Raw genomic sequence first — 144,179 nt, forward strand, 5'->3', positions numbered from 1 at the left:
GCAGCTTCATTCAGTGTTTTAACATGATTACTTTAGAATTAGGTATTATTGTGCTTTCCATTTTTGAGTTTTTGTATCTAGTCCTATTGCACAGTCTGTATCCCATCAGCTCCAATTACCCATTATCTTACCCTGTTTCTAACTCCTGCTGAACTCTGTTACTAATGACATATTCCAAGTTTATTCTCGAGTGTCGATTCACATCATTGGGACCATACAGTATTTGTCTTTTTGTTTTTGGCTAGACTCACTCAGCATAATGTTCTCTAGGTCCATCCATGTTATTACATGCTTCATAAGTTTATCCTGCCTTAAGGCTGCATAATATTCCATCGTATGTATATACCACAGTTTGTTTAGCCACTCGTGTGTTGATGGACATTTTGGCTGTTTCCATCTCTTTGCAATTGTAAATAACGCTGCTATAAACATTGGTGTGCAAATGTCCGTTTGAGTTTTTGCCCTTAATTCCTTTGAGTAGATTCCCAGCAATGGTATTGCTGGGTCATATGGCAATTCTATATTCAGCTTTTTGAGGAACCGTCAAACTGCCTTCCACAGTGGTTGCACCATTTGACATTCCCACCAACAGTGGATAAGTGTGCCTCTTTTTCCACATCCTCTCCAGCACTTGTCATTTTCTGTTTTGTTGATAATGGCCATTCTGGTGGGTGTGAGATGATATCTCATTGTGGTTTTGATTTGCATTTCTCTAATGGCCAGGGACATTGAGCATCTCTTCATGTGCCTTTTGGCCATTTGTATTTCCTCCTCTGAGAGGTGTCTATTCAAGTCTTTTTCCCAATTTGTAATTGGGTTGGCTGTCTTTTTGTTGTTGAGTTGAACAATCTCATTATAAATTCTGGATACTAGACCTTTATCTGATATGCCTTTTCCAAATATTGATTCCCATTGTGTAGGCTGTCTTTCTACTTTCTTGATGAAGTTCTTTGATGCACAAAAGTGTTTAATTTTGAGGAGTTCCCATTTATTTATTTCCTTCTTCACTGCTCTTGCTTTAGGTGTAAGGTCCATAAAACCACCTCCAATTGTAAGATTCGTAAGATATCTCCCTACATTTTCCTCTAACTGTTTTATGGTCTTAGACCTAATGTTTAGATCTTTGATCCATTTTGAGTTAACTTTTGTGTAGGGTGTGAGATATGGGTCTTCTTTCATTCTTTTGCATATGGATATCCAGTTCTCTAGGCAACATTTATTGAAGAGACTGTTCTGTCCCAGGTGAGTTGGCTTGACTGCCTTATCAAAGATCAAATGTCCACAGATGAGAGGGTCTATATCTGAGCACTCTATTCAATTCCATTGGTCGATATATCTATCTTTATGCCAATACCATGCTGTTTTGGCCACTGTGGTTTCATAATATGCCTTAAAGTCAGGCAGTGCAAGACCTCCAGCTTCGTTTTTTTTCCTCAAGATGTTTTTAGCAATTCGGGGCACCCTGCCCTTCCAGATAAATTTGCTTATTGGTTTTTCTATTTCTGAAAAATAAGTTCTTGGGATTTTGATTGGTATTGCATTGAACCTGTTAATCAATTTAGGTAGGATTGACATCTTAACTATATTTAGTCTTCCAACCCATGAACACGGTATACCCTTCCATCTATTTAGGTCTTCTGTGATTTCTTTTAGCAGTTTTTTGTAGTTTTCTTTATATAGGTTTTTTGTCTCTTTAGTTAAATTTATTCCTAGGTATTTTATTCTTTTAGTTGCAATTGTAAATGGGATTCGTTTCTTGATTTCCCCCTCCACTTGTTCATCGCTAGTGTACAGAAATGCTACAGATTTTTGAATGTTGATCTTGTAACCTGCTACACTGCTGTACTCATTTATTAGCTCTAGTAGTTTTGTTGTGGATTTTTCCGGGTTTTCGACGTATAGTATCATATCGTCTGCAAACAGTGATAGTTTTACTTCTTCCTTTCCAATTTTGATGCCTTGTATTTCTTTTTCTTGTCTAATTGCTCTGGCTAGAACCTCCAACACAATGTGAATAATAGTGGTGATAGTGGACATCCTTGTCTTGTTCCTGATCTTAGGGGGAAAGTTTTCAATTTTTCCCCATTGAGGATGATATTAGCTGTGGGTTTTTCATATATTCCCTCTATCATTTTAAGGAAGTTCCCTTGTATTCCTATCCTTTGAATTGTTTTCAACAGGAAAGGATGTTGAATCTTGTCAAATGCCTTCTCTGCATCAATTGAGATGATCATGTGATTTTTCTGCTTTGATTTGTTAATGTGGTGTATTACATTAATTGATTTTCTTATGTTGAACCATCCTTGCATACCTGGGATGAATCCTACTTGGTCATGATGAATAATTCTTTTAATGTGTTGTTGGATACAATTTGCTAGAATTTTATTGAGGATTTTTGCATCTTATTCATTAGAGAGATTGGCCTGTAGTTTTCTTTTTTTGTAATATCTTTGCCTGGTTTTGGTATGAGGGTAATGTTGGCTTCATAGAATGAATTAGGTAGTTTTCCCTCTGCTTCGATTTTTTTGAAGAGTTTGAGGAGAGTTGGTACTAATTCTTTCTGGAATGTTTGATAGAATTCACATGTGAAGCCGTCTGGTCCTGGACTTTTCTTTTTAGGAAGCTTTAATTTCTTTACTTGTGATTGGTTTGTTGAGGTCATCTATGTCTTCTTGAGTCAAAGTTGGTTGTTCATGTATTTCCAGGAACCCGTACATTTCCTCTAGATTGTTGTATTTATTAGCGTAAAGTTGTTCATAGTATGCTGTTATTACCTCCTTTATTTCTGTGAGGTCAGTAGTTATGTCTCCTCTTCCATTTCTGATCTTATTTATTTGCATCCTCTCTCTTCTTCTTTTTGTCAATCTTGCTAAGGGCCATCAATCTTATTGATTTTCTTAGAACCAACTTCTGGCCTTATTGATTTTCTCTATTGTTTTCAATTTCATTTATTTCTGCTCTAATCTTTGTTATTTCTTTCCTTTTGCTTGCTTTGGGATTAGCTTGCGGTTCTTTCTCCAGTTCTTCCAAATGGATAGTTAATTCCTGAATTTTTGCCTTTTCTTCTTTTCTGATATAGGCATTTAGAGCAATAAATTTCCCTCTTAGCACTGCCTTTGCTGCGTCCCATAAGTTTTGATATGTTGTGTTTTCATTTTCATTCACCTCGAGGTATTTGCTAATTTCTCTAGCAATTTCTTCTTTGACCCACTCATTGTTTAGGAGTGTGTTGTTGAGCCTCCACGTATTTGTGAATTTTCTGGCACTCCACCTATTATTGATTTCCAACTTCATTCCTTTATGATCCGAGAAAGTGTTGTGTATGATTTCAATCTTTTTAAATTTGTTAAGACTTGCTTTGTGACCCAGCATATGGTCTATCTTTGAGAATGATCCATGAGCACTTGAGAAAAAGGTGTATCCTGCTGTTGTGGGATGTAATGTCTATAAATGTCTGTTAAGTCTAGCTCATTTATAGTAATATTCAGATTCTCTATTTCTTTATTGATCCTCTGTCTAGATGTTCTGTCCATTGATGAGAATGGTGAATTGAAGTCTCCAACTTATGGTATATGAGTCTATTTCCTTTTTCAGTGTTTGCCGTGTATTCCTCACGTATTTTGGGGCATTCTGGTTCGGTGCATAAATATTTATGATTGTTATGTCTTCTTGTTGAATTGTTCCTTTTATTAGTAGATAGTGTCCTTCTTTGTCTCTTTTAACTGTTTTACATTTGAAGTCTAATTTGTTGGATATTAGTATAGCCACTCCTGCTCTTTTCTGGTTGTTATTTGCATGAAATATTTTTTCCCAACCTTTCACTTTCAACCTATGTTTATCTTTGGGTCTAAGATGTGTTTCCTGTAGACAGCATGTAGAAGGATCCTGTTTTTTAATCCATTCTGCCACTCTACGTCTTTTGATTGGGGAATTCAGTCCATTAACTTTTAGTGTTATTACTGTTTGGATAATATTTTCCTCTAACATTTTGCCTTTTGTATTATATATATCATATCTGATTTTCCTTCTTTCTACATTCTTCTCCATACCTCTCTCTTCTGTCATTTTGTATCTAACTCTAGTGCTCCCTTTAGTATTTCTTGCAGAGCTGGTCTCTTGGTCACAAATTCTCTCAGTGACTTTTTGTCTGAGAATGTTTTAATTTCTCCCTCATTTTTGAAGGATAATTTTGCTGGATATAGGAGTCTTGGTTGGCAGTTTTTCTCTTTTAGTAATTTAAATATATCATCCCACTGTCTTCTAGCTTCCATGGTTTGTGCTGAGAAATCTACACAGTCTTATTGGGTTTCCCTTGTATGTGATGGATTGTTTTTCTCTTGCTGCTTTCAAGATCCTCTCTTTCTCTTTGACCTCTGACATTCTAACTAGTAAGTGTCTTGGAGAATGCTTATTTGGGTTTAATCTCTTTAGGGTGCGCTGCACTTCTTGGATCTGTAATTTTAGGTCTTTCATAAGAGTTGGGAAGTTTTCATTGATAATTTCTTCCATTAGTTTTTCTCCTCCTTTTCCCTTCTCTTCTCCTTCTGGGACACCCATAACATGTATATTTGTGCGGTTCATATTGTCCTTGAGTTCCCTGATAACCTGTTCAAATTTTTCCATTCTTTTCCCGATAGTTTCTGTTTCTTTTTGGAATTCAGATGTTCCATCCTCCAAATCTCTAATTCTATCTTCTGTCTCTTTAAATCTATCGTTGTAGGTATCCATTATTTTTTCCAACTTTTCTTCTTTATCCTTCACTTCCCTAAGTTCTGTGATTTGTTTTTTCAGTTTTTCTATTTCTTCTTTCTGTTCAGCCCATGTCCTCATCATGTCCTCCCTCAATTTGTCAATTTCATTTTTGAAGAGGTTTTCCATTTCTGTTCGTATATTCAGCATTAGTTGTCTCAGCTCTTGTATCTCATTTGAGCTATTGGTTTGTTCCTTTGACTGGGCTATATTCTCAATCTTCTGAGCGTGGACAGTTATCTTCTGTTGCTGGCGTCTGGGCATTTAGTCAGATTTCTCTGGGTGTCGGACCCAACAAGGTTGTAAGGTTTTTCTGTGAAATCTCTGGGTTCTGTTTTTCTTATCTTGCCCAGTAGGTGGCGCACGTGGCACACGTTTGTCTGAAGTGTTTGGAATGGATCCCCCCCGGTCACCGATCTCCACGGCCTGGGGATTTCCGATCCAATTCTCTCCGTTGGTTCAGGGGCCACGCGTGGTGGGGGCGTCAGCCGCCGTGGCTTGAGGGGACCTTGTGGCTGGTCGCTGGCCTCAGCGGGCCTGGGGAATTCACCACCAGACCAGGAATTCGCCTGTGGGGGAGGGGCGTCTGTCACCGGCTGGGGCCTGGGGAATTCCCCACCGGACCAGGAAGCCGCCCGCCGGAGGGGGGGCCACCACGGTTTGGATAGCCCTCTGATCCGAGACTCGTAGCCACGGACTCGAAGCCGAGACTCGAAGCCGCCCGCAAAAGAGGGGCGCCGGCCACCTCAGCTTGGGAAACTTGCCTCTCCGAGACTCTCAGCCGGCCCGGAAAAGAGGGAGGGCGTAGCTCCGACCGCTGCAGCTGCCGCTGCTCGGGAAATCGTGCGCCGCTCAGGGATCTCACCGCAGCCGAGTCTCGCAGTCAGACTAGCCAGTCCAGACTTTGGATAGCCCTCTGATCCAAGACTCGTAGCTGCGGACTCGAAGCCAAGACTCGAAGCCGCCTGCAAAAGAGGGGCGCCGGTCATCTCGGCTTGGGAAACTTGCCTCTCTGAAACTCTTAGCTGGCCCGGGAAGGAGGGAGGGAGTAGCTCCGAGCGCCGCAGCTGTTGCTGCCTGGGAAATCACGCGCCGCTCGAGGATCTCACCGCAGCCGAGTCTCGCAGTCAGACTAGCCAGTCCAGACTTTGGATAGCCTTCTGATCCGAGACTCGTAGCCGCGGACTCGAAGCCGAGACTCGAAGCCACCCGCAAAAGAGGGGCCCCGGCCACCTTGGCTTGGGAAACTTGCCTCTCCGAAACTCTCAGCCGGCCCAGGAATGAGGGAGGGAGTAGCTCCGACCGCCGCAGCTGCCGCTGCTCGGGAGATCACGCGCCGCTTGGGGATCTCACCACAGCCGAGTATCGCAGTCAGACTAGGCAGTCCAGACTGGGGTACGCTGTGTGTCCATTCCCTGCCGTAGCCCCGGGAGTTGTCCTGCACTGTTTCAGTTCACTTATTAGTTGCTTTGGAGTAGGAGAAACAAAGACGCACGTACCTTACTAAGCCGCCATCTTGGAACTTTCTCTCCCTCATTTTTGAAGGACAATTTTGCTGTATATAGAATTCTTGGTTGGCAGTTTTTCTCTTTTAATAATTTAAATATATCATCCCACTGTCTTCTTGCCTCCATGGTTTCTGCTGAGACATCTGAGCATTGTCTTATTGGGCTTCCCTTGTATGTGATGGATTGCTTTTCTCTTGCTGCTTTCAAGATTCTTTCTCTTTGACCGCTTACATTCTGATTAGTAAATGTCTTGGAGTACATCTATTTGGATCTATTTTCTTTGGGGTATGCTGCACTTCTTGGATCTGTAATTTTAAGCCTTTCATAAGAGTTGGGAAATTTCCAGTGATAATTTCCTCCATTAGTTTTTTTCTCCTCCTTTTCCCTTCTCCTTCTGGGACACCTACAACATGTATATACATGCGCTTCATATTGTCCTTCAATTCCCTGAGTCCCTGCTCATATTTTTCCATTTTTCCCTATATTTTCTTTTTCTTTCCAGATTTCAGATGTTCCATCCTCCAGTTCACTAATCCTATGTTCTATCTCTCAAAATCTACCATTGTAGGTTTCCATTGTTTTTTTCATCTCTTCTACCTTGCCTTTCATTTCCATAAGTTCTGTGATCTGTTTTTTCAGACTTTCCATTTCTTCTTTTTGTTTATTCCTTGCCTTCTTTATATCCTCCCTCAATTCATTGATGAGGTTTTTGATGAGGTTTTCCATGTCTGTTCATATATTCTGAATTAATTGTTTCAGCTCCTGTATATCATTTGAATTGTTGGTTTGTTCCTTTGACTGGGCCATATCTTCAATTTTCCTAGTGTGATTTGTTATTTTTTGCTGGTGTCTAGGCATTTAATTACTTAATTAGTTTATTCTGGAGATTACTTTCACTTCTTTTACCTAGGGTTTTCTTGCTGGATGAATTTGTTGTCTATGTGTTCTTTGACATTCAGTTCAACTTTATCTGGACCTCTAGCTTAAGTTTTGTTTAACAGAGGAGAATTTTTCAGTTCTTGTTTTCTTGTTTCTTGCCCTGCTTGTATGGTACCTTTCCCCCCACCCTTAGGAGGTTCTACTTAGATATTATAGACCCCAGTTGGATTTTCCTAGACCAAAATGGCCTCCTATCAGGAGGAAAGAGTCACCTGCATCAGTTTTCCCTGAGAGTGAGACCCAGCAGTTTGAAAGACTTTCCTGTGAAGTCTCTGGGCTCTGTTTTTCTTATCCTGTCCAGTATGTGGTGCTTGTCTGTCTGCAGGTCCCAGCAGTGTAAGATGATGTGGTACTTTTAACTTTGGTGGACTCTCCCTGCTGGGGGCATGGTAGAGACAGAGGAGAGGTTGCAGGCTGGTTTTAACGGCTTCAAATTACCAAGCCCTGGTGTCTGAATTCCTTGAGAGAGGGATTCCACCTGAGTTGGGCTTCACCCCCCCACCCTGGGGAAGGCACAGGCTCCAGACAAGCCCCCAAAAGAGCTCACTTCTGCCTATACCTGGGGCAGTTGCAGCCTGAGAAGTCCTGTTGCTATATCCAAAGGCAGTCAAGCCTTTGTAGAAACACAACCACAAAAACCTCTGTTTCCTTCTTTTTTCCCCCTTTTCTGTCAGCCCTGCCCCCTCGGCACTGGGGCAAAAATGAACAACCTCTACTTTGACCAGGTTCACCTAAGCTGGGGGCCTATTTTTAGTAGTCAGAATTTGTTAATTAATTCCACAGTTGGTGTTAATTGTGCTCAGTCCCCACTGCTGGCAAATTTCCTTTCCTTTCCCCTCTGGGAGGCAGCCTGTGGGGAAGGGGTGCTGGCCATCACAGCTTTGGGAACTCATGGTTCTGGGGGGGGGGGCTCGCAGCCGGTCCAGCTGGTCCAGACTGGAGTATGCTGTGTGTCTGGTCACTGACGTGGCTCCAGGAGCTGTTCTGTACTGCTTCTGGTTATATAGTAGTTGTTCTGGAAGATAAACTAAAATGCACACATTGTTAAGCTGCCATCTTGACCTAGAAGTTGGGTGCAATATCATTTTTATAGATTCAATTCAATTCCATTTAAAATCAGTAGAGATTTTGGAGAAGTTTGCAAGCTCACTGTAAAATCTATTCAGAAATTAAAATGACCTTAGAATAGCACATCACTTTCTAAAAGGCAACATAGTTGGAAGATTTGCTATATCTAATTTCAAGACTTTCTACAAAGCTCCAATTCCAAAAACTATGCAACACTGGGATAAGGATTTGTGGTGCAGAATAAAAATTCCACAAGTAGACTCAAATATTTTAATTGTTTACAGAAATAATTCAATGGAGCCAGAAAAGACTTTGCAATAACTTCTGCAAATCAACTAGGTATACATATGGATAAAATAAAACTTAAACATTATTTCAGACCATACATAAAAATTCTAAGTGGGTCAATGAGAGACCACTGTGTTAAAGGTAAATCTATAAAAATTTGGAAGATATTTTTATGTCTTTGGAATAGACCAATGTTTCTTAGATATGACAAAATGAGAATGAACCTTAAGAAAAAGGTGAAATTTGAACTTTGACAAAATTTTCAAACCTGCTCAAAGGAAGACCTTATTTTAAAAATGAATGTCAAGTTTTGAGAACATTCAAAACTCAATAAAAAGGTTAACAGAAACTCAGTAAAAAGGTTAAAATGTGCAAAAGCTTTCAATGGAAACTTCACAAATAAAGACATTTAAATGGTCAAAAAGATGGAAAAAATCAGCCTCATTAATCCAGAGAGACATTCAAAATAAAACCACTATAATCTGTCACTAGTATCTCCTAGAAGAAACAAAAGAAAACAAACCAAAATACTAAGTGGCAAGGAGGTAGAACCACAAGATATTCTTGTGGTTTGTGTGTATTTATATTTCATAATCTGCCTGTGGAATCAGAGCAAACTTTAATGCGTAGCCCTCTGGGTTTTTTACCTATTACTGAAACCCATTTGTAAAATGTGGAAAACAATGTAAGTGATCTTACAATTTACATTAATTACCATTATTTTTGCGACTCACTGCTCCACCTCTCAAATACTCTATACAAAAGAATGAAGATAACCAAAAATGGTAGCTACATGAAAAAAATACATGATTTTTCTCACATTATTTAAATGTTTTAAAAATATTACAAGCCATTAACTCAAAAATAAGCACCACCTGAATATCTTGAGTGGATGTGATCATTTTTGTATAACTTATTGATTGATTGAAAGGACTTAAGAGACTGGATTTACAGGAGTTCTCATGCTCAGCTGTGTGATTTAAAAGGCATGCACATAAAACTTGTATTTGCAAAAGTGCCTGTAAGTCAGTACATCATAATAGATTTGAAGGTTTAGAGCCTTTTCTTCTACCCTACAGATAGGAACCATCATATGGTGTTTATATTTATATACAGAAGCCAGTGAGAAAATCATATTCAGTTAGATCCCCTTGCTAAAGAACACCTAGAGGAGGAAGATAAAATCTGTAGGGAGGAGGGCTCCACTTTGGTTTCCTCCATGTCAGCTTCTGATGTGGACTTCGTTTAGGTTTACTTTGAAATGTTACTTCAGTAGTCTAAAGCTTTGTTTTTATGGGAGGATGCAGAGCAGGATGCAAGGCATGGTGATGGGAACAACAGTATGGTGGTGTGTTGCATCTCAGATATAGGCACAGGTTGAGGACACTATGCTGGTGCCTCTGAGCATGGTATGCTTGTCTCAGAGTTGCAGAGGTGTGATGTGGGGCCTGAAGGTATGGGGTGCAGCTCAGGCAGAACCTGGAGAACAGGATCAGGGTGCTTTGGGGGGGACACAAGGGGTAGAACATGGTGGGAAGCAGATGAGGAAGCTGTGTGGGTGCACAGGTGCTTCTGTGCAGGTAGAATGTGGGTGGGCATGGGAAGTATGGGGGTCATGAGTATTAAGGTGTAGGGTAGGTATTATAGAGGTCAGGGCATGGGAGGACAGGGTGCAGGAGTTTCCTTGTGCAAGGGGAGAGGTCCAGAGTGCCGTGGATGCAGATGTGTGAGTGTGTAGAGTCAGGCACAAGTCATCATGATTGGGGACCATGGGTCAGAGGGAGGTTGGCATTAGGTGGGTGGTGCACTGACATGGGTGTGCAGGTGTGGTAGAGGTGGGAACATGGTGTGCACATGTATGCAGGATGGAGGCTGTGTAGCATAAATTCACCCATGAGCACCTGCCAGGTGTAGCGGTCACAGGCAGCCAGCAGGAGTTGTGTCTGTGTGGGCTGGAGGCAGGTATGGCCTGGATGTGCATGTCAGCACTTGCCCAGAGATTGGGGCCATGACTGGGAGGTCATGCACATGTGCAGATTTGGGTATCTACAAACTGATATATGCATGTACAGAGCTCAGAAGTGTGGTTGTGTGACTATACGGCCTGGAGGTGGGTGTAGCTTGGGTGTGAAGGTAAGTGCTGCAGCCTATAGGTGGTGATGCAGCAGTCAGGAAGGGGGAGGTGGGTCTCTGGAGCGTTGGGTGAGACTGTGGTTGTTCAGGAGAAGTGGGTTGGGCTGGGGCAGGCATGCGTGTGCTTAGGGTAGGTGGTTGGGGTGGGTACACAAGTGATGGGGCAATGGGGTGGATGTGCTTTGAATGCAGGGTGGCAGGTGATTGCATTCAGATATGGGGGGGTGAGTCACATGTCACGTGGCTCTGTTGGCGAGGGTAGCACATTCAAGCAACACAGCTTGATTTACTTCCTACTCCCCATCTGTGCACTCCTGAGGATGCCAGGCTACCATTTGGAAAGGGGCACCCTATGCTGTTTACACCGCCAGAGGGTCTCTGTTTCTCTGCTTCTCAATTCTTCAGCTTTTGCAACCAGGGCCTCTTATGTGGTGGAGAAGATCATCCTGGGTCACTTACACCTTGGAATTGCCTTCTCAATTGCCTTCCCATCCCTTCTCTAGCTGCTCCTTAGAACAGGGGCAAACTCTGACCTATCCTACTCCATGATCTTCCTGGAATTCTATCTGGACTGGCTTGTAACAATGGCACTTACTTAATTTAAAAATTACAGTTCTAAGGCCATGAAAACTTCCCAATTAAGACATCCACAGGATGAGACCTTCTCTGAAGACTGGTTACTAGTGAATCTTCTCTGGGGCTTTTTCTGTGAGCTTCTCTTAATATCATCTCTCAGCTTCTGTGTGTTTTTCTGTGTGTCCTTTTCCCTATTATAAAGACTCCACCTTGAATGAGATGAATCACATCTCAATTTAAATAAGCTGATCAAAACTCATACTACAATAAGCACACAGGTATGGATTAAAAGAGCATGATCTTTTCTGGTATACATAAAGCTTTGAAACTAACAGAATGATATACTAAGATATTCTCCCTTTCATGATTATTTATATGATTGCTATTTTCCCATCCTGTAATTTTTTTGACATTTTTGTTCTGTACATATTTTTCCATAGTTGAATTTTTAAAACATTTCCCTAGCCAAATTACTCTCTACTTTTATAGCTTGCTTAGAAATATTTTCTTGGCTTTACACTTACCTAAATATTGTTCCACACATTTTGCATTTAATTTTTAAAACAATTTTTGGTTCTATATTTCATATTTAAAATTTTTGATCCAGCTGGAAATTTATTTTGAGATAGAAAATTAAACAGAGAATGAATCTTAATTATTTATCTAGATGGTTGGTTATTACTTTATCTTTCACCATTTCTTAAATCACAACTTCATTGTATTCTAAATTCTCACATGTGTTTGGGTCAATTTCAGTGTTCTATTCTGCTTCAAAGGTCTCTTTATTCACGTGCCATTTAAAACATTATATAATTGCACTTACTCTATAATACTGTTTAATAACTAAGTCTAATATTCTTTCATTATGATCCTTTCCTACAGATATTCCAACTCTTGCATACTTATTATTCACATTAAATTCAAAATTAGCTTTTCTAAGAACAAAACAAAGTATAGTTAGTGTTTTCCATAAAACAGATTTAGGAAGAGTTTATATATTTACAGAATTGAGAATTTCTTTTCCTTATTTCAATTAGTGAAGTACTCTTTTATACTTTTAGAAGTACTTTACATTTTCTTCATATAATGTGTCAGTTTGAAGCTGTTATTGTACCCCAGAAAAACTATGTTTTAATTCTGATGCAATCTTGTGGGAGCAGCCATTTCTTTAATCCTCTTTCAATATTGCTGGGTGGGATCATTTTATTGTTTCCATGGAGATGTGATCCATCCAATTGTGGGTGGGACCTTTTGACTAGTTTGTTATCATGGAAATGTACCTTCGTCCATTCAAAGTGAGGTTGCTTACTGGAGTCCTTTAAGTGAGGGCCATTATTGGAAAACACTTTAGGGCTTTGATAGCCCATGTAGCCAGGGATCTTTGGAGATACAGAAGGAAGTCATCCCCATGGAAGCCTTATGAGATGACAGGAGAAATCTAGCAGAGGTCATCATGTGCCTTCCCAGCTGAGAGGCGTTCAAAACCAACAACCCCAGCAGAAACCAGCCACATGACTTCCCAGCTGACAGAGATGTTCCAGACAGCATCACCCTTTCTTGAGTGAAGGCAACATCTTGTGGTGCCTTATTTGGACATTTTCATGGCTTTAGAACTGTAAACTTGCAACTTAATATATCCCCTCTTAAATCTGTTCTATTTTGGTATATTGCATTCTTGAAGCTAGCAAACTAAAACATATAGATTTAGCACTTTTCCTTATACATTTAGTGTTTTGTATATTCTTGTTGCTCTTGCTATTTTACACTGGAACTGGCCTTCTATTATATTTTCCAAAGGTATTTTTTTCCAAAGATATTTTGTCTGAAGACAGTGAATCTACATATTTTTAAAAATTTAAATATACTTATCCTGCGAAAAAAAATCATCTTTTTAATTGTACAGTTCAATGAACTTTTCAAATATACAACTTGTAAATCCCCGTGATTAGAATTACCACGTTCTAATACAGATTGATTCTTCATCTGAAAACTGCTTGTGCCCCTTTGTAGTCAACCCCTCCACCTACTTCCAGGCCCTTGCTAATCTTGATTGGTTCCTATATTTTTACCTTTTTCAAAATGTCATGTAAATTTAATGTATTAGTCTTTTAAGCTTGGATCCTTTCCCTTTATGTAATGCATTTGAAATGTGTTCTTGTTGTGTATATCAGTAGTTCATTAGTTTTTACTGTTAAGTAGTACTCCAATTTGTGATCACATGATAGTTTGCTTGCCCATTTTCTGATGGAGAAATATTTAGGTTGCTTTTGCCAGAAATTTTGCAGGATGATTATTGTTAAAAAATACATGGAGTAAAAATGATTTCAGGGAAATAAAAGTTAAGAGGATCTATCAGCAGAAGGCTTGAATTACAAGGTATAATAAAGGAAGTCTTTCAAGTAGAGGGAAAATAATACTAGATGGAAATATGGATGTACACAAAGGAATAGAGACTACCCAAAATACTAACTACAAACATAAATACATAGGACTTTTCTCATGTCACTTAATATATATTTTTACAGTTAAAAGTAAAATAAACTCCTCCTATATAACCTGGCAGACTGTGTCAAATTTATGATTAAATGGGAGGATTTAGGAGACAGGAATTTCAGTATTTCTCATCCTCTGAATATGCGATATAAAATGGAGGATACAATTTTTTTTTGTGGGTGTCTGGGAGTCAGTATATCATAATGTATTTGGCAAAATAGTGCAGGCTCATCCTACATCCTAACGAAGGAGAATCTTGCAGACAGAAATAAGTACCATGCCTACATGTGGAAGCCCTCGAGAAAATCCCACTCAACCTCAACTCTTTGTAACAGAAAGCTAGAGAAGGAGAAAAAGAAACTGTATAGAGGAGGGTGCCACTTCCATTTCCTCTCTCTAAGCCTCTGCTGTGTAGTTAGTTGCAACTACTACCGGGATCACCTGGAATGGTGCAATTCATTTGGAACTTTGAGTTCTGGTCTTTTCCATACTTAAGGAGATGATGAGTGGAGGGATGGCATCCTCTCTACCCACAGAAAGATTCACCGTTGAGGGCTTTCTTTCTGGCAAAAGTGAGAGTCCTTGGGGATGCAGTGAAACACCTATCCACTTATGTAGGCCATGGCTTCCATCAATCTGTCTGCTTGATATGAATTCTACCCCAGTAAGAGGATGCCATCAAAGACAGGAGAAGACTGATACCTACAGGGAATGTCCTGGAATTCTCAACTAGCTTGGTCACTGATTCCATACAGACAAGAGTGGAACTGATTTTATTATTCCCTCCCATATGATTTTTGTCTTCCATGGCCAAAAGCTTCAGTAGGTCAGCCAGGATGTATAAACAGTTTGGGGATGCTTTACCTTGGGAACTAGAACTAATATTTCTGAGGAGACAAGAAGCAGTTATATGCAGAACATAAGTAGACATATTAAAATTAAATGGGAGCAGGCCACAGTGGCTCAGTAGGCAGAGTTCTCATCTGCCATGGTGAAGACCTGGGTTCAATTCCCAGTGCCTGCCCATGCAAAAACATAAATAAATAAATGGGAGTCTCCACATATTTTCATTGTTTGTACAGGAAAGCATAAAGGCAAATGTTTTATAGAAACAATTACTGATGATTATGCCTGATGTCAAAATTATTCCTATTTTTCTGACAAGTACAAGGTAAGGTTTTATTCTGAGTTGAAAGGAAAATTTCTGGGACAAGGATTATAAAAAATTGGTACAAGTCAGAAGATGTGCTGAGAAGAATGTGTAGAAGAGTGATTAGCTGGAATAGACAGAAAATTTGCTCAAGGAACACTGGAAACTAGGTCACATTTGAGGTTATAATTGTTGTAGGTACACTCTAGGGTATGATTGTGTAATTTTCTTCAGCATTGCCAAACAATTAGGTAAAGGGACAAAGATAGTGCTAAAATGTATGATTTCAGTAACTCAGTAAGTATAGAATGTTATACAGACACAGAAAAAGGTTTATTTTGACTTCATTTGTAAATATTGTTATTTATTCATTCCACACTACTTGGAATATAGATAATAAAATTATCTTAATTTATTTTCTTTTTAATAGACAAATCTTTATAAAGATAATCAATGCATTAGTCATGATAAGGTGCATTTCCTGTTGAAATGAATCCTGAAGTCTCTGTAACTTAACACGTACAAATTTATTTTTGTTCAGGCAAAGTTCATGGTGGGTTGGGTGTACATATAGGATCTGTGTATTAAATCCATGTAGTTGCTCAATTATACAGGTTGCATCCTCTTAGCATTGACATCTTAATGTATTTCCCCAGGCTTGCTGCAATAAAGCAAAAGAAATCTGGATAGTAGCACACTGACTACTAAATGTTTCAGCCTAAGTGTGAAACACACTTCTGCAAACCAATAATATGCTCTTTCTTAAACACAAGGAGGCAGAATATGTTTGCACAACTTGGGTATTTGGGGATGAGCAAATGGATTGGATTCATAGAGAAAAAGTGACTTCTCAACTGGAATGAATTATTTGCTAACTCTTGCATATTAATTTGGGTTAATATAGTTCTTTCAAAGATAAAAGGGACATTGTATTGATTAGTAGGGAATTTGTCCTGATCCTAATCTTGTTTCTCTTTTGTCTACATTCTTTTTCTTAGAATTGTACTGTAAGTGGCTACATCTCAAGTGGAATGTAATTGGTCTATAATTTTCTATTCACTTTGAATGTGCAGCTTTCTACCTTTCTACTCAGACATCATAAGCTCTCTTTTTGTGCTAGTTATTTTTGTTCTGATTATTGAAAGCTCAAACCCACTCACTAAAAGATATTTTGGAGATGGAGCATTGTGTGGATGTTTTTGATAGAGGAACTGTTCCACATATATGTTCTGAGAATATCATGCAAGACTTTGCTCTATGGTTGTCCCTGTATAATATAATATTCATCCTTGGCTTAATGCAGGAAAAGTGATTTATGCTTGGCAGAGCCCAAGTTATAAAGCAAAGGTGCTCCATGAGTTGTGCAAGACAGCAGCAGGATTTTGGGGTAACAACTGCCTTAACTTTCTCTCATTCATCCAAATACATTTCTGGTTGATGTCGTCCTTCCACAATAATACAGCTACACTGCAATTAAGTTAATTCATTGTCAACAAAATTCCTAGCCAGAAATGCTTTTAATAATATATTTTAAGTATTTGAGCTATTTATTGCATGAGTTATATTTAAAGATTTGCAGAAATATTTTCTGTGGAATATATAATGAAATAGATTTTCCAAACTGCAAATTTTTATATCAATTAACAATGTCTTATTGATTAATAATTTGTACATGCACAGAAGTTTCTCATTGGAAGGGACTTTATTCACTTTTCAATTAAAGTTGATATTTTACAAAAGGGGAATCACATAAGATTCCATGCAACAGGGGGATAAGTATAATATTGCATATTTTGACAGTAAGCCCATTATCTTCTGAATTACCACGTTTTTAAGCAAAAAACATGAACCATTTATCTTCTTTAGTTTCATGATTTGTTACCCACAATAATCCTTTGGCTCCAGAGCCTCATCATTGCCTTTTTCACTTCTGCATTTCTGAGTGTGTAGGTTAAAGGGTTTAAAAAGGGTGTTATCATAGTACAAAATACAGCCACTGCTTTATCAATAGGGAAGGTGGTCATGGGATGAAGGTATACAAACATGCAGGGCACAAAGAATAAGAAAACCACAGCAACATGTGCAGCACACGTGTATAGTGCCTTCTGTCATCCTTCAGAACTGTGAGACCTCAGGGAGTAAAGGGTGAGGACACAGGAGGTGATAAGAATGGAAAACTGAGTATGCACCGAAACCCACTATTGGCAGTAACAAAGAGTCCAAAGATGTGTGTATCAGTGCAGGAGACTTTCAGCAAAGGGTAGAGATCATAGAAGTGGTTAATGACATTGGGACCACAGAAGGGCAATCACAGCATAAAAAGGATTTGAACCAGACCACGAAGAAATCCCCCAGCCCAGGATACGGCCACCAGGACACCACATATCGGCCAGCTCATTGTGATTGCATAGTGCAGAGGCCTGCAGATGGCCACATAGCAGTCATAGGCCATCACCATGAGCAGGATGACCTCAACTCCCCCAAGGAAATGCATTGTAAAGACCTGAATCATGCACCCAGTAAAAGAGATGATTTTCTTCTCTATGAGTAAGTCAAATATCATTTTGGGGGCAGTAGTAGGAGAGAAGGCAGCATCTTGAAAGGATAAGAAAGACAGAAAAAAAATGCATAGGGGAGCCTAAGACTGGGCTATTGGCCACTGTTACTATGATGAATAGGTTGCCTGCCATGATGAGAGTAGATGATTGTGAACATGAAAAAGAAGAGTTTCTGGATATCTGTGTCAGGCCAAGCAGGATGAATTATGTCACATTGTTCACTTGTTTCATGATCCAGTTTTCAATGGATAATGGATTTATCTGCAAATAGCACAGAGATTGCAGGAATGGTAGATCAATTCTCATCAATAAAATAAAGTATCTATTAGATGATTTGTTTCTTCTAAGACTGATGGGATCCCAAACAGATAAACCCTAAACTTAAAGTACTGCTGCATTGTTAATCGTATGCTATGTTGACTACACTCTTCTACATACACATGCAAACACAGCACCATTTATGATTGTTTTCATGCCACACCCATAAGTGTGTCTGGATCTCTCCCAATTACTGCCAAAGTGTTTTCTCACATAGTAAACATGGGAAGACCTTTAGGGATGAGCAGAAACTTGAATTCCTGAGAGTTAGACCCCTGTGTCTCTTTCCAGTTCATTCAGACTGATGAACGTAAACTTCTGAGCATCTAATCCTTTTTATGCCAACTAGTTTCAGGATGACTCTGAAACATCGGTGAGTTCTATTTACAACTGGGGATCATGTAATCACATTTCATGCTTAATTGAACTGGGTGAATACCTGAGGCTGAAGATACACTATGGCCGTTAGATTTGTGAGCTCATGCTTAATTGAAGCAAAATCGCTTAAGAATATCATGGATCCCTTATCAAACACCTCTGTAAGAATGATATCCTTAGGAACATAAAACATATAGCTTGGTGCAGCAAATAGTCCCCACATTTATTTCTTTGTAACTTTAAAATCTATTGTTTGGAGAACTTCTGTCATAATCAATTTCACGTGTCTCTTGCAATTCAACACTCCTTTTAAGAACATTTGTGAAACATTCTCCAGACCTGTTCACTAAATAGATATTTTAATATGAGGACACAAAAGCACCATAATTGGGCAGGCCATGGTGGCTCAGCAGGTAAGAATGCTTGCCTGCCAAGCCCGAGGACCCGGGTTCGATTCCCGGTGCCTGCCCATGTTAAAAAAAAAAAAAAAAGGAAAAAAAAAGCACCATATTCATTGCTCAGAGCATGTTCTTTAGAATAGACAGAATATATTTATGGTTTGTTTTCATTGGTAAGTGGATGAATGATGTTGTATATGGGCCATAGTCTTACTGAGCTGAAAAGATGTTTTTATATATGATGTAGGAATAATAACAAAGGCCATAAAAGAATTAAAGAATATCATTATCTTTTATGTCAAAGTTTGTATCCTGAACATAAAAATATAGTGTTCTGCACATCTCCAAATGATTATTATTAAAAGATCCAAAATGAGAAAAGCACATAGCCTAAATCTTACGCTTGAAGTAATTCCTTGACATAATATTAAGAGAAAAATAAATGAACTATGAATGAATATAAATAAGTATTCACTGAAAGATATTTGAAAAAATCAAAAACATTTTGAAAAATTTGCATGCAAAAGACAATATATTGGGCAATAAAAAATGGTTACCCTTGATAAATAAATTTAAAAGCCTATTGATATTTAAAGATACTCTTACAAGTGATGAATAAGGTCAATAAGAAGCCGGTAAGGTAAAATCCCTAAAGGACATTAAGATAAACAATATTTTAAATATATTATGAATATTTTATAAGATGTAATAAAAGTTTGTCAGCCACTGGTAGGTATTTATCAAAACAAAACAGTTTACCCTGTGCATATATTAGTAGAAAAAAATTAATAAGAATGTATATTTGTGTGTCACAAAAACAGTGAATCCTAATATAAACTATGGAATATAGTTAATAGTGCAATTACAATAATAATATTTAATCAATTCAAGAAACAGACCACAAAATGCAAAATGTTAATAATATGAAGGGGTCATACTGAACTTTGTTTTTCTGTATGATTTTTCTATAAACCTACAACTTCTCTAATTTAAAAAAAAACAAAGAGAAACCCTCCAAACCAAAGTCCACTCTCAATATCACCACCAAACAAAGAGAAAATAAATATGCATGTATTAAAAACTTAAAGCATCAACCTGTTCAAAAACAGAAAACATAGAAATAAATATGTAACTGATCTCTGGAGGGGAGGGAGAGGCATGTAATGCAAATATGCAGTGATATACAAGAGACAAAACTGATGGAGTCAACTACAGAAATAAAGGGAACAAACTCAAAACATATTTGCAACATTTGACATACAGCTGTTACTACAGAAATAGCATTTGCAAGTAAATAAAGTGTCTGTACCCACTATTAGAAAGAAAAGGCAAAAATAATGAAAAGATAATTCTCAGGAAAATATACATATAAAATACCCTCTATTTATTAAGGTTTCTAAGAAATGCAATTAAAAATATGAAATATTTTTAAATTGTAAATTACCAAAGATTCCCAAAAGCTCTATTATGCAGTGATGTTGAGCATGTGTTGGGATTAATTATTCTGGAAATAAACATGAATATTTGTAAAATTAACTTCAAAATTAGTTATTTCCCTTGGCCCAGTACTCCTTATTCTCAGGAATCTAGTTTAAATAAGGAGTGTTGGGAAAACTAAAGCATATAATTTTGTATTTCTCAATATTTTTTTCATAATGTTAAAAATGTAAAGAAAACCATAAGTCTACAAAAAGGAAAACAGTAAAATGAATTACAGTGTGTAGTTTTGAAATATCAGCTGGACAATAAAGTTATTTGTAAGAAAATTTATTGATGTGGAAAGGTGGTTTCAGTATAATAGCATGAGTTTAAAAATGCAAATGAGATTAAGGTCTAAAATGACATATAAAATAGACATCTCCAGAGACGACAATAAAACTAATAGTGCCTACTTGAACAAAGGATTATAAACAATTTATGCTGTCTTTTAAAGTCAATTTTGTGATTCCAGTTTTTCACAAAGAAAATATATTGCCTTATTATCAGTAAAATAATTGAATAAAAGCTTTACTTATTATTGATGGACTGACCTCATAATATTATAATATTCTTTTCTAGTATATTATGTATGCTTGTCATTATTCATAAAGAGCTGTGATAATAGAAACATATTTAAATCCAACTTACCTGTAAACTGAAGGTCCTACTGCCACCTGGGGAGAAAAATACCAATAAAGAAGTCATTGACCATACTTAAGTCTCTGTATATGTTTAGACAAGTAACAAGAACAGTCTATAACAAGTCATCTTATCTTCAGAGAATAGTCTGCATGAGTTTGCAATCACTGACCTCATCATTAACTGCTGCTTTGCAAATTCATCCATTTTTATCAAGTATAATACTTCTTTCCCTCAATTACTGACTCAAATGATTGTTACAGAAACTTGCTAGGTAAAGCAGAGTTCATGGGCAGAATCTGTTTTCCTCTATAAGGTGAAACCATCCTGTGAATGTGGACCACAAGTATACCTACTCATGTAATTATTTTTTTAATCAGATAATCTCCAAAGCTTTAGGCTTCAATGGAAATTGATGGGGAAAATCTCAACATTTTAGAAGACATCTCTCCACATGCTTCTTTCTTATGCATTTGATCTTTTGCTCTTTAGTGTTTATATGAGTTGTTATAGAGCCACTTGAGATTAGTTGAGCAAGATATACAATGCTGAAAATAGAAAACTAAGTTGAAGCAGAAAAATGATGGCTTGCCAGCATCATGAACTGGCTGCAAATGCAGTTATCATGGAGCAGCATGTTCCTAATTTGATCTCTTTTAAGAGTGCTCTAAGAACTCCCATGCACAGCCTAGAGCTAGCACCTTTGGTTATTGGAATCTTGGATTCACATGTGTTGGAAACACAGATCAACAGCATTTCTTATTTGCTGCTGTGTATGTTTATATGCTGTTCCAAGCTCAGTTATCCCTAGAGTCTGTCCTCATGTACATGTCAAGTGTGAATTCAGGCATATATTCAAGTTGACATTACTTAAGCTCATCTAATTAAGGGTGTTCTGAATTCTCAGTTCCAAGATGATTAGAACTAGCACTTCACAATGATGGCAGCCAAACCAGTTCATCCTGTTCTCTCTTGTGGCTGTAGCATCTGTGACAATGGGGTGTGGGAGGGGAGATACAGTTAGGCTGGGTTAGTGCACTCTTTATGGTTTGGACTTGATCTTAAAGTCTGGGACTTAGACACAGAATCTTCAGTCATGGCAGGGTGGGTGCATGAACTAATCAAAGCCTATAAAACAGCGCTGATAATACCTGTCTCACAGAGCTATGGGAAGGATTAAGCAAGATAAACTGTGAAGAGATATAGGTCAGTGGAAACTGCTATCCTACTGCTGAAGCCCTGAAGGCAGACACACTCAGGCTAAACAAACTGATGTCCAATATTAAAAATCCTGAGAGTAAGACTTTTAGAGCACAAATACAGCCTCTCATGGCTGTGTCTTCTCTTTACTATGTGAATTTCAACAAGTTTCCCAGTTTCCTTAAGTCTGATCTTCATGCCTGTACAAAGAGGGTGATAAGGAACCAATCTCCTAGGACTGCAATGGGGTTCTATGAGATAATGCATGCACTGTGCATAGGATGCTGCCTCATGTGGAGTAAAGACTCATTGTTGGCTGTCATCATCTGCTGTACAAGACAAGAGAGCTCATGGGGGGACTGATTATGCTTATGGCAATAGTCATATAATTCATACGTGTAGCTTGCTTCATTATTCTACATATTTGATAAAATTCTGAAAGAATGTTTAATTTAAGAGAGAAGAAAGGCCAAGTTTTGTTATATTCATTATTGATTCAAGATTCATAGCAATTCAAAAGTCTTCTGTGAGTATTCGATCTCTCCACTGACATAACTGACAGAGATGCTGAGATTCCGTGAAGAGGCTACAGGAGTTAACAAAACTATAAATACTATGTGAATTAACAAACAACAAGCACTGGCCATGTGACAGTAACTCTGCTTAGTATAGTATCTGATATCATCTCCCTGATATTAATACTTTCATTTTGTATGTAAGGAAATTAACACTAACTTTTGTCATCATTTGGACAAGATTTAAGGGCTAATTATAAGTCAAGCTTGGTTTTAAATCCAGACTGATCTGATTTCTAAGCCTGAGTTCAAAGCAATATATTATTTTACCTCTTCAGATACTGGTCCTATGGTGTGTCTTATCCACTGGATGTGATAGGAGAGTAATACTTACTTGGACCAGCTCTTCTTCTGCATCAAATGATGCAGATGAAAAGACTGCAGGCAGTCTTGTTCTTCAGACAGATCCCTTGTGCAATGCTGCTTAGGAAAGAGAGATGGAGAAAGTAGAATATCTTGTAACTTCCTTTCCTATCTTTTATCCCATCCTGAGGAATTGCCTAAGCACCATCTAGACAGCTTTGAATCTGAGAATTTCTTAGAGCCTACAGGGTGGAAGGAAAGTGTAAGTACCAGTTCAGATTTAGGACCAGGGACATGAATGCCACATGATAAGATTCTTGAGAAGTTATGTATGTATCTAAATTTTCCAGTGCTGTAATGGCAATATCACGCAATGGATATCTTAAACAAAAAGTGTTTATTGGATATATTGAGATATATTGAAAAATCATTTATTGGAAGTCCATAATCAAGTTATCAGCAAGGTCTTGCTTTCTCTCAGAACTATAAATTTGTAAATTAATAAATCCCCATTGTGAAAATAACCACTTCTGGTATATTGCATTTCATCAAATTTACAAAACTAAAACATAAAGCTAGTATTTCTGTACTACAATATTCAGATACTTTGAATTCATTGCCTTTTTAATCCTCTAAGACATTTATGAAATACATATTATTATTCCCAGTTGGGCACTTATATGTATTATAATTCTTGCTTTCCACTAACTGAAGTTTGCCTAACTTGTATAACATATTCGAGGTGACAGAGTTACTGAATGCTCCAGGCTAGATTTTATTTTTTAATTTTTATTTTTACTATGGTAACATACATATACACACACAATTTTCCCACTTTAACCACTTTCATGTATACAATTTAGTGGTTCTAATTACAATCACAGTATTGTGCTACCATCACCATCACCCATTACTAAATACCTTTTAATATTCCAAATAGAAGCCCTGTACTGAATAACCAATAAATCTCCTATTGCTACTTTTCCTTCCTCCAGGGTAGAAGTTGAAAGCATGTAGATTGACACCAGAGCCTATAATTTTAAACCCTTTGTAGTGCAGAGACATTGGCAATAAGAAAACATATTTCAAGATAAATTCAGAGAGTGAAATGTGCTAAAAAATGGTGTGGGGGGGAATTGAGTGATAGAGACTAACTACCATTACTTAGACTGGGTGTCAAGGAAAATCCAAGAGCAAGAATTTACAGTGTTCATCTAATGACATACAGAGTAAGAGGTAATGAGATAAAAGGACATGGAGAAAATGATTAGAAGGTTTTTTTTTTTTTGGTTGTGGGATGAAGAATTTATGACCAGGTTGGTGATACTGTCTCACAATCACCAACCTTAAATATATTTTCCTTAATTCAATTCTAAATTAAACTCAGGATGAAGAGAAATAAAATATGTGTACTCAAGCACCATCTTAGCCAAGAAGGTTTTTTTTTAACTTTTTTTATTAATTAAAAAAATTAACAAACAAAACATTTAGATATCATTTCATTCTACATGTACAATCAGTAATTCTTAATATCATCACATAGTTGCATATTCATCATTTCTTAGTACATTTGCATCAATTTAGAAAGAGAAATAAAAAGACAACAGAAAAAGAAATAAAATGATAATAGAGGAAAAAAAAACTATATGTACCATACCCCTTACCCCTCGCTTTCATTTACCACTATTTCAAACTGAATTTATTTTAACATTTGTTCCCCCTATTATTTATTTTTATTCCATATGTTCTACTCTTCTGTTGATATAGTAGCTAAAAGGAGCATCAGACATAACGTTTTCACATTCACAGAGTCTCAATGTGAAAGCTATATCATTGTTCAATCATCATCAAGAAACATGGCTACTGGAACACAGCACTACATTTTCAGGCAATTCCCTCCAGCCTCTCCACTACATCTTGAACAACAAGGTGATATCTACTTAATGCGTAAGAATAACCTCCAGGATAACCTCTGGACTCTGGAATCTCTCAGCCATTGACACTTTGTCTCATTTTACTCTTTCCCCTTTTGGTCAAGAAGGTTCTCTCAATCCCTTGATGTTAATTCTCAGCTCATTCTAGGGTTTTTCTCAGTCCTTTGATGCTGAGTCTCAGCTCATTCCAGGATCTCTGTCCCACATTGCCAGGAAGGTCCACACCCCTGGAAGTCATGTCCCATGCAGAGAGGGGGAGGGTGGTGAGACTGCTTGTCATATTGTTAGCCAAGAAGGTTTTGTGTGTCCTTTCTGGCAATTGTTCTTTGGTGGAATCTTCATGCAGTTAAAGAAATGAGTTCCACTTGGTCTGTTCATGACCTTCTAGTATTTTAATCAACCATTTTTCCCCTACAAACTTGTCTTTACATTCATTTTGAGCAGCTGAGCTAAGCTGATCAGAAGAAGGAGCACACTCCGCTTCATCACATGTACACAAATTGTAATTGGTCTTTATGTGGCCTGTGAGGCTCTGCATAATTGCCCCCACTGAAACACTCATCTATGCAACCTCATCTGATCCTGTTGACCCCTGTGTACTCTTTTTCCCTCACAGTGGCCGATTTCAAGACTTGGGGCTTTGTGCTCATTCTTTTTGCTTCCCTGGGAATGTTTCTTTTGTTCCTCTTCTAGAAATTCACATGGCTGACTCATTCCCATCAGTCAGGTTGCAGTTCAAATGCCCCTCTTTGGAGATGATTTCCTAAACCAACTATTGCAAAGATTTCCACTATCTTCTTAATTTACTCTCTATCCCATCTGCCTGTAACATTTTTGCTACAGCATTTATAATGTGGGGTGTGGTGGTTAGGTTCTGGTGTTAACTTGACCAACTGTTGATGCCCACTTGTCTGGTCAGGCAAACACTGATCTGACCACTGCTGCAAGGATATTTCATGACTGGCTAATGAATCAGAAGGCTGGTGTATTAAATCAGCAGTCTGCTGGTTGCATCAATGGCTGATTACATCTGCAATCAATGAACGTGTACCTCCCACCAATAAGATGATCCAGTCAGTTGAAAACTGACTTTTAAGAAAGGAGGAAGAATTTGTTCACTGCTTCTTCAGTCAATGATCCTCTCCTGTGGAGTTCACACAGTCCCTTCATCAGAGCCACCAGCTTCACAGCCTGCTCTTTGGATTTTGGATCCTTTCATTCCCATGGATACAGGAGACACCTTTATAAATATCATATTTACAGATGTCTTCTGTTGTTTCTGTTACTCTAGAGAACACTGACTAATACAGCTTGATACCAGGAGTGGTTCTTGAGAAACAGAATCTTAAAAATGAAATGTTACAATGGGTTGCCTACTTTGATTAGACTCAGAGGCACTAATGTCTCTGCTTCCAATAGTCAAGATCACACTGCCAGTCCATAGGGTGAGTTGGCAAAAGAGATACTCAAAATATCACCATTAGATTCTGCTAATTGAATGCATATACAAGGGAATGCTCTAGGTGAGAGTGATTTTAATGCCTTTACAGAGTTTGTAGAATTAAGACATATAATAATGGTGGCTGGTAGTTGTTAGGTATCTTAGATACAGTGATGAGGGAAATGGATGAGCTAAAGGCTTCAAATTAGCAAATTAAGCATGGTATGAAAGATGTTTAAAGTTTCAATACTTTCCCAGAAAGACAATATTATTCCCTGTGATTGCAGACTTGAGATTTCTGAAAAACTGACATAGTGCCTCATTGTGCAAGTACATACTTTACAATATAAACTAAAATCTCAACCTACATGGTGTTTGCTGTTAAATTTAGAGCTTTGATCGGAAAAGAATGGGATTCTGAAACATGGGATGGTGACATATGCCTTGATAATGATGGTTATTGTGAGATTCTTCCCTGGAATCTACTGAGCCTTTTGCTAGGGAGAGTGTAAAGGATGGTCCTGAGGAAAGAAATTACTCACCTTCTGCCTTCCTTGAGGAAATAGTTACTTGGCCTTCAGTCTGACCAGATTAGTCTGCCATCCAACCTCCACCTAACAAGATTAACTCTTCAGTGTCAGCTAACCCTGTAACCAGTGACCCAAGAGGAGGTACATATATTTCAAAAGGACTACATGAGTTTTCCAATCTATACAGATAGGAATCAGGGGAATATGTGTGGGAATGGAAATTAAGGGTGTGGGATAATGGTAGAAGGGATATGAAATTGGATCAACCTGAATATATTGATATGGACCCACTAAGCAGATATTCTGCATTCAATTTTGTAGCTCAAGGAGTTAGAAATGGCATTAAAAGTTTGTTCAAATGGCTAGCTAAAATATGGATCAAAAGGTGGCCTACATTACCTGAGGTTGAAATGCCAGAACTTCCCTGGTATAATATAGATGAGGGGATCTAGAGGCTTAGAGAGAATGGATTATTAGGAGTGGATTTATCATGGGAGACCTGCTCACACACCCCAGGATGTCCAGAGGACACATCTTTTACCAGAACATTGACAAATAAATGTGAGACTAGCTCCATCATCTTTGAAGATTTATGTTGGCATCTTCTCTGCAGGTGAGCTATTACTGTGGAGACTGCTGTTACTAAGCTGGAATCCTTAAACACAATGGGGATGATCAGATCCTGAGTTGGCAGAAGCCATGTGGTGACAGTTAATCACCATAGATAAGGTGACCATGGCCACCATAATGGACAGCAGACTAAAAGCAGCCATGAAAATAATCTGACCCATACAGACTTGTGGCATTAGCTAGTAGAACATGGGATACCTAGAAGTGAAATAGAGAGGCAGCTTACTAAATTCCTATTTGAGCTGTAAAAGCAGAAGTATTCTAGATCAGGTGAGCAGAAACCTATCTTGAACAATGAAACCAGAGAGTCATGGCTCCTTAATCAATTCCCGGACTTGAGACAGTTTACAGACCCAGAGCCCCTTGAATGAGGGAAGGACCAGTTACCCTTTGGGGAGGACCCTTTAACACTGCCCAAAATTTACACTAACATTCCTCCTAGCCTTCCCCAAGGAGACCTATGGCCTTCTACCAGGGAAACTGTGTAATGAGCAAAGGGAAACAATCAGATACTTCAGGGATTATTAAACAGAGGCTCAGAAGTGACACTGATTCTAGCAGACCTAAAATATCACTCTGAACCACCAGTCAAAGTAATGGCTTATAGAAGTCAGCTAATCAATGAAGTTTTATCTTAGGTCTATCTCACAGTGTTTCTAATGGGTCCCCAGACCCATTCTGTGGTCATTTCCAGAAGGCAAAATTGGAATCTACATACTCAGCAACTGGCAGAATCCCCACATTGGTTCTCTGACTCATGGAGTGAGAGCTATTATGGTAAGAAAGGCCCAGTGGAAACAACTAGAACTGCCCCTACCTAGCAAAATTGTAGAGCAGAAGCAATACTGGATTCCTGGAGGGATTGCAGAGATCAGTGTTACTCTTAAGGACTTGACAGATGCAGCCATGGTGGTTCCCACCAAATCCCCATTCAACTCTTCTATTTGCACTGTGCAGTAAACAGATGAGAACTGGAGAATGACAGTGGACAATAAACTTAACTAGGTGGTGGCTCCAATTGCATGTGCTGTTCCAAATGTGATATCATTGTTTGAGTAAATCAAAACATTACCTGGTATGCAGCTATTGATTTGGCAAATTTTTTTTTATCAATAATTGCCATTAAAGGCCACTAAAAACATTTTGCATGCAGGTAGGAAGACTGGCAGCACATCTACACAGTCTTACCTCAGGGGAATATCAACACTTCAGCCCTATGTCACAATCTTGTCTTCATGGATCTCTATCACTTCCCCTTTATCCTTTTTCCTCTTATCATATGGCACAAGTTCTATTGTTCATGTTATAATGTTTATATAATATTTAAGCTATAGGATATTAAGTTCACAGATAAATATTACCTATTGTGCTGGTTTGAAAGGATGCATGTCCCCTAGAAAAGCCATGTTTTAATCTTAATCCCATTTTGTAAAGGCAGAATAATTCCTATTCAACACTGTATATTTGAATCTGTAATTAGATCATCTCCCTGGAGATGTAACCCAATCAAGAGTGGCTGTTAAGCTGGATTGGGGAAAATGTGTCTCCATCTATTTGGGTGGGTCTTGATTAGTTTCTGAAGTCCTATAAAAGAGAAAACATTTTGAAGAATGAAAGATCTGAGAGACAGCAGGGAAGAATGACAGCCACATGAAGCAGAGTCCACCAACCAGCAACCTTTGGAGATGAAGAAGGAAAACACCTCCCAGGGAGCTTCATGAAATAGGAAGCCAGGAGAGACAGCTAGCCAATGATGCCATGCTCGCCAAGTACCCTTCCAGCTGAGAGAAGAGCCCTGACCATGTTCACTAATTGCCTTTCCAGATGAGAGAGAAACTCTAAACTTCATCGATCTTCTTGAATCAAGGTATCTTTCCCTGGATGCCTTAGATTGGACATCTCTATAGACTTGTTTTAAGTGGGACATTTTCTCAGCCTTAGGACTGTAAACTAGCAACTTATTAAATTCCCCTTTTTAAAAGCCATTCTGTTTCTGGTATATTGCATTCTGACAGCTAGCAAAGTAGAACACCTGGCACTTATGCACACTATTCTGGAGAGATGTAGTGCATTTCTGGGTGTACTCAGGACAGTTGAGTATTGTTAGGTGAAATATGTGTCTGTTATTTTTTTCAGTTTGGAAATTAAGCATGTTTCAAGATGAGGTGTGTAGCTACCAAGTTGATAAGGAGTGGGCTCTGGTGCTAAGCTTCTGATGTCAACTTGGCCAACTTGGTGATGTTCCCAGTTGTCTGGCCAGGCAAGCACTAGTCTGTACATTGCTGCAAGGATATTTCATGGCTGGTTGATAAATTAGAAGGCTGTTGTATTAATTCATCAGTCAGTTGACTGCAGCTGTGGCTGATAACATCTGTGATCAACTAAGGGTGTGTCTCCCATCAATGATATAATCCAGTAAGACATTTAAAAAAGAAGAGAGGTGTTTCTCACTGCTTTTTCAACCAGCAAGCCTCTCCTGTGGAGTTCATGGAGACCCTACATCAATGCTTTCAGCTTCACAGCCTCCCTTTGGATTTTGGACAATTCCATCAGCACTGTTTTAGTTTGCTAGCTGCCAGAATGCACTATACCAGAAATGGAATGGCTTTTACAAATGGGGAATTTAATAGGTTGCTAGTTTACAGTTCTAAGGTTGAGAAAAGGTACCAGTGAATGTCCCAGAAAATGTCTTCACATCAAGATCACATCAAGATGTGATTCCCTAAATCAGATCTCCAGGGAGATGATCTAATTACAGTTTCAAACATACAGTACTGAATAGGGATTACTGGAAACAGTTGCCTTTACAAAATGGGATTAGGATTAAGACATGGCTTTTCTAGGATACATACATCCTTTAAAACCAGCACACTGTTCTTCTACTGTCTTCTTGATCTCCTTTATGTCATTTGCTATCCCACTTATTTTAGTAAGTAGAATGCTATGAACATCTTTGATTAGTTGTTCCAACATCTCTGTCTCCTCTGGCATTTTAATTTGGTCATTAGGCAGGGCTATATTTGTCTGCACTGTGATATGCTTAGTGATCTGCTGCTTTCATGGCATGTAAATATCATGATTGATTTACTTTGGGATTTTCTTTCTTTCAGTAGTCTAAGGCCTTATGTTTATGGGATGGTTGTACAGCAAGGAGCAGGATACAGGGTGGGGCACTCAGGGTGGTGATTTGTTTCAGGGCAGGTATAGGAACAGGTTGGGGATTTTACTTTGATTTTTGTGACTTGGGTGCCCAGTGGCCAGGGAGGATGTGGCTGTGTGGGTGCATCGGTCTGGGGGGCATAATCCTGGCATGCACTGCTCTAAGGTATGGGATCCTTTGTGTGGATACACTGAGCTGTGGAAGCAGGTCACCATTATGTCTTCATGGATTGGGGGCAGATGTGACCCGGCTGCACAGATCAGCACTTCCTCAGAGCTGGGAAGTATGGCTTAGGGCCATGCACATGCACGGTTCTAGGACTGCTGTAAAGTGTGGTTCTCAGAGCTGAATGATGTGATTTGGGGGCCTGTGCCCATGTGTGGGCCTAGGAGTGCCATAAACTGATGCACAGGATTCAGGGGTACAGAGTGAGGTTATGTGACAGATACTATGGGCAGGGTAGCAGAGGTAGCCTGGGCATGGAGGTTAATGCCTGCAGGCTTTATGTACTGGCAACAGCTTGCAGGTAACAGGGAGGAGGAGGTAGTGCTCAGGAGGAGGTGGGTTGGGCTGCACGTGGGGTGGGGGCTGGGGGCAAGTACATGCACTGGGGGCTGGTGGGGTGAGGACACCTGGAGCATAGAGAGTGGGAGTGGGTGACAGGTTCGGGTGCATGGAGTGTGGGGTGAGTCACTGGTCACAGGGCTGTGCTGGTGAGGGTAGCGTGCCCAAGGAACATGACCTGGCTTATTTCCTAGTCCCCGGCTCCCATCCATGCACTCCTGTGGGCTCCATGCCTCCGCACCAGGCTCCAGCCTTCTGACTCTCAGTTCCTTGGCCTCTGCAACCAGGTATGCCCCATGTGGTGCAGGATCTCCCATGTCAGCTGCACTCACGAACTGTCACCTCAGTCACCCTCTTGTTCCTTTTCTAACTTTCCTAGCAGGGCTAATCTCATGCTACTCTATTCGGTCATCTTCCCAGAAGTCCCTCTACTAGATTTAAGAAAATGAAAAATGTAAATTTTAATTTAACCAAATTAAATTATTATTCTGACAAATTTTCAATAACTGAATTTTGTAGGATGTCCTCTTGAACATATTTTCCAAGGTCTTTTTGGTAATTTAAATATGTACTGTCTGCAAAGTGTATATATAATTTATATCCTTGGTTCCTTTTCTTTCAAAGACCCTTTTTTGTTGAAGAGGAAATTCTGACCTGTAGCTGAGCACATGTACTTTCAAAGAAGCATCAGAGTACAAAAATAAAAGTAACAAGGAAATCTCGTGTTTCTGTGACAAGTAAGTTTTTTTGTAAGTAACTAAAACCACGACTAACAACACTGTTTTTTGTCTAATACCATGCAGAGTAGTGTCAAGGCATAGCATGGACAGTGAGAAAATTATCAAGTCTCTATGAATTATATATAATTTCAAAATATGCATGTTAATATTTCATCCATACAAACCTGACAGAAGTGTAGAAAATCTTTTAATTTTTATGATATTTCCTATGCAACTCATAACATATGAAATGAACATGACTATTTCTAGTACCTCTCTTTTTATAAGGTAAAAGTATAAATCTTTTGCAAAAGTTTGAAATAAAAGTATATCCTTGACAGCAGGGCCCTGCCCCCAGACCCATGAGCCTGCACAGCCACATTCACCCTGCCACTGAGCACCCATGCTCATGGGCACCAGGACAGCATCCCCAACCTGCACCTATACCTGTGCTGTAATGCATCACTGCACTGTTGTGTCCCACATCCTGCTCCACATCAATCTTGCAAATATAAAGCTTTAGACTACTGAAGGGTAATCAACTTCCAAAGTAAACCAATCAAGATATTTACATGCTGCAAAGACAAGAGAAGATTACTAAGTATAACGTGATGCAGACAGATATAGCCCAGCCTCACAACCAAATTAAACCACTAGAGGGGACATAGACATTGGAACAACTAGTCAAAGATGTTCATATAACTCTATTAAATAAAATAAATGGGATGGCTAATGACATAAAGGTGATCAAGAAGACACTAGAAGAGCATAAAAAAGAATTTGAAAGAATAAATAGAAAAATAGCAGATATCAAGGAAGAAACTGCTAGAGAAATCAGTAAATATCTGGAGATGAATGATAATGAGAACACAACATATCAAAACTTATGGGATGCAGCAAAGAAAGTGCTCAGAGGGAAATTTATTACCCTAAATGCCTATATTAAAAATAAGAATGAGCAAGACTTAAGGGTTAAACTGCTCACCTTGAGAATTTAGAGAAAGAACTGCAAACTAACCCCAAGCCAAATAAACAAAGAGAAATAATAAAGACTAAAGCAGAAATAAACACACTGGAGAACAATTAAATAATAGAAATATGAATGAAACTAAAAGTTGGTTCTTTGAGAAAATTAATAAAATTGATGATCCCCTAGCTAGACTAACAAAGAAAAAAAGAGAGATGACACAGATAAATTCAGAAATGAGAGGGGGGTTGTTACCAAAAATCATGAAGAAATTTAAAATATCATAAGAGAATATTATGAACAACTATATAACTACAAACTAGACAGCTTAGATGAAATGGACAAATTCCTAGAATGCACAAATTACCTGTACTCAAGAAGAAGAAATAGACTCAAGAAGAAATAGAATATCTCAACAAACCAATTACAAGTAAAGAACTAATCATCATAAGAAATCTTCCCAAAAGGAAAAGCCCAGGACCTGATGGCTTCACAGGAGAATTTTATTATACATTTCAAAAAGAACTAATGCCAGTCCTGCTGAAGCTCTTCCAAAAAATTAAAGGGAAAGGATCACTACCTAACTCATTTTATGAAGCTAACATGAGTCTAATATCAAACTCAGACAATGATGATACAAGAAAAATATAGACCAATCTCCCTAATGAACACAGATGTGAAAATTCTTAACAAAAAGACTAGCAAATCATATCCAATGTCACATTAAAAGAATTATACATCATGATCAAGTGCGATTTATACCAGGAATGCAAGGGTGATTCAACATAAGAAAATCAATCAACATAATACAGCACATTAACAAATCAAAAGGGAAAAATCACATGATCATATCAATTGATGCTGAAAAAGCATTTGACAAAATCCAGCATCCTTTTCTGATAAAAATGCTTCAAAATTAGGCATCAAAGAAAATTTTCTCAATATTATAAAGAGCATATAGGGAAAACCCATAGCCAGCATCATACTTAATGGTGAGATGTTGGAAGTATTCCCCTTGAGATCAGGGATGAGACAAGGATACCCATTATCATGACTATTATTCAACATTGTATTGGAAGTATTAGCTGGGGCAATTAGACAGGAGAAAAAAATAAAAGGTATCCAAATAGAAAAGGAAGAAGTAAAACTTTCATTATTTGCAGATGACATGATCCTATACGTAGAAAACCCTGAGAAATCTACATTAAAACTACTTGAGCTAAGAAAGAAATTCAGCAAAGTGGCAGGATACAAGGTAATGTACAAAAATCAGTAACGTTTCCATATACAAGCAGTGACATATCTGAGGAGACAACTAAGGAAAAAAATCCATTCAGAACAGCAACCAGAAGAATTAGGTATCTAGGAATAAGCCTAACCAGGGATGTCAAGGACTTATACACAGAAAATTACAAAAAATTGTTAAAAGAAAAAAATTTAAAAAATGATGTAAATAGATGGAAAGATATTCTATGCCCATGGCCAGGAGGGTTGAATTATCTTCAAGATGTCAATTCTACCAAACTGATCTACAAATTCAATGCAATATCAATAAAAATCCAAACAACCTATTCGAACACTTTGAAAAACTAGTTATCAAATTTATATGGAAGGGAAAAAGATCTCAAATAGCTAAAGTTACCATAAAAAAGAAGAGCAAACAGGGAGATCTATCACTTTCTGACTTTAAAGCTTACTATAAAGCCATAGTGGTCAAAAGAGCATGGTACTGGCACAAAGACAGGACTGGCCAGTGGAACAGAATCAAGAGTGCATAAATCAACTACCAAATTTATGCACATCTGATCTCTGATAAGGCCCCCAAATCCACTGACTTGGGACAGAATAGTCTTTTCAATAAATGGGCATGGGAGAAATGGATTTCAATAGTCAAAAGAATGAAAGAGGACCCCTATCTTACACCTTATACAAAAATTAATTCAAAATAGATCAAAGATCTAAATGTAGGAGCCAAAACCATAAAACTTCTTGAAAAAAATGTAGAGAAACATCTTCAAAATCTAGTAATAGAAGGTAGCCTCTTAAACCTTACACCTAACACACAAGCTGTGAAAGAAAAAATAGACAAATGATCAAGAGCTTCTGCACTTCAAAGGACTTTGTTAAAAAGGTGAAGAAGCAACTGTCTCAATGGGAGAAAATATTTGGAAACCACATATTGGATAAAGGCTTGATGTCCTGTATACATAAAGAAATTATACAGCTCACCAACAAGAGAACAAACAACCCAATTATAAAATGGGCAGAGGAAATGAATAGGCACTTTTCTGGAGAGCAAATACAGATGACTAAAAACACATGAAGAACTGTTCAGTTTTGGCTATAAGGGAAATGCAAACTAAGATGACAATGAGATATCATTTGTAAGAATGGCTGCTATTAAACAAACAGGAAACTATAAATGCTGGAGAGGATGTGCAGAAATTGGAACACCTTTTCACTGTTGGTGGAATGTAAAATGGTTCAGCCACTGTGGAAGTCAGTTTACTGATTCCTCAGAAAATGAAATATTGAGTTGCCCTATGACCTGGCAATACCAATACTCAGTATACAGCCAGAATAGTTGAGGGCAGTGACACAGACATTTGTACACTGATGTTCATAGCAGCACTTCACAATTGCCAAGAGATGGAAAAAATCCAGGTGCCCATCAACAGATGAGTGGATAAACAAAATGTTGTACATACATGTGATGGAATATTATGCAGCATTTAGACAAAATGATGTTCCAAATCACATGACAATGTGGATGAACCTGAAGTACATAATTTTGAGTGAAATAAGGCAGACACAAAAGGACAGGTACTGTAGGATTCCATTATTATGACTATTGTAAAGCTGCCAGTGTTTTAGAGCATCTAGAAGGAAAAATCTGAGATAAGGGCATGCTAGCCCATGACAAACTCTGGGAACTGTTATGTAGCTGCTTGATGAAGTGTGCTTTGAAAATTGTTACTTTTTTTCTTTCTTTTCTTTGTTTATATGTTATATTTTACAACAAAAATGGTTATAAAAACTATAGGCAGCTACAGTAATATTAGATAAAATAAATTCCTGAAATCAAAAATTAGAAAATATTTAGTAACATAGCACACTACTATAGCAAAGTTGATAACTGTAATAACTTTTTACTTGATATTTTGAAAAGCATAGTTTTCATAGTTAATCAAATGGTATTTAAGATAGCATTTAATATACAAATTTAAAAATGCTTTTGTATGAGCAAGAACAAAGGAATGTTGATACTGCAAGGTGTGGAAAATAGATGGTAATTAATATTTAAAAATTTTAAATTATGTGTGAGACTAAAGCAAAAGATATTTATTTGGTACAAAATTCCTATTTTGACTAGTGCAGTTCCTAATATAACTTATGTGGACAGCTTAACTGAATGCCATAAGTATATTGAACTCTGGGCAGGGCATGAGATTTTGTAGGTTTGTCCAGAGTGATGCCCTGATAAATCCCAGAGTGATTTGAACAGTGAATAAAAAAGTATTTGCAAAATCCCCTTGGGAAAATGGTAAGAAAGGGGGAAAGTTCAACTTCACCAAGTAGAAAATTCTTAATATTCTCACAAGCAGTGGGGACAACCAAAGCAATAGGCTGAGCCCCCTATCTTGGGGTTTGTTCATATGAAACTTAACTTCACAAAGGATAGGCTAAATCTACTTAAAATTAGACCTAAGAGTCACCCCCAAGAGAACCTCTTTTGTGGCTCAGATGTGGCCTCTCTTTCAGCCAACACAACAAGCAAACACACTGCTCTCCCCCTCTCTACATGGGACATGACTCCCAGGGGTGTGTACCTTCCTGGCAGTGTGGGACAGAAATCCTAGAATGAGCTGGTACTCAGCATCAAGGGACTGAGAAAACTTGTCAACCAAAAGGGGAAAGAGCGAAATGAGACAAAATAAAGTGTCAATGGCTGAGAGATTCCAGAGTTGAGAGGTTATCCTGGAGGTTATTCTTATACATTAAATAGGTATCACCTAGTTAGTTAAGAAGTAATGGAGAGGCTGAAGGAAACTGCCTGAAAAGGTAGAGCTGTGTTCCAGTAACTGTGCTTCTTGAAGATGATTGTATAATGATATAGGTTTTGCAATGTGACTGTGTGATTGTGAAAACCTTGTGTCTGCTGCTCCTTTTATCTGCCTTTTCAACAGATGAGTAAAATTTATGGATTAAAAATGAATAAGGGGGGAACAAATGTTAAAATAAATTTAGTAGATTGAAATGCTAATGATCAATGAAATGGAGGGGTAAGGAGTATGGTTGTCTTTTTTTTCTTTTTCTGAATTGATGCAAATGTTCTAAGAAATGACCATGATGATGAATATGCAACTATGTGATGATATTGTGAATTACTGATTACATATGTAGATGGAATGATTATATGGCAAGAATGTTTGTGTTTATGGTTAAAAAAATAATTAATAAAAAAATACAAAAAAGATAGCATTTAATATTTACAATTCAAGAAACTCTGATATCTGCATCTATAGATTTATTCCTTCCTTGTTTTACGTTTATATTGGTTTATGAAATATTGTACAAACAGGCTTTATGATGATTACTTAGATTTTTTTAAATATGCATATGGATAAAACTAACTAAGATATCTATTTTAGGTGGTTATTCCTTTTAGGTTTCCATACATTAATTGCAAAAATATCTGTATCTTCATATTTTCCTGAAGTCAGGAACATATTTAGTAACATAGGCCATTACTATAGCAATGCAGATATTTGTAGGAATTTTCCACTTAATATTTTGAGAACATTCACAGTTTTGACAGCTGCTCAAATGGTATCTAAGTTAGTGTTGAATACTTAGAATTCAAGAACTTTGCTATCTGAATTTGAAGGTTTTTTCCTTGTTTCCTTAATTTTCAATTGGTTTATGAAACTTACTGTACAAACAAGACAGGATTTACAATGATTATATGGATAGTTTATTTAAATATGCATATGGTTAAGCTAACTAAGATATCCATTGTTGGTGGTTCTAAGTGTATTGTTTGTTTTCTTAAAAAAATGATAAAAAAAAAAGAAATAAGAAAGGAAGTTCTGTTGGCTGAAAAAAAAGAAAAAGGATGGAGATCTGCAGATGGGCACAGAATTGAAAAGTACCAGTAAGGGTGACTAAAAGGATAAAAAGAGAATGGGAGAAGAATATAGCTCTGACAAATAAAAGCCAAAGGAAAATACAATAGATTCAAGAAATATATTTACAGTTATAACTTAGAATGTTAATAGACTAACATCACCAATTGAAAGACAGATTTGCAGAATGGATTAGGAAATATGATCCATCTATATGCTGCTTCTAAGGTATTCATCTTAGACCCAAGGATACAAATAGATTGATATAGAAAAGATGGAAGAAGTTGTTCCATGAATACTTAACCAAAAGAAAGCAGGAGTAGCTATGCTAAGAGCAGACAAAATAGGCTTTAAATGCAAATATATCATAAGGGCCAAGGAAGGCCACTACATATTAATAAAAGGGACAATTCACCAAGAAGAAATAACAGTCATAAATGTGTATGTTCCCAATCAAGGAGTTCCAAAGAACATGAGGCAAATATTAGCAAAACTGAAGGGAGCAATAAGTGTTTCAACAATAATGCTGGAAGACTTAAATTCACCACTCTCTTCTATAGATAGACAGACAGATGATCAACTAGGAAATAGAGAACCTAAACCATTTGACAAATGAATTAAATGTAACTGACATATATGGATTGCTATGCCCAAAAAATCCAGGACACACATTCTTTTCTAGTGCTTATGAATGTTCTCTAAGATAAATTGTATGCAGGGGACACAACACAGGTCTTTGTAAATTTTAAAAGATTGAAATTACTCAAAACATTTCCTCTGATAAAACAGAATTAAGCTGGAAAACAATAACCACCAAAGAACCAGAATATACACAGATATATGCAGAATAAATAACACACTCCTAAACAATCAGTGGGTAAGAAGAAATTGTTAGAGAAGTTGGGAAATATCTGGAGATGAATGACAATGAGAATATAACAGATCAGAACTTATGGAACATGGCAAAGGCAGTGCTGAGAGGGAAATTTATTGCCCTAAATGTCTTCTAAAAAGAGAAAGAGCAAAAATTGAGGATGTAAGCTGCTCACCTAGAGGAAGTAATGGAAGAACAGCAAACTAATCCCAAATAAAATAGAAGAAGAAAAATAAGAAAGATTAAAGCAGAAATAACTGAATTGGTGAACAAAAATACAATAGAATCAATAAAACCAAAAGTTGGTTCATTAAGAAAATCAGTAATATCAATGGACCCCCCAGCTAGGCTGACAAAGAAAAAAAGACAGAGGATGTAAATAAACAAAATCAGAAATGAGAGGGGTGTGGCTACCATGGACCCAGAAGAAATAAAAAAATATCATAGGAGAATATTGTGAACATCAGTGCCAACATCTAGACAATTTTGATGAAAGGGCCAAAGTTCTAGAAATACAAGAACATCCTGCACTGACTGGAGAAGAAATAGAAGACCTCAATAAACCTATCACAAGAAAAAATTCAATCAGTCATCAAAAATTTTCCTGCAAAGTAAAGCCCAGGGCTAGATGGTTTTACAGGAGAATTTTAACAAACATTTTAAAAAGAACACCAATCTGTTCAAACATTTTCCAAAATTTGTAGGAAAGAGACTACTACTTAACTCATTTTATGAAGATAACATTACTCTAATACCAAAACTGGGTAAAGATGCTGCAAGAAAGGAAAACTACAGGCCAATCTCCTTAATGAATATAGATGCCAAAGTTCTCAATAATTATTAGCAAATCAAATCCAATAATCCATTAAAAGAATTATACACCACATCCAAATGAGGTTTATACCAGTAATGAAAGAGTGGTTCAACACAAGAAAATCAGGAGAATACAGAACATTAATAAATCAAAAGGGAAAAATCACAGTCATTTTGATTGATGAGGAAAAAGTACTCGACAAAGTTCACTGACCTCTTCTGATAAAACACTTCAAAAGGTAGGAACTGAGGGGGTTCAATGGTAGTTCAGTGACAGAATTTTTGCCTGTCATGTGGGAGACCTGGGTTCAATTACAGTCCCATGCTCTTCTTCCAAAAAACAAAGAAGGAAAACAAATAAACAAAAACCCAACTGTACTGATTTGAAAGGATTTGTGTACCCAGAAAAGCCATGGCTTAGTCCTAATGCAATTTTGTGGTAGCAACAGTTTCTTTTAAACTCTTTCAGTACTGTATGTTGGAAACATTATTTAGATTATCTACAAGGACATGTGACACACCCAATTGGGGGTACTAATTTTGATTAAATGGAGATATAATTCCACCCATTCCAGGTGGGTCTTGATTAGTTTACCAGAATCCTTTAAAAGAGGAAGCATTTTGGAAAAGCCTTCATAATGAGAGAGCAGAGCCACACAGATCCATGAGAGAGAGTCCACAAGCCAGAGACCTTTGGAGATGAAGAAGGAAAATACCACCATGAGAGCTTCATGAAACAAGAAGCATGGAGAGAAAGCTAGCAGACATTACCATGTTCACCATGTACCTTCAAGTTGAGAGTGAAACCCTGAATGTCACCGGCCTTTCTTGAGTGAAGTTAACTTCTTGTTGATTCCTTAATTTGGACATTTTTAAAGACTTGCTTTAATTGGGACATTTTCTCAGCCTTTGAACTGTAAATCTGCAAAATAGGTCTTTGATCCACTCTGACTTGATTTTTCCCCTTTTTAAAAGACATTCCATTTCTGGTATATTGCATTCCAGCAGCTAGGAAACTAGAAGATCAATCAACAAAAATTCAACAAACAGCACTGCAATAACAAGCTACTCACATGGAGAGAGAATGAAATGTAACCCCCACCATGCGGCATACAAAAAAAAAAGGTAGGAATCTTCCTCAGAATGATAAATGGCATATATGAAAAACCCATAGCCAGCACTGTAACTGATGAGAGATTGAAAGCATTCCCTCTAAGATCAAGATGAGACAATGATGCCCTCTGTCACCACCATTATTCAACATTATACTAGAAGTTCTAGGTAGAGTAATCAGGCAGACAAAAGAAGTAAAAGACATCCAGATAGGGAAGGAAGTAGTAAAACTCATTATTTGCAGATGACATGATACTATACTTGGAATATCCTGAGAAATCTATGACAAAGCTTCTTGAGCTAATAAACATATTCTGCAAAGTGGCCAAATACAATATTAATGTCCAAAAATCAGTAATGTATCTATAAATAAGCAATGACCTATCTGAGGAGAGAATAAAGGGGAAAAATCCATTCAAAATAACAACTAAAACAATCAAGTTTTGAGTCATAGACTTAACCCGGTATGTAGAGGGCCTGTACACAGAAGACAACAAAACACTGCTAAAACAAATCAAAGAAGATTTTAATAGGAGGAAAGACATTCTCTGATCATGAATAGGAAGGGTAACTGTAGTTAAGATATCAATTCTACCCAAATTGATCTACAGATTCAACAGAACACCAAATTCATTTCGAAGGAAGGAAACCTCAAATAGCATTTTTAAAACATCCTACAAAAGAACAAAAGTGGAAGGACTAACACTTACTGATTTTAAAACTTATTATAAAACTACAGTGGCCAAAACAGTATTATACTTGTAAAAAGATAGAAGTATTGACCAATAGAATCAAATCAAGAGTGCAGAGATAGACCACCAAATCTATGATCAATTGTTCTTCAACAAGGTCCCCAAATCCACTGAGCAGGGGCAGAATAGGCTTTTCAATAAATGGGCATGGGGGAACAGGATGTCAATAGCAAAAAAATGAAAGAGGACCCTTACCTTACACCCTATACAAAAATCCAGTCAAAATGGATCAAAGACCTAAATATAAGAGCCAGTACCATCAAACTCTTAGAAGAAAAAAAGGGAAACATCTTCAAGACCTAGTAATAGAAAGTAGCTGCTTAAACTTTACACCCAAAGCACAAGCAAGGAAAGAAGAAATAGATAAATAGGAATTCCTCAAAATAAAAAGCTTCTGTACCTCAAAGGACTTTTTCATAAGGGTGAAGATGCAGCCAACTAAATGTGAGAAAATATTTACAAATCACATATCAGATGTTTTAGTTTGCTAGCTCCTGGAATGCAATATACCGGAAATGGAATAGCTTTTTTTTAATTTAATAAATTGCTAGTTTACAATTCTAAGGCTGTGAAATTGTCCAAATTAAAACAAGTCTACAGAAATATCCAATCTAAGACATCCATGGAAATATACCTTGGTTCAAGAAGGCCAGTGATGCTCAGTGTTTCTTTCTTAGCTGGAAGGACACATGGTGAACACAGCAGCATCTTCTAGCTTTCTTTCCAGGCCTCTTGCTTCATGAACCTCCCTGGGAAGCATTTTTCTCCTTCATCTCCAAAGGTTACTGACTGTTGGATTCTGTGGTTCTCTCTTCCTTCTGTCATGGTTCTGTGGCTCTCCTGTTCTTAAAAAGGAACTCTTTCAGAAATGTCTCCTCTTTTATAGGATTCCAGTAAACTAACCAAGACCCACGTAGGATGGCTGCAGACATGTCTCCATCTATTCAAGTTTAATACCCACAACTGATTCATATCTCCATGGAGATAATCTAATTAAAGGTTCCAACATACAGCAGTGAATAGTGATCAGAAGAAACAGCTGCCTTTACAAAATGGGATTGGGACTAAAACATGACTTTTCTAGGATACATAAATCCTTTCAAACCAGCACATTGGATAAAGGTTTTATATTCTGTATAAATAAGAAATCATACAACTCAGCAGTAAAAGAACAAACAACCCAATTATAAAATGGGATAAAGATACAAATACACATTTTTCCAAAGAGCAAACACAGATGGCTAAAAAGCCCATAAAGAGATGCTCATTTTCATTACCTATAAGGAAAATGCAGATCAAGACTACAATGAGATATCACCTCACACCTATAAGAATGGCTGCTATTAAACAAATGGAAACTACAAAGATTGGAAAGGATGTGGAAAAATTGGAACACATTCACTGTTGGTGGAAATGTAAATGGTACAGCCACTATTGAAGACAGCTTGGCAGTTCCTTAGAAAACTAAGTATTGAGTTGCCTATGACCCAGCAATACCACTACTCGGTATATATCCAGAAGGGCTGAAAGCAATGACACAAACTATTTGCATACTGATATACATAGATGCATTATTCACAACTGCCAAAAAGATATAAACACTCCAAGTGTCCATCAACAGATGAGGGGATAAACAAAATGTGGTACATACATACTATCAATGGAATATTACGTTGCAGTTAAGACTAAATGACATCTTGAAGCATATGATAACATGGATGAACCTTGAGGACATGATGCTGAGTGAAATAAGTCAGACACAAAAGGACATATACCATATGATTGTGCTGTTATGCTCTTGGTAAAGGTAAACTCAAAGGCTTATAATGTAGTATACAGGGGACCTAGAGGTACACAGAAGCTAGAGATGGATGATCTGTTAGCTCATCAGGCTAAATGTAAATGAAGAAATGAACAGTAGGGCAGGCAGTTCATTAATGGATTTATAAATAATATTGGTCTATTAAAGGTGACCATGATTAAAAGGGGTTGTACAGAGCCATGTATCCCACCAATTAACCGTATAAATATAAATAAATTCTTCTATGAACTACTTCAAAGGTATGACTCTTGTACAAAGAATCAGTAATAGAGGAGTATGGGGGAAAATTGTTATTGCATAATATGTGCTGTATTTAACAGGAAAACATCAACAGTACCATAGCAATACGAGTGTCAAATAATTGGGGATAAGGACAAGAGCTAAGGGGAGGTTTGGATTTTCTATGTAGTGAGGTTGTGTTTATTGGTTATTTTTCTCTTTCAGGATCTAAAATGGAGAGTTTTAATGAGTGTACAAATAAGTATAATGTGAGACATGGACTGTTTACTCTGGAGATTATCCATAATGCCCAATTGATAGAGGTGACTGAAAGAGACACACTGACTGAGAAGTAGAATGGCAAACTGTGGAATATACATATGATGGAATATTGTGTGGCAACAGAATGGAACAAAGTTGTGAGGCATACAATGAGGTGAATGAACTTCAGGGACATTGTGGTGCAAAATAAGCTAGAAACAAAAAAACAAATATTGTATGGTCTTTTTAAGGAAATACTTGTAAGAAAACTGGGGCCTAGATTATAAGCTTGTATAATGCAGTGACATTTAGTTTGGAACTGTAAATGGTAGTCTTAGATTTTGAGATGCTGTACTATATATGTATTAGATATATAAACATAAAGTATCTCCCTGGAACTCTACTATATGACACCTAAGACTCAGAGTTGGAGTTTCACAGCTCTGAAAGTCAGTTTCGCTACATATAACTGTTAAACCAAAAAAGATATCAGGCTTCAATTAGAGGTAAGAACAAACCCAATCTGGTTGGAACTAAGATAAATCAGAATACAGGGGTAAGGGTGGCATCTGTATTTTAGAACTTCACCTACTATATGAGACTGAAGGAAGAGAAGTTTATTTTGTCCAAAACCTAAATTTTCTCTAGCACATAATCTAACTCACCCTGTCTGGATAGCTCATTTAAACAACCCAAACACATGAATGGGTATAAGGGCTTGTGATTCAGTTTAGCTTAATGTAATACCTGGGTACATCCCAGAGTATGTTGGGTAGACAATTAAAAAGTATTGGCAAAGTCCCTTGAGGAACTGGAGAAAAGAATATGAAACTACTAAACTTTCTCACCAGGAAAACCACTTATACTGTCTCAAACATTACAGACTTGTGAGTCAATAGAAGAAGCCCTCAATCTTTGGGCTTACTCTTATGAAGCTCACTTCTGTAGCAAAGAAGCTAAGCCTACCTATATTTATGCCTAAGAGTTATTTCCGGGGAACCTCTTCTGTTGCTCAGATGTGGCCTGTGCTGGTTTGAAAGGATGTATGGATCCTAGAAAAGCCAAATTTTAATTAAAATTCCATTTCATAATGGCAGAATAATCCCTATTCAATACTGTATGTTTGATTCTGTAATTAGATAATCTCCCTGGAGATGTATCCCAATCAAGAGTGGTTGTTAAACTGGATTAGGAGAGATGTGTCTCCACCCATTTGGATGGGTCTTGATAAATTTCTGGAGTCCTATAAAAGAGGAAACATTTTGGAGAATGAAGGAGATTCGGAGAGAGCAGAGAATGCTGCAGCACCATGAAGCAGAGAGTCCATGAGCCAGTGACCTTTGGAGATGAAGATGAATAATGCCTCCCAGGGAGCTTCATGAAACCAGAAGCCAGGAGAGAAAGCTAGCAGATGACACCATGTTCACTGTGTGCCCTTTCAGTGGAGATAGAAGCCCTGAATGGTCATGTGTCTTCTCACTTGAGAGAGAAACCCTGAACTTCATCGGCCTTCTTGAACCAAGGTATCTTTCCCTGGATGGATGCCTTTGACTGGACATTTCTATAGACTTGTTTTAATTGGGTCATTTTCTCAGCCTTAGAACTGTAAACTAGCAACTTAGTAATTGCTAGTTTTAAAAGGGAATTCCCTTTTAAAAGCCATTCCATTTCTGGTATGTTGCATTCCAGCAGCTAGCAAACTAGAACGTGGCCTCTCTCTCTCTAAGCCCAACTCTGCAAGGAAAACCTTTACCCTCCCCTCTATGTGGGATGTGACATACAAGGGAATGTGAAAGTCTCCTTTGCAACATGGGACATGACTCCCAGGGATGAACCTGGTCCTGGCTAACCAAAAGGGGGAAAAAGAAGCATAACAAAATGAGGTATCAGTGGCTAAGAGAGTTTAAATAGAGTCAAGAAGCTATTCTGGAGGGTACTCTTACACAAGCTTCATTGAGATATTAACAATTACCACGGTGTGTCAAACTCCAATTAAAACCATTCCTATTAACCCTAAAGAACACCTAGGGATACATCTGAGATTCTACAAAAGTTTCACACACTAAGTTTACTTTCAAGAAACCTACAACCTCCAGATGGTTCCTAGGCCAGATAAGTTCTGAAACACAGAGGAGCAAGCCCTCCATAATATCAATTTATTCTATCATCCTATCCCATATTATTGACACCCAATTTCAACATGAAAAACTTAGAATGGGAATAGGCCAAATGCCTCTAAAAACTGGGAGAATGAATAAAGGAGAAGGAGGAGTTATAAGAAAGAACATAGGATTTAACAAACAAATATGACTGCTGAATCATTACGCTGATATTTCTTTTAGTCTCCAGGGTCTTTAGCACCTAGAAGGAAAAACCTGAAATTGCAGAACTATAACCTATACCAAACTCTGAAATCTGTACTATAACTACTTGTCATAATGTATTTCAAAATGTATTGCTTTTTTGTATATATGTTATAGTTCACAATAAAAAAGTTTAAAAAACAAAGTTAAAATGTTGAAGTATCACCTTTACTGTAATAATAGCAAATGTGAATGGATTAAACTCCCTAATCAGACACAGATTGGCACAATGGATAAAAAAAAGTATGATTCAACAATATGATATCTATAAGAAACTCACCTTAGACCTAAAGACACAAATAGGTTGAAAATGAAAGACTGAAAAGAGATATTCCATGCAAAAAGTAACCAAAAAAGAGCTGGGGTACTAATACTAATATCAGACAAAACAGACTTTAAATACAAAACTGTTATACAAGACAATGAAGGACATTATATATTAATAAAAGAGGCAATCCATCATGAAGAAATAACAACCATAAATATATGTGCACCTAACCATAATGCCCCCAAATATGTGGGGCAAACACTGGCAAAGCTGAAGGGAGAAATAGGTGCCTCTATAATAATAGTGGGAAATTTCAATACATCACTGTCAAATACATCTAGACAGAAGATCAATATGGAAACAGAGAATTTGAATAATATAATAAGTGACTAGACCTAACAGACATATATAGATCATTGTACCCCAAAACAGAATATACATTGTTTTCAAGTGCTCATAAATCATTCTCCAGGATAAACAAAATGTTGGGTCACAAAACACATCTTAAAATTTAATGAGATTGAAATTATGCAAAGTACCTTCTCTAACCCTAATATAATGTAGCTAGAAATAAAAAAACAGGTGGAGTGGGGGGTGTGAGGGTAGTTCAGTGGTAGAATTCTTGCCTACCATGCAGGAGACACAGGTTCAATTCCTGGCCCATGCACTTTCAAAAAAACAAACAAGCTAACAAACAAAGAAAAATCAAACAAACAAAAATTCAACAAATGGTGCTGCAAGAATAGGATACTCACATGGAAAAAGAATGAAATGTGATCCCCGCCATACAGCACACAAAACAAAAACAAAAACAAAAAAACAGGTTGAGAACAGGAAGATTCACAGATACACAAAATTTAAACAACACACTTTTAAACAATCAGTGGGTCAAAGAACAAGTTGCAAGAGAAATCAGTGTCTTAAGATGAATGAAAAGGATAATACAACATTCCAAAACTTATAGGATGCAGTGAAGGCAGTGCTGAGAAAGAAACTTATAGCCCTAAATGCCGACATTCAAAAAGAAAGAGCTAAACCAAAGACCCAACTGCATTCTTTTAGGAACCAGAATAAGAGGTGCAAACTAATCTGAATACAAGAAGAAGGAATGATATAACAAAGATTAGAGCAGAAATAAATGAACATATTGACCACCATTATCAAATTGGGAGTTCAGAAATATACCCTCACATCTATGACTGACTGATATCTGATAAGGCTATCATTCCACTGATATTGGATAGAACAGTCTCTTCAACAAATGGTGCTGGAACAACTGGACATCCATAAGCAAAAGAATGAAACAGGACTCCTATTGCACACCTTATACACTAATTATCTCAAAATGGATCAAAGACCATAAAACTCCTAGAGAAAATCTGGAAAGCATCTTCACAATCTTGTGGTATGTAATGGTTTCTTACACTTTAGACCTGAAACACAAGCAACAATAGATAAATGGGACCTCCACAAAATTTAAAACTTTTGTACTTCAAAGGACTTTGTCAAGAAAATGAAAAGGCAACCTACCCAATAAGAGAAAATATTTGGAAACCCCATATACTATAAAGGCTTAATATCCAGAATATACAAAACAATCTTATAACTCAACAATAAAAAAATAAGCAACCCAGTTTTTAAAAAGCAGCAAAAGACTTGAATAGACATTCTTCCAAAGAGGAAATATAAATAGCTAAAAAGCACATGCAAAGATGCTCAACACCACTTCCAATCTTGGGGTTTGTCATATGAAACTTAACCCAACAAAAGATAGGCTAAGCCTACTTAAAATTAGGCCTAAGAGTCACCCCCAAGAGAACCTCTTCTGTTGCTCAGATGTGGCCTCTCTCTCTCAGCCAACAAGATGAGCAAACTCACTGCCCTCCCCCTCTCTATGTGGGGCATGACTCCCAGGGGTGGACCTTCCTGGAACATGGGACAGAAACCCTAGAATGAGCTGGAACTCAACATCAAGGGATTGAGAAAACCTTCTCAACCAAACGGAGGAAGAGCAAAATGAGACAAGTAAAGTGTCAATGGCTGAGAGATTCCAAACAGAATCAAGAGGTTATCCTAGAGGTTATTCTTGCACATTAAATAAATATCACCTATTTAGTTAAGGTGTAATGGAGAGGCTGAAGGGAACTGCCTGAAAATGTAGAGCTGTTCTCCAGCAGCCATGCTTCTTGAAGATGACTGTATAATGACATACCTTTTGCAACGTGACTGTGATTGTGAAAATCTTGTGTCTGATGCTCCTTTTATCTACCTTATCAACAGATGAGTAAAACATACGGATTAAAAACAAATAAATAATTGGGGGAACACAAATGTTAAAATAAATTTAGTAGATTGAAATGCTACCGATGAATGAAAGGGAGGGATAAGGGGTACGGTATGTAGGAAATTTTTTCTGTTTTTTTTCTGAAATGATACAAATGTTCTAAGAAATGATCATGATGATGAATATACAACTATGTGATAAAAAAGAATCTTCATATTGTATGTTGATTGGTTTCTTCATAAAAATTTTTAAAAAGAAATGATCATGTTAATGAATATATAACTATGTGATGATATTGTGAGTTATTGATTATATTACAAGAATGGAATGATCATATGGTAAGAATGTTGTGTTTGTATGTGGTTACACATGATAAAAATTTTTTTTTTAATTAAAAAAGAGATGTCCAGCACCACCAGCCATTAGGGAAATGCAACTCAAAACCACAATGAGATATAATTTCAAACCTACTAGAATGGCCCCTATTTTTTAAAAAAGAAAGCTGCAAGTGTTGGAGAGGATATGCAAAAATAGGAACACTCACTTCTGGTGAGAATGTAAAATGGCGCAGCCACTGGAAGACAGTTTGGCAGTTCCTCAGGGAGCTAAGTATAGTAATGCCATATGACCTGGAAATTCCACTCCTAGGTATATACCAAGAAGAACTGAAAGCAGGGACTCAGACATTTTCACACCAATGTTTATGGTGGCATTGTTCATAATTGCCAATACACATGATGGAATATTATTCATCTGTAAGAAGGAATGAACAACATGGGTGAACCTTGAAGACATTATGCTAAGTGAAATAAGCCAGACAGAAGACAACTATTGTGTGATCTCACTGATAAGAACTAATTATAATAAGCATACTCATAGAGTTCGACTATACCAGGGGATAGAATGAGAGTAAAGAATGGGGAGCTGATGTAAAATTTGTGCAGAATTTCTATTTAGGTTGATTGTAAAGGTTTGGAAATGATACTAACAATGGCAGTACTTAAGTGCAAGTGTAATTAACAGAATCAAATTATGATTGTGAATGTGTATGAAAGGACAAATTTTGGGTTGCATATGTTATTGGGAGGAACGTCAGAAAATACATAGAACTGTATAACACATTTAGTTCATTTTGAGTTCATTTCTGTTGTGGATGATGGACTGTGGTTAATAGAATGTATATAAGAATGTTCTTTCATGAATTATAACAAATGTATGATACTATTATAAGGTGCTGATAACAGTGGTTTATGGGGAAAATACTCTGACTATATTAAAAGCTACTGACTGCACACTTTGGATGGAACGTATGGTATGTGAATATATCTCAATAAAACTGCTTAAAAATAGTTGCATAAAATAATATGCATAAAGTTCCATCCTTAAATTGGGCCTATAACATAAAAAATATATTTTAAAATAATCTCACAAAGATGGGGTGGGATAATAAAGCAAAAATGGAGTAAGGAAATTAAAATAGATAGCACTAAAAAAATAAATAAATAAAATAAAATAGACAGTACTCAAATCCACAGGAAGAAATGACATAAACTACAAAGCATGAATAAGCAGATTAATATAAATAAAATGTTAATATATTTTCTCTTTTTTCTTCTTAGCTTCCTTAATGGATATAAAATTGTATAGAACAGTAATTATACTATTCTATCCTTTGATTTGTAATATACAAATAAAAAGAACATACAAATCATATATTTGTAACATGGAAATATCAAAAGGGGAAAAGAATGGAGTTATATATACTGCAGCAAAGTTTCCATGTCTTACTGAAATTAAATTTGTATAAATCTGAAGCAGAATCTATTAAGATATATATTGTAATCCCAAAGCAAGCATTAAGAAAATAACTTTAACAGACTACTACAGGAGGGGCTAAAGATCTGAATAGACAACAGCAGAAAGATATAGAGATGGACAATAGGCATCTTGTACCATTAGGAAGGAAGAAAGTACCCAAAAGAAAAAAATCCTACAATATTGGGAGTACTTCAAAGGATAGTCACCCAAAAGAGCTCCCAATCACCAAAACTGGAACAACTTGAGCAAAAATATACAATACTGGTATAAACTATTTATGAGTCAATAATAGTATAAATAAATTAACAAATGAAGAAGAGAGACATCTCCCATACAGAACTCCAAATAAATTTTGCAGATACACCCCTGTACATGTGCTGTACACTGCCAATTCTTTCCAAAGAGTGCAGTATGGAAAGGGGGAAAAATGAATAACTTTAGCATGGAGAAACCTGACAAATATTATCACAGCTGGGTGAACAAAGTCAGTATCAACAGTGATGAGTCCTACTGAAAGTATGTAGAGTTGATATGATGAAAGTGAAATTTTACCTTTGTGGTCTTCCTTTCCCAAACACATTTCTCCAGTCTAATAAAAGGGAGTAAAGTACTGAACCATGTTGTAATGTGGATATAAAAAACATATATACATGAAAGAGACCAGTCAAAAAGATCACATATAGTATGATCCTATTTTTATGAACTGTCAAGAAAAGGCAAATTTATAAAAACAGAAAACAGATTGATATTTAGATTAGGGTTAGGAAAGAGTGAGAGGTGGGGGGATGGGATGAGGAGTGACTGCTAATGGCAAGAGTTTTTTGGGGGGAATGATAAAAATGTTCTAAAAGTAAGATTATGATGATAGCTGCACAACTTTGTAGTGTGAATTGTAAAATGGGTGAATTTCATGGTATGTATATTCTATCTCAAAAATGTACTAATTTAAAATAAAATTTAAAAACCTGGACAAATAAAAATACTCAAAATTATCCTTTAGCTGGAAAACACTTAGTCTTTATTAGCTAAAAAAATTGTTTGGTACAATCACTTCATGCAAGCAGCCTTAAATTATTTTAAGCATAAAAGCCTTTATTGAAGTAGTCTGCTATTGGTCTAATCTCAATAAAAAGAAAGTTTACTCTCTGTTTTGAGAAAAGAAACACATGTTTCTTGCTTGTTCTGCTTGCAGGAATGAAACGTCATATGAAACATCATATGACCTCATATCAGGACCTTCCTCCTCTTGAAGAACAAGATCAAAGGCCTGAATAGTCAACAAAGAAAGAAGGGCTACTAGATAACAAGATGTGCTGCCCAAACAAAATGAAACAAGCAATGCTTACTCAATTTTTATGAATCCTGTGACTTTTACTTAGTTTTTAAAATGTTTTACTGCTTTCTTCTAGACTTTTGCCATTTCTTTGTCTGTTTGGGGTTATAAAAGCCCAAACCACCCTTCCCATTCCTAACTGGTCTTGGAAAAATTTCCTCCAATTCCTTGATGATGCACCTGCAAAAAAATCACCTTCTCACCAGAACTATTTAGGATCATGTTTTCTGGAGATAATAATTACAGTATGCCTTTCACAATGCAAATGTTGTAGAAAATAAGCTATACTGGTTTTCCAGGTTCTAAGTGAAATTATTTATACAGGGAGAGAAAAGAATTCACAGAAAGCTAAAAAAAAAAAAAGGCATATGTGTTTTCAGGCAAGAACAGTAAAATTGTGTTGCAGTTTTCCTGAAGAGGCTTTTAAGCTTATCTCTAGATTCCCCATATGCTGATGGACATGATGTAAAAGCAGCCAGATTCTGGAAATAATGAAGGTAGACCAAGGAAGGTGGGGCTTTTTAGAAAAGGCTACAGATAGAATTTCCTCAGACTAATGATCTCTTTCCCCAGACCATGCTGTTACAATTCCCCAGTGAAATCACATTTCCTTTGCAACCTGCCTTTTGTCCTCCAGTTTCTGAAATTTACCCAAAAGTTCACTGTCACAGACACTGATGACTTATGAACATAGTAACATCTTACTCACCTAGGGGATAAAGAATTGCTTGGCCCTGCAACTTCAGGATCTACTCCTTTCTGGGACTGTGTCTCTGCTCTGAAACTCTGCAGAGTGTAAATGCTGCAGTTTCTCTTCCCAGTGGGATTTTGTTTCAGTGGTTCCATCCCTCTTACTTCATAGGATTTGATTTGTTCCACAGGGATCAGCACTTGGGACAAAAGCACAAATTCACATTTAGTTAGGTGTTTATTCATATTTTAAAACTTTAACTTCTGTGTGAGACTAAAGCAAAAAATGTTTATTTGGGGTGGGTGATGGTGGCTCAGCAGGGAGAGTTCTCATCTGCCATGCTGCAGACCCAGGTTCGATTCTTGGTGCCTGACCATGCAAAAAAAAAGTTTTTTGGTACAAAATTTATATTTTGACTGGTGTATTTCCTAATATAACTTATATGGACAGGTTAATTGAAAACCATAAGTACATGGAACCTTGAACAGGTCATGAGATTTTGTAGGTTTGTCCAGTGTGATACCCCAACAAATCCCAGAATGATTTGAGCAGTGAATAAAGAAGCATTTGCAAAGTCCCCTTGGGGGAATGGCAAGAAAGGGGGAAAATTCAACTTCCCCATTTGAAGAATTCCTGATATTCTCACAAGCAGTGGAGACAACCAAATCAATAGACTGAGCCCTCAATCTTGGGATTTGTTCATATGAAACTTATTCCTGCAAAAGATAGGCTAAGCCTACTTAAAATTAGGCCTAAACAGTTATCCTCTAAGAACTTATTTTGCTACTCAGATGTGGCCTCTCTCTCTCAGCCAACATGGCAAGCAAACTCACTGCCCTCCTCCTCTCTACATGGGACATGACTCCCAGGAGTGTAAACCTCCCTGGCAACATGGAACAGAAATACTACAATGAGCTGGGACTCAGCATTAAGGGATTGGGAAAACCTTCTTGACCAAAAGAGGGAAGAGAGAAATGAGGCAAAATAAAATGTCAGTGGCTGAGAGATTTCAAACAGAGTAGAGGTTACCCTGGAGGTTATTCTTACACATTATATAGATATCCATTTTTAGTTTAAGGTATATTAGAGAGATGGAGGGAAGTACCTGATATTGTAGAGCTGTGTTCCAGCAGCCATGTTTCTTGATGATTGTATAACGATATAGCTTTCACAATGTGACTGGATTGTGAAAACCTTGTGTCTGATGCTCCTTTTATCTATGGTATGGACAGATGACTAAAACATATGGATTAAAAATAAATAAATAATAAGGGGAAAATGTTAAAATAAATTGAGTAGATTGAAATATTAGTGATCAATGAAAGGGAGTAGTAAGGGGTATAGAAAAATATAGGGAGAACAAAGTTTAAAATATATTTGGGTAGATGGAAATACTAGTGGTCAATGAGAGGGAGGGGTTAGGGGTATGTTATGTATGAGTATTTTCTTTTTACTCTTTATTTCTTTTTCTGGAGTAATGCAAATATTTTAAGAAATGATCATGGTGATGAATACACAATTATGTGATCATATTGTGAGCCACTGATTATATACCAATAATGGAATGTTTATATGTTAAGAATGTTCACATTTATGTTAAGAATGTTCATGTTTATACATTAAGAATGTTCACGTTTATATGGTGTTATGTTTTTTCAATAAAAATATATTTTTTTAAATCCACATTTACCATCATGCTGGACCCCAAATATGCAGCTCTTAGTACTCATTCTCCCATAGAATCTTGCAGTGCATATTCTATAAACCCAAACTGGGTCACTGAATGCACAAACTAGACAGGGTGAGAGGAGCCCAGGAGCTAGTTTGATTCAAGAACTCTGAGGAAAGATCAAGAAACCTTAGAAATTGGCTTAAGGTACAATAAACACCATGCATGATTCACAGCTATTTCTTTACAGATCTTGGGTCATCTCACTGTGCAAAATGCTGGGAAAAATACATGATATTGGATTTTCAGTAGGTAGTTAGAAGGAGTTAAGAGAATTGGAGCAAAACAGACACAGATGTTAATCCTACTGCCCTCAATGGCTTGGTTGTGTTACCTGAGAATATCACTTCACTGTTCTGAATTGGCTCTTACTTGTATTTTAATTTAATTAATCTGCATTTAATTTGCATTTCTGATTCTTATTTTATACCACTTTAGGGCATAGCTATACAGACCTTACTGCGTCTTTGTTTTTCAGTTTTATAAGCACCCCCACGAAGAAGTATGAATATTCTCCTTTCTCAGAAAAGGAATCCTAGGCTTAAAAGCACAAACCCAGGCCCCCACAGTGATGTTAGACACATTTAGCACATGCATTCTCCCCAGCAGCCCTGCCCTGTCCACAGATGATGCAGCACAATATCACACATGCATATGTTCCCTCCTCCTGGGGATGCAGTGTTAGGCAGTCTGCCCAGAATAAGGGCAGAACATGTGGAATCCACATCTACATAGTCCACGCTGGACCCCTGCCCCACCACCCTCCCCCTTGGGCCTTGCACACAAGCACCTGGGGTCTCATCATGGCATCTTCTAGCACACCCTCCAGGGTTGCCTGCACACACTAATTCTGTAGGTCTCTCCCTCCCTTGTCTCGGCCTTAACATCTACTTCCTCATCAGTGGGAACCAGGTTCCTGAAGGTAGCTGGGAAATCTGAGAATCTCCCAGATTATTTCCCTCAACTCCAGGCCCAGAAAGGGAGCCTGTAAAATGGCAGGGCAGGGCATGCACAGTGTACCCAGACATGGCCCACGTTCTCTGTGTGTAAATGAACCCAGGACTACATCAACCATCACCCTTCTGGTCCAGTTCTTGAAATGCCTGTTTGTTAATAAAGTCCATCTGGTATAAAAGGTGGGAGAAAGTTGTTGTGTAAGTGCTGGCATTTCTAGTGCCTTCCCATGGATGTGCATTGCACTTGGGCTCTGGCTTTATAACTAAGTGCAATTCTCAGTCCTTTATTGGATCTTGGTTTGAGAAAAAAAATCCTTTAAGATGTGTAGGGTAATTGTAGTTCAAGTATGGATGCAGTAATAAGAAGTTTATTTAGTTTTATGTATGCCTACTGAAGTGCTAAGTATTGAAATCTTGCTTATTTAAATATATTTTAAAAGAAATATGAGAAAGCAGATATGGCTAACTGAAACTGTTCAATATAAATAATGGTATGTGGGTGTATATTTTTATGCTTCTCTTATTCTGTATCATTAAGAAATACTTTTTTATAAAGAAGAAAGAAGTAAAATGAAGGGGGTGTACTAAAAACACCATGCCCTCTAGATACAGTAAAGGAAGGTATATTTCAATTATTTGTGACTACAGATGAGACATTTAGTTAAAATATCAGAAAATAGAACCCAGTAATGCAATATGAAATGATATCTATGCTAAGCAGAATCTGTCTTAAAAATGAAGAAAAATGATGAAGGGACCAAATCTTCCACTCTTCATTTCAAAGAATGAGACACAGACTGTGAGTGGGGACCATGAACATTGTCTTGTTTCAAGTGGAATTGGACTGAGACATCCTAGAAGATAATAATTATTCAAAGCCATTCTTTGGTTACTTCATTTATTCACCATTACATACCTAATACTGACAACCCCGCAGGCACCATTCTAGGCCACAGGGAATTAATAATGCACAATTCTTGCCAATTCTAATTTGAGAACCAAGATAGATAAACCAAGAGAGGAACCATATATTGTGTGATCTCACTTATATGAAATACCTAGAATGAGACTGAAAGTAGATTATAGGTTGGGGAGGTACTGCTTAATGGAGCATAGATTGAGATGATAATAATGTAGGATAAAGGATGCTGGTGATGGTAGCACAACATTGTGAACATCATTAATATTCTGAATTGTACACTTACAAATGGGTAAAAGGGGATGTCTAAGTTGTGTATATGCTACTACAATAAAAAGTTTTTTCAAATGGAAATAGAGGGCAGTGCAATAGTGGCTCAGTGGAAGAATCTTCGCCTGTCATGCTGGAGACCTGGGTTCAATTCCTGGAGCCTGCCCATGTCAAAAAAGAAGAAGGGGGTGGGTCACAGTGGCTCAGCAGGTAAGAATGCTTGCCTGCCATGCCTGAGGACCTGGGTTCAATTCCCGGTGCCTGCCCATGTAAAAAAAAAAAAAAAACAAGAAGGAAATGAAAGTACAATAACTACCAATAATTATTGGAGACGACAGGCATAATCCAGGACTGTCCAGGCAAAGTGGGATATTTGGTCATCCTAGGCATGCAGGACCTTTGGCTCATACTTTGCCCACTGCCTCACCCACAATAAGAACTGGGACAGTTCTCATATTTAGAATATTCAGCATCCTCATATGTGACCCAGGGAGTATATCAGTACCTACTGCAGAGGTACATCATAGTGCTATTATAAGGTTCAGTGATGTAACACACCAGGCACTGGGAACGGTATGCAAAGACATACATTCAACAATATTTATTGCACTAAGTCAGCAAGTATCCTAGAAATCTGTCAATAGGTACATTCATGCTTTGGATGATGGATATAGCTGTTAAAATGATTGGTAGATCTAGAAGTCTGCTGTGCCCATTTGTCTAGGGAGTGCTGCTTATGTCCTTGTCCTGGCATGAGCAACACCACCTCCTTTCATTCTCAAAAGGACCCTGGTTTGGATTTTTCATGAGGTTTTGCCTATAGGGCTAATAAGTATGGGTATGGAATTAGCTCTAAGAAAATGTAATTCATAATTCAGCTGGACAATAATTTAAAAACCTAAAAATGTACAAATCTAAAATGTACAGAACACAGAATGTACAATCAGACATGGGCATATGCTTATGTGTGAACTATACATCCATGGAAGGACATGCAAGAAATTCATAACTGGGTATCTGAGAGTGGAATAGAATTGAACGTCCAAGTAGTGGGATAGGAAAGAGACTTACCATTAATTGTGTGCTTTTCAACAGTTTCATTTGTTTGTTTAGCTATAAACTAAATTTTAACAGAATACATGATAGTAGCAGTAATAATAATAACAATAATAAAGATTATGGGGAGGGTTCTGCAGCAGAAGGTGGAAGTACTGGCCTTTCCCATGATCTTGCCCCTCTGTAGTTCCCACTGTAAATATTCCTTCAGTCTATTCACAGTCAGTAGACCATGGATGGGTTCCCTCTGATGCATTAGATCTGCCTTGCTTCAGTTGCTGCAAACTGGCCTTTGTGGCAAGACTCAGAATTTCCCTGCCAGATATGAAATGTGCAACTCATGACAAAGAGTTTGGGGAAATCAGATCTGTCTGCAGAAAATTACTTGGCAGTTCCTCAACAAATTAAATTTAGATTTATTATATGACCTAGAAATTTCACTTCAAAACAAAAATGGAAGAAGTATAAAAACACTTTTACACAAATGCTCACAACAACATTATTATAATAGCTAAAAGGTAGAAACTGATGACTAGATAAACAAAATGTGATGTATAAATACAATGGAATATTATTCAATCATAAAAAGGAATGAGGTACTTTATAGTACATGCTCTAAAGTGGATGAAACTTGAAAATATGCTAAGTGAAAGAAATCAAACATAAAAGGCCACATATGAATCAATTTACATGAAATATACAAAATAGTTAAATCTATAAGACAGAAAACAAATTAGTGGCTGGAAGGGGCTGGGGAGGGAAAAAGAGAAGGAAAGAAGAAATTGCTTCATGGGTATCGGGACATGGTAGATGATACTCGATGAGGGAAGATAAAGGATGAGGAAATGTCTAGAGTTTGGAATAGAGTAACTATGTACACATTAGGAAACCTGCAGCAGAGTGAGACAAAGGGAGAAGTCCAAGATTTATTGTTTAGTACATGATGTATGTGAGGCCCCCAAGTCACTGGCAGTGAGCAGGTTATCAGCTTCTCCCTGAGCTCTGGGCAGCTTTTTAGGCTCTCATTCGGTTCCCAGAAACCCTGGGAGGGGCACAGTTGCTGAAAAGGCACCAGCAGCCATGCCCACCTTGAGCTACTGTGTGCTGGGGCCATGTGACCAATGGCTATGGTCATGGCACCACCGCATCCCACCACTCCCAACTCCCAGTCCTCTCTCACCCCCTGTGGTGGGATGTGCTTGTCCTCACCCAAATGGGGGAAGGCTCCTGTCTAGTCTTGTCGCTACTGTCCTGACCCCCCCCCACACACACACCACTAGATCACTGGAAAGGTGTGGGCAAGGGAGAGAGGGAAGGGAGTATTAAAAGAACATTTTTTCTCCAACTTAGGATCTCAGTACTTTATTGAGAAATTCATCAACTGGGCAGCAACCCTTTCAAAAAGTAGAAGGGAGCTTGGCTGAGATGGTAGGAAAAGCTATGCTTAAATAGGGTAGTTGAGGAAGCAAGTAAAGAAATGCTCTGATGGGCCACCATTCCTTTTCTACTTTACCTAGGGGAGAGGATCTTCCACAGTGCAGTGGGGGGCAGCAGGTATACAGTGACTCACATGGTGGGCTTCTGCATTTTGATAGCTCTCTCTCCTGGACCTGACTGGTTTATCAGCAGGTGCTGATTGTCTGCAATTCTGTAGGCTGTATTCCCTTGTTCATTTTCCTCAAAAAGCCCCTGGATATCAAATGTTTTTGTCTTCTGGAACATACTTTCTCAGAAAGGGCCCTCAATGTAGGCAACCATTTCATTTTATTTAACAGTGAGAATGGAGCTAACCTACCACTGCCCTGGGGGACAGTGTGACAAGCAATGACTGTGATGACTACAGTTGGCCAGGGTGATGTCAGTTCCCCTGCTTTTAGTACCCTAAGTAAATGGCTGTGTTAAAAGACTAAAGGAAACATACATCATCTCAAAAGATTCAGAAAAATGACAAAAAAATGCATTAAAAGCATGTGGCAAAATGTGATTTTCAGACACTGCCCTGATCAAGAGAGCAGGGAGAGAAGCTTCAGGGTTGAACAATCTGTAAAAACTTTCAGAGATATCTTTCTCAAAGCCCAGAAAACACTGAAAAGATTTCAGTAACAGGGTGAGTGCTGAATGAAGAGAATGGCAATGTAAAAGTAGTAAGATCTCAGGGTGCCAGACTGGCCCCTCCCCCAACCCTTTCCCCATTCCTGGTCCTGGTTGGGTGGTAGCAGCATAAGCTTGGAGCAAGTATTCTGTGTCAATCTTTTGGTGACAGCTTGAGGGATTGAATCAGGGTACCTGTCACAGGCTCACCATCCCAGAACTTGCTCTGCATGTAAAAGGTAATTCTCCGAACTCTTCTACAGAAAGCTGTATGAGAATAGTCAATTTGTGGCTGCTGGGGCAAAGGACTGCCAGCTTCTGGACATACAATGCATGCCTAGGACGATAAGCACATTGTTTCCTAGGTTAGAGGGGACATTCACATCTTTGTAAATGGGGGACTTTCTTGGGCTACAAGTACATGCCCAAGACAAGATGTATGAACAGACAGGATAACGGAAGCCCATAAGCTTTGGCCTCGAGTTATTCTCAAAATTCACTGTATGGATAAGCCCAAAAGAAAGCACTAGAACAGGTTCATCTGCAAATCAAGGAATGCTCTGTGATAACATAAACTGTTACAATTTAAGGATTATATGTCTCAGGATCTAAATTCTAGCAACAACACATTAAAATACCAAAAGTTCCAGGTTTCAACAAACGATTACAAAACATAAGAAACAGGAAACAATGACCTAGACAAAGGAAAAGATTAAAGCATTAGAAACCAACCATGAGGAGAATTAGACCTGGGAAATATCAGGCAAGATTTCAAGAAAATCATTCTAAATTTGCTCAAAGAACTGAAAGTATGGACAATGAACAAAAGAAATTAGGAAAACAACAGATTAACATAAAGAGACTATCCATAGGGAGATGAAAATTATGACAAGGAACCAAACAGAACTGAAGAACACAATAACAGAAGTTAAAAATTCCTTAGAGGTGTTCCAGAACAGATGTAGCTGGCAGAAGAAACAATCAATGAACTTAAAGATAAGGTAACTGAATCATTCAGTCTGAGAACAGAGAGAATAAAAGATGAAGAAAAGTGAACAGAGCCTGAGGAACCTGTGGGATACCATAAAGCAAACCAATACATACATTGTGGAAGTCCCAGAAGAGGAAAAGAGAAAGGGGAGGAGAGATTATTCAAAGAAATAATATCTGAAAATTTCCCAAATTTAATGACTATACACATCCAAGACGCTCAACAAATTCCAAACTGCATAAACTCAAATGGCATATACTCAAACTGCCAAATGCAACAGAAAAAGAGAATTCTGAAAGCTACAAAAGAGAAGCAGACCCCCATGACCTACTTCTGGCCCCCACCCTTCCAGTCCAACCTCTGATCCATATAATAAAAAGGCAACTGTATCTGGCAGAACCGGTGTGAGATGAAGATAGACTTCTTCCCCACCACCCTGATAATCAAGAGTTTTGGCTGGACCTTTGCATGCACACCAAGATAGTGCAGAGCCAGACAAAAAGCACAGACTAGGATTTCCGGAGAAGATGGCGGCTTAGTAAGATGCGCGGGTCTTAGTTCCTCCTCCAGAAAAGCAACTAAAGAAACAGAAACAATACGAAACAGCTCTCGGAGCCATGACAGAGACCAAAAAGAGAGCGTACCCCATTCTGGAACGGCTGAACGGGCAGGGAGAATCTGCTGCGGTGAGATACCTGAGGGGCGCGTGTTTTCCCGGCCGGGACAGCTGGCGACTGGGGTCCCCTCCACGCACGTGGCTCCCTGGTCTGACTGGGAACGTTGGATAGCGGGGCCCTCCCGCCACACTTGGTGTCTTGGGCCAGCTGGGCAATTTGGACCGGCACTCCCCCAAGCCGCGGCGGCCGGCGACCCCCCCTCCACATGCACGGTTTCCCGGGCCGACTGCGAGATTCAGATTGGCAAGTTAAAGGAGCCACAGCATCTTTTACTGGTGGGACCCGCAGACAGACGAGCGCCACGAGCACCATCTACTGGGCAGGAAAAGAAAAACAGAGCCCAGAGATTTCACAGAAAAACCTTTCAATCAGCCGGATCCCACACCCAGGGAAATCTGATCAAATGCCCAGACACCAGCAGAAAATAATGGATGACGCTCGGAAAATTGAAGATATGGCCCAGTCAAAGGAACAAACCAATAGTTCAAATGAGATACAGGAGCTGAGACAACTAATGCTGAATATACGAACAGAAATGGAAAACCTCTTCAAAAACCAAATCAATAAATTGAGGGAGGACATGAAGAAGACATGGGCTGAACAAAAAGAAGAAACAGAAAATCTGAAAAAACAAATCACAGAACTTATGGGAGTGAAGGACAAAGAAGAAAAAATTGAAAAAACAATGGATACCTACAATGGTAGATCCAAAGAGACAGAAGCTACAATTAGTGAACTGGAGGATGGAACATCTGAATTCCAAAAAGAAACAGAAACTATAGGGAAAAGAATGGAAAAACTTGAGCAGGGGATCAGGGAACTGAATGACAATATGAAGCGCACAAATATATGTGTTGTGGGTGTCCCAGAAGGAGAAGAGAAGGGAAAAGGAGGAGAAAAACTAATGGGAGAAATTATCACTGAAAATTTCCCAACTCTTATGAAAGACCTAAATTTACAGATCCAAGAAGTGCAGCGCACCCCAAAGAGAATAGACCCAAATAGGCGTTCTCCAAGACACTTACTAGTTAGAATGTCAGAGGTCAAAGAGAAAGAGAGGATCTTGAAAGCAGCAAGAGAAAAACAATCTGTCACATACAAGGGAAACCCAATAAGACTATGTGTAGATTTCTCAGCAGAAACCATGGAAGCTAGAAGACAGTGGGATGATATATTTAAATTACTAAAAGAGAAAAACTGCCAACTAAGACTTCTATATCCAGCAAAATTGTCCTTCAAAAATGAAGGAGAAATTAAAACATTTATAGACAAAAAGTCACTGAGAGAATTTGTGACCAAGAGACCAGCTCTGCAAGAAATACTAAAGGGAGCACTAGAGTCAGATACGAAAAGACAGAAGAGAGAGGTATGGAGTAAAGTGTAGAAAGAAGGAAAATCAGATATGATATATATAATACAAAAGCCAAAATGGTAGAGGAAAATATTATCCAAATAGTAATAACACTAAAAATTAATGGACTGAATTTCCCAATCAAAAGACATAGACTGGCAGAATGGATTATGACCCAGCAATACCACTGCTAGGTATCTACTCAAAGGACTTAAGGGCAAAGACACAGACGGACATTTGCACACCAGTGTTTATAGCAGCATTATCTACAATTGCAAAGAGATGGAAACAGCCAAAATGTCCATCAACAGACGAGTGGCTAAACAAACTGTGGCATATACCTACGATGGAATATTATGCAGCTTTAAGACAGACTAAACTTATGAAGCATGTAATAACATGGATGGACCTAGAGAACATTATGCTGAGTAAGTCTAGCCAAAAACTAAAGGACAAATACTGTATGGTCCCACTGATGTGAACCAACATTTGAGAATCAGCTTGGAATATATCATTGGTAACAGAGACCAGCAGGAGTTAGAAACAGGGTAAGATAATGGGTAATTGGAGCTGAAGGGATACAGACTGTGCAACAGGACTAGATACAAAAACTCAAAAATGGACAGCACAATAATACCTAAGTGTAATGTAACTATGTTGGAACACTGAATGAAGCTGCACCTGAAATATAGTTTGTTTGTTTGTTTGTATCTTTTGTTTTTGTTTTTTTTCTTTTTCCTTTATATATATATATATATATTTATTAGTATTATTATTTTAATTCTCTTCTCTATGTTAACATTCTATATCTTTTTCTGCTGTTTTGCTAGTTCTTTTCCTAAATCAATGCAAATGTACTAAGAAATGATGATCATACATCTATGTGATGATACTAAGAATTATTGAGTGCATGTGTAGAATGGAATGATTTCTAAATGTTGTGTTAATTTCTTTTCTTTTTTTTTGATTAATAAAAAAAATTTTAAAAAAAAGCACAGACTATGGCACTGAAACGGATTAATAAGGAACTTAGTGATTTGGCCTGTGACCCCCCAGCACAATATTCTACAGGACCAATTGGGGATGATATGTTTCATTGGCAAGCCACAATTATGGGCCCTAATGACAGCCAATATCAAGGTGGTGTATTCTTTTTGACAATTCATTTTCCTAAAGACTATCCCTTTAAACCACCTGTTGGATTTACAACAAGAATTTATCATCTAGATATTCACAGTAATGGCAGTGTTTGTCTCGGTATTCTAAGATCACAGTGCTCTCCTGTTGTAACTATTTCTAAATTTCTTTTATCCATTTGTTCACTGCTATGTGATCCAAACTCAGATGACTTCCTAGTTCCAGAGACTGCACAGATCTATAAAACAGGGATAAGTATAACAGAATATCTCAGGAATGGACTCAGAAGTATGCCATATGATGCTACCTTAAAGTTAGAATAACCTGCATTATAGCTGAAATAAACTTAAATTATTGCTCCTTTTTTAATTTTCTTATTTGGCTGCTCCCCTATCAGACCTCCTCTTTTTTAATTTTATTTTTTGTTTACCTCCTTCCATTCATTTACATGCTCATCTGAGAAGACTTAAGTTCTTCCAGCTTTGGACAATAACTGCTTTTAGAAACTGTGAAGTAGTTACAAGAGAACAACTGCCCAAGATTCAGAATTTTTTAAAATATGGAGCATGTGCATTACATGGCCAATGTCTTCACTCTAACTTGGTAATGAGACTAAAACCATTCTTCACTGCTCTAAATGTTGAAGAAGTCATCTGATGGGGAAGGAGATAGATGTTCAATTGCCATATCAAAGGAAACAGCATTACTCTATAGCAGCATCCATTCTCGTTTAAATCTTCCACTGTTAGAAATTTGAGGTTACATGATATACTTTATGCTCAACTGATGTGGCTGGAGAATTGGTATTGATTTTATAGCATCAGCAGAACAGAAAATGTGATGTATTTTATGGATGTCAATAAAGGAATGACCTGTTCTTGTTCTACAGAGAATGGAAATTAGAAGTCAAATACCCTTTGTATTCCAAAATAGGTTCTCAAACATTTTGTAATTTTCATTTAAATTGCTAGGAACCTTGGAGCTATTAATCTATCTCTCAATACACTGTTTAATATAGCAGTGAATAAACGATGTAAGATGTCAATGGATGAGTGATCAACTAGTAGCTCTGCTAGTAACTGATTTATTTTTCTTCAATAAATTTTATAAACCAAAAAAAAAAAAGAGAGAGAAGCAACACGTCACATACAAGGGAGTAAGGTTATGTGCCAATTTCTCACTGGAAACTATGAAGCAAGAAGGCAAAGGGATGACATATTCAATGTTTTGAAAGCAAAAAAACTGTCAACTAAACATTCTACATCTGGAAAAACCATCCTTAATAAAAGACAGAGAGATCAGTGATTTGGGATTCTTCATAAACATGATCTATTATAAGAATTATACAAAGATTAAATGGCAGAGAGGTATAGGAACATAGTTTGTGTATACTATTTAAGTTGAATTGGGATCAAGGCACACAAGAATGTATTAAATTTAAGACCCATATTAACTATAAAAAATACACAGAAGAATACACAAGGTCATATTAGAGTAAAAAATTAGAATACACATTTCTAGGGGCAAGGGGAATGGGGAGTTAATGCATAATGAGTGTAAGGTTTCTATCTGGGAGATGGGAAGGCAGTGAGGGTACCACAACATTGTGAATAGTATTAATCCCACTGAATACATTTGGGAGTGGTTAAGATGGAAAGTTTATGCTCTATAGTGTTCCCACTATTTAATAAAAGAAATAGGAACTAAAGTGATAGGAACAGTTAAATGCAATATGTGATTCTAGATGGGGTCTAACTAGAGATGAGAAAAGGCTTAAAGGACATATGAAGAAAAATGGAATGTAAACTATAAGCTTTATATTAATGTTAAATTTCTTGAACTTGCTAATTGTACTTCAGATGGTTATGTAAGTGAATACCCTTGCTCTTAGGAAATGCAAATGTTGATAAAATGGATTGACAAATAAGCAGGCAGACTGACAGAGATGGAGAGATAGCTGGATTTATAAATAGAATGATATACAAATGTGGCAAAATGTTAAAATTAGAGTATCTGGATATCTGGGGGGGTGGGATTTGTCAAACTTCTCTGTGTGGAACTTTTACATTTTGTAACTGCTCTGTAAACATGAATGTATTTCAAAATAAAATATTTTTTTAATTTAATATTCCCTCATGATAAAAACTCAACAAAATCAGTAAAAGAAAGGAACTTCTTTAACCCGATAAAAGGCATTTACAAAAAAAAAATCTAAAATCTAAAATTACAAAACTCAAATAAAATATCACATTTGATGCTGAGTATTGAATTTTACCCCTAAGGCAAAGAGAAAAGTAAAGACGTATACTTTAAGCACTTCTATTCAACATCATACTAAAACTCCTAGTCAAGTGAAATAAGTAAGGGAAAAAAGTATACAGATTGGAATGGTAAAAGTAAAATTCTACACAATGAAATAAATAAAAGAAAAAGCACACAGATTAGAAAGGAAAAGCTAAAACTCTATGCCTGTAGATTATGTTTTCACTAAAGTCAAAGAATATGAGGTGTTTTTAAAAAGTGAATCATATTTCTATACACTAATAAAGAATGAGCAGAAGTAAACACTTTAAAAACAAGTATAATTTAGAAGAACAGCAAAAGAAATCAAATACTTAAGTATTAACAGAACTAAATGCATGCATGGCCACTATGTAGAAAACTACAAAATAATTTGAAAAGGAATTAAAGAAGACCAAAATATATGGAGAGATATACTGTGTTTATGGTTTAGAAGATTCCAAATTGATCAAAATTAAAAACTTTCATTCTCTTAAAGACACTGTTGAGTGAAAAGAGAAGCCACAAATAGTGAGGAAATATTTGCAAGTCACAAATCTGACAATGCATGCATATTCAGAACATATAAGGAACTCTCAAAACTTAACAGTAAGAAAATAAGCCATTTAATAAATGGTCAAAAGATTTGAAAAGGTACTTACAAAAGAAGCCAGATGGAAAGCAAATAAGCACACAAAAAAGATGTTCAATATCATTCTTTTTTAAAAGTACTTACCGGGGGGTGCAAGGGTAGTTCAGTAGTAGAATTCTCGCCTGCCAAGTGGGAGACTGGGGTTCGATTCCTGGCTCATGCATTTCCCCCCCAAAAACAAAAACAATGCAAGTAAACAAACAAACAAAAAAACCCAAACCAAACAAAAATTCAACAAATGGTGCTGCAATAATGGGATACTCACTTGGAAAAGGATGAAATGTGACCCCCACCATATAAAATACAAAATAAAAAAATAAAAAATAAATAAAATGAAATTATATAAAAGTACTTAGAAGACAAATTTGCTTCAAAGATATGAAAAATTAACGGATGAAGTTTCAATAATACATCAAAATTCCAACAGCCCAAATTTGCAGAACTGAAAAAGCCAATTACCGAATTTAGTTGGAAGAGAAACAGGCTCTGAATAGCCAAAAATAACTTGAGAAAGAAAAATGAAGTTGGAGGACTCATGCTTCCTGTCTTTAAAGCATACTACAAAGCTACAAGGTTAAAACACCATGGAAATTGGCACAAGGATAGGCATATCGACCAGTGGACTCAAACTGAGAGTTCAGAAACAGACCCTTACATCTATGTCCAACTGTTTTTTAACAAGGCTGCCAAGTCCACTCAAATGGGAAAGACTTGTCTCTTCAACAAATGATGCTGGAAAAAGTGGATATCTAAATGTAAGAGAATGAAAGAGGATCCCTTTCTCACACCATATACAAAAATTAATTCAAAATGCATCAAAGACCTAAATAAAAGAATCAGGACTATAAAACTCCCTGAAGAAAATATAGGGAAGCATCTTCAGGATCTTTTGTTAGGCAATGGTTTTTTAGACTTTACATTTAAAGTACAATCAACAAAAGAAAAAGTAAATAAATCTTAAATAAAATTTTTTGTGTATCAAAAGACTTTGTCATAAAAGTGAAAAGGCAACCTGCTCAATGAGAGAAAATATTTGGAATCATATAGCTGATAAAGATTTAATATCTAGAATATATAAAGAAATCCTATAACACAAAAATTAAAAAACAAACAACACATTTCAAAAATGGGCAAAAGACTGGAATAGTCATTTCCCCAAAGAGGATATACAAAAGGCTAAAAACACACATGAAAAGATGCTCAACATCACTAGCTATTAGGGAAATGCAAATCAAAATCACAATTAGGTATCATTTTACACTGACTAGAATGGCTACTGTGCTGGTTTGAAAGGATGTATGTCTCCTAGAAAAGCCATGTTTTAATCTAAATCCCATTTTGTAAAGGTAGAATAATCCCTATTCAATAGAATCTGTAATTAGATCTTCTCCCCAGAGAGGTAACACAATCAAGAGTAGTTGTTAAACTGGATTAGGTGATAACATGTCTCCATCCATTTGGGTGGGTCTTGATTAGTTTCTGAAGTCCTATTAAAGAGGAAACATTTTGGAGAATGAGAGATTCAAAGAGCAGAGCAGAACAACATAACCATGAGAAGCAAAGTCCACCAGCAGTGACCTTTGGAGATGAAGAAAGAGAATGTCTCCCAGGGAACTTCATAAAACAGGAAGCCAGGAGAAGCTAGCAGATGATGCTGTGTTTGCCATGTGCCCCTCCACATGAGAGAGGAACCCTGACCATGTTCACCATGTGCCTTTCCAGATGAGAGAGAAACTCTGACTGTGTTTACCATGTGCCCTTCCACTTGAGAGAGAAACCCTGAACTTCATCAGCCTTCTTGAACCAAGGTATTTTTCCCTGGATGCCTTTGATTGGACATTTCTAAAGACTCATTTTAATTGGGACATTTTCTTGGCCTTAGAACTGTAAACTAGCAAACTAGAACAACTACTATTGGAAAAAAAACAGAAAACTACAAGTGTTGGAGAGGGTGTGGAGAAATAAGAACACTCATTCATTGTTAATAGGAATATAAAATGATGCAGTTGCTACAGAAGACAGTTTGGCAGTTTTTCAGGATGCTAAACTGAGAATTATTATACGACTTGGCAATTCCATGACTAGGTATACCCAGAAGAACTGAAAACAGGGACTCAAACAGATATTTGCATACCGATGTTCACAGTGGCATTATTCACAATTGCCAAAAGATGGATGCAGCCCAAGTGTCCATCAACTGATAAAGTGATAAACAAAATGGGTATATACATATATGATGGAATATTATTCAGCCATCAAAAGAAACGAAGTTCTGATACATGTTGACCACATAGATGAAACTGAGGACACTATGCTGAGTGCAATAAGTGAGACACAAAAAGACAAATATTATATGATCTTGCTGATACAAATGATTACAAACAAATTCACAGAGTTAGAATCTAGATTATAGGTTACCAGGTAACTTATATCTAACATATAATCTATATCTAGATTATAACCTATATCTAGAGTATATATATCTATAATATATATCTATAACTAGCCTATAATCTATATATAGACTATAAATCTATATCTAGATCTAGATTACCACAGATTATGGTTAGAGAATAAGGAGGTGATGCTTAATTTGTACAGAATTTCTACTTAGATTGATTATAAGGATTTGGAAATGGATGGTGATTGTAACCAAGAAGTAAGGATTTAAGGGATGATTATAGTTACTGAATCACTATATAGTAATTCCTTTTAGTTTTCTGGTGTATTGGAGTAGTCAGAAGTAAATAGCTGAAATCATTACCCAGCTGACTTGATCCCTGACAATGACTGTATTTATTTTGTGCCCTTGTGATTGTAAAAACCTTGTGTCTAACCTTCACTTGTACCTATTTATCCAGTTTTCTGACTTTATAGTCCTGTGATTTCTAAAGAGAGCCCCTAATGCCTACTAATGAAGGGTCTTGGATCAGACCAGAACTAACCTACTCAAAGTCCAAAGTTATTGTGATAACCAAAACTGAATCTAACCAAAATATGTCTGCATGATATGTTTAGATTTTAACTTACAAGTCACCTATATCTCATTATAATACTAAAAATCATGCCCACCATCATATTAAGGCCACTATTTTCTTACATATGTTCTGTGACTAAGCATGTAATCACTCTGTGCATGATAATAATTAGATCACCTCTAATTACATCAGTTGGTGCAACTGTGCTCATTATCCTAAAACCTGCCCATTTTTTGATATTATAAATCAGAAGTACTGCAATAAACTTTCTCCCTCTTTGAAACCCCAGTGTCTCAGGAATTGGTCATTTGATCACATTGGGCAAAAGAATCCACTGCCTTTTTAATAATACACTGTGTTATTGTGAGTGTGGTTAACAGCACTGAATTATATAGGTTAATGTGGTTAAAAGGGGAAACTTTACATTGTATGTGTTACTAGAATAAAAATTAAAGATGAAAGATAAGATTGTATAACACAGTGAACCATACTGTAGACCATGGACTATAGTTCATAGTACAAGTTTAAGCATGTTCATTTATGAATTATAACAAATGTACAGCTAATACAAGGTATTGATAATAGGTTGGGATATGGAAAAAATACACCTAATATAAACTATAGATGATAATTAATAGTACTATTTTAATAATCTTTCATCAATTCTAACAAAGGTAACTACTGTTAAAAAAGAAGTACAATTACCAAAAAGTGCTATCATCAATTCTTACAAATGTTCCACACCAACGCAACCTTTTGGTGGTGAGGTGGTATACTGGAATCCTGTAACTATGCATGATTGTTCTGTAAACTCACAACTTCTCTAACAAAAAAAGTAAAATAAAAACCATAAGGCAAGTGGCCTGGCTCTGAGTCACAGTTATTCAATTTAGAAGATGGCAGCTTTCCCAAGGAAAAGGAAACAATGTTCTTCAAGCTGTGATAACCTATTATCAGACATTCCATCAACAAAATTAATTTTGGACTTTTCTGAAAATATATTTCCATCACCTAATAAAAAGCACATTCTCCAAAGCAGTGATAAAAATGAAGAACAGATGCATTGTTTTCTACAAGGACATTTACTATGAAAGGAACTGAATATTGAGCTATCAAGTTCAAGAAGTAAAAATGAAGAATTAATAAAGGAGTATCAGTTTCTTCAAGAGGATGTAAATGTGGTTAAAGTAAGCATTTACCTTCAGAGGATTCTCCTAGTGAGAGCAAGAAGGCAGTTTTTCTGATTCTATTGTCTATCCCATCTTCAGTGTGCCTGCAGTCAATACAAAAAGGTCTCTAGCTGAAGAACAGTCTTCTGTGGGGTCCATCATATATACTAACTTCTTGAAACAGATCAATACACAGAAAACTACCAAAAACACAAATAAAGAAAGTAAAGACCAGATCATCATAGACGCAGGTCAGAAATATTTTGGAACTACTATTTGTAAGCCTTGTGGCATGATCTATACAGCTTCTAACCCTGAAGATGAACTATAGCATGTTCAACATCACCAGAGATTTTGGAAGGAATCAAATGTATGAATTTACAAGGGGCAAAAGGGTATGCAATAAAAAGCCTTTCCTCCAACCCTTCTACCGATCCTCACATCCTCCTCTAAACATCCAATTCCCATCTCTGGAGGCATCCAATGTTGTTTCCTCTGTATATTTTCCAGAGATATACTCTGCATACACAAGCAAATATCATCACTTGATTTTTAACCTTTTTATGGTGTATCTTGTTATACAGAAAACTAAAAAATTTTGTGTTAAAGATAAAAAAGAAACACCATTAGGAAAGAGTGGTGTCACTGTCTTGCTTTATGCACAACAGCAGCAATATATTCATTATTACTTTTGCACCATTAACACAAATGTCAACAGTTACCATCTTCATATTACAAAAATTATTTTGACCTCACAGAACTCTGGAAAGGTTCCTGGGGAATAGAGACCACACTTCTAGAATTACTGGCTATTCAAACAATATTTTCCCTGAAGGTGATCTTTAACTATTTTCATTTTAAGGGCTCTCTTTCATAAAACTTATTAAAATACACACACACATACACACACACTGTGAAACAAAGTGAGGGCTAAATAACTCACCTGGAATTTATTCATTTCTGCTGCTCTTGGGAAAAGGTAGAAACTACGAAGCCAGAGAAGGGGAAGCTGAAATACAGAAGTCATAAGACCTTACCTTGCAGCTCCTGAAACCACCTATGAGAAATTTCCATACAACATTTTTGCAAACAATAAACCTCTGGAAAAATATATCTTTGACTTGTTAGATGCAATTAAGAAGGGCCATGGTGGGTTGTTGGTCACGCGTGCCCCATCCTTCCTAGGGGTCCAGCCACCTGGGGCTCCCTGAAACTCCACATGCCTCCATGGAGCATGCTAGGAAGAAGGCCACCAAGAAGTGGCTTCAGCCTTTTTGGATCCTGGGGTCATGCCTTAAGCTTGTGCATGTGGGCGTGAGGGATGTGGAGAAAGAGAAGGAAATGCACAATTACCTCACCAAGGGGGAAATCAAAGAGAAAGTTCATAAATACAATTTAGCAGTTACAGAAAAATTGAAGATGACCTTGAATTCAAATGGGATTTACACTGACTTCATTAAAGTATAGCTGGAACTCTGCAAACATCCACAGACTTCTCAGAACCCTGGAAAACTCACTCCAAGTGGCAATGGCTGTATGAACACACTTCATATCAGCAGCACAAACACTGTTCAGGAAGTAATTGAGGCCCTGCTCAAAAAGTTTCTCATGATCGAGAGCCCTGGCAAGTTTGCACTTTATAAGTGTTGCCACAGGGAAGATCAAGTCTATGCCTGCAAGCTCTCAGACCGGGAACATCCACTCCATCTGCATTTGGTAGCAGGGCCCAGGACAGATGAACTTAGTTTTGTTCTTTGTGAGCATGACACTGGAGAGTGGGAAGCCTTCAGCCTTCTGAAACTACAGAATTTCTTGCACATCTTGGACAAGGAGGAAGAAGAGCAGCTGCAGAACCTGAAGAAGTGCTATATGGCCTACAGACATAAGCTTGAAGAAGCCCTTGGTGAGGTGTGGAAACCTGATTAAAGCACAGGGGCTTCCAACCACTTAGGGACTGTGCTGGCTTTTCAGAGCATGTGGAACGTGCTCAGCCTATGTGTACAGTAGCAGCAAGCATCTCTTTCTTGTTGGAGGGCTGTTTTCTTGTCCCATGATGCAATGGTTTTGTCTGTATCTCTAGATTTAGTTCCCCAAACCCCAGGTCACACAATATCCTGCAACTTCAACATCCTGTGTTAGGGCCTCTGAAAGCTTCAGTTAAGTTACAGCCTGTGGTGTTACCTCTCAGCAAGCTGTGAATCTGTGGCCAGCATAGGCAGCATTCTAGGGTGCTTTGAAGCATCACCCTGTCTCCCCCCTCCCCTCCTCCTTTTTTTTCAGTTATTTTAATTATGTGATGATATGATGTTAAGCTTAGGATGTGCAAATGATTTTTTAAAAGCCTAACAAGGAATCTATTTGAGTACTTGCTCTCTGTTGAAACTACCTGCTGTTTTTTGTTTTTTTTTTAACGTCAAAGGAAGTCATCCATGTGAACTGCAAGGCACAGGAAGCTGGGATCTCTGAGGACTTTGTCAAGGATTTTGAAGGAGTTTGACAGAGAAAGGAAAGAGCAAGTTTGGAAGGCCTCAGAGTAGGAGCTCTGAGGATGAGAGCACGGGGTTTGTGAATAAGTTTATGGTAAAGAAGAGTAGTGGATTTGCTTGTAAACAAGTAAAAACATTCAGTTTTGAGTTGTTGAACCCATTTTAGGATTGTTTAATTTCTTAATGGGTAAAACATGGGAACAGAGCCAAGGAAGGTAGGCGCTAAGCCTACAGGAGAAGCTCATCAACTTTGGAGCTGAGAAGGAGAATCTGCTTGGGGGGCAGGTGGATCTGACAGACTGGGCTAGAGTTGAGCCTTACAGGCTGGATCTGACTTCTTGGGTTGAGCTACTTGCTCCCTGATTTTCCCTTGGGGGTTAGAATGCCTTATTCATGTAGCTGTTCTGGGCTGATGGGGCAGTTCCCAAGGACTTAGGACAATTTGCTAACTCTTGTCAAGTTGTGGTTTTTCCCAAGGTGGTTTCCAAGGTTAAGAAAAGGAGTTTGGGGTGAAGGGAAAGGGTTGGGAACAGCTGTTTTTTCTCTTGATTGTTAGCTAGGAGATTTATCAGGTTAAGGACTAAGAAAATGTTTATGACAATCATTCTTTATTCCTCTCTTCCCTTTTCTTTCATTTCCCTTCTCTCCTTTTCCCTCACCCTTTTAGAAACTGATGTTGGTTTTTATATAATGTAGAATAGGTATACTGATTAAAGTAATGCTATCAGATCCTTAGTTCTGAAGGACTACTTTGACTGTAGGTAGGAATCCAGCAAGAAAGTTAGGGAAGGATGTACCAAGCCGACCACACCACAAGAGGTCTATATGGAAATATTTATTTTAACAAAAGCGCATGTTTTGCCAATCAAAAAAATGCATGTGCAATAGAAGCCTTCCTTAAATCAAATTAAATAACCTCAATGCAGCCGTTTTTTCTGAGAACAATGAGAAAGTTATGCTGCAGTTCCAGAGGGGCCTTAAGTCTATTTTGAGTCGAGATATTTTTTGTCTGTAAATTCCCAAGGAATTGTTAACATGTTAGTGACATCTAATGAATTCTTTTTGAAATTCCAAGGTGCTTCAGTTCTTTGCCTCTTATGTGACTGTTCCCTTTGTATTGCATCTCTCTTCTGACTTTTCAAAGAATACTCATCTTGTAGGAGGCAGATTTAAGTGTTGCTTATGCTGTGTCACACAAGTTACTAAGATAAATCATATCTTCCTAAGCTTTTAAGGGAAGTTAAAAAAAATAAAAGTAGAACTAGCTATAAAATATGTATGGCACATCTTGTCTAATTTTGCATGTAATTTCTTTTAGTGCATCGATGAGGTTTCAGTGACATTGTCACACAACACTTTATCATTCAGGGAATGCTTTCATGATTTTTATACTGGTTTTACTATTCAGACAGTGCCTGGGGTTTGAGTATCCTGTTATCAATCATCTGGTCTTTTAATTACCCACCTCAGTTCAACTGTAAGTTTATATTTTGTGAAGCATTTGTTTCTCAGACTATGACACTGTTCAAACTTAAAGTGGTAGCTGATGGGTACCTGTGATTTTTTTTTTTTTACTTGAAGTAGCTTGTCTGAAATAGGCATCCTTATCTATATATTCCAAAACCTCTGTCATGTGCACTTTAGGATGTGATTTGGAAAACTTACTGTACTGAAATTCTGTCAGTTCATGGTTCTTGGACCACTGATGTTCTCTCCCAAACACTGGTTACTGCAGCAGCATTTCTAATGTTTAAAAGAAGAAAAAAGCCATGAAGCTCAAAGAAAGATTTTTTACAACTAATTTTATAAGTTCTTATTTTTAAACTATCTAAGCTTTGCTGGAATACTGTTTTGTCTTCAGTATGTGATGGTACAGGAAAGATACTAAGTAAAGGGGTTGTATTGCAGGGGAGCATTTTAAATTGCAGAGGTAAAAAGTTATAATATTTATAATTTTGATGAGTTTAATGTTATTTTTTATTTTTTATTTTATTTTTTTTTTTAGAGAGAGGGAGGAAGGGAAGGAAAGACAGAGAGAAGGAAGGAAGGATGGAAGGAAGGAAGGGAAACATCTTTAAACATTTTCTTGTTTTATTATATTTTGTTTGTTTGTTTGTTTTTTACATGGGCTGGGGCCGGGAATCGAACCGAGGTCCTCCGGCATGGCAGGCAAGCACTCTTGCCCGCTGAGCCACCGCGGCCCTAATGTTATTTTTTATAGGGAAGATTTTTTTTGCCCTAAAATTGTTTCTGGAGTGGCAATTGTGTTCATTATTAAAATTTGCAGTTATTAGTTGAAAAAAAAAAGAAGGGCCATGGTGAATGTTCATTTGTCCATGTGTGACTCTGACATAATCTTGATGAACCTGGTACATTTTTATTGAATAAACTGAAACATTTACTTCCTACTGGTTGCTTTAAAAATTACATCTGTTTATAGTTAATAACAGAAAAGAACTGAAAACACAAACATCCAATAATAGATTAAATAAGGTGTATAATATATCCAATGATGGAAACCCTCCAGTAGTATTATAAATGATACTGAAGAGAAATATTCATTGATATGACATAATTTTGAAATTACATGCCATAATAATTTTTTCTGTTAATATATTTAATTCCACAAGATTATAAAGATTATAAAGTCTTTTGAAAGCTCTCAACAATGAGATGTTTCTTCTCCCTAAACTGCAGTTTCTCAAAATCACTTTTCCTGGAAGCTTGTTTTAACTTCAGCATGATAAACTATAGTGGACCTGGAGACTTCAGTTCTGTCCCAGGTTCCACAACTCAGGAAAATAGACTCAATTTTATTATTTTTAAAATGAGTAGGAATTAGATAGCATTCAGAAGTTTTCATGTACCATCCTGATATTACGTCTTCGCCACAAATCTAATACAGTATCCTGGAATTCATTGTCCCCTCAAATCCTGACTTTGGCCTAGTGTAAAACTTAATTAGGCCTTAATAAACTCTCACATAACCATCTAGTCTGCTGACAGTGGCACAAACCTACCTTTTTCTAAAATAACAACTGAGCACGATAATCGCAAATTGGCTACTTTTTACATGTAGCAAAAACAACTAGATTCCATAAGCCTGAAATCCACATATGAGCAGAAATCAGCCTGGTGCTTTTACACAAAGATTAATAGGAAACCCAGACAGCAGCAGCCAGTCAAAGGCATTATATATCACTTTCATAATATGGAGCATGGATGAGTCCTAGTTCTCACCTTTAGAAAAAGTCCCGTTTTTCCTCTCAGACCTTGGCCTGAATAGCTTCTCTAGTAAAAGTTAACATGGAGTGCTCAATTTGTGGTTTCAATTTACTTTGTTCCCTTTAACTGTCCTTTGAGACCAGGTTGGAGAATAAAGGAGGAAGGACATTAATTTATGTTTTGACCCCTGGGTTCTGAAGAGGTAAGATTAGGTCCACTACACTCCATAATTCTGTCCTGGTGGTGCTCAGGGAAAAAGACTGTGTTTTAGTTTTGGAAAGGGGATAGACTATAGAATATAACAAATGAAATCTAAATCCCTATTATCTGCTTACTCTGTAATTCTGGGCAAATCAGTTTCTCTTTCTGAACTTTTAGTTGCTTTATTAAAATGGAGATAGTGATACGGATCCAAAGGATGGTTTTGTGTTGGTTAAATGGACCCATAACGAGGAGAACATGATGCTTTGCAATAAAAGTTAAATCCTTTTGAGGATTTATCACACTTTAAACACTACCCTATTTAATACAGAGCATTACGAAGGTTATGTGTTGGTGGTACATGGGTTAAAAACAGCCTCAGTTAAAAGATGTGTATTTGAGACTTGCAGAGTTTCAGCTGACCACTTACCGGCTGATGTTGGCTTTGGCCCAAGTCTCTCCCGCCCTAAACCTGACATCTAAATGGCAGCACCCAGACTCGGCTGCCCCGACGTGGCTGGTGGAAGGTCCACGCCCCCGGCGGCCTTCCTGCTTTGCTCGCAGCCGCCTCAGGCCTTCACCCATGCGCCCAGCGGGAAGCACGCGAAACCCCCCGAGAAGGAAGGGTCCTGACCCTCCCCAGACACCCCCCAGGCCCTTCCCGGGTCATGTCGTTGCCTTCCACGACCCTCCCTTGACTCTGGCCCGAGGCCCTCCCCAGGCTGCACACTGACCCTTTCCCGACCCTCTCCCGAACCCAGCTCGAGGCCCTCCAGAGACCGCCGGACCCCTTCCCCGACCTTCTCCTGACTCGGGTCCCAGCACCTCCACAGGCGGCACCCTGACCTTTCCCTGACCCCTCCACGGACCCCCTCCCTAGCCCCTCCCCAGGCCTCACCCTGACCCTTCCGGACCCCTCCTTGGCCGCTGGGACACACCTGCAGGCAGTTGGCCTCACCTCACGACCCATGCTGAGCACTGCCCCTTCCTCTGCGGAACCCGAGGCGCCACTGCCTTCTGTGACGTCACAGGTGGGGACAGTGGGAGTGCAGGCAGCAGCTGCACATGCGCAGAACGTGCCTGGGGGCAGGGCACGTGCTATTTTGGTGACTTCACCAGCGTTTGCAAGGGCGGGGCGTGTCCTGCAGAGGCTCGGATGCGGGAGGCCTGGGTCGCTGGAGACCCACACCCAGGACGCCCCCCACCCGGTGCCTTGAAGACAGAGGCCTACCCTGAGGAGACGCTGTGAATGTTGGTGAGTAATTTAAATAACCACCTGGAAATTGTCTGGTGGTACACGCAAACAATAGTACTCTCTGACAGGTGACTTTATCTTAGGAATGCTGGCCTTCAAAATTGTGTGAACGAGGGGTGTGCAGTAAAATAGAAAATATGTATGAACTGGAGCAGAAGACAAAGGCCATACGCACCATTTCCTAAAAGACAACAAAGAGGCTTGGTGTTAGATGCACACCCTTCTAGAAACTTTACACTATTTTTATCCTAATGGCAGAAAGTTTTGTAACTATCATTTCACTATGGAATATATACTGAGTCTCTTTCATGGTCAGTAACTTTATGGTATCAATTTACTCGTGCCAGCAGAGAATTACTTCTCACAGAAAATCATTACAAATGTTAAAGCTTTCATAATAAAATTAATTTAAAAATGTGCAAGATCCATATTGGGATATATGTACATTCATATATATAAGTACATACATATATGTAAGCACACAAACATGCGCCAGTTTCCAGGATGGGAGTCTTACTAGACAAAGGCAGTGGATTATGTTGCCTGGTGCACACAAATTACCAATTCCTGAGACACCTCAGTATCAAAGAAAAAGTTTATTGCTAGGTGCATAGCAGGAGATCAGATGGCCTAGCAGCCTAAAATCTGTCTCTTGAGTTTAGGGGGTTCCAGGTTTTTATGGATTTTAGCAAAGAAAGATGAGATCATTACAACTTCTAAAAAACTTTTTTGTTGTATAACATATTTAAAAAGCAAAGAAAGGAAAAAGCAGTCATTTTCAAATCACTCTTCAAAAGTTGTTATAGTTGGTTGTGAAAACCTTGTGTCTGATGCTCCTTTTATCTACCTTGTCAACTGATGAGTAGAACATGTGGAATAAAAATAAATAATAGGGGGAACAAATGTTAAAATAAATTTAATTTGAAATGCTAGTGATCAGTGAAAGTGAGGGGTAAGAAGTATGGTAAGTAAAAATTTTTTTTCTGTTTTCATTTTATTTTTCTGTTGTCTTTTTATTTATTTTTCTGAATTGATGCAAATGTTCTAAGAAATGATCATGATGATGAATATGCAACTATGTGATGATATTGTGAATTACTGATTATATATGTAGAATGGAATGAGCATATATTGCAAATGTTTGTGTTTCTTTCTTGTAATATATTTTTTTAATTAATAAAAAAATTTTTTTAAAAAGTAGTTATAGGACAGATCCCAGAGTTTGCCATGGGCTACCATACTATCATCTCAAATTTTTCCTTCTAGCTGTACCAGAACATTGGAGACTAGAAAGAGTAAATACTGTACCATCAGCACAGTCGACTTATTTTTTGCATGTGAAAAATAGCATATATACAGACAAGCAATAAATTTCAAAGTCCGGCAACACAATTAATTGTAGAATGTATTTTAGAGCTTGACATGGTTTACAATTCCACAATTTTAGGTTTTTAATTTTAGGTTTTTACTTCTAGCTACTCTGAGATACTGGAGACTAAAAGAAATATCAATATAATGATTCAGCAGTCATACTTGTTTGTTAAACCCTAACTTCTCTGTATAACTCTGCCATCATCTTTGAACTTTCCACCCTTCTCTTTAGGAGTATTTGGGCTATGCCCATTCTCACTTTTTCATGTTGGAAGAGGCTGTCAATAATATGGGGTAGGGAGATGGATCTAGCTGATGTTCTGGAGAGGCTGGGCCCTCTAGGTTTCAGGACTAATGTGGTTCAGGGAGCCACCTGGAGGTTGTAGGTTTCTGTAAGGTTGCCCTAGTGCATGGAACATTTGCAGAATCTTATATATTATCCTAGATGTTCTTTAGGATTGGCTGGAATGGTTTTGGTTGGGGTTTAGCAGGTTATGATAGGTAGCAATGTCTAATGAAGCTTGCATAACACTGACCTCCAGACTAGCCTCTCAACTCTATTTGAACTCAGCCACTGATACCTTGTTAGTTACACTTCTTTAACCATTTTGGTCAGAATGGCATTGTTGACCCCACAGTGCCAGGGCCAGACTCATCCCTGGGAGTCAGCTCCCACACCACCATGGAGACTTTCACCCCTGGATGTGACGTTGGGGGAGGGCAATGATTTCACTTGCAGAGTTGGGATTAGAGAGAGTGAGGCCACATCTGAGCAACAAAAAAAGTCCTCCAGAAGTAACTCTTAGGCATACCTATAGGTAAGCTAAGCTTCTCCACTACTTGCATAAGCTTCTCAAGAGCAAGCCTCAAGATCAGGGGCTTGGCCTATTGATTTGGGTGTCCTGATATTTGACACAGTATCAGGAGATTCCCTGATTTTAATAGGTCTATGTTTTTTCTCCCATCCCTCAAGGGACTTTGCTAATACTTTTTGATTATCTGCTTAATATATTCTAGGATGTATCCAGGCATTACATTAAGCAATAAAGACCTGTTTTGTGCCCCAGCATATGTTCTGTCCTGGAGCATGTTCCATGAGCCCTAGGGAAGAATGTATATCCTGGTATTTTGGGGTGTAATGACCTTGGTATATCTATTAGGTCTAATTCATTTATCAAGTTGTTTAACTTCTCTGTTTCCCTGTTGAACCTCTGATTTTTCTGTCTGTAGAGGAGAGTGGTGTACTGAAGTCTCCTACTGCTATTGTTGAGACATCTGTTGCTCCCTTCAATTTTGCCAATGTCTGTCTCATATACTTTGGGGCTCCTTGATTGGGAGCATAAATGTTTAAGATTATTTCTTCTTGGTGAATTGTCCCTTTTATTAACATATAGTTCCTTCTATGTCTCTTATGATGTCTTTACATTGAAAGTCTATTTTGTTTGATATTATTATAGCTACTCTTGCTTTCTTTTGGTTACATCTTGCATGGAACATCTTTTTCTATCCTTTGACTTTCAATCTATTTGTATCCTTGTGTCTAAGATTAATCTCTTGTAAGCAGAATATGGCTGGATTATGTATTTTAATTCATTTTGCCAGTCTGTATTTTTTAATTGGTAAATTTAATCTGTTAACATTCAGAGTTATTACTGAAAAGGTGTTTCTTGAATCCACCATCTTATCCTTTGGATTTTATTTGTCAGATCTATATATTCTTTTCCCTCTATCTCTTTTGACCCTTTAATTTACCCTTGCTGTTACTCTTCAATTCTGTGCCCTCCTCCAGACCTCTCTCTCCTATCTTTTTTTTTTTCAATTCCCTTTACTATTTCTTGTAGGGCCAATCTCTTGTTGAAAAATTCTTTCAGGATTTGTCTGTGAAAATTTTAACCTCTCCCTCAGTTTTGAAGGACAATTTGGCTTGGTAAAGAATTTGTGGCTAGAAGTCATTCCCTTTCAGAATTTAAATAGACCATGCCACTGCCTTTTTGCCTTCATAGTGCCAGCTGAATAGTCTGAACTTATGTGATTTCCCTTGTATGTAGTAGATTGTTTCTCTCTTCCCACTTTCAGGATTTTCTGCTTCTCTTCAACATTTGATGGACTGATTAGTATGTGTCTCGTGGAAGACCTATTTGGATTTATTTTGTTTTTGTTTAGTCTTCATTGGGCTTGTTTGATTTGTATATGTATTTCCTCCATTAGGGTTGGGAAAATTTCCCCCATTATATCCTCAACTAATCTTCCTAGGATTTACTCTTCTCTTCTCCTTCAGGGACAACAATCATTCTTTTGTTTGTGCACTTTGTTTTGTACATCATTTCCTTATGACCCAATTCAAAATTTTTCTATCTTTTTTGCTATTTGCTGTTTTGAGTGTTTGAAATCAGTTGTCCTGTCCCCTAGTTCTCTTTTTTCTGCCTCTTCAAATCTGCTGTTGTATGTCTTGACTATATTTTTTATTTTGTCTACAGCATCTTTAATCACTTTGAGATCTGCTATTTTTCTATTTATTCTTTCAAATTCCTCTTTATGCTCTTCTAGTGTCTTCTTGTTCTCCTTTATGTCATTAGCCATTCCATTTATTTTATTTAGTAGAGTTATATGAACATCTTTGATTAGTTGTTCCAAAGTCTGTTTCTCCTTTGGGGTTTTCATTTGATCATTAGGCTGGGCTATACCTGTCTGCATCATGATCTCTTTAGTGATCTGTTCTCTTCATGGCATGTAAATATCTTGATTGATTTGGGTGAAAGTTGGTTTACTTCAGTAGTCTAAAGCTTTATATTTGCAGGGTGGATGTGGAGCAGGGTGTGGGCACAGGGGAGGGCACAACAATACAGTAGTATATTGTCAAGTCAGTGCATGAATGCATGGTGCCTGGCAGTGGGGAAAATATGGCTGTGTATGCACATGTCTGTCATCTGGGATCCTGGTGTTTGCTGCTCTAGGGGGAAGATCCTTGTGTGCATGTGCACAGATCTCAGGGACAGCAGAGCAGGATTGTGCTCTGTGGGCTGGGAATGGGTATAACTTGGTTATGGAGGTCAGTAGTTGCCCAGAGGCTGAGGGCATGACTGGGGTGCTGTGCACATCTGTTGATCTAGGAGGGCAATAAACTGATGTAAACATGTGCAGAGTTCAGTGGGTAGGGGGTGGGGGTGCATGAGTATATAGGCTGGGAGTGGGTGTAGCCTGGATATAAAGATAAGTACCCATAGCCTTTATGTGCTGGTGACACCTGCAGGTAGCAGGGAGGGGGCAATGGGTCTAGCAGGGGCAGGCTCAGACTGCTTGTGCTGTAGAGGTGGTGTAAAAAGGGATTTTATAAAGCTTAACAGTAGCTAATTTTTCCTGCTTAATTTAGCTATTTACATATATTTTAGCTTCTGAATAACACAAATATCCAGCAAAAGCATTTGTGTCATTTTATTGCTATGCATCTGATAAGAATTGTAGAGAAAAGAGTCACGGGCCCTATCAGGCTGAAGAAAAACAACCCGGGACTTTCCCGGGGTGGTTATCTGCTTCTCGCAACCCCCATGATTCCTGGTGCCAGAAATACTTGTTGTGAAACTGTTCGTTATCTACTTCCTGCATAAAGCAGAACCTGTAACTCATGTTCAACCCTCAAACCCCACCCCCTTATCCTGGCCCTTAAAAGGCTTCCCAAACCCAGGCTCGGGGCTCTCTGTTTCTGCGTGTTCAGTAAGCCCCACGCATGTGTGGTAAATAAACCCCTTGCATGTTGCATGAGAGAACGTCTCTTGGAGTCCTCCTTTGCATGGCAAAACTCTCAAATTCTTACAGTGGGTTGGGCAGGGAGGCATGGATGTGCTTGGGGTGGGGGTGCTTAGAGCATGGGGAGTGAGTCAGTTGATGCTCAGGTGTGTGGTGAGTCGTGGGTCATGGGGCTGTGCCAGTGAGAGTAGTGCATTCAAGGAATGTGGTTTGGCTTATGTTCTAGTCCCCTTCTCCCAGTCTGTGCACTTTTGGGGGCTTCAGGCATCTGTTTGGAAAGGGATGCATTAGGTTGTTTACACCAGCTGGATGGTTTCTTATTCTCTGCATCTCAGTTCTTCAACTTTTGCATCTAGGGTCTCCTATATGATGTAGAAGATCCTCCCAGGTCACTTGTGCCCTGGAATTGCTGTCACAGTTGCCTTCTTGTCCCTTCTATAGCTATTCCTCAGAGCAGGGGTGAACATGACCTATCTTATTCTGCCATCTTCCCAGAACTGGTCATCAGAATTTGAAATAGCAAGTTCTAAGCAGGAAAAGGGGACAGAATTATCATTTCAGTAGGAGAACAGCAATCAGAAAGGAGGGGAGGCAGAGTTATTTCCATACTAAATGTGTAAGGCCAAAGGAAGGGAGACAGTCATTCAATAGCAGAATCTAGCCAATATAATTTACGAAGATAAAGGGCTAGTGAATTGCTGACTTCAAAACTTCATTAGCATTACGGCTTCTGCCCTACAAGTTACTCTAAGAAAATGACCATATGAAGGCAGTGGGAGTAATAGCTCTTAGAATCACAAAAACAAATAAGACAGGGGCTTTTACAATAATTTGTTATATCCAGGCAGTGGAATTATAGTTTAGTAATTTCATGTATTCACCTCTGTCTACTCCAATATACCAGAAAATTAAATGGAATATTTACAAAATGATTTAGTAATCAAAATCATCCCTTAAATCCTAATTTCTCGGTTACAAGAGATGTTGGGAAGTAGTCTCCTGATGACACAGAAAATCCTCTCCACAAATGTAGAAAAGAACAAAAAAATTTTATTATTGAATAGTAATTAAACAAGACTGCTATGCAAGTCACAATCTACTAATGAGTTTGCAGAAGGAAATATCTCTATTTCATATAGCCAGACCAATTCAGAAAATGAAAGATAACTTTTCCTCAAATAAGAGGACTTTACAGCAATGTTTGATACATATGGTTATCCTGAATTCACCTAATTGGATTGGCCAGCTGTGCTAGTTAATTGTCTTGATCCAAATGAAAAATAAAACTTTTTGTCTCTAAGGCAAGTGGATAGTTACAACTTGTAGCCAAGACCTTGGCTAAACTCTCACATTCATGGAGATGGGAGTGCTCTAGTCTCCTTGAATTTTACATTTCAAAGACATGGTGCCCAGGCTGTTAAAAAGACATTGCCTGGATTGTAAAATTGGTAAGAGGTTTATGGACCTTACTTAAATACATTTCAAAGAGACAGGAAAAGGATTTGCAATTACAAATTTGTTTTCTTTAGGAAATGCTTTAAGAAAAGAGAAGTGGAAAAATGTCTCTTTCCCTTTTTTTTTTATTTTTTATTTTTTATTTTTTTTTTATTAATTAAAAAAATTAACTAACACAACAATAGAAATCAATCCATTCTACATATGCAATCAGTAATTCTTAATATCATCACATAGGTGTATGGTCATCATTTCTCAGTACATATGCATCGATTTAGAGAAAGAAATAGCACTACAACAGAAAAAGAAATAAAGTGATAACACAGAGAGAAAACACAAATAAAAATAAAAAGTACAAAAATATATAAGAGAAAAACAAAACAAAACAAACAAAAAAAAAACTATAGATCAGATGCAGCTTCATTCAGCGTTCCAAGATAATTACATTACAATTAGGCAGTATTGTGCTGACCATTTTTTTTTTTTTAGACGTCATAGCATTCTACATATGCAATCAGTAATTCTTAACATCATCACATAGATGCATGATCATCGTTTCTTAGTACATTTGCATCGGTTTAGAAGAACTAGCATTATAACAGAAAAAGATATAGAATGTTAATATAGAGAAAAAAAATAAAAGTAATAATAATAAGAACAAAACAAACAAAACAAAACAAAACAAAAACCTATAGCTCGGATGCAGCTTCGTTCAGTATTTTAACATGATTACTTTACAATTAGGTATTATTGTACTGTCCATTTTTGGGTTTTTGTATCTAGTCCTATTGCACCGTCTGTATTCCATCAGCTCCGATTACCCATTATCTTACCCTGTTTCTAACTCCTGCTGAACTCTGTTGCCAATGACATATTCCAAGTTTATTCTCGAGTGTCGATTCACATCATTGGGACCATACAGTATTTGTCTTTTAGCTTTTGGCTAGACTCACTCAGCATAATGTTTTCTAGGTCCATCCATGTTATTACATGCTTCATAAGTTTATCCTGTCTTAACGCTGCATAATATTCCATCGTATGTATATACCACAGTTTGTTTAGCCACTCGTCTGTTGATGGACATTTTGGCTGTTTCCATCTCTTTGCAATTGTAAATAACGCTGCTATAAACATTGGTGTGCAAATGTCTGTTTGAGTTTTTGCCCTTAATTCCTTTGAGTAGATTCCCAGCAATGGTATTGCTGGATCGTATGGCAATTCTATATTCAGCTTTTTGAGGAACCGCCAAACTGCTTTCCACAGTGGTTGCACCATTTGACATTCCCACCAACAGTGGATAAGTGTGCCTCTTTCTCCGCATCCTCTCCAGCACTTGTCATTTTCTGTTTTGTTGATAATGGCCATTCTGGTGGGTGTGAGATGATATCTCATTGTGGTTTTGATTTGCATTTCTCTAATGGCCAGGGACATTGAGCATCTCTTCATGTGCCTTTTGGCCATTTGTATTTCCTCCTCTGAGAGGTGTCTATTCAAGTCTTTTTCCCATTTTGTAATTGGGTTGGCTGTCTTTTTGTTGTTGAGTTGAACAATCTCATTATAAATTCTGGATACTAGACCTTTATCTGATATGCCTTTTCCAAATATTGATTCCCATTGTGTAGGCTGTCTTTCTACTTTCTTGATGAAGTTCTTTGATGCACAAAAGTGTTTAATTTTGAGGAGTTCCCATTTATTTATTTCCTTCTTCAGTGCTCTTGCTTTAGGTGTAAGGTCCATAAAACCGCCTCCAATTGTAAGATTCATAAGATATCTCCCTACATTTTCCTCTAACTGTTCTATGGTCTTAGACCTAATGTTTAGATCTTTGATCCATTTTGAGTTAACTTTTGTATAGGGTGTGAGATATGGGTCTTCTTTCATTCTTTTGCATATGGATATCCAGTTCTCTAGGCACCATTTATTGAAGAGACTGTTCTGTCCCAGGTGAGTTGGCTTGACTCCCTTCTCAAAGATCAAATGACCATAGATGAGAGGGTCTATATCTGAGCACTCTATTCGATTCCATTGGTCGATATATCTATCTTTATGCCAATACCATGCTGTTTTGACCACTGTGGCTTCATAATATGCCTTAAAGTCTGGCAGCGCAAGACCTCCAGCTTCGTTTTTTTTCCTCAAGATGTTTTTAGCAATTTGGGGCACCCTGCCCTTCCAGATAAATTTGCTTATTGGTTTTTCTATTTCTGAAAAATAAGTTGTTGGGATTTTGATTGGTATTGCATTGAATCTGTAAATCAATTTAGGTAGGATTGACATCTTAACTATATTTAGTCTTCCAATCCATGAACATGGTATGCCCTTCCATCTGTTTAGGTCTTCTGTGATTTCTTTTAGCAGTTTTTTGTAGTTTTCTTTGTATAGTTCTTTTGTCTCTTTAGTTAAATTTATTCCTAGGTATTTTATTCTTTTAGTTGCAATTGTAAATGGGATTCGTTTCTTGATTTCCCCCTCCGCTTGTTCATTGCTAGTGTATAGAAATGCTACAGATTTTTGAATGTTGATCTTGTAACCTGCTACACTGCTGTACTCATTTATTAGCTCTAGTAGTTTTGTTGTGGATTTTTCCGGGTTTTCGACGTATAGTATCATATCGTCTGCAAACAGTGATAGTTTTACTTCTTCCTTTCCAATTTTGATGCCTTGTATTTCTTTTTCTTGTCTAATTGCTCTGGCTAGAACCTCCAACACAATGTTGAATAAAAGTGGTGATAGTGGACATCCTTGTCTAGTTCCTGATCTTAGGGGGAACGTTTTCAATTTTTCCCCATTAAGGATGATATTAGCTGTGGGTTTTTCATATATTCCCTCTATCATTTTAAGGAAGTTCCCTTGTATTCCTATCCTTTGAAGTGTTTTCAACAGGAAAGGTTGTTGAATCTTGTCAAATGCCTTCTCTGCATCAATTGAGATGATCATGTGATTTTTCTGCTTTAATTTGTTGATATGGTGTATTACATTAATTGATTTTCTTATGTTGAACCATCCTTGCATACCTGGGATGAATCCTACTTGGTCATGATGAATAATTCTTTTAATGTGTTGTTGGATACGATTTGCTAGAATTTTATTGAGGATTTTTGCATCAATATTCATTAGAGAGATCGGCCTGTAGTTTTCTTTTCTTGTAATATCTTTGCCTGGTTTTGGTATGAGGGTAATGTTGGCTTCATAGAATGAGTTAGGTAGTTTTCCCTCCACTTCGATTTTTTTGAAGAGTTTGAGGAGAGTTGGTACTAATTCTTTCTGGAATGTTTGATAGAATTCACATGTGAAGCCGTCTGGTCCTGGACTTTTCTTTTTAGGAAGCTTTTGAATGACTGCTTCGATTTCTTTACTTGTGATTGGTTTGTTGAGATCATCTATCTCTTCTTGAGTCAAAGTTGGTTGTTCATGTCTTTCCAGGAACCCGTCCATTTCCTCTAAATTGTTGTATTTATTAGCGTAAAGTTGTTCATAGTATCCTGTTATTACCTCCTTTATTTCTGTGAGGTCAGTAGTTATGTCTCCTCTTCCATTTCTGATCTTATTTATTTGCATCCTCTCTCTTCTTCTTTTTGTCAATCTTGCTAAGGGCCCATCAATCTTATTGATTTTCTCATAGAACCAACTTCTGGCCTTATTGATTTTCTCTATTGTTTTCATGTTTTCAATTTCATTTATTTGTGCTCTAATCTTTGTTATTTCTTTCCTTTTGCTTGCTTTGGGGTTAGCTTGCTGTTCTTTCTCCAGTTCTTCCAAATGGATAGTTAATTCCTGAATTTTTGCCTTTTCTTCTTTTCTGATATAGGCATTTAGAGCAATAAATTTCCCTCTTAGCACTGCCTTTGCTGCGTCCCATAAGTTTTGATATGTTGTGTTTTCATTTTCATTCGCCTCGAGGTATTTGCTAATTTCTCTAGCAATTTCTTCTTTGACCCACTCGTTGTTTAGGAGTGTGTTGTTGAGCCTCCACGTATTTGTGAATTTTCTGGCACTCTGCCTATTATTGATTTCCAACATCATTCCTTTATGGTCCGAGAAAGTGTTGTGTAAGATTTCAATCTTTTTAAATTTGTTAAGACTTGCTTTGTGACCCAGCATATGGTCTATTTTTGAGAATGATCCATGAGCACTTGAGAAAAAGGTGTATCCTGCTGTTGTGGGATGTAATGTCCTATAAATGTCTATTAAGTCTAGTTCATTTATAGTAATATTCAGATTCTCTATTTCTTTGTTGATCTTCTGTCTAGATGTTCTGTCCCTTGATGAGAGTGGTGAGCTGAAGTCTCCAACTATTATAGTATATGAGTCTATTTCCCTTTTCAGTGTTTGCAGTGTATTCCTCACGTATTTTGGGGCATTCTGGTTCGGTGCATAAATATTTATGATTGTTATGTCTTCTTGTTTAATTGTTCCTTTTATTAGTATATAGTGTCCTTCTTTGTCTCTTTTAACTGCTTTACATTTGAAGTCTAATTTGTTGGATATTAGTATAGCCACTCCTGCTCTTTTCTGGTTGTTATTTGCATGAAATATCTTTTCCCAACCTTTCACTTTCAGCCTATGTTTATCTTTGGGTCTAAGATGTATTTCCTGTAGACAGCATATGGAAGGATCCTGTTTTTTAATCCATTCTGCCAATCTATGTCTTTTGATTGGGGAATTCAGTCCATTGACATTTAGTGTTATTACTGTTCGGATAATATTTTCCTCTAACATTTTGCCTTTTGTATTATATATATCATATCTGATTTTCCTTCTTTCTACACTCTTTTCCATATCTCTCTCTTCTGTCTTTTTATATCTGACTCTAATGCTCCCTTTAGTATTTCTTGCAGAGCTGGTCTCTTGGTCACGAATTCTTTCAGTGACTTTTTGTCTGAGAATGTTTTAATTTCTCCCTCATTTTTGAAGGATAATTTTGCTGGATATAGGAGTCTTGGTTGGCAGTTTTTCTCTTTTAGTATTTTAAATATATCATCCCACTGTCTTCTAGCTTCCATGGTTTCTGCTGAGAAATCTACACATAGTCTTATTGGGTTTCCCTTGTATGTGATGGATTGTTTTTCTCTTGCTGCTTTCAAGATCCTCTCTTTCTCTTTGACCTCTGACATTCTAACTAGTAAGTGTCTTGGAGAACGCCTATTTGGGTCTAATCTCTTTGGGGTGCGCTGCACTTCTTGGATCTGTAATTTTAGGTCTTTCATAAGAGTTGGGAAATTTTCAGTGAAAATTTCTTCCATCAGTTTTTCTCCTCCTTTTCCCTTCTCTTCTCCTTCTGGGACACCCACAACACGTATATTTGTGCGGTTCATATTGTCCTTGAGTTCCCTGATACCCTGTTCAAATTTCTCCATTCTTTTCCCTATAGTTTCTGTTTCTTTTTGGAATTCAGATGTTCCATCCTCCAAATCACTAATTCTATCTTCTGTCTCTTTAAATCTATCATTGTAACTATCCATTATTTTTTCTCTGTTTGCTACTTTATCCTTCACTTCCATAAGTTCTGCGATTTGTTTTTTCAGTTTTTCTATTTCTTCTTTATGTTCAGCCCATGTCCTCTTCATGTCCTCCCTCAATTTATCGATTTCATTTTTGAAGAGGTTTTCCATTTCTGTTCGTATATTCAGGATTAGTTGTCTCAGCTCTTGTGTCTCATTTGAGCTATTGGTTTGTTCCTTTGACTGGGCCATATTCTCAATCTTTTGAGCGTGGACAGTTATCTTCTGCTGCTGGCGTCTGGGTATTTATTCAGATTTCTCTGGGTGTTGGACCCAGCAAGGTTGTAAGATTTTTCTGTGAAATCTCTGGGATCTGTTTTTCTTATCTTGCCCAGTACGTGGCGCACGTGGCACACGTTTGTCTCAAGTGTTTGGAATGGGTCTCCCCCAGTCACCGATCTCCGTGGCCTGGGGATTTCGGATCCAAATCTCTCCGTTGGTTCAGGGGCCGCGCGTGGTGGGGGCATCAGCTGCCACGGCTTGAGGGGACCCTGTGGCTGGTTGCGGGCCGCAGCGGGCCTGGGGGATTCCCCACCGGACCAGGAAGCATCCCGTGGGGGGGGGGCTTCCGCGGCTTGGATAGCCCTCCTATCTGAGACTCGTATCCGCGGACTCGAAGCAGAGACTCGAAGCCGCCCGCAAAAGAGGGGTGCCACCTGCCTCGGCTTGGGAAACTTGCTTCTCCAATACTCTCAGCCGGCCCGGAAAGGGGGGAGGGAGTAGCTCGGACCACCGCAGCTGCCGCTGATCGGGAGATCGCACGCCGCTCGGGGGTCTCACTGCAGCCGAGTCTCGCAGTCAGTCTAGCCAGCCCAGACTTTGGATAGCCCTCTGATCCGGGACTCGTAGCCGCGGACTTAAAGCCGAGACTCGAAGCCGCCCGCAAAAGAAGGGCGCCGCCTGCCTCGGCTTGGGAAACTTACTTCTCCGATACTCTCAGCCGGCCCGGGAAGGAGGGAGGGATTAGCTCGGACCGCCGCAGCTGCGGCTGCTCGGGGGTCTCGCCGCAGCCAAGTCTCGCAATCAGACTTGCCAGCCCAGACTTTGGATAGCCCTCTGATCCGAGACTTGTAGTCGCGGACTCGAAGCCGCCCGCAAAAGTGTGGCGCCGGCCGCCTTGGCTGGGAAGCTTGTCTCTCCGAGTCTCTCAGCCAGCCCCGGAAGGAGGGAGGGATTAGCTCGGACCGCCGCAGCTGCGGCCACTCGGGGGTCTCGCCGCAGCCAAGTCTCGCAAACAGACTTGCCAGCCCAGACTTTGGATAGCCCTCTGATCCGAGACTTGTAGTCGCGGACTCGAAGCCGCCCGCAAAAGTGTGGCGCCGGCCGCCTTGGCTGGGAAGCTTGTCTCTCCGAGTCTCTCAGCCAGCCCCGGAAGGAGGGAGGGATTAGCTCGGACCGCCGCAGCTGCGGCCGCTCGGGGGTCTCGCCGCAGCCAAGACTCGGAATCAGACTTGCCAGCCCAGACTTTGGATAGCCCTCTGATCCGAGACTTGTAGTCGCGGACTCGAAGCCGCCCGCAAAAGTGTGGCGCCGGCCGCCTTGGCTGGGAAGCTTGTCTCTCCGAGTCTCTCAGCCAGCCCCGGAAGGAGGGAGGGATTAGCTCGGACCGCCGCAGCTGCGGCTGCTCGGGAAATCACCCGCCGCTCGGGGATCTCACTCACCGCAGCTGAGTTTCGCAGTCAGACTAGCCAGCCCAGACTTGGTTACGCTGTGTGTCCATTCCCTGCTGTAGCCCCGGGAGTTGTTTTGTACTGTTTCTGTTCACCTATTAGTTGATTTGGAGTCGGAGGAACTAAGACGCATGTACCTTACTAAGACGCCATCTTGGATCCTTCCTCCCTCTTTCCCTTTTAACACCAAAGAAAATGCAGTGTGGTTTCATTTTTGCATTTACTCTTACTGAGGACTCTATAAAACTTAACATAATTTCAAGCAAAACCTTAATAAAATTATTTCATGGAGAACTAGGTTTAAAGATTTTTTTGGTGGTTGTTGTTGTTTGTATGTTGTATGGTGGGGTTGAAAGGCAAACTCACAAAGAATGAATGAGGATGAAGGAGTTCAAGCAAAGATTTCATTTCAGGAACAAACAGAACTGCCTGGGCAGTACTCAGAGGGAGCAACCATACTGCAGTGGCAGGGGACAGGGTTTTTATGGCTTGGGTGTGGGAAATGTGCACTAGGAAACCTTGGCACTGGTGGGCAAATGGTAAGTTTCTATTCTGCTATGTGACATTGTTTTCAGGATGGGCTGACCATGTGTGGTCATGGAGAACAGTTTTAGAACTATGTGTTTTGATTCTATATTGTTTTCAGGGTAAGCTAACTGCTTGTGGGTGCAGGGGAGAACCTATAATTTTCAATCCTACTTGGTGATGTGGTCTCAGGAAGTGGGGAAGGTTTTTCTGTCCTCCAGGCCTAACATTCCAGTCTCTTTGGTGATGGCAGATAGGGACAATGGTCAATTTTCTGAAACTGTTTCCTGCTGAGATGGGGTGTAGCTGTCCTGAGGAGGGAAATTTTGGGGCTGATGGGGGTAGTGTGGGATAAGAGCAAAAATTGTATTTCCTTGGAGGCTGAAATGTTTTTTATATTTTTGTGACAAGGTTGGTGAGGAGTTTTATAAAGCAAGGGGGAAAAAGGACTGCTAGAAGGAGGAGAATTAAAGGGGTTATCAGGGGGACAATCCATTGATTCCAAGGAATAGAGAAAACTGGGGGAGTGTTCTGCTAGACTTTTGGCTTGTTTTCTGAGAGCTTCTGCTCCCTCTCATTACCAGCCTGATTCATTGGTAAAAAACAACATGTCCTGCAAGAATGCACAGGTTTCTCTGTGTGCTTTGGTGAACAGGTCTAGTGCACATTTGTTTTGGAGGACCACTGGTGCTATGGAATTGGCCTGGCCATCCACATTGTCCAGTTGCTTTGAAGTTTTTTATAAGTTTCTGGTAATTGGGTGGATACTGGTGTCACCACAGTGATGCCCGCAATGCCAGTACTGATCCTCACAGAGATGGATTCAGCTAAGAAAGGAATTAGTAGAGGGGCAGCTCACTGAGTGCAGAGGCTTTGAGAGCAAGTAACCAGTACTGAGAAAGAGATATCTTTTGGGGCTATGGAGATGGAAGGTATGAGAAGGGCTAGAAAACAGGCTGAGAAACACCATTCCAGGTGAAAAGTGAGTAAGTGAGTTAATGTGGAATCATTCTTGTTGGACACTCCTTTATTTTCCCAAAAGATGATGGAGGAGGCATTTGTGGCTGCAGTGACTAGTTGGAAATCAGTTTGGGTTAAGTTGTGGGTTTCAGTAGCAAGGCAGAATTTATATGTGTTAAGATGTGCATAAATAGTGGTGCATAAAACCTTTCAGTGGAAACACCAGGGTGGGGCATAGGTTTACAGAAGGTAGTATCTCCATTTTGTTTTAAATTTAGGATTTTTATGCTTTTATGTCCCTGCTCTTGGCAGAAAAAAAGGAGATACAAGTGCTAGTTATTGTGCCTTTATTGCTGAAGGGAAATCCTGTGTGGTGCATCGGGTAGATACCTCCAAGGTGTTCTGACATGTGGTTGATAGGGGCTTAGATAGTGAGAATGGCATTGCAGTTGGAAGAATTAGGTTCCCTATTAGGGTGTTATGTGGGAAGAAGGGTACATGATTCATAATGGTGCTTGGGTAAGGTGTTGTAGATTTTGGTGAATTTACCCGTGGATGGGAGGTTCATTGGGAGAAATGGAGGGTTGTGTAACTTGGGTTGCATATTCTGAGGGGACTTTTGTTTGCTAGGGGGGTTCAAGGGCTATTGGATAAGTCAGGTCCTTGGAAGATGGAGTTGGAGACTGCCTTGTGTGGTAACCCAGAGGGGTATAGAAGCAGGGAGTGTGTCAGATTCAAGGCCAGATATGAGGGGGCCTGGAGAGGGAGCTGGGCAGTGCCTACGAAGAGGCCAGAGCCAGAGTTCAGGTCAGGAATGGAGAAGGGTGGCCAGGACACAAGTTGCCTTTACAAAATCCCTATCTCCAGTCTCTGGCCGAGAAGGTGTTTTAATGCTCCCACAACACCAGCTTTCCTCCTGCCTCAGGCTCAATTCTGGGCCAGTCCAAGTGAATGCCTAAGTTTTGCTCTCAGAGGCCCTCCTCCCTCCATGGTGAAGTTAATTACTTCACCCCATCTCCATGTTACACTCAGCTTCACAGATTTGATGATTTTCAACCCTCTGAATCAGTGGAACTGAAGTTCATCTTGGGAGCCAAGTTCAATTCTCCACAGGTTCCATAACACCAGTCCGAGACACCCAGCTCTTCCCCCTGGCTACCCATCCACTGGGAGATGGCCCCACGGAGCCTGCTCTGGCTCCACTTCTGTTGAGTCCTTCCCTGAATCCCATGCTTTGACAACTTCCCTTTGCTTTCTCTTCCCAGGCCCTTCAGAGGTCTGGCTTCTTCAGCTGGCTCTCTGAGGCAGCTCTCTGAGCCTCCTGGGCCAGCCCTTCCAGCCGCAGAACTGGGAGCTGGGCAACTGAGCAAGAGTGAAAAGCCCTGGGGCCAGAGCCAGGTGTCCAGCTCCTCAGCCTGCTGTCTCTGCTGGCCTGTCACTGATACCCTAAGTATCTACGTATTCTCCAGATGTGTCCGAGGGCTCAGTCCCCAGCGGAGACTCCCAGAGTAGCATGGAGTGTTTGCAGAAGCACTTGCGAGCTGACACCTTCACCCAGCAGCAACTGGAATCTTTGGATCACATCTTTGAGTGTCCTTCCTATCCTGATGTTTTCCAGGCATCAGAGCACATTAAATCGGAACAGGTAAAGAAGGGGCTTTCTGATCACAGAGGTGAAGAAGATGGGAAGCTAAGTGGACATGGGCAGAACGAGGCCACTTGAAAACTTGCACACAAGTCATCCAGGTGCAGACCCAGCATCATATGCACTGCATGCAGGTGTGCCGTGTGTGTGCTGTGTGGACACCCTTTCACAAGGACTTCTGGTATAGTCAAGAAAAATCACTGTGGCATATATAGTTAGGAATGATGAGATTTAAATGTGTGAGAGAATATGTGAGTAAACCTTATCCCCTTTTGGGACCTCCATTTCCCCATCTGCAGAGTGAGGGGCTTGAGTGTAATGGTCTCTAAGTTCCTTCCATCTCTGCCATGCCAGGGATCTGGCATGGATCAGTACTCAGGAATGCCCCCTTGCTGTGTCTCTTCTCCATGCTCTCCCAGGATCCCATATAAGTCTGTGCAGGCTTGTGGAGCATTTCTTGCCCAGCATAGGAAGAGACCCCACCTGTGGCTGCCTCCTGCCCCCCCAATCCAGTCATCCTGTGTGACCCTGGGCAGGCTGACAGTCCCCCCTGTAGGCCCCACAGTTCCTGCAGACACAGAATAGCCCAGGACACCTCACTAGCACCATACACAATGTACAGAAGCACGTCTCCCGACTTCTCACATAAACCTGTGTAACCCCCCACCAGGTGCTTGCTGCTCCGATGCCCCCAACATACACCCTACCTACAGAACTCCCAGGAGAACCTGGCAGGTGGAGCCAGGAGGGGTGTGTCTCTCCAGATCACCAGATCAATGCACAGCTCAACGCACAGCCCAGCACACACCTCACACACACAGCGCAACACAACCCCCAGTCCCCGCTGTCCAGCACAAAGCCATGCACCCATTCCTCTTCCACACAAGGCCCAGGCCAGGTCCACAACCACAGCACAACACGGTCTGCTGTGCTTGCTCATGCACTCACATGCACACACACACATACACACACTCCAGCACAGCTTCACAGGCTCCTCACAGCACAGCCCCACTCTAAGATTCCCACAGCTCCCAGTCACTCGCCTTTGTCCCCGCCTGTCCTTTTATCCTATAAGCTGTTTGTCTTCATAAAACAAAAATCAAAAGTCTTTTTAAGGTGCCCTGAGCCATAAACCAACAAAGGAGGAGCCGGCCGAGGCAGGCGGCTCGGTGCACCCTCCCTGAGTCCCCGGCTATATTACAATGAATAACCTTTATTTACTTTCATTAGACTATTAAACACCAGCAGAGTCATTTTCCCCCTGAAACTCGGAGCAGGGCCCATAAAACAAATCTGAAGTCTAATTGAGTTCATTTTAATTTCTTTCCGATCATAACGAATTGCTCTGGTGATAAATCAGGGAGCAGCTTCACCCCCAGTAGAAGGCCTAATTTGCAGCTAATTACAAAATAGATTTCTACAGGAAGATCAATACGAGAAGGAACTGGAAATGATGAGGCAATTCCATCCAGCTAAAGAGGGGAGGGGGCTTTCTGAGTGGAGAGGTCCAGGAAGTGGAAGGGGGAAAAATTGGACCCAAAAGAGCAGAAAATCAGTTTTAATTTAACATAATATTAATCAGAGCAACTTTTCCTGCTTTGTGTAAGGCTCCTGATCTGCCCAGCTCTGGGGTCTGGCTTGGTGCTGGCTGCAGTAAAAAGGCAATTACCTGAGTGTTTCAGGCAGGACACTCTTTCAGTGTCAATGACTGGCCCCCTCCCACCCTTCTGTTAGCCATGTGGACTCCCCCTCCCCAATTTCATACCCCAGTGCACAGGCAGAGAGCAAGGGGCCCATGGGACTGTCTTTGTTTGTTTTAAAAAAAAGAGGCACCCCCACACCCCATCAGCCGGCTCAGCAGTGTCAGGCTGGAGGTCCTGCCAGCCCCTTCCTCCAGCTACTACCTCTGTCATCGTGTCATGGTTTGCTCTCCTCCCCAAGGTACCCTGGCCCAGGAGACCTTTAAAACACCCTTCACCTCTCAACAGGGGGATCCCCACTGCTACACTTTGCCCTGGAGGCTGCTTAGGCAGGAGATGCTACAGAAATTTAAAGGTTCTAGTCTAACCACAGATGATATAAAGGCAACACCTCTAGCTCCACAAAGTCAGGTCTCCCTCTACCCCCACAAGACAGACTGTCCAGCACATGCTAAGCCCGCCCCTCTTGTGCTCCCCTTCCTCTGCCTGGCTGTCTCCTCCACCCCATCTGGGAGGGCTCTCCTGTTCCTCCTCCCCATCTGTATACCGAGCCCTTTCTCTGTGTATGCATCAATAGAGAGCTGTCGCTTTCCTCTCTCTTCCCAGAGGAATGAGTACTCCCTCCCAGTCCTGATCCCTGGGCTTGATGAAGTCAAGTCAGGTCTATCTGCATCTACCAACCCCTGAGCTGGGCAGCAACGTGTCAGGCACCCAGACACACCCCATTGTGACTGGTAAGGGGGCTTCCAGGAGGGTGGAGGCATTGTTTTCAGTGGGGGCCACCTCATCCCAGTGATAAGTGGGCATCCCCACCATAATATCTGAAGGGAGAGCAAGACTTGGAAAACCAGGGTGCTTTGCAAAGAGATGTGTGCAGATGTGGGGAAGGCTGTGGGGAAAGGTGTCTTGGGGCCAGGAGAAGCTGTTGTTGGTTCTTTCTTTCTGTCCTCTTGCTTATTCCTTTACCCTTTTCCTTGCCTCCCCTGAGGTACCCAGAATTTTGAGCCTCTTGTTAGGACTTGTATAGAAGAAGGCAGAGGGCAAAGAGGCCAGGCTGGCAAAAGTGGAGCATAGGGTGCCTGTGCAGCCCACAGGTTCCCATGTCTCCGAGACTTCTCTGGGCTCTTCTTTCCTCTCCCTCTGGGCAGATGGGTGGATGTGGCATTGGGTTTCAGGATAGGGCACCCAGTTCTGTGGAATTTGATAAGCGCAATTGTTCTGGCCCTTCTCCTGCTTTCCACAGAAATCATGAAGACCAAGGCTTGCTTTCCAAGCCAGGCAGGGGCAGACCTGGCCCACAGTCAGATGGTGGGTATAAGAGGGACATGGTCTGAGACCCCAGGGACTCTGAGTGGCAGAGGCAGATAGAGTGAAAGAAGGCTGTAGGGTGGCTCAGAGAAAGGCCCTGTTGATGGAGCTTCAGGCCACCAAGCTGCAGGCTGCAGAAGGCACCTGGCACTGCAGAAGGGTTTCCGGGCCAGGGAAGTACCCAAGTGGGAGAGACACACATTGAGGTGTTCTTAAAATTCACCTAATTATTCTGGAGACACGAAAGCCAATGTGCCATTTGTTCCTTGGGAGACAGGTTGATTGAGAAGGGCCTTGGTGGGGATTGGGAGTCACTGAGGCATTACCTGCCAAGCGGGGAGAGCAGAGGTGGCCTGGGGACCTGGGCTGCAGCAGCCTACAGTGCAGCCAGAGGCAAACAGGGAGCAGGCACAGCTTGGGCTGTCCAACAGGGCCCCAGCTCTGTCTTTGGAGCTGATCTGAGCACGGCTGGCCACCCAGACTCCACTGAAGTGGTGTGGGCAAGTCCTGTGATTAGCTTTCCCACTTTGTCCTTAAGAGGATGGACAACTGTTTCCTGCATAGAGGGAGTTGAATTCTTTGGCTGGGCAGTAGAGGCTGAGTCCTGGCATTGCTGGAGAGCTAGATTGGGCTTTGGGCAGTAATCACCTTGGCTGGGGTTAACTGGACCAGGACATAGCCTATTATCAAATAGCTCTTGTCATGGGGCCCTCCTTAGTACAAATAAGAAGCTCTCTATCTGGCTGGGTACTCTGACCCCAGGCCAGGCACCTTCCTCTGTCCTGCTGTGAGGTAGAGTGGTAATTTCCCAAAGGTGGCCCTCTCCAGGCAGCTGGCTGGAGAGAACCCAGTGGGCTTTTCTCTAACCTTGAGCTTCCAAGAGCTCATGACCTCAGTCCCGGGGGCAAGGGCTTTCCCAGGTGGGGCTTCAGATCTGTGGAGCAGGGCTCCTGCAGCAGGAGAGAAACTTGGGCTGGTACAGAAAAGTGTCTCCACCTTCGGCTTCCCCCACCTGCCTCTCCCACCATGGCCCTGGAATGGTCCCAGCTTAGCCTGGGAACATCTCCGGCTGATCCATTTGGATCTAAGTGTGAGAAAAGTTCATTTCAGACCCAGCTTGACATTCCCAGGTGGCAAGTTAGCCCTAACATCTCAATCTGTATGCAGCATTTCAATCAAGCGAGCAGTAACAAAAGCAGAACCATTAACATCCAGAGCTGTTCACCAGTGATAATTACAGGGAAACTCACTCAGAAACTGGAAATTACCAAAAAGAGAGAAGTGTGTGGAGAAGTGGGGGAGGGGAGGTAGGAGGGGGTGGGGGTAGGGAATGATTTTTCTACACTTAGGCCAAGATCCAATGTTTGGATTAATGGCGCCATTACCCAAGAAAGGGCTACAGATTATGCTCATTCTTAAAATGTTTTTGCTGGCAATTAAATGGATGCAGTTATTGATCTTTGTTGATTTTATGTTCTCCTAATTTGCATAATCTATTAAAGATGAATGATTCATGTTGTGTTTATTATGGGGACAAACAGAATTCACTGGAGCTACTGTCAAGGTGAGAAATGGGGCATTGCCCAGAGACTTCATGGGTCGCCTCAGGCCCCAGTCCATTGCATTGGACTCTGTGGGTAGCAGAGAGCAGTGCTGCAAAGAGAGCATACACAGGAGAGGTAGACTTTAGGTAGGTTCTAGAAAGATACTGGCCACTCTGAGTCTTGGGCTATAAGGAGGGCCGGAGTATGGTTGAAGCTCTTGATATATCTGTAGTAATTCCACCCAAGGATTTGTAAACAGCTCATTTTGTTGAAGAATAGTACAGGCTGTAGTGGAGGAAGAAGGGAGGTCCTTTTTTGGGGTAGGTGATTCTGACCGGGGGTGTGCCAAAAGTGAATGAGCAGGGAGGTTATCCTTGTGCTCACAGCCTGACATGGGGATACCAAGGCATTCAGGATCCCTTTTCACTACCCAAGTCCCTGGTACTCAGCTCATCTTCTTCCCCAAGGACAGGCAGCTTTGGCTGCAAACTTAAAGGGATGCATCCCAAGGAAATGAGCCTGGGAAGGGTGCTAGCCCAACCAGAGGAGCCAGACCTTATTGATATTCCTGCTGCCTCCTGGCACTGGAGGCTGATTTCAAACTTCACCAGCCACTTGATGCAGCTGTTCCACAAGGTCAGGACTGAGTGGAGAGAGGAGCCTGGACTATTGTGTGGAGGGGAGACTGGGGCCCAGTGGGTCAGGACACAGATAATCATATTGCAAGCAAGGGTGGTTGCCAGAGGCTGGGGCTCAGTCCACGAGCCTCCTCTTCCCACTTCCCATCGTGGAACCAAGGAGAGAGCCTGATTTTTCTGGGTGGAGTCTGCAAGTTCGGCTGAGATTTTAATTTCACTGCATCACAACTCAGCAAGCTGCCAAGTCAAGCTGGTTATTTAAATTTATCACCCACTTTCCCTTCCACCACTGGGCTGCCCTAGCTCAGTGGCATCTCTTCTCTCCAGCCCACTGCTCTGCTGGTCTGAAACGGAGCTGAGTCTCCTAAGTGATAAGGAAAAGGGGATCAGCTAGATAAGAGAGTAGGTCAGGGACACTCTGGTCCCAGGCTACTTCAGGTTGGCTGGCTGTGGCTGGTACCATCCACCACCTTCTTAACTACCCCTCCAAAGGACCCTACAGGGAGCCATCTTCAGCCCCTCAGTACTCTTCAGGACCCCTGGGTCAGGGCCTCTTCAGTGAGGTCTCTGGCCCCAACTGTGTGCTGGTGCCTTCAATCCTTAAAGGCCATCATAACTGGTAGAAAAGACAGCATCTCTTCACCATGACCTCCTTACTTCGATGCTCCTTTCCTGTGCCTAGCCAGCTCTGCAGCAATAAAGGAGCCAGCAGTGCTGTTGATTAGGGAAGAGATGATGAGAAGAACTAGTTGCAGGATTCCCAAAGTCACTTGGGGGTGCTTCTGATCATTCTGAAGGTGAAAGCAGGATCCCTACCCTGGAGCCCAAATGCAGCTGGAGGAAGTCAATGATTGCTCAGGGGTTCCCTGTGCTCATGTGGGAAGCTGAGGCCAGTGCCAGTCCCTGGAGCTACTACACCAAGTGGGCTTCACTGGCCTCTAGTGGGCATCACTGCCAAGCACTGGGCTAGCCTGGTGCAAGAGTAGTTCCTGCCACCCTTGCTTTTGTTCCAGAAAAATTATGGAGGAGTGAGGTTGATGTCCAGAAACATGGCAGGCTAAACTTACTCAAAAGAGTTATCCCTGTCACTAAAACACAGCTGGATGAAGTATAACAACATAAAATGTTAATACATAGCCAAGCTTCATTCTTCAGGTGCCAGAAATAGAGGGAACTCAAAATCAGAGCAGTAAGCAAGAGGTTATGAGAGTACCGCGCTGGTGGAGGTAGACCCCAGTGGGTGGGGGTTGAGGTTGTTACACAGCAGACGGGAGACATGGCCGTGGGCTGGAGAGAATCAGGAAGGTAAAACTGTGTATTACCCCAACTAAAGCCAGGAGCCAGAACAGGGCAATAGGAAAATGGACAAAGTCATCCCAATTGCCCAGGGGAGCATGCGAGGAAAACAAAATGCCACCATGAGAAATGGAACCCAAAGTCTGAGTTCAGAGTCCAAATTTATACCATGAGTATGTTGCAGGAACCCCAAGCCAAGAACACCTACTCAAATTTGTCCAGGATAATAACCCTTTCAGAAATTCTAGCAGGAACAAAGGCAAACCTTGGTAGAAACATTCTGCAAACTGAGGCACATGGGACTCCCACAGAAAAAAACACCCACCACTAAAGAGGCCCTCACTATCAAAAATTACATCTCATGTGAATACAAACAATCATGAAGGAGAGTCAGCAGAAGCAATAAATAGGACAATTGACACCCCCAAGAACTGAAGAAAATAGAACAGTCCAGCAGCAACTAAAAAATAAGCATGCTTAATAGTATTAAAAAGATAAAAGGGAGCTCTCTGTTTTGTCTTTATCATAGATCCAGCTCCTAAATTCCCTTCTCCACCAGTGTGCAGCAAATCGTCAAACAATGGAGATCAGAGTAATAGACAAGGAGTTTTAAACCTACCTCTGAAAACCATACTGATGGCATAGTGTTTTAGGGTCAGGAGCCATGGACAGCCTGAGGCAGTTCTGATAGCAGAGCCTGTCCCCTGATTATCCAAGTCCCCAGGCTAAGTCTCAGCATGGAATCTTACCTTTCCATGGGAAATTGAACATTCGCCAGGTGGGAAAAATGACAGTTCTTTCCTCACTAGTGAAAACAAGCCCTGTTAGCTGCCCCCCACCTCCACTGAGAGGGAGGGAAAGTGGTTTTATTCAAGAGCTTGGGAGAAACATCTCTTAATGAGAAGAGCCTGCAGCTCTCTAACCAAGATCCAGCAGGACATGGGGAAGCTGCCCAAGAGGAAAGTCCCCACTGCAGGGAGAGAGAGCAGAAGATGCTGGTCTGCAGATGATGCTGGTTTTCTGGAAGCTGGCCAGGCTGAGCAGAGGTGAGAGACAAATGAGCCACAGGTCAAAGCTGAGTAGTAAGGGCTGACCCCAGAGTCCTGGAGGCTGGTGAGACCAGTGTGGGCTTAGCTAATGAGAAAAGGCTGTGGAACTCTCAGAAGCTCTGATTCCACACCTGGGGTGGTCAGTCAGTAAGGTAGCCTTTTAACAGTTAGAGGTGTAGACTATGGGAAACCTAGGGTCTTCCCCCTCCATTCAGAGAATCCTGAGGATCTTCAGGAACTGCCTCTTCTTGTAGTTAATAGCACCCATTCCAATGCAACTACATTTCCTTCCATAAAACAAACAGCTTAGACCTTGCTCCCCCCCACCCTTCCCACCCATTCCCCCAATCCTCCTGGAGAGGAGAGAGCAATAAAGGCTGTGAAATGTTTCTGAAAGAGGCTGGGAGTCTCCTAGTCTTGTCTGTTGGCTCAAAGCCTCTGATTAGCCAGAGGAATTTAGGGTGCAGACATTAGAGTTCCTCTCCAGCCCTGAAAGGAGAGAGCTAGGGCAATTTCAGAGAGCCCATCCATTATCGTGGAGGCAAAATGGAGCCAGGGGCTCCACAGCACCTGGGGCCCTAGACCCTTCATTTGGATCAAGAAGGCCCAAAGAAAAGAGGCTAGCCTCCTCCCAACATCCCAAAGGACCTCCAATCCCCAGACCTCAGCTCTGATTTAATTATGGGGCATTTCCATAGCATTGAGACATTGACAAATAATGTGGGTACCCTGGGCCTGCAGCCTGGGGAGTCAATGGATCAGGGCTTTTTCTCTTCCTCTTTTATCCAGTGCACCTCTAGAGAAAAAGAATATTGAGACTAGGCATGAATCCCTAGGGCTTAGAGAGCAGGGCTAAAATGGAGCAGAATAAAGTTGGTACCACCCCAACCTCCAGTCCCAGCCTCAAGTCCTTGTCCAGGCTCATCAGCCATCCCAGCAGTGATGGGCTACCCTCCCTATGAGAGTGCCCTGGGCATTATCAGGTGGCTGATGATGGAGCTGCAGGAGCAAGGAGAGTGGTGGGGAGGATGAGGAAGGTTTGAGGGTTTTCAGGCATACACTTCTGTGCTTATCCAAGCTGAGCTCAGGTTTGGTCTGTTACTTTGGCCCTGGGCTTCCTTTCTTCTAACCTCTTCCCTTCAACTCTTGCCTTCATCCAGGAGACCCCAAGACTGAGCCCTGCCAGAGGGACTATGCCTGGTTCCTCCACAGCATGTTCTCACTAATTCAATCAGTAGGGAAAGAGGCCAGTCTGGATTTGAAGCAAAAATATTTTCATACCAGCTGTGAAATGCTGGATGTAATATCTAGTCCTAGTTTCCTCATCTATAAGATGGGTATCAAAAACAGAACTCACATCATAGAGTTGATGTGAGATTAAATGTGACAATGGATATAAAATATTTAGAACAGTGCCTGTCACATAGTAGATCCTCATTGACTGCTGGCTATTCCAAGTGCATTTAGAAAAACAGTTCTTAAACCTGACAGTTAAAGTAGTATGAATTATCTGATGACTGAAAATTACCAATTTCTTAATAAAGTCTTTTGCTTTGCTTTTCTCTGTATTTGTAAGAGAAACTGCGCTTAGATTCTCCATGATTAGCTAGGTTATAAGTAGCCTTTCAGTTGTGTGGATAGTGTTTGTGATGTTTGGGAGCTCCAAGAGGGGGTTCTTCAAAAGGGGGAATCCCCAAGCACTATACCTATTTACTTTATTGTTTAGCACTTTCTAAGAAGAAAAGGTTGTTTAAGTAAAAGTCAAGTCAGTCAATTCAACCTTTTCTGAATGACTAGAAATCCTAAAAAGAGGTGTCCCAAGTATGTACTGGGACCAGGTATTCAGAAATGACTTGATGGCCTCAAAGCTTCCTAGGCAAGAACTGAAAAGCCTCCTTTCCCCAGAGAACCAGCCCTCCCCAAGGTGGCAGGAAGAGTGATGGGGATTGGCCACCACCACCACCCATTAGCTGCACCCTCAGGGCAAACAAGCCAGCACTTTTTCCTGTGTTTTAACCCTGAGCTTTGAGAAGCAGGCTCTACCACTATTGTCACTTGAGAGGGCTTTGCACACCTTCAGCCTGGAATCCTCCCCAGTGGCAGCTGGGCTGGTGGGCAGGGAGGGAGGAAATCCTGCAGCAGACTTGGAGAGAGGCCTAAGGCTCCAGCAGTTTAAGTGGCTGTTTTCCTTGGGATTAGAGTTTCACTTACACAAAGCACCTGAGAAATGCTGCATTTTCAGAAGGATTAGAGCTGACAATTCAGTGCTCTCAGGGAACAAAATAAAGCCAGAGAGGAACTGAGAGACCTGCAGTATCAGGAGACTGTGCAAATAGGCTTAACCTCACCCACCCAGCTCGAGGGTCTCTTGGTGAGCCCATCATCCAGCCTGCACAGTGCACACACCTGACTGACTCTGTGCTCCATTGGAGACTTGCCAATGGAGACACAGAAGGCAGCATAGGGAGGTGAAAAGAGAGGGCTGGGGATGTTCTCTGTCTCTGAGACTCAGTTTCCTCCTCTGGGGCACTGGACTAGTAGATAGCCAAGTTCCCTCTGAACTCATTGAAAATGCGATTCTCTCCAGCACTTCCTAGCCTTATCCCAAGACCCTGAGCCTGCAGCTCCTTCCATAGTCAAGCAGAGTAGAAGGAAGCAGTCCCCCAAAGGGCCCTGAGCCAGCTGGCAATACAGTCCAGTGCTTAGAAGGAGCAGAGGTGGGGTCAGTGTGATTGGTCATGTCCAGCTGGTTGGCCATCAAGGTACAAAGCTCACTGAGCACACACAGGTGTGGGCAGCATCCCTGCCCAGGACACACCAGAATTAAAGGTCCAGCTGTTAGTGGGAAGTAAGACAGGCTATGTACAGCAGGCACCCTGAGCTGCAGGCACAGCCCCCCTGCTGGAACCAGAGTAGGTGAGCTTCAGGTTGAACTATGGGGCCAAGGCAGTGTCCCAGGCTCAGGGTCCTCACACAGACACCTCTGCCCCAGAGGAAAAGTTTTAGAAGGATTTGGAAACCTGGGAAATAAGAATGAAAAAAGGAAATATGTAGAAAATGCCTTCCCTCTCCTTTTAAAGCATCTACAGACTGAAAGTTTGTTATTAATGTATTATGCATAACTTGGGTTGGCTAGAAAGCAATCATAATTGGTACAGTAAATGTAAATGTATAATATATTTAGGTAGTTATTAAAAATTTAGTAACTGAGTATTCTTTAAGTATTATAAATTTCTGTCTCAAGTGGAGACACAGACTGCCAACCTTGAAGGAATCTAATGTCTTCATTTTCACTGCCTTGTGAGAAGCAGGCAAAACTTGAGGATAGGGTAGTAAAACAAGAGTTATGTTTTCTGGCCTTAGGGTCCTCCACAATGTCAAGTAGATGGCAAAAGTGCTCATTTTCAGAGAAAGATGCTGAGGGAAAGCATCTCTAAACTCATTGAATATAACTTTTGCCATATAAGTCTATGCCTAGTAAGTCTCATTGTCTGAGCCATCACTATCAGCAATTTCTGCTTCTTTAGGGGCTTCCTTTTCTATTATTTCCTTGGTCTTCTGAATGCTGTTATGTTTTCCTTGACTTGAGACAAGCCCCCCTATTCCTTTACATGTTATTTTTGTCGTTCTTTGTATGGTCTTGTTTATTTGTATGATCCAAGCAGTTATAAACAAATCAATGTCTTATACTGAAGAACAGAGGTTCTTTTTTTTATACAAACATTGTTCATTAATCTTTTTTACTTACAGATGTTTAGAATCTGATAAAAGTCATATACTTCTTCCCCTGAAAGATGCACATGTATAATATCTATAACATTTTATGGATAATTTTATATGGACCCCTTGTCATGCATCTGTGATGTCCTAACGAACCAGCAAACCCCATATTTAAAACTCATGCTATAGAAAGTGGAAGAATCTGAAGTAGGTAAGAAATAAGAGGCAACAAGGTGTTCTGTAATTGGAAAGATTAGCTTAGCTTGGTCCCAGTTACTTCCCTGAACCAAATACTTACCTATTTTCTATGTGTACAATATTTGAGAATCTCATTCTAGAATCAGCTGCCAAGAGTGCTGCTTGTTCTATACTCTAGGTTCTGTCATATGCCAGCTGTGGAATGCTGGATGTAATATCTAGTCTTAGTTTCCTCATCTATAAGATGGGTATTAAAAACAGAACTCATATCATAGAGTTGATGTGAGATTAAATGTGACAATGGATATAAAATATTTAGAACAGTGCCTGGCATATAGTAGATCCTCAATGAATGCTGGCTGGCTATTCCAAGTGCATTTAGAAAAAACAGTTCTTAAACCTGACAGTTAAAGTAGTATGAATTATCTGATGAGTGAAAATTACCAATTTCTTAATAAAGTCTTTTGCTTTGCTTTTCTCTGTACTTGTAAGAGGAACTGCACTTAGATTCTCCAAAACAGTTTGTTTGATCTGGCTCATTTGGTAAGGAATGTCGGACAAACGTGCACTGTCTCTGAATCAGATGTAGTGATTGCTGCAGAAATTGGCTTTCGAATCTTCGGGGATTTCTGCAGTTGAACTGTGAAGACATCCCCATCAAGTACAGTCTTCTAACGCTTCTGGGTATTTTAAGATTCTCAACTACTACTACTGTTTCTTGAAGAGCCTCTTTGTTTTTAGAAAACCTCTCACAGGAGATTAATACTCCACCCCATGGAGTTTTATTACAGAGTTTCAGTGTCCATATTTTACTCTTTTTGTCCTTTTTCTCCTGCCTTATCTTAATGACAGCAGTGACAATATGAGATTTTGCTTGTTGGGTGACTTATTTTCATTTCTTTTGGATCTTCTCGGGACTGTCTAGCTTTATATTATCATTAAAACAATTTTGGCTTTATCATTTACTAGCTATGTAGTCTCAGGAAAGCCATTACACCTGGCTGTGTCTACATTTTCTCACTTTTAAAACAAAGTTGTCTCGTGATCGTGAATACTTGTCCCTCTATAAAACTTTAGAGTTTAGGAACCAAGGATCCAATACGAAATGCCCATCTTCTTCTAAAAATATGTGAGCAAAGAAAATAGTTTAGTGCTTCCTGTCTTCTGTTCGATGGCACATATTTTATAACTGATGTATTCTGCAGTGTAGCTGTTTTCACTTGTTTCCTTGCTTTTGCTTATTGTTTTAACAAGGTGGCTGCGCTATCTTACAGTTTTAGGGTCCATCTCCATTCCTGTTTGTCCATGCATCTGTAACCCTGCACGACCCAGCACTTTGTTGATTTTTTCTTGCACAGAGTCCATTACCCATTCCTATTCTGCCTCTGAAAGAGGCTTGCTCAAAGAATGCTGCTGGGCAAATGGTACGATGGTCTTAGTAATTTGAAAACTTCCTGCAGTATGTGTTTCCCATTATTGACAATGGTGTTCCAGAAGAATATATGGCTCTGGCAAGAGTTTGGTGAATTTTTCCTGCTCTTTAGGTGTCACCTGTGTACTAATGAAGCCATTGAGAGTGCTTTGTATGCAGTAGCTTGCACCTTTGTTGGCTCAGGGGTCCTGACCAGGCACCTCTTTGTGGTGATGCTGATTATATGGAAACTACAGCATGCTAGGAGCCTTATATTAAATACTAGGAAGCTTGTTTTTTCCTTATCATGGACCTCTTCTTCCATATTTTAAAAATGCTTGCATGACACTTTACAAATTCAGTTTTTAAAATATAATTTCAAAATGTACCTTTCAACCAACAGCTCTCTGGGAGACTAGCAGTGTGCAAAAGTTTCTAAAATTGGACTTAGCATTTTCCAAGACAGAAAGCCAGTGGAAACAAACATTGTAATAGGTATGCCTCCAAGTTAGCTGGAAAAACCTTTCCTGTAATACTCTCTCCTGAAGCTAGGTAGGGGACTTTGTCACTAAAAGTTAAATTACAAGGAATTCATGTGTGACAGATTGTGGAAACTATGCAGCTAAAAATCAGAATTCAGATGCTTTTAAATTCCTGTTTATTAAGAAAGAAGCGTACCACTTTTTCTGGTTTCTTTGTAGATATTAAGATCACAGGACCAGGAGGAATTGAGTTTCTATATCTTTCTAGCTTCAGAAATATATCTACATCTTTCTTCACTCTCTTCTGTCCTGGGCCTTTTTTGACCAATAAGTGCCTTACTATTAAACTCTCTAGGAATCCATAGATATTGTCATTAACCATTTCAGGTCTACTCCATTGAGAGATGATCAAGAAGACTGTATCTTTTATTGTCACTAGAATTCAATTAAAAAAAACACCTCAAAGCAAACACAGGTTCTTTCTTCTCTTTGGGAGTTGGAAGTGATCTCTTATCTGACAGTTGCACTGTGTTATTTATTCTAGTTTTAGGAACTGTAATACATTGGGCAAATATAGAGGAAAATCATTCTATTGCATAATAAAGTCAAGTCACAGTATGAATCCCTCACTGCAAATCTTCTGTCATTTTATAAGAATTAATAATCCATTGCTTAAACATTATTAGAAAAAAAGCAAATTAAAATATTTATATTTTATCCCAGTTTTTACCTTTTTAGAAGAGACCAACACGTATGAAATAATTAGAAAACAATAATGAGCCAACTCATATGGAATTGGCTGTAAGTACAATAGGGTGACAGAGAATTAATTAATCACTGATTATTCATTGAACATCAACTGTGTTCTGAACTATGCAAGACAGAGCATAGACAGGGCTTTGTCCTCAGGTTGCTTATAATATACTTGAGGAAGCAAGCCATGACATGAAACAGCAGGGTTGATGCACTATGAATATAATATAATGGGGCACAGATGCTATAGAAGTTTATGAGAGAAATTTCCCTGATGGGTAGAATGGGTGGGCTTGGGGGCCTGAGCTAAAAGAAGAAAAATATGAGTAAGGGAAGAAGAAAATAACAGGTGCAAAAGTATAGAGGGAACCAGTAAAAATAACTAGGGAGAGTTGGGTGGGGAGAATACCTGGAAGTCTTTGAAAGCCTGGCAGAGTTTAAAATCAAACTGCAGGCTACAGAATCAATGGTGATGAAAACAATGTTTCATGAGAACTGGCAAAACAGCCACATTCTGGATAGACTGGATAGGTAAGAATCAGAAGGCAGAAAACACAAATAATAATAGTAAACAACTGTTGTGGCTATGGAGCTGGTGGAGATGGGACAGATTGAACAGACATTGCAAAGGAGAACTGACAACACTTGGTGACTGATTTCAGATTAGAGGCAAGGAGAAAGGCTATGTCAAGGACTCCACGTTTTTTGTTTTGATGGTCTACAAGAAGGTCAGGAGAACTGATTGGGGGTGGGATGAATCAACTTTTATTCTTATTTGATTTGTGGTGACAATGGGACAGCTGGTAAAAATATTCAGCAAGCAACTGGAAAAGCAAGAGCCTGAGCTGTGGCTCCAAATACTTAGGGAAGGATGAATCACTCTGACAGGTTAAGGTAGGGGTGAGGAAGCTCACACATCTCAGGAAAGTAGGTGGTTTTCAAGGGGAGAGTGGCTAAGGGAGAGGGGGTGCTTTGGAATAGCCATTGGGAGGATGAAGACAAGGGGCCAGTTGAACAGAAAATGAATTGGGCCAGATATGCATAGTTTTGTGACTTCCTCTAGCCATTCTTTGCCTTCCTGGGGACTGAACTATGGAGAGGGAGGAAGAGGCAGCCCAGGGTTTTACAAAACCACTAGAGTGTTAGAGTGGCACTGGCTGGAGGGGAAGATAAGGTGAACCTGGAGAGGATAAATGGAACCAGGAGAGGCAGGATAGGACAAAAAAGTAGTCTCTAGGATGTGGAAGTGTGATGGGGGCACATCATTGTCATTACAGTTTGGAGCCTGCTAAATAGAAAAAGGAGGTGGTGACCTTCATAGCGATGGAAGGCACAGGCAAAAAAGGGAGGCCAGTCAGGTGCAGCTGTATTCCAGAGATGTCCATGCATTATGAGTGTCTCTGGTCAGCATTCCTGATACTGACTCACTTTGCCTCCACTCTAGGACACTGCTAAGGGAAGCCCTGCCACCCACCCTCCAGGTTTTAGCTAAAACAGGCCTCCAGGGACAGTAGCCCAGCAGCTGGTGAGGAGAGCAGATTTTGGTCTTTGGAACTTGATTTAATCCACTTGCACTGTTGTTTGAAAGCTCTGGATTTGCTTCAGGGATGGTTTGTTATCATTTAAATGCCATAAACACCAACAGCAAAACAACACACTGGTTGGACCCCTGCTCTCCACCCCTGCCAGGTCCAGCACCCACAGCTCCACTTGGAGAGGACAAGGAATACTCATCAGCCTCTGCAGGGTTGGTGGTGGGGTGTCCTCGAAACCTGAAGGAAAGATGGGATGTTAGGGAGGAGTGAGGTAAGCAAAATGATAAAGGTCCATTTGGCTACTGGAGAGACCACAGCCAACTGTCTTGCTGGGAAGGAGGAGCAAAACCTGGTCATCTCCCTCCCATCTCCCTCTGGGTTTGGGAGGCAAAGAAATACAGGCAAAGGCAGACACATACAAAAATGCACACAAAGAGAGACACAAAAAGCTACACAGCACAGAAGTGAATACAACCAGCTGATCACAGGGATAGGCATTTAGTTAACAAGCTTAGACACATGAAAAGGCACACCTGGACCTGCTAGTTCAGATGCAGGGCTGGACATGCACCCCACATGTCTGCATACCGCTAAGTTTCCTTTCCATGGAGTAGCCCTGGTATGAGCAGACGCAGGCCCCACACTTCCAGGTCTCATCCCTTCCCCTTTGTGTTTTTCCAGGTCGTGACATGGTGAGCAGCACTCTGCCTGGTTACCCCCTCACATGCCCCCCACAGGTGAGGGAAGCTATCCCACCTCCACCCTGGGAGGAATGGTGCCTGGTAGGTGACAATGCTGTAGCTGCCTAATCTAGGTGGGGGTAACTAAATTGTGAATGAGCTGCTGAGTGGTCTGTAGTCTGATGCTGGGGGTGGGGGGAGAGTGAACATCCCCTCTCCCAAACCCATGCTATTCTGTCCCTTTCTCCCTAGAGGCTGTAGTTGGTCCCTCATACACCCTCATGAGCAATCAGGGAGGGAGCCTATGGAAGTGCACACCTTTATGTGTATTTCCCCCACTGTGTGTGATGGCCCCTCCACAGTGACCACCCACCCAAGCCTGTGCCCCAGAACCACTCAGCCTCAGCTCTGCTCTCAGTGCCCCAGCCCACCCTAGTTAGCTGACACTGCTTGGAAGAGCCTGGCCTGGTTTCCATGGAAACTTGGAGCCAGGAACCATTTCCAAGGGCATGTCAGTAACTCAGACAAAGCCACCCTGGACCACACCAACCCACAAAGGAAGACCTGTGTTGAGAAATGACTGCACCCTGGAGAGAGGAAGGAAAGAGGGACAGAGGATAAATAGGCTATGGCAGGAGCCAGAGAGACTGTGGCTTCTGAGAGACAAGCTATGGCACCCACACCTCCTCTGAGGGACCCTGGTCCTCATTGCCCCCTGGGCTCCAACCCATGAGGAGATGGAGATGCCTTGTGGAGCAGAAAGGCAGAGGCAGTATTTAAGGTCTGGTGGCTGCAGCTGGAGCTTCTGCTATTCCTGACCCCTCACCCTGGATTGGAAACAGAGCTTGTAGCTAAAGAGAGTTGAAGCTCTTATTGCTTAGACACCAAGAAAACTCTTACCTTAAAGAGAGTAAGATTTGCTGGGCCTGTGACCCACTCCCTTTAGCCATGCTCCAAGTACCCTTTCCCTGAAGCTCAACTCTCCTGGGGGGAGAAGGGAAAGGACACTAGAAACATAGCCAAGGTTGACTGGCTCCCTCCCTTGCCCATTCATCCAGGGTCAACCCGGGGTAAGCAAAGCTCAGGTGCAGGGTGTGGGGTATGACAAAGAGTGAGTTTGGGCATGGTGTGATAGAAGAGGGACTGAATCAGACAAACTGGGCAAGGAGAGCTGGGAAGTTCGGGTAAGGAGATTCCTGTCCAGATTTGGAGGAAGGGGAGCAGAAGTGGAGGGTAGAAGAGGGTAGAGCAGGGAGATTCTTCCAGGAAGGTCCCAGCGGTGAGTGCCCCAAGCAAGCAGAGGCTGGAGAACATCTTGGAGAAATGGGGATGAGGGAAGTATGGGGAGGTGGGGGTGGGGAGTCTGCAGGGAGGTGGGTATGAGGGGAGCCGCAGAGAGCTCATGGTGGCAAAGGGGAAGTCGTTAAACAGAATCTAGTGCTGATGAGGAAATTACACTATTCATTAGCTATGGGGAAGGAGATAGCTCAGTTCCTCTTGGTCACAGTTGAGCTCAGAAGCTCATTATCCTGCTGCACACAGGCTTTCCAGCGGCTGCATCCCCCACCCCCACCTCAGCTCCCTCTCAGAGAGGGGCCTTTTCTCCTCTACTTAACCCGCGGTTAGGGATTACTGTAAACAGTCTGGGGTCATCACACAGGAGAAAGGGCGAGGGGGAAACCCGGAGGTCTGGCCTTTCTCCCGCGGTGGGAGGGAGGCGGTTTCCGACGTCTACCAGCCCACGGGACGCTGCGCTCACAGCTCGCGGATCGGCGGGCAGTCCACCGGCTTCCTGCCGCCTCCTTCCCCTGCCGTGTGGCCCACGTATCCGGCCTCTCGAGGAAAAGGCGGGAGGGAGGTGTTTCCCAACAGAGCCCCCACCCCCTGCCTTGGCACCAAGCTGAGATGCCACTTTGGGGACTTCCTAGGACAAAGTGGCCCGAGGGCTTTTCGCCATTGTCCCCCGCTTCTGCCCTGTCGTTCAGTGGTTCCTAGCCGGAGTCTCTAGGCTAAACAGGCCCTTGGCCCCCGCTCGGCGGGGTGAGCGTGCCCCGCCTCAGAACGAAACCTCCCTGGGAGTCCCCCAGCGCCTTCGCGGGGTAGCAGCGGGTGCATCCTGGCGCTGGGACGGCCCAGACCCGCAGGTGGCGTTACGCGGGTGTGTAAGGCGCCTGGGGGCTTCTGGCCTCCTTCAGGGTCTCCCGCCTCCGCCCAGTCCGCACACCCGCAGCACCTGTGCCTTAGGCTGGGGGAGGTCGCGCGCCAGCTCGTCCTGTGGGTCCCGGCTTGCGTGTCTGATCCCCATCACTATCCCCTGCAGGGAGAGAGTTCTCTGGCAACCCGTACAGTCACCCCCAGTACACGGCCTACAACGAGGCTTAGAGATTCAGCAACCCCACCTTACTAAGTGAGTATGCTACCTGGCTGGCCGGCGGCTCAGCGATTCGCCCGCATGCTCGGCCCTGCAGCTTCCGGACGCGGGTCCGCAGTGCCACGATCGGACCTCCCGGGAGCCGGCGGGGCAGGCTCGGTAGTGCAGTACTGAGGCCCCGGATCCCGGGAGGACGCTCGCGCCTCCTGCCCCCTCCTCGACTTTCAGGCCGCTGGAAGGCCCTGTGCCTTCCTCGCCCTCGGCCCCCCTGGGTTGTCCGCGGCTGGGCGGCGGAGCGCACGGCGCCGGTTCCTCGCTAGCCGGGTGGATGCAGCTATACTCGGGGACAAACCCGCTCCGCAGCCAAGGTCTCCCCGCCCAGATCCCACTAGACCCCAGCCCGAGGAGGTCTTTTCGTTGCTTTTCTTCCCTTTTTTGTTCTCCTGTTTGTCCTCTCACCCAGCCCATTCTTCTCCTGTGTTAACGTCCAGGTTCCCCTTATTATTATAGTGCCGCCCCCCGGGGCTCCGCCCCTGCCGCTGCTGCCGCTGCCTAGGACCGCCACTAGTTACCGCGGGGACCACATCAAGCTTCTGGCCAACAGCTTCGGCCTCCACATCGTCCCGGTCTCACCACCCACCCCGGAGGGAGGGAGGACGGCCGCGACGCGAGGCCTCCCGGCCTCCGCCCCAGCCCCATCCCTACCCCATCCCAGGACCCCGCAGCCCTTCACGTCACCCCGTCCAAAGCCGGACAGGACGACCTGACGTGCGGAGCCGCCGGCGGGACCCTCAGGCCCACGCCCGCCGGCCCACCCCCATCTGCCGTCCCTCCCCGCCTGCAGGGACTGTGCGGCGCTGCGAGGGGGCCCCGGTCTCGCCTGAGTCGACCCCAGAACGGGCCCACCGCTGCACATACCGAACACGTTTCTGTGACACACAATCAGTGTGGCCTGCAGCGCGGCCCAGCCCAGGCGGAGCCCACCTCGGACGCTCGGCGCCGGGAGGCTTCGCAGCAGGGACTGGGCAAAGGAAAGTAAGGACAAAACGATTTTCTGCAGAAGGAAGAACAGCCCCCTGCCGAACCCTCGGGAAAAAGTCCTCTCCCCGTGAGGCGGCCAGACTGTCCCGGCCTTCAGAGTTGCCTGCCCTGGAAGGCGGAATGAGGTCGTAGGGGTCAGGCTATAGGGAAGGGGCTTGGGGACGTCAGGTTTTTCCAAAGTTGGGAAGCAAGGAACGCAGGCCCCAGCAGCCCGCATGGACCAAGCCCTACTCTTGAGTCTTCCCACTCCCCCTGGCCTGCCTAGTTCCCCTGGGCGTGTGTCCCTCCTGCAAGGGGATCCGACTCTCAGCCCCTCCTTGCCCCTACCTCAGCGTCTCTTTAATCTGCTGGCCTCTCAGCTTCCCCTCCGTCCCGTGCATTTTCCACCCCTCGATGACCTGCATTCCTCCTTCCTAACCTGCCGCTCCACTGGAGGCTGTCCCAGGCCCGCCCCAGGACCAGTCCATAGGCCGTGAGCATGGGTCTTCCGAGCAGTTACTTGATGCCCGCCCCACCTCCACGGACTCTCCATCTGCCGGTGGTAGGAGCCACTTCTGAGCTGCCGCGGGGTGGAAGTGGGAAGGGAGGGGCGCCCGCCCCCACTACCAGCCTCCTCCTCCAGCAGGAACTGAACAGAACCACAAAAAGTCTGTTTATTTAGTATGGTGGTCTTTGCAAAAAGGAAAAAAAAACGAAAACCCAACCGGCTGCTGTTTTGTAGAAAGACGGTGCGTGTCGTGTGAAGGTGAACCCTCGTGTATAGAGCCCCCCCGCCCCGCCTCACCCGGCAGAGTCCTTGCCGCCCTGCCTGTAGATTCGCCCCACTGTCTATGCTGTGAGAGTCGCCGCTCGTTGGGGGGTGGACATAGCTACACGCCCACTAAAGTACAGCACGTCCTGGGGGAGGCGGGCATTTTTATATTACCAAAAAAAAAATTATGAAAGAAAAGAATTCTCTATGCAAAATGATGAACATGGTCCTGTGGACTCCTCTCGCCTCTGCGTTGTTGGCTATTTCTCTGGAATTCCGTGTTTTCGCTCTCTCCTCTGTATCTCTCTTCTCCCTGTATCTCCCCTCTCTTCATATCTCCTGTGCATCTCTCCCTCTCTCCATCTCCGTGTCTCTCCGTCCATCTCTCTTGTCTCTCTGTCTCTGGCCCTCCCTTGGCTCGCTTTCCCAGCCCTGCCCCGGCCGCCCTGCCCTGGCAGGCTAGATAGAGGTGGTGGCCCCCGCCCCCGGGCTCGCCCTCCTCGCTGCCGGGGCCCCATGCTCTGGGCGGCCGGGACACCCTGCCGCGTAGTTGCTTGGTAGTGGTGGTGCGCCTTGCATGTCTCCTCATCCGTGGATCGTGACGACTGGAAATAACAGAAACAAAGTTAATAAAAGTGAAGATAAATAAATAAATAAAAATCCTTGAAGAAATCCGAAAAGGCTTGGAGTCCTCGCCCAGAACTCTCTCTCCTTAGAGCCTTTTTATTTGAAAAAAAATGGTGAGTAGTTTAAGGGAACTCCCGGGGCCAGGACAGGGCTGAACCCTCGAAAGGTCCCCCGTCGGTTCCAGTCTCCTGGACCACTTTCAGCGCGTTGGTTCATTTTGATTCTTTTTCTTTCCTCCTTTCCTTCTTTCTTTCTTTTTTGTGCACGTGAGAAATAAATGATAACTAATAATAATAATAATAAAATTTTGTATGCACTCCCCATGGCTCCGCGTTTGTCTATCCCTGTCTTTGGGACGAGCCTCCCACCCCACCCTTCCCCCCCTCCTCCGCACTAACCCCTAATAACTCCCTCAATGATCCTCTCAGTTGCACCCCCCACCGTGACCCTCCTGAACCGCTTTGCCAAGACGCCCTCAGCAGCAGCTGAGCTCATGCAGGAGCCCAGAGGAGTCTGTCCCCTCAGTAGCCACCCTTCCCAACCCCGTCCTTGAGGCAACGAGTTACTTTCGAATGCTCATAAAAACTTGGAGGTATGCATCTATACCAGGCTAACTGTGCAGTACCCGCCACTCCACCCACACCCGGATTTGGGGTGCAAGCTCTCAGAACGCGAGGCCTTCTGCTCGCAAGGGCATGTGTTGTGCGCTGTCCTGGCCCCTCCCGCCACACCCCCATTTACTCGTCAGCACAGCAGCAATTTCATCCCGCAAGACTGCAGCCCACGACATTCCTCGCTGCCCCTTTGCTTCCCGGAGCACTTACTTCCCCTACCCAGTGGAGACCATGAGAGAACCGTTGCTCACGAGTCGTCGCTGCTGCGTCCACTGTGCCCTGAGAATTCCCGGGCCCAGCGAGCAGTAGCTGGGACTGGTGAGTCCCGTGATGTGATTCAAGTGTATCCCAGAGAGGGCGCATGGGCTGTTAGGTCGGTCAGTCAGTCGGTCCGTCTGTAGCTTCCTGTATATATCAACTGTTGTATATCTGTGTGGGCCTATATGTCCCTGGCTGGGTCTCAGGTAGGATGGCAGGAGAACTGTTTGTCTTTTCAGTCACACTTAATCTTCCTGTGCCCCAGTGTCCAGTGTGAATGAGAGGATCTGTGAGTATAGTCCTGTGTCTCTGTCCCTGTTTGGGGAGAAGATGGGTAACTGTCCAGGATTGTACCCTCTGAACTGGAGCTATCTGGAAGGGGTCCCCTCTCCTTCCCCTCAGCCACTTTCCAGCCCTAGCCTTTCCACACTGTTTCCAACATGGAGGCCACAGCCTCCACCTGGTTTCTACACCCAGAAACCTTCTCGTCGGGCTGGCCTCCCCAGCTTTGCTTCCATCCTGGCTCCTCCCATTTGAAAGGTTCTTGAAGCTTTGAGCCCCAAGGTTGTTTGGAAGGCTGCAGGCAGAATCTGGAGACAGACTAAAGAGTGATTCCCTCCCCTTGACTGAGGGCAGTGTCCCTCCAACAGTTTTCCACCAGGATCCCAGAGGCCTTTCTTTACCCAAGCCAATTTGCTCAGCCTCACCCACATCATGACATCTCAAGGGATATGCAGGGCCCCTAACAAATGAGCATAAGACCCCAATCAAGCTTAGCCCTTCTCTCTCCTTTCCCCACCTGTGCCTCCTTGTTACTCCTCAGCTCTGTAAATGGCAGCACTGTGGGTCCATGGGTCCTTCTTCACCCTGACCTCTGCAGCTTCTCCTGACCAACAGTGTCCTAGAAGAGTAGTCTTCAAATTTCTTTGCTTGTACACCCTACCAAAAGTAAAAAGACTTTTGAACATGCATTCCTAATATATGTATATTTACCTTTTTACAGATTCTTTAAACCTACTACTGGACCAAGATATTGTGAACCTGATGAAACATAAAATAGAAAAAAGTATCATATTGGAATATATAGAAATAGAAGTTCTAAGGTTCTTTTCCTACACCCAAATGGGTTACCTTGCAGTCCCTGGAAAATGTGCATCCCAATCTAGAGATCCGATAAAAATACAGCATGACAGAACTCCTGATTGTTGCCTCATGTCCCGTAGGTACATTCCTGGAAGTTGCCAGGGTATTGGGTTGGGACAGGGCAGCCCAGTGAATGTCCACCCCCTGTATATATAGCAGGCTGCCTGGCCCCCAGTGCCCCCCACTCTGAGAAGCCCACCCTGCCCAATCCATCAAATTGGGAACCAGGGCCTTTTTTTTTTTTTTTTTCTTTCTCCAGTGGTGAATTTTTTTTAATTAATTTTTTTATTAATTAATGGAAAAAAGAAAAAAGAAATTAACCCAACATTTAGAAATCATTCCATTCTACATATGCAATCAGTAATTCTTAACATCATCACATAGATGCATGATCATCGTTTCTTAGTACATTTGCATCGGTTTAGAAGAACTAGCAACACAACAGAAAAAGATATAGAATGTTAATATAGAGAAAAAAAAGTAATAATAATAGTAAAAACAAAAAAACAACCAGACAGACAAAAACAAACAAAAAACAAAACAACAACAACAACAACAAAAAAAACCTATAGCTCAGATGCAGGTTCATTCAGTGTTTTAACATGATTACTTTACAATTAGGTATTATTGTATTGTTCATTTTAGAGTTTTTGTATCTAGTCCTGCTGCACAGTCTGTATCCCTTCAGCTCCAGTTACCCATTATCTTACCCTGTTTCTAACTCCTGCTGGATTCTGTTACCAATGACATATTCCAAGTTTATTCTCTAATGTCCATTCACATCAGTGGGACCATACAGTATTTGTCTTTTAGTTTTTGGCTAGACTCACTCAGCATAATGTTCTCTAGGTCCATCCATGTTATTGCATGCTTCATAAGTTTATCCTGTCTTAAGCTGCATAATATTCCATCGTATGTATATACCACAGTTTGTTTAGCCACTCGTCTGTTGATGGACATTTTGGCTGTTTCCATCTCTTTGCAATTGTAAATAACGCTGCTATAAACATTGGTGTGCAAATGTCCGTTTGTGTCTTTGCGGAACCAGGGCCTTTTAATTGAGTCCCACCAGGTACTCACCTTCTATTCTATTTGTGGTCTCCTTTATATGGAACTGAACTGCTTACATGCTGTAAGTTTACATGCTTCATGCTGTGTCCCTCCTGGGATGCTGATTTCTGCTTGGAATTATCCTGAGGGCCCAAGAACATGCCTAAAGTCCTCAGTCAGTTATCTGTCATAAGCACCCTCACCTGTCCACCCAAGCACAAGTAGGGCCTACCCCTTGCTTCAGTTGTTTCTCCCAGACCTTACCTATTCTGACTTTCCTTGTCCTGTTTCCACCCCACAGAGTTCCCAGCTGAGATACAGCAAGTATGACAGAAATAGACAAAGGAAGGTGGCCTGGGTTGAGTGAACAATGGCAGCAAAGACATGAAAGCACAGAAATATACCAGATAAAATGGGGCTGGATTTTCAGGGCTGGGAGGTGGGTGAGGTAGCAAGAGATGAAGCTGAAAAGGAGTTAGTAGCCAAGATACTGTGCTGGGGTGGTACCTTTTACTCAACTCCTTTACGGAAGCTGTCTCACCCCCAACCCCTCTTGTTTGCCTAGACATAGACAGCCATATTTGTATCAATGACTTTATTCCTGGTACAGAGTTGGATTGTTGCACAAATCCAAGCTAAGCCAACAAATCCCTTTCTTTCAGGAAAAAGAACTAGGAAGCATGGAGAGACCGAGGCTATAAACCATCACCTCCATTCCGCCCATTGCTCAAGTTAAAAAACTGGAGTTTTCCTGACTTCTGTTTTTCTCTCCCATCTCACATCTGATCTGTCACCAAAATCTGACAGCTTTACATTTAAAATAGAGCCAGAGTATGACCACTTCTGACTACCTACTTGTATATATCCATCCAAGCCACCCCGATCCTTCTTTTGGACTTGCAAATAAAGTTCTAGTTGGTCTCTCTGCTTCCATCTTTTCCCCAGCCCAGTCTCTTCTCCTGCAGCAGCCAGAGTGATCATCCAAAATGGAAAGCAGATCACGCCCCTTCTCTACTCAGAACCCTCCAGTGGCTTCCCATCTCTCTCATAGTCAAAGCCAAAGTCATAAAACTGACCCCCAAGATCCTGTGTGTTCTAACGTGTCATCACTCCCCTATGACCAGCTCTGTTAGCTCATTCTCATTATCCTCCCCAGCTCACTGTGCTCCCAGCCCAAAGGCCTCTGTGCTGTGCTGCATGACACCTTTGTGCTCACTGTGCCTTTTGCCTGGAAAACCCTTTCCCCAGGCATCCCAACAGCTGGCCCCCTCATATCCTTGCCATCTCTATTCCAGAGTTAACCATATTATAGAGGCCTTCCCTAAACAACTTAAATAACAGCACACAGCCCACTATTGCTCTCTGTTCCTTTCCCCTGCTACCACCACCTGACAGATTTTATTTTCTCTGCTGATGTCCTGTCTCCTCCCATGAGGGCAGGTTTTACTGCTATATCCCTGTTTCCAGGGGCAGGTGTTCAATAATATATATTATGGGCAAATAAATGAATAGAGTGATGAGGAATAAGAAACCACAAGTAAGCAGGAGCTTTGAGGCAAGAAAAGAGAGTGAGAAATGGTAGAGTCCTAGTCACGTGGAGAGGGAGGCTGACCCACAGAGAGTACTGATGAGTTGCTGATGAGGCGCTCAGAGGTTTGGCTCCTCCTGGACTCACAAGCACTCAACTAATATAACTCCCATCATTGCCAGGAGTACTGGGGTAACTCTTCTTCTTTACAACCCTAAAGCACCTACCACCATCTCCAGGGCAGAGGGGTGGGAGGCATTAAGGGAGCAGTCTTCCTTCCATTGTGAGAATGTCCTCCACCATCCTGTGCAGTTCTTGTGTGACTTTCAGAGTATCCTATCGTCTCCCGGCCACGAATGTGGGTCCATGACCCAGTCGGGATCCCAGGCATCTGGCCACAATGCATAGACCTCAAGTTAAAGATGGTTGGAGTCTTCGCAGAGGATTATCTTGGGTCCTGGAAGAGAAAGGGTTTCTTTTTCTTTTGGACTGTGAGCTACAATGATGAGGCATAGAACTCCCAAATACTCCCCTACTACATGGAAAGTGCTTGCCTGGGGGTGAAACCAAGCAGAGACCAGCAGAGCTGACAGGTAGAGAGAAAAAAGAACTCTGGTGATATCATTTGAGCCCCTGGAGCCAGCTAAAGGAAGTTCTGAAGGAAGACCCACATTTGGACTTCCAGGGTCATAAACCAACGCTCTCATGCTCTCTCTCTATTTTTTCCTGAGCTAATTTGTTGGGGCCTAAAAAGTTATGACTGCAACAGATCTGGAAGGCATGAGTGCTTTGCTAAAGACTAGATTTTTTTTCTATAGGCAATGAAAAGTTTTTGAGCAAGAGAAGATGGCTTGATAGATCTGCAATTTTGCAAGAGTTCTGTTTTAGTTTCCCAGCTACTAAAACAAATGCCATATGATGGGCTGGCATAACAACAGGAATTATTGACTCACAGTTTCAGAGGCTAGAGGCTTGCTTTCTCTTAGGGGCAGCATCTTCTGTCTGGTTGGCAGTCTTTGGGGTTTCTTGGCTTTTCTGTCACATGGCAATAAACATAGCAGTGTCTTCTTTCTCTTCCATGTTCCACTGGCTTCCAGTTTCTTGCTATTCCTGTGGCTTCTCTTTCTTTCTGCATCTTCCTTTGCTTCTAAGGACTTCAGTAATATTGGATTAAGGCTCACCCTCGTTCCACTAGTGCACACCTTAACTAATAACATCTTCAAAGACCCTATTTATAAATAGGTTCACACCCACAGGACTGGGTGGGACCTGAACATGTCTTTTGTGGGGAACATGATTCAATCCCCCAAAAGACTCTTTGTCAGTAATGTGTGGTGTGGGATACAGGAGAGACTGTATTAGTTTGCTAAGCTGCCAGAATGCAATCTACCAGAAATGGAACAGCTTTTAAAAAGGGAATTTAATAAGTAACAAGTTTACAATTCTAGTGCTGAGAAATTGTCCAAACTAAGGCATCCAGAGAAAGATACCTTGGCTCAAGGAAGGGTAATCTGGGAAGGCACATGACTGGCATCTGCTGGTCCTTGTTCCTTGTTCTGTTTCTTCCAGCTTCTGATGCCATTGGTTTCCTCTCTAAGTGTTTGTGGGCATTCACATAGCTGCTCCGGGACAAAACTTTAAGTTTTGTCTCTTATCTTAGTATCGGCTGGGGCTGGAGATTTCTTCTGTTCAGGTTCTGGCTATTTCTATGAGTCCTTTCTTAGCACCCAGGCTATTTCTGTCTCGATCTCCAAATGTCTACATCCCCTCTTTTCTCCAAGCTTCAGTATCTGTGTCAGTTCTGACCTCTCTTCAAAATGTATTCTCTTTTAAAGGACTCCATTAAAATAATTAAGGCCCCGGGTGGGCCATGGTGGCTCAGCAGGCAGAGTTCTCACCTGCCATGTCAGAGAGCTGGGTTCACTTCCCGGTGCCTGCCTGTGCAAAAAAAAAAAAAAAAAAAAAAAATTAAGACCCACCCTGAATGGGTAGAGTCACACCTCCATCTAATCAAAAGGTCACAGCCACAGTGGCCATGTCACATTTCCTTGGAGATAATCTATAATCAAAAGTTTCTGCCCTACAGTATTGAATTAGGATTAAAAGGAATGGCTGTCCCCACAAGATGGGATGAGAATTAATGTATGGCTTTTCTAGGGTACATTATAATTTCAAATCAGCGCAGAGACAATGGATGCAGAGAGAACTATGTGAGACCACAACAATGGCCCAGGCAAGAGATGAGGGGGCCTATGGTAAGGATTAGATCATGAAGGAGATTGACATTTTTTGAAGACACACTGTGTCCCAGGCAGTTTAATTTTATCATCTAATTCAGTCTTCATAGCAACCTGTGAGATAGGTAGCATTTTTCCACACTTTATAAATGAGGGAACAGGTTCAGAGGGGATAAGCCACTTGCCCTTGACCATACTGCCTGCAGGTGGCAAGGCTGAGAGGTGTCCTTGGATCTTTCTGACATCAACACTTGTGCCTTACAGGAGGAAAAGTCAGCTAGTTCATTTTCCTCAGGATGGCAGGCATGGAATCTGTGCTATGGCAGCTCTGTGCCAAATACAGAGATGCAAAGAAGAGGTGTCCACAAGAAGAGGTTCACAAGTTAATGTATGAATAAAAGAAAAGGAGAGAGTGAAAGAGAAACTATGATAATTTGGGGAAAGGACTAGAAACATCCCATGTGCCATCAACAGGATAGTGGTTAAATAAACCATGGAATTGCCTTATAATAGAGTATTAGTCAAAGGTGATGAAGAGTGAGGAAGTGCAGAATAGGGGCCACATTGTTTAAGAAAGAGGGAAAAGAAGAATTTATCCACATTACTTGTATATACATAAATGTTGGAAAGAGAAATACCAACCTTAAAAAAAGGGGGTTATCTTTGAGAGGGGAGAAGTATTGGCAGGACAAGAATAAGAGTGAGATTTCCGTGGACCTATTTTAAATACAATTTTGACTTTGAAACATAAAATGTAAATAAGACTAAAGAGCCATCCAGATCCTTAACACATATAAGGACAATTATTTGATCAGTAAGTCGTTTTGCCTTTTGTTTGCTTGTCTGTGACAAAAGGAAAGGCCATTGGAATTGGTGAATAAGGGGTAACTGGTGCCCTTCCAGCTGGTGCTTTCTGAAGGTGGAAGGAGGGCCTCTGGGAGCCAGCTGGGCTTGGCCAAGGCTTGAAAAGAGGGAAAAGGCAGAGTATGAACAATTCATTTAAAAGGTTTGGAAGGGGAAGATGAGAAGAACCAGGATGTAGTCAGGAAGCTCAAGGGAGTTCAAACAAGTTTCAGGCTAAGGGATATATGGACATGCCTGCTGGCTCGAAGGGGTGGAGGAGTGAAGAGAGACTGTTCATCAATGGGCATAAGGGCCTTGTGGAAGGATTCCTGAAAGGATGGGGAGGCCCAGGTGAGGGGTGAGGAGGAAGGGGAGTCAGAAGCAAGAGGCCTCAGTTCTGCTGGGGAAATGAAGGGTGTGGTGGGATGGGGGTGGATCCCTAGGAATGCTAAGAGAGATGGCAGGGGATGCAGTTACTGTTTGCTGAGAGTAGGGGAGCAGGGCAGGACCCAGCCTTGAGGAGAGTAGAGAATTTCAGAAGACTCTTTCTCGGGGAGTCAAAAGGAAGTCTGTGAGAGCCGAAGGAGCATGTTGCCAGCCAGTGGCAGAGAAAGGCTGTCCCTTGCCCTGATCCATCCCAAAATGGCCCTCCCCCCCCACTCCCCACCCCCCATACCAGATCCACGTGCCCCTCCATGTGGCCTTCCTAGTTGACTGAGCCCATTCTCTAGGCCTGACCTCTGTGACAGTAAACCCAAATGCTGCAACTACCTTGTGGAAGAAGCATACGGGACAGTCTCACTGCTCCAGGGAATTCCCAGGCCCCACAAACAACCCAAAGGCAGAAAAGAAAAAGGGGGGAAAAAAAAGCATATGTATACTGGAGGCATCTCCAAGCCAAGGGTGGAAGGGATCCAGAAATTGACTCACAGGTCACTGTGTGACATTCAATAAGCCCATCCTTCTCTTTCCTCATTTTCTTCATGTGTAAAGCCTGGTGGTCTCTAGGGTCCCTTTCCGCTTTGACACTCTAGGTGCCCATAGCTGCTCAGGTGATCTCTGGGGCCAAGAGAAGTTGAAGAAAGCTCTGTGGAGATAAGGTGGGGTACATTCAGGTGGAAAAGGGAATGGAGCTTTTTAAACTAGAGAAGGAGGGACTGTAGCTTTATTTATTTGTTGTCCTCTCTCCCATCTGGGAGTCAGTCCTACTTTTTTTCTATCTCTCTTCCCAGTGTTTGCCCAGATGTCTCTCAGGACTGGGGCTGCAAGTACTGAGGCAGCTGACTGGTGGTCAGAGGGGACTACTGTCGGAGCAGGGTAGAGTAATAGGGGAGGGAGACAAAGGAAGCATCTACTTGGGGCCAACTACATTTCCTGCCTCCCCCTGCACCACTGCCTGCCCAAACTCTCCCAATATCCTAATTAGTCAGTCCCTTAGGCTCCTCCTCTTAGTCAGGCTGGCTGAGCACCCAGCTCCCTTGGGACCAGCCCCTGTACCCCCCAGACTAATCAGTCCTTCACTCCTTGAGCGCATGAGTGTACACACACACACACACCCTTATTCCCTCCCAGAACCCCAGGCCCCATTCCAGCCTTCAGAGGGTAATTCCCCCAATGAAGACACTCCCATTGAGTTAATCGAGGAGTAGGGAAGAGGCCAGGCAACGTTTGGGGGCGGGGGGGTAGGGGCTCCAATTTGGGTTTTTTTCTTCAAACTTGTGGAATTAGGGCTGTGTAACAAAGGGTAAAGCCATGATTGTGGTGCCTCAGGCTGGTTCCTTTCAGGGCCCCATCTATGGTCAATATTCACTCAAACCTGGGCCCCTCCTTCCCCTCATCTCGGCCCACCCCAGCCCTGGTCATGTCTCCGCCCCTCCCCATATCCCCCCCAGCCCACACCTGCACTGTCAGCCCACACACATGATAAATTTCCCTGTCAACAGAATTCATTCAGGGACCAATTAATTACACAGAAATGAACCAAGAGCCATCTGTTGCTGAAAAAGTCCGAGTGTAGGGAGTGGAAGGAGGGGGTGCAGGAAGGGGATAGGCAGCAGGGGAGGGGATGGGGAGGCTGGGGAAGTTAGTCTGATAGAAATTGGTCATTTAATGCTTAAGTGCATACTAGACAGCCCTGTCATTGCCCGCGGCCCCCATGCAGGATTAATTATCAGAGGAGGAGAGGGCAGCCCAGTCCAGCCCAGCTGTCTGTCACCAACCAAGCCTGAAGTCACCCAGGCCTTGGGCCACCCTGGGTCCACTTTCAAGTCTCCAGGCCTTCTGCTCCCTCATCCTCCAGGTCCCCAGATCTCAGCCCAAGCCCAACCCCATATCTTGGAATCTCTACCCCATTTAGTCATGGTGTTGCCATCAGATAGACCAATATGGAAGCCTTCCTTGACCACTTAACTGGGTTAGATCCTATAACTCCCTGTACTCCTCTATTATTACCATCAACCATTTGGGGTGACTATTTGTGTGTTTTTGTGTCTAACACTCATTGATCCTATCTGAAGAAATAGGCCATCATCCACTCAACTGCTCAAATTAGAATCCTGCCAGTCATCTTCCCTCTTCTTCCCTCTCATCTAATCACTATCCAATTCCTATCAGTTCTACCTCCTATAAATATGTCAATCCTGGTCCACTTGCTTCTAGAAACTCATCATCACCCAAAGCTGAGCCATCATCAGCATCTCCAGCTCTTCTGATTTAGGCTTTGCCTAATGTTGACAAGTGCTAGCCTTAAAAATGCAAATACCATCCTGTCAACACCCAGCTTAATATCCTGTCTTAGTTTTCAGGTTACTATGATGAATACCACCCAATGAGTTTGCTCAAACAACAGGAGGTTTAGGAGGCTGGAAAGCTTGCTTCCTCCTGGTGTTCTTATGTTCTGGCTGGCTGGCAATCCTTGGGTTCCTTGGCTTTCCCATCATATCCAGTATCCTCCCCTTTCTCTTCTGGGTTCTGTTGACTTCCAGCTCCTGGCTCCTCCCCAAACTTTTTAAAAATAAGACTTCCAGTAATAGGAATAAAACCCATCTTAATTTAGTTGGCCATACCATAACTCAAAGTAACATTTTCAAAAGGTCCTATTTATGATGGGTTGACACCTACAGGAATGGGATTAGTATTAAGAAAAATTTTTTTTCTGGGGTCCCTAATTCAAGCTACCACAGACTCTTTAATGGCCCACCACGGGCCTGCAGAAGATCAAGTTCAATCTCCTTAACTTGACTTACAAGCCACAAAACCCTAGCCTCTGCCACCAGCCCAGCTTCACAGCATACTTCCCCTGGTCTTTCTGTTCCAATGCACTGACTTTCACTTCCAGCATTTGTACACACTGTTCTCTCAGCATAAAATACTCCTTCCATCCTGAAACCCACACCATCCCCTTGACTAACTCTCATTCATCCTTCATGTCTCAGATTAAATGTCACTCCCTCCAGGAAGCACTCCATGACCCCTTGATGTGCTTTTACAGCTCCCCAAATATCTCCATTCATCAGCATGCCACCCTTGATAAGTACTTGTGCATTATCTATCTTTCCACCAAAATGTTATGTTTTATGAGGGCAGATACCTTGTCTTTATCTTCAGAATCTGATATTTAATGGATCCCCCAAAATATTTTTGAATAAATAAATGCCTGCTCCTGTCTTGCTCTACCCCTGGCCCAACTCTGGGACCAGCTCTGCTTACAGCCCAAGTCAGATCTCTTCTGGCAGCCCAAGACTCGCTGGGGTGCCTGGAGAGGAAGAAACCTTCAAGATCATCCAACTTATAAGCCCATCAAACTGAACCAAAGCATCTGTGCTGGATAGGCTCAGATAAGAGAGAGGCCGCTGAGAGCTGAGAGTTAGAAGGATGGAAAGGATAACTGGAAGGGCTTCCTAGAGGAGAAGCAAAGTATAGGGTCTGGAAGAAGCTTGCAGAGACTAACCTAGCTGGAGCACAAGGTTGCTCATAGGAGGAAGGGAAGGGAGAGCTGGACAGAAAACTTGAGATCAGTTTGTGAAAGGCATTGAATGCCAGGCTGAGGAGCTTGGTCTTTTTTTCTGCCCTTGATGGGCAGTGGTGGGGGGCAGTCATTGACTGCTTCTAAGGATGACCAGATGTAGTGTTCTTTGCAAAGTTAATTCTGACTACCAGTTAGAGTGCCTGAAGAGAAAGGTTGATGCAGAGAGAACATAAATGGTACAATTATAAGAAACAGAAAATGAGAGAGAGAAGTTGGGTTTGACCTGTAGGAGGAGGGTTAGTAATGGCAAAGTCTCCTTTGAGGGCCGGAGGGGGATGAGGTGACCTGGGTGGACTCCATCACCTAGCTGCCTGGGCCCAAGCAGGCCTAATGGCAGCTTCACTGAAGTAGCATGCCTGCCCTTGGCTGCTGATTAGATATGAAGGTGAGGAAGAGACTCCCTCTAAGGGTTATGTGCTATAAGGCTGGTGGCTGATGGGACCATTGGTAGAGGATGAAGAGAGCTGACTTGAGACCAGAAATGATGAGCATGGCTTTGAAGATACTAAATTTGCCATGACTAGGCATGATTTACAACAGATAGAATTAACAGGAAGTAGCTCAGGGGAATGAATTGGGCCTGGGATGTGGGGTTGGGAGATAAATCTCCCTCCTGCAACCTTACTATCCCCATCATTTGCCTTTCCTTTTGGCCAATGTAGTTTTTTTAAAAAAATACATTTGTATTTTTAAAAAAATACAAAAACAAAGTTATTCTTTAATGATATAACATGGTAAAGATGCACCACCATGGAGTTACCAGTGACAATGTAGGGCTGCAATGATGTAAGTGAGAAACAGGACAGACATATGGCAGTTTACCAAATACCAACCAGGAAGTGATGGGTTAAGGTCCTGGTTAACAATATGGTGCTGTATTGTGGTAATGAGGTAACTATGAAATAAGTAATATGAAGTACTGTAATGACTGTAATGAAGCACACAACCAGCAATGAAATGACAGCCTGATAGTGTGATCATGTTAGCATAGTAATGAGGTACTGATATAATGATGCAATGACATGATGGCACACTGTGGTTATGATGTCATATGATAACAAAGTCTTAAAGGTGGCAGAGGATGAGGTAAGAGGGTAGAACTTTTAACCTAAGATCCAAGGCCCTGAGAATGGAGTGACAAAGTCCTTTTCAGATAGAAAAGGAAGTTCCCTCAGAGCTCTAGGAGTAGCTTCTGGAAGGATGTTTCAATCCAGGGCAGGAAGGAGCTGGGTCAAAAGGGAAATTGGGAAGGCAAGAAATAGCAGTGACTTTGCAGGACAGGACACAGCTCTGAGTGCCAGCCAGAAGGGAAGGACCAGGTCTTGGGATAAGAGGAGGCAGCCCCTGACTGTGGAGTGGTAGCTAAGCAGCCCCAACAGCATCCAGTGCTCGCAATGAGTGCACACACAGCTCGAAAGTCTCCTCCAGGAGCTGAGTGGTATGACAAATCCCATTCAGTACTTGTAAGATTCTTGGAATCATCAAATTGATGAGATCATCAAGGAAAACCCAGGGCTAGCAGTAATACAATTGAAAGCAGCTTACATTCATCCAACTTTTACTGTATCAGACACTTTGCAAAGTGCTCTTCACATTATCTCATTTCATATTCACAATAACACTGTAAAGAAGGTTTTGTTTATATTTTACAGATGAATATGAGCAGACCCAGAGAAGTTAACATATTTGCCCAAAGTCACATAGCAAGTAAGGGCCAGGGCTAGAATTCAAACCCAGATCCATTTACCATCAAAATATATCCATGCCCCTGCTATTGTCCATCTTCTTTAAAGACTTATATGCCCTTTGGTAAGAAGCAAGCCAAGGGGCAGGCTGAGCCACAACATTAACATGTAACATATTCCTAGGACATAACTTTTATTAAAAGTTCATTGATAATGTAGATAAAATTGTGTATAATAGGCAGCCATTCATCTAAGAAAGAAAAGAGAAATATAAGTACATATATTTATTTGCTTAGATTTATGGAAAGGTCAAGCAAAAACATTTTTTAAATGGTCATCTATTGGAGAAAGCAGGAAATAAAGTTGAAAGCAGACATCACTTATTTTGTAGATTTCACTTTAGAACCATCTAAATATTTACATATTGACTCAACAGAATTAGGTAAGTAAATAAGCAATCTCTAAAAAAAAAGAAAAAAGGAAGTGAAACGAATGAACCTATTTATTGAGTTGTTGTCGTAACCACATAGAAACTATTTCAAGTAATTTAAAATTCAGTAATTGACTGTAAATACATCCCAATGGGATATACTCTAATAAAGCAAACAAGTAATGATTTTGATATTGTTGGAGGCTTTTGGAGTGGGAGAAACCAACAAAAAAACCAGATGGAAGAGCAATAAAGAAAGTAAAATCCCTGTCACTCTCAATTTGAATTGGAAGTATCAGTAATAATTCTTGATGCATTTTATTTAAAATATATGTATATATTTCTTGTTTCTGTCCACTGAGAAAGACAAGAAACAATCACCAACTCAGTACAACAAGCACCTTAGCCCATATTGTGATCTTTAAATACCATTTTGCACTAAAAGGAACCAGGGCTCTTTTGGGAAATGAAAGATTCCAGGTCTGAAACAAGAGCATGTACAAGATAAGCGGGGAAATATTGTTATGTCATAAACAAGGGAACTATCAGAGACAACTAGGGCAATGTCAAAAAGACTTCTAAAGCCAAGTGGGTGGTTCAGTGATACAATGCTCACCTTGCATGTGGGAGTCCCGGGTTCGATTCCTGGACCATGCAGCTCTCAAAATAAATAAATAAATAAATAAAAAGACTTAGGAACTAATTAGAGATTCCCAGTGGCCAAAAATGAGACAGTTTAACAGCAATGAAAATAATAATTGCAGTTTGTTGAAACTAACCAAAAATTTAAATCCATGAGTACAAAATTATGTTTCTAAAAACACCCTCTCTTCTGGAGGATGTTAGGGATCCAATTCAACATTTGAAAAAATGATAAAGAAAGAAAGAATCAAGCATTTCTCCCACCTTTTTATATGAACTGTACCTCAGAGGAACCAAATAGTGGGTGAGGGGAAGATTTTCTTTATAGAAGTCTCCCAGCTAATAAATGAAAAAGGAATGAATAGAATTAAAATATAACCACTTTGCAACCACTAATGAAATAATGGATCTAGGCAATATCATCAATGGTTTTTAATTTCTAAAAAAACAGACAACAGAACATTATATACCTCCCAATGAAAATACACACACACATGCACACACACACACACACACACACTTATTTATTTATTTATTTTTCAAAAAAATCAAACCAGAATCTGGCCAAGTCTCTAGATACAACTACCAATTTACAGAAAATACTATGGATAGAGGGAACACAAATATGCAATCTGCAAATTCCAGACTGGGAAACGTTGTAGGGCAAATAATGTGGCATATCAGCCAGAATTCTCCAGAGAAATAGAACCATTAGAATATGTGTATGTATGTGCATGTATGTGTGTGTGGGTGTATCCTTTTGGTTCTTTCTCTGGAGAACCCTTACTAATATGCCACGTATTTGCCCTATACATATTTGCTCTACAGCTATATATACTGATAGGTCAGGGGATATCTTAAGGAATTGGCTTATGTGATTATGGGGACTGGCAAGTTTGAAATTTGTATGGCAGACTGGCAGATTGGAGGCACAAGCAGGAGTTGATGTTGTAATCTTGAGGAAGAATTTCTTCCACAGGAAACCTCAGTTTCTGCTCGTAAGGCCTTCAGCTGATTGAGTAAGGCCCACCCACATTATCAAGGGTAATATCTTTTTCTTAAAGTCAACTGGTTGTAAATGTTCATCACATCTACAATACACCTTCTCAACAACATCTAGAGTAGTGTTTGATTGAACAACTGTGCCCCATAGCCTAGCCAAGTTGACACAGAATTAACCATCATGCCTCATTTTTTCAATAAAGAAATTATAGGGAGTGGAAACAAATAGACTGAGGGATTTAAGAGACATATCAACTAATTTCAATACATTTGAATCCGACAAGTAGTTAAAAGGAGGAGCAGAAAATAAAAAAGGAGGCACAGGTGCAGGAGCAAGAGGAGGAAGAGGAAAAGTTGTGAGGGCATCAGGGAAATGTAAATGCTGCACTGATTGGACATTATGAAATTTTCTAGGTGTGATCATGATATTAAGATTTTATTCTAAACATTTTTGTTGTGAAAATAAAACATATATTCATAAAAGCAATAAATTTCAAAACATATTGTAACAGTTATTGAATAGATTCCAGAGTTTGGCATGGATTGCAATTCCACAATTTCAGGTTTTTCCTCCTAGTGCTCCAAGATACTGGAGACTAAAATAAATGTCAGTATAATGATTCAGCAGTCACACTCAATTGTTAAATCTATCTTCTCTGTATAACCCCTCCTCCTTTTATTTTCTCCCACTATTTAGGGGTATTTGGACTATGCCCATTTTCATGTTGGAAGGGACTGTCAATCATATGGGATGGGAGGTAGAATTAGTTGATGTTCTGGAGAGGTACCTCTGCATTTCAGGACTTATCTAGTCCAGGGACCCATCTAGAGGTTGTAGGTTTTTGAAAGTTACCCTAGTGCATGGAACCTTTATAGAATCTTGTATAATGCCCTAGGTGTTTTTTTTTAGGATTGGCAGGTTTGGTTGGGGTTTGGCAAGCTATGATAGGTAGCAATGTCTAACTGAAACTTGCATAAAAGTGAACTCCAGAGTAGCCTCTTGATTCTATTTGAACTCAGTTACTGATAGCTTATCTGTTACATTTCTTTCCCCCCTTTTGGTCAGGATGGCATTGTTGACCCCACAGTGCCAGGGCCAGGCTTCAATGTTATCTTTAAAGTTTTTTTTAATTTTAGAATTATAAACTGAAATAGTTACAGGTTAAATTATATAATGTCTGGTATTTTCTATAAAATGATCTGGGAGTGGACAGTGGAGTCGGTTGGGGAATAGAAGGAACAAGATGGGACATAAACTGATAATTGTTGAAGCTGAGTTCATTGTACTATTCTCTATACTTTATATGTTTGAAATTTTCAACATAAACTTTAAAAATTATTGTTATACTAAAACAAAATAGCTAAATCTGGAGGTAATTGTCTCCTCCATCTTGATTTCCACAAAGTTGGCAGCTGTCTTCAGTTGCCCAGTTCCCCAAGTTGGTGACTCAAAGGAAACTGTTCTAGTTTGCAAACTGCCAGAATGCAATATACCAGAAATAGAACAGCTTTTAAAAGGGGGGATTTATTAAGTTGCAAGTTTACAATTCTAAGGCCTTGAAAATGTCCAAATTAAGGCACCAACAAGAGGCTACCTTCATTCAAGAAAGGCTGATGAAGTTCAGGGTTTCTCTCTCAGCTGGCAGGACACTTGGCAATGTCTGCTAGCTCTCTCCCAGCTTCTTGTTTCATGAAGCTACCGCAGGGGTGTATTCCTTCTTCATCTCCAAAGATCTCTGGCTGTGTGAGCTCTAAAGCTTTTTCCAAAATGGTTCCCTCTTAAAGGGCTCCAGTAAGCAACCCCATCTTAAATGGGTGGAGACACGTCTCCATGGAAACCATTTAATCAAAAGTTATCACTCACAATTGGATGGGTCACATTTCCACTCAGCGATATTGAATGAGGATTAAAGGACATGGCTTTTCTGGGGTACATGAGAGATTCAAACCAGAACACTGACCAACCCCAAATAAAATATTTCTAGATACTAGCAATGGGGTTCCCCCCACAAAATGTCCCTATCCACACCTGGTCACATTTCAGTGGTGTCCACTAATAAGCAAGTTCTGAACATGTGTGCAGCTTCCAAGCATCCTTTTAGTGTCTTATGATTTTGTATTATGGACAAGAAAGGATACTAGTGGTTTGGAGGAAGTTTCTAACATAAAAGACAAAAGCCAGAATTAACTGCCACAAGAAAAAGAAATTGAAAGAATCAAAGGCAATTCAGGAAAGAGAAGTAAGCAAATGAACAAACCCTATAATTATTAGCCTCAGAGAGGTAAGAGAAACTCACATCCATGAAAAAATAACAGAGTGTATTTTAAAGCCAGATTCAAACAATAAGTCAGTAAATTTGTTTGTTTATGTTACCAGAAGTAAAAAATTCAATAAAAGGTTTCAAAATAAAGTAGAGAAAATCACCCACAAAGTAGAACAAAAAGTACAGAGGTGTAAATTAGGAAAGAAAAAAATTAAAAACTAAAGGATAAATACAAAAAGTGCAAATTAGTTTACTAATGGAAGTTCCAGAAAAGGAAGACAAAGAAAATGGAGGTGATAAATTGTATATAAAAAATCCTACAGAAATTTCCCAGAAACATGGGGCATGAATTTCTAGATTGAAAGGGTCTACCAAATACCCAGCACGATGGGCTCAGAAAGTCCCACACCAAAGTACATCATTATAAAATTTTAGAACAACCAAAGAATGAAAAGAAGTTTCTAATATATTCCAGAATAAGATAAAGAGCAGAAAAGAATCAAATACAATAGTTTGGAAATAAGAATAGCAACAACAGACTTCTCAACAGCAACAATGGGAGCTATAAGATAATGAAATGATACTTCCAAAATTCTGAAGAAAATTATTTCAAGTCTAGAATTCTATGCCCCACTAAAATATCAATCAAGTATGAGCATCAAATAAAATCATTCTCAGACATCCATAGCCACCAAAATTTTTTTCTCCCATATATCCGCTCATAAGTTACTAGAATATATTTGCTTGCTTACTGTCAGAAAAATGTCACTTTCATGAGGGCAGGAGTTTTGTTTGGTTAATTCCGTGTCCCCAATATGGGATTCATGTGGGATTGTCATTCCAGCCTGTCAAGATCATTTTGAATCTCAGTTCTGTCATCCAATATAGCAGCGATCCTGTTCCTTTTTTTTCACCTGTTAGTGTGAAGAGCTGGACACCTACATCTTCATCTGAGTCACTCTAGAAACATTGCATGGCCAGGGCTGATAATTGTTGAAATAATAAAAGAAGTTACTGGAGAATGTTCTCCATCAAAACTGAGTGAATATACCGCACAAATGCAGGTGTTTTGTTTTTTACATGGGCAGGCACCGGGAATCGAACCTGGGTCCTTGGGAATGGCAGGCAAGCACTCTTAATTGTAACTGTACACACCATGTACAGTTTTGTAGGGTGTTCTCTGATCAAAGATGTCTGGTTTAGGGGCCATAAATGAGAACTGAAATCCATTTTGCTCTTTGGTTGATAAGACTCCTCCCTGATGAGGAGTAGCAACAAACCTAAAGGAAGAGGACTCTCTTACCAAATGGTTTTCCCAAAGACAGCAATATTTTCTAACTTGTTATCTGAGGAATACAAGTCATCTGTCTAGAAGGGTGCCTTTTACTAATGCATTCAAAAGGTCTAATTGTGTTAATGGTGGCCCAGAATGGAAAAAAATGTAGATTCAAGAATCATCCACCAATAAAAAAATATTATAACAATAGATTATAAGAGGAGTTTCATACTTCTGTTGGGAAATTTCAAATGAAATAATGATAAATAATTAGAAACTTATCTTGCACAAAACAAACTGAGGCAATTTTTAACTCCAAGAAAAACAAAAAAAAAACCATAGAAGAAATAAAACATAATGAAAGTCACAGTGTACATAACTGCATGAAAATATCTACAGACTTATATTCATAAGCATGAGATGTGTATTTCCTTCCAAATTGTGATATAAGAATTTTGGGAGAATGGCTAAAGATAAAACGAATGTAGGTACTTGTATAAGAGAGCCCAACCTTCATTTCCATGGTAGGTGGTCAATAAATAATATTTTAAAAAGGAAAAGTCAAAATAACAATATAAGCATGATATTTGTATAGAAATAAGAAAATAAATACCAGAAGATATAGCTAAACAAATTAAAATGGCTTCCTCTTCGGAGCTGAGGGGATAGCTATAACCTTGTATTAGCTTGCTTTTTGAGCTTATATACAAACCTATTTTTTGACAAAAAATTCAAACACAAAAGAAGAAAGAATAGTACAATTCCATATTCTAGTCACCTAGATTTAGCAATTACCAAGAGTCTGCCACACTTGTTTCATGTAAGCATATTTATTTTAAAAACTAAAATTTTTAGAAGTATAAACGATAAAGTAATGATTTGGCTACCTCTGAAGTATGTGGCTGACGTAGAGGTTGGAGGGGAGGGACAAGGAAGAACTTTTTTCTTTTAAACAGTTTTTGTTTTATTTTTATCTTACAAATACTTGTGCACTGTTCTGACACTTTTCATTCATTTAATTCTCATACAATATAATAGAGATAATAGCATTTCTATTTCACAGAAGAGTTGCCTTTAATTTGAATATTTTTCAATAAGCAGGTGTTCCTTTTAAAATAACAATAAAGAATAATAAAAAGATAATGGGCCATAAAAATATATTACCCTTCTCACATGAAACCCCTTTGGTTATTTGAAGTCTTTTCTTCTACAGTATAAAAAGTCCCAATTCCTCCAGTGATGCCTCAAAGGTAGAATGATTAAACATTCCAGTTATTAATAACACTTTCTTTCATTATTGTGTGTCCAGTTTAGGTAATAAATTTTATAGTCATTCTTGTCATAGAATTTGGTGTTTCAACCCTTCACCATAGGGTTGCTCTCCCCTAGACATTATTGTTAAGAAGGACACCCAGCCCTGGATCTAGCAAAATATGGGACCCAGTGGACCACTGACCTTCCTTAATCCAGATTACTGCATCCATTGAGGAAGGTTGGGAGTGTTCATACTGGCAGTGCCACACAAACAGCTCATATTGAAATTACTGTCAAATAAAACTAGGTCTTTCTCATGTGATTCATTCTTAAAGCATGGGCTCTTCACTCCATACTTGTGCCTCTGATCTTTTTAACCTGCCTGTTGGATTGCAAATCCACCCCTTTCAAATGTCATTTGTTCATGTGGGATTGTTGTTCCAGCCCGTCGAGATCATTTTGAATCTCAATTATGTCATGCAGTATATTAGTGATCCTGTTCCTCTTTGTGTCGTCTGTACGTGTGATGAGCTGGACACCTACATCTTCATCTGAGTCACTGATAGAAACATTCATGGCCAGGGCTGAATCACAAGTTCAAAGAACTCCTGCTTCCCAGACATCAGCCTTTTCAGCACACCTTTTCAGGTATAGTGAGTCACAGTTATGAATTTTCCAAGCAAGGCCACCACACAGCCCGGATTTAATCATTGGATCCACAAGGAAAATATGAAAACTCTCTCATGCCCTACTGAAAACAAAAAGCACGACCATCACATTCCTTAACCTCTTCATCCGGTATTCTCATCAACAAAAGAAGCATGATATTTTATCCTTTGTTATATGTTCTTAGAGAACTCATGCTGGCTTCCACCAAATGCCATTTTGCTTGCTAAGCAATGCCAGGCCCCGTATGATAATCCCTTCTAGAATTTTGCCAGGGATTAACAGCAATCTTGAATTGTCCTTAATTTCCAAATCCACTATCAACTCCTTGCTGCATGTAATGGTAGTATTTGTCTACCTACAGCTCATGCACCCTTCACCCCACCCCATCTTCCATGTTTCCCCAAACATGTTTCCCCAAACACTTACAAGCAGTTCCTGCTCACATATGATCTTGATATCTATCTGGGCCTCAGCATCATTTTTACTATGAATTTTCCCCCTATTATTATTGGCTTGAAGTTATTCTCCTTGACACTCTGGAAAGAAGGAAAGCTCTGTTCTCTCTGTCTTTGATTAACATTATAACCTTCTACCATAAAGGTTGTCCTGGGCATTAAACAAATTATATTTATTTACTAATTTGTTCATTTATGTTTCACATATGTAATACATGTATACATTCTCATTAAAACTCAAATATTACAGATAAAGCTAAAGCTCTCTTTGACTATGTCTTCCAATTCTAGTCCCTTCTCCATGATTACTAGCTTGTATAGTCTTCCAGACCTTTGCCCCTGCATTCACACACATGTATGAACATACAAAAACTTACGATTTGGTTTCATGTTTTTAATTATGTTGGCATACATTGCAGGACATATACCCCCGCTGACATTTCCCAATAGTATCTTTTGGTTTTTAATATCTAAATTTTATAGAACACATGTATCTCAAAATAACATTTTTCAGCTGTTGTTTATATAGGAAAAATGTGTATAGCATTTGTATCCCCAAAATGCCATACAGCATTTTAAACCATAATGGTGTACAAGAAAAATACCAACTACATTTCAAATAGAATTGGACTGGTAGAATCATGTGTAGACGTTTCAAAAAGTGTCAACAAAGGGGATGTGAGACGAGTGTGGCCAAGGCTAAGAAGCTTTATTATCACTAACAAAGCAACCATTTTGTTACAACCATATGCATTGTTGGTAACCAAGAAGCAATGTTTTGAGCATTTGTCATCTGAACTTAACAATTTTTTATTTGTATATGGACATTTCACCTGGGTTTTAGTACAGTTCTGGAAAGCAGTTCAGAGAGTCAAGTTGACATATAACCTATTATCATTTTTCTCCATTTAAAATAATGGAAAACGGGCTCCCACTTAGCATTTTCACATAGAACAATTGATTTGAAGGATTGTGTTTCTGACCTTAAGAGGGAAAATGCCTATATAAATCATCAAACTGTGTATTTTAACATCGTACCATATGTTTTGTGTTACAACTTGCTTTCCTTATACAACAATGCACTTTGGAGAGATGTCCTGTTAGTACCCTAGGATGTGTGCAGGGTTGATTTACCTGCTCCCCTGCCAGGCGTCTACTCCTTTCAGGTGGTCCTTGCAGTTTTGTGTCAAGGCAGCACCCCCTTCCTTGGCCACTCCCCTTCCTTATGGCCTGTGCAAGGCCTCGTACAATCTGGCCTGTTCTGAAAACTTCCTAGGTAGTCACATTAGTATCTTCCTATGCCTCTCTTGGATTTAGAAATACATACTCAAGGATGTTCCTTGCATTATTGTTTATAAAAGCAGAAAGCACATTAGTGTCCATCAATAAATGATTATTGGAAAATTAAAGTAGAATACTTTGTGGCAATTAACAATGCTGAAATAGAATAGAGAACTAGATGTACATCAAGAAAAAATTGTCCACAATACATTAAGTGAAAAAGAAAGTTTTCAAAAACAAGTTTTATATGATTCTATTTTTTTTTATTAATTAAAAAAAGAATTAACAAAACAATTAGAAATCATTCCAATCTACATGTACAATCAGTAATTCTTAATAACATCACATAGTTGCATATTCATCATTTCTTAGTACATTTGCATCGATTTAGAAAAAGAAATAAAAAGACAACAGAATAAGAATTAAAACAATAATAGAAAGAAAAAAAAACAAAAAAAAACAAAAACAAAAAACCTATACCTCACATGCAGCTTCATTCAGTGTTTTAACATAATTGCATTACAATTGGGTAGTATTGTGCTGTCCATTTCTGAGTTTTTATATCCAGTACCATTGTACAGTCTGTATCCCTTCAGCTCCAATTATCCCTTCTCTTTTTTTTTTTTTTTTAATTAACGGAAAAAAAGAAATTAACCCAACATTTAGAGATCATACCATTCTACACATGCAATCATTAATTCTTAACATCATCACATAGATGCATGATCATCATTTCTTAGTACATTTGCATTGGTTTAGAAGAACTAGCAACATAACCGAAAAAGATATAGAATGTTAATATAGAGAAAAAAATAAAAGTAATAATAGTAAAATCAAAACAAAACAACACAAAACAAAAACCTATAGCTCAGATGCAGCTTCATTCAGTGTTTTAACATGATTACTTTACAATTAGGTATTATTGTGCTGTCCATTTTTGAGTTTTTGTATCTAGTCCTGTTGCACAGTCTGTATCCCTTCAGCTTCAATTACCCATTGTCTTACCCTGTTTCTAACTCCTGCTGAACTCTGTTGCCAATGACATATTTCAAGTTTATTCTCGAATGTCCGTTCACATCAGTGGGACCATACAGTATTTGTCCTTTAGTTTTTGGCTGGATTCACTCAGCATAATATTCTCTAGGTCCATCCATGTTATTACATGGTTCATAAGTTTATCTTGTCTTAAAGCTGCATAATATTCCATCGTATGTATATACCACAGTTTGTTTAGCCACTCTTCTGTTGATGGAGATTTTGGCTGTTTCCATCTCTTTGCAATTGTAAATAATGCTGCTATAAACATTGGTGTGCAAATGTCCGTTTGTGTCTTTGCCCTTAAGTCCTTTGAGTAGATACCTAGCAATGGTATTGCTGGGTCGTATGGCAATTCTATATTCAGCTTTTTGAGGAACCGCCAAACTGCCTTCCACAGTGGTTGCACCCTTTGACATTCCCACCAACAGTGGATAAGTGTGCCTCTTTCTCCGCATCCTCTCCAGCACTTGTCATTTTCTGTTTTGTTGATAATGGCCATTCTGGTGGGTGTGAGATGATATCTCATTGTGGTTTTGATTTGCATTTCTCTAATGGCCAGGGACATTGAGCATCTCTTCATGTGCCTCTGGGCCATCCGTATTTCCTCTTCTGAGAGGTGTCTGTTCAAGTCTTTTTCCCATTTTGTAATTGGGTTGGCTGTCTTTTTGTTGTTGAGATGAACAATCTCTTTATAAATTCTGGATACTAGACCTTTATCTGATATGTCATTTCCAAATATTGTCTCCCATTGTGTAGGCTGTCTTTCTACTTTCTTGATGAAGTTCTTTGATGCACAAAAGTGTTTAATTTTGAGGAGTTCCCATTTATTTATTTCCTTCTTCAGTGCTCTTGCTTTAGGTGTAAGGTCCATAAAACCGCCTCCAGTTGTAAGATCCATAAGATATCTCCCAACATTTTCCTCTAACTGTTTTATGGTCTTAGACCTAATGTTTAGATCTTTGATCCATTTTGAGTTAACTTTTGTATAGGGTGTGAGAGATGGGTCTTCTTTCATTCTTTTGCATATGGATATCCAGTTCTCTAGGCACCATTTATTGAAGAGACTGCTCTGTCCCAGGTGAGTTGGCTTGACTGCCTTATCAAAGATCAAATGTCCATAGATGAGAGGGTCTATATCTGAGCACTCTATTCGATTCCATTGGTCGATATATCTATCTTTATGCCAATACCATGCTGTTTTGACCACTGTGGCTTCATAATATGCCTTAAAGTCAGGCAGCGCGAGACCTCCAGCTTCGTTTTTTTTCCTCAAGATGTTTTTAGCAATTCGGGGCACCCTGCCCTTCCAGATAAATTTGCTTATTGGTTTTTCTATTTCTGAAAAATAAGTTGTTGGGATTTTGATTGGTATTGCATTGAATCTGTAAATCAATTTAGGTAGGATTGACATCTTAACTATATTTAGTCTTCCAATCCATGAACACGGTATGCCCTTCCATCTGTTTAGGTCTTCTGTGATTTCTTTTAGCAGTTTTTTGTAGTTTTCTTTATATAGGTTTTTTGTCTCTTTAGTTAAATTTATTCCTAGGTATTTTATTCTTTTAGTTGCAATTGTAAATGGGATTCGTTTCTTGATTTCCCCCTCAGCTTGTTCATTACTAGTGTATAGAAATGCTACAGATTTTTGAATGTTGATCTTGTAACCTGCTACTTTGCTGTACTCATTTATTAGCTCTAGTAGTTTTGTTGTGGATTTTTCCGGGTTTTTGACGTATAGTATCATATCGTCTGCAAACAGTGATAGTTTTACTTCTTCCTTTCCAATTTTGATGCCTTGTATTTCTTTTTCTTGTCTAATTGCTCTGGCTAGAACCTCCAACACAATGTTGAATAATAGTGGTGATAGTGGACATCCTTGTCTTGTTCCTGATCTTAGGGGGAAAGTTTTCAATTTTTCCCCATTGAGGATGATATTAGCTGTGGGTTTTTCATATATTCCCTCTATCATTTTAAGGAAGTTCCCTTGTATTCCTATCTTTTGAAGTGTTTTCAACAGCAAAGGATGTTCAATCTTGTCGAATGCCTTCTCTGCATCAATTGAGATGATCATGTGATTTTTCTACTTTGATTTGTTGATATGGTGTATTACATTAATTGATTTTCTTATGTCGAACCATCCTTGCATACCTGGGATGAATCCTACTTGGTCATGATGTATAATTCTTTTAATGTGTTGCTGGATACGATTTGCTAGAATTTTATTGAGGATTTTTGCATCTGTATTCATTAGAGAGATTGGTCTGTAGTTTTCTTTTTTTGTAATATCTTTGCCTGGTTTTGGTATGAGGGTGATGTTGGTTTCATAGAATGAATTAGGTAGTTTTCCCTCCACTTCGATTTTTTTGAAGAGTTTGAAGAGAATTGGTACTAATTCTTTCTGGAACGTTTGGTAGAATTCACATGTGAAGCCATCTGGTCCTGGACTTTTCTTTTTAGGAAGCTTTTGAATGACTAATTCAATTTCTTTACTTGTGATTGGTTTGTTGAGGTCATCTATGTCTTCTTGAGTCAAAGTTGGTTGTTCATGTCTTTCCAGGAACCCGTCCATTTCCTCTAAATTGTTGTATTTATTAGCGTAAAGTTGTTCATAGTATCCTGTTATTACCTCCTTTATTTCTGTGAGGTCAGTAGTTATGTCTCCTCTTCCATTTCTGATCTTATTTATTTGCATCCTCTCTCTTCTTCTTTTTGTCAGTCTTGCTAAGGGCCCATCAGTCTTATTGATTTTCTCATAGAACCAACTTCTGGCCTTATTGATTTTCTCTATTGTTTTCATGTTTTCAATTTAATTTATTTCTGCTCTAATCTTTGTTATTTCTTTCCTTTTGCTTGCTTTGGGGTTAGCTTGCTGTTCTTTCTCCAGTTCTTCCAAATGGATAGTTAATTCCTGAATTTTTGCCTTTTCTTCTTTTCTGATATAGGCATTTAGAGCAATAAATTTCCCTCTTAGCACTGCCTTTGCTGCGTCCCATAAGTTTTGATATGTTGTGTTTTCATTTTCATTCGCCTCGAGGTATTTGCTAATTTCTCTTGCAATTTCTTCTTTGATCCAGTCGTTGTTTAGGAGTGTGTTGTTGAGCCTCCACGTATTTGTGAATTTTCTGGCACTCTGCCTATTATTGATTTCCAACATCATTCCTTTATGGTCCGAGAAAGTGTTGTGTAAGATTTCAATCTTTTTAAATTTGTTAAGACTTGCTTTGTGACCCAGCATATGGTCTATCTTTGAGAATGATCCCTGAGCACTTGAGAAAAAGGTGTATCCTGCTGTTGTGGGATGTAATGTCCTATAAATGTCTATTAAGTCTAGTTCATTTATAGTAATATTCAGATTCTCTATTTCTTTGTTGAACCTCTGTCTAGATGTTCTGTCCCTTGATGAGAGTGGTGAGTTGAAATCTCCAACTATTATGGTATATGAGTCTATTTCCCTTTTCAGTGTTTGCAGTATATTCCTCACGTATTTTGGGGCATTCTGATTCGGTGCGTAAATATTTATGATTGTTATGTCTTCTTGTTGAATTGTTCCTTTTATTAGTATATAGTGTCCTTCTTTGTCTCTTTTAACTGTTTTACATTTGAAGTCTAATTTGTTGGATATTAGTATAGCCACTCCTGCTCTTTTCTGGTTGTTATTTGCATGAAATATCTTTTCCCAACCTTTCACTTTCAACCTATGTTTATCTTTGGGTCTAAGATGTGTTTGCTGTAGACAACATATAGAAGGATCCTGTTTTTTAATCCATTCTGCCAATCTATGTCTTTTGATTGGGGAATTCAGTCCATTGACATTTAGTGTTATTACTGTTTGGATAATATTTTCCTCTACCATTTTGCCTTTTGTATTATATATATCATATCTGATTTTCCTTCTTTCTGCACTCTTTTCCATATCTCTCTCTTCTGTCTTTTTGTATCTGACTCTAGTGCTCCCTTTAGTATTTCTTGCAGAGCTGGTCTCTTGGTCACAAATTCTCTCAGTGACTTTTTGTCTGAGAATGTTTTAATTTCTCCCTCATTTTTGAAGGATAATTTTGCTGGATATAGGAGTCTTGGTTGGCAGTTTTTCTCTTTTAGTATTTTAAATATATCATCCCACTGTCTTCTAGCTTCCATGGTTTCTGCTGAGAAATCTACACAAAGTCTTATTGGGTTTCCCTTGTATGTAATGGATTGTTTTTCTCTTGCTGCTTTCAAGATCTTCTCTTTCTCTTTGACCTCTGACATTCTAACTAGTAAGTGTCTTGGAGAATGCCTATTTGGGTCTAATCTCTTTGGGGTGCGCTGCACTTCTTGGATCTGTAATTTTAGGTCTTTCATAAGAGTTGGGAAATTTTCAGTGATAATTTCTTCCATTAGTTTTTCTCCTCCTTTTCCCTTCTCTTCTCCTTCTGGGACACCCACAACACGTATATTTGTGCAGTTCATATTGTCCTTGAGTTCCCTGATACCCTGTTCAAATTTTTCCATTCTTTTCCCTATAGTTTCTGTTTCTTTTTGGAATTCAGATGTTCCATCCTCCAAATCACTAATTCTATCTTCTGTCTCTTTAAATCTATCATTGTAGCTATCCATTATTTTTTCTATGTTTGCTACTTTATCCTTCACTTCCATAAGTTCTGCGATTTGT

The 144,179-nt window shown here is 40.3% G+C and overlaps 1 protein-coding gene, 2 long non-coding RNA genes, 1 other non-coding gene and 3 pseudogenes across 8 annotated transcripts; 5 read left to right on the top strand and 2 right to left on the bottom strand.

The window, feature by feature from the left end:
- Positions 1-16,595: 16,595 nt before the first annotated feature.
- LOC143681209 (olfactory receptor 4C5-like) lies at positions 16,596-77,611 on the bottom strand (annotated as a pseudogene). Its single transcript, XR_013174468.1, has 6 exons — positions 77,501-77,611; positions 74,842-74,919; positions 71,634-71,699; positions 22,784-22,869; positions 20,684-20,709; positions 16,596-17,723 (listed from the first exon to the last, which is right to left on the bottom strand). The product of XR_013174468.1 is annotated as an olfactory receptor 4C5-like (transcript).
- On the top strand, positions 17,213-43,837 carry LOC143681213 (uncharacterized). The gene is made up of 3 exons (XR_013174471.1): positions 17,213-17,451; positions 31,636-31,748; positions 43,642-43,837. It is a non-coding gene; the product is annotated as an uncharacterized LOC143681213 (long non-coding RNA).
- TRNAG-ACC (transfer RNA glycine (anticodon ACC)) lies at positions 46,905-46,977 on the top strand. Its single transcript has one exon. It is a non-coding gene; the product is annotated as a tRNA-Gly (tRNA).
- LOC143681210 (ubiquitin-conjugating enzyme E2 D3 pseudogene) lies at positions 63,476-63,912 on the top strand (annotated as a pseudogene).
- On the top strand, positions 71,918-72,616 carry LOC143680439 (ras association domain-containing protein 3 pseudogene; annotated as a pseudogene).
- LOC143681212 (paired box protein Pax-2-like) lies at positions 77,590-114,608 on the top strand. Of its 4 annotated transcripts, none has more exons than XM_077158026.1 (6): positions 77,590-77,857; positions 94,702-94,829; positions 97,035-97,162; positions 111,044-111,099; positions 113,363-113,449; positions 113,924-114,038. In XM_077158026.1, exons 3-5 carry the CDS (start codon positions 97,075-97,077, stop codon positions 113,447-113,449), a joined length of 231 nt encoding a protein of 76 aa, XP_077014141.1. In that variant the 5' UTR covers positions 77,590-77,857; positions 94,702-94,829; positions 97,035-97,074; the 3' UTR covers positions 113,924-114,038. The 4 variants fall into 4 exon arrangements, 2 of the variants coding, with proteins under 2 accessions (XP_077014141.1, XP_077014140.1); XM_077158025.1 differs by having other exon boundaries at positions 77,600-77,857; positions 111,044-111,144; positions 113,924-114,608; XR_013174470.1 differs by lacking the exons at positions 94,702-94,829; positions 97,035-97,162 and having other exon boundaries at positions 77,676-77,857; positions 113,924-114,608.
- Positions 109,355-113,483, bottom strand: LOC143681214 (uncharacterized). Its single transcript, XR_013174472.1, has 3 exons — positions 113,463-113,483; positions 111,943-112,026; positions 109,355-110,599 (listed from the first exon to the last, which is right to left on the bottom strand). It is a non-coding gene; the product is annotated as an uncharacterized LOC143681214 (long non-coding RNA).
- Positions 114,609-144,179: the final 29,571 nt, after the last annotated feature.

The sequence above is a fragment of the Tamandua tetradactyla genome, chromosome 4 (genome assembly GCF_023851605.1).
Source record: "Tamandua tetradactyla isolate mTamTet1 chromosome 4, mTamTet1.pri, whole genome shotgun sequence".
Taxonomy (NCBI): Eukaryota; Metazoa; Chordata; class Mammalia; order Pilosa; family Myrmecophagidae; genus Tamandua; species Tamandua tetradactyla.

Coding starts and splice junctions, on each gene's coding strand:
- LOC143681212 (XM_077158025.1), top strand. CDS start 97,075: ATGAAGTCAAGTCAGGTCTATCTGCATCTACCAACCCCTGAGCTGGGC. Junction 97,163..111,043: donor GACACACCCCATTGTGACTG/GTAAGGGGGCTT, acceptor GTGTTTTTCCAG/GTCGTGACATGGTGAGCAGC. Junction 111,145..113,362: donor CCTGGGAGGAATGGTGCCTG/GTAGGTGACAAT, acceptor TATCCCCTGCAG/GGAGAGAGTTCTCTGGCAAC.